The 104,117-nt window shown below is 40.5% G+C and overlaps 11 protein-coding genes across 18 annotated transcripts in view; 3 read left to right on the top strand and 8 right to left on the bottom strand.

The window, feature by feature from the left end:
- The window catches only part of RB195_002763 (uncharacterized protein), a gene marked incomplete at both ends in the record, with an annotated part of 32,260 nt that extends 7,409 nt beyond the window's left edge, over positions 1 to 24,851 (top strand). The window contains 21 exons of one of the 2 annotated variants that reach the window (XM_064200158.1): positions 3,020 to 3,102; positions 6,892 to 7,044; positions 7,983 to 8,106; positions 8,159 to 8,282; positions 8,609 to 8,672; positions 8,880 to 8,949; positions 9,603 to 9,722; positions 9,777 to 9,977; positions 11,676 to 11,816; positions 11,874 to 11,995; positions 12,049 to 12,119; positions 14,367 to 14,503; positions 14,752 to 14,868; positions 16,904 to 16,990; positions 17,054 to 17,220; positions 18,843 to 18,977; positions 19,030 to 19,102; positions 19,419 to 19,519; positions 20,425 to 20,577; positions 20,630 to 20,711; positions 24,618 to 24,851. In XM_064200158.1, coding sequence (XP_064056039.1) covers positions 3,020 to 3,102; positions 6,892 to 7,044; positions 7,983 to 8,106; positions 8,159 to 8,282; positions 8,609 to 8,672; positions 8,880 to 8,949; positions 9,603 to 9,722; positions 9,777 to 9,977; positions 11,676 to 11,816; positions 11,874 to 11,995; positions 12,049 to 12,119; positions 14,367 to 14,503; positions 14,752 to 14,868; positions 16,904 to 16,990; positions 17,054 to 17,220; positions 18,843 to 18,977; positions 19,030 to 19,102; positions 19,419 to 19,519; positions 20,425 to 20,577; positions 20,630 to 20,711; positions 24,618 to 24,851 — 2,559 coding nt within the window. Of the gene's footprint in view, positions 1 to 3,019; positions 3,103 to 6,891; positions 7,045 to 7,982; positions 8,107 to 8,158; positions 8,283 to 8,608; positions 8,673 to 8,879; positions 8,950 to 9,602; positions 9,723 to 9,776; positions 9,978 to 11,675; positions 11,817 to 11,873; positions 11,996 to 12,048; positions 12,120 to 14,366; positions 14,504 to 14,751; positions 14,869 to 16,903; positions 16,991 to 17,053; positions 17,221 to 18,842; positions 18,978 to 19,029; positions 19,103 to 19,418; positions 19,520 to 20,424; positions 20,578 to 20,629; positions 20,712 to 24,617 lie in introns of those variants that run through there. The other variant, XM_064200159.1, reaches the window with a different exon arrangement.
- Positions 24,852 to 26,452: 1,601 nt separating this feature from the next.
- On the bottom strand, positions 26,453 to 27,295 carry RB195_002762 (uncharacterized protein; the record flags this gene model as incomplete). The annotated part of the gene is made up of 1 exon (XM_064200157.1): positions 26,453 to 27,295. One exon carries the CDS (start codon positions 27,293 to 27,295, stop codon positions 26,453 to 26,455), a length of 843 nt encoding a protein of 280 aa, XP_064056038.1.
- Positions 27,296 to 30,476: 3,181 nt separating this feature from the next.
- Positions 30,477 to 47,665, bottom strand: RB195_002761 (uncharacterized protein; the record flags this gene model as incomplete). 3 transcript variants are annotated; one of them, XM_064200156.1, is made up of 24 exons in its annotated part: positions 30,477 to 30,707; positions 31,350 to 31,430; positions 31,485 to 31,606; positions 31,681 to 31,787; positions 31,850 to 31,944; positions 34,103 to 34,199; positions 34,271 to 34,355; positions 34,512 to 34,617; positions 35,770 to 35,853; positions 35,916 to 35,996; positions 36,071 to 36,174; positions 36,276 to 36,396; positions 36,453 to 36,596; positions 36,713 to 36,792; positions 36,872 to 37,005; positions 37,853 to 37,928; positions 37,988 to 38,109; positions 38,167 to 38,273; positions 38,342 to 38,434; positions 39,274 to 39,381; positions 39,594 to 39,695; positions 40,688 to 40,784; positions 40,860 to 40,980; positions 43,924 to 43,930. In XM_064200156.1, the coding sequence occupies 24 exons, from the start codon at positions 43,928 to 43,930 to the stop codon at positions 30,477 to 30,479; spliced, it is 2,505 nt and encodes an 834-aa protein (XP_064056036.1). The 3 variants fall into 3 exon arrangements, with proteins under 3 accessions (XP_064056036.1, XP_064056037.1, XP_064056035.1); XM_064200155.1 differs by lacking the exon at positions 43,924 to 43,930 and having other exon boundaries at positions 40,860 to 40,978; XM_064200154.1 differs by lacking the exons at positions 30,477 to 30,707; positions 31,350 to 31,430; positions 31,485 to 31,606; ... (18 more) ...; positions 40,688 to 40,784; positions 40,860 to 40,980 and adding exons at positions 42,214 to 42,357; positions 47,599 to 47,665 and having other exon boundaries at positions 43,875 to 43,999.
- A 1,681-nt stretch (positions 47,666 to 49,346) lies between these two features.
- Positions 49,347 to 55,948, top strand: RB195_002760 (uncharacterized protein; the record flags this gene model as incomplete). Its single annotated transcript, XM_064200153.1, has 5 exons — positions 49,347 to 49,450; positions 51,139 to 51,245; positions 55,545 to 55,601; positions 55,651 to 55,739; positions 55,919 to 55,948. The coding sequence occupies 5 exons, from the start codon at positions 49,347 to 49,349 to the stop codon at positions 55,946 to 55,948; spliced, it is 387 nt and encodes a 128-aa protein (XP_064056034.1).
- An 800-nt stretch (positions 55,949 to 56,748) lies between these two features.
- On the bottom strand, positions 56,749 to 57,737 carry RB195_002758 (uncharacterized protein; the record flags this gene model as incomplete). Its single annotated transcript, XM_013442066.2, has 4 exons — positions 56,749 to 56,852; positions 56,905 to 57,130; positions 57,196 to 57,540; positions 57,609 to 57,737. 4 exons carry the CDS (start codon positions 57,735 to 57,737, stop codon positions 56,749 to 56,751), a joined length of 804 nt encoding a protein of 267 aa, XP_013297520.2.
- RB195_002759 (uncharacterized protein) lies at positions 56,910 to 57,134 on the top strand (the record flags this gene model as incomplete). The annotated part of the gene is made up of 1 exon (XM_064200152.1): positions 56,910 to 57,134. The coding sequence occupies one exon, from the start codon at positions 56,910 to 56,912 to the stop codon at positions 57,132 to 57,134; it is 225 nt and encodes a 74-aa protein (XP_064056033.1).
- An 8,047-nt stretch (positions 57,738 to 65,784) lies between the features above and the next one.
- On the bottom strand, positions 65,785 to 77,457 carry RB195_002757 (uncharacterized protein; the record flags this gene model as incomplete). Of its 3 annotated transcripts, XM_064200149.1 has the most annotated exons (8): positions 65,785 to 65,903; positions 65,963 to 66,094; positions 70,178 to 70,348; positions 70,418 to 70,622; positions 70,720 to 70,841; positions 76,477 to 76,824; positions 77,174 to 77,297; positions 77,368 to 77,457. In XM_064200149.1, the coding sequence occupies 8 exons, from the start codon at positions 77,455 to 77,457 to the stop codon at positions 65,785 to 65,787; spliced, it is 1,311 nt and encodes a 436-aa protein (XP_064056030.1). The 3 variants fall into 3 exon arrangements, with proteins under 3 accessions (XP_064056030.1, XP_064056031.1, XP_064056032.1); XM_064200151.1 differs by lacking the exons at positions 70,720 to 70,841; positions 77,174 to 77,297; positions 77,368 to 77,457 and adding an exon at positions 76,969 to 77,017 and having other exon boundaries at positions 70,418 to 70,564; XM_064200150.1 differs by lacking the exons at positions 65,785 to 65,903; positions 65,963 to 66,094; positions 70,178 to 70,348; ... (2 more) ...; positions 77,174 to 77,297; positions 77,368 to 77,457 and adding exons at positions 75,152 to 75,216; positions 76,969 to 77,017.
- Positions 77,458 to 83,220: 5,763 nt separating this feature from the next.
- Positions 83,221 to 83,711, bottom strand: RB195_002756 (uncharacterized protein; the record flags this gene model as incomplete). The annotated part of the gene is made up of 3 exons (XM_013442063.1): positions 83,221 to 83,318; positions 83,399 to 83,498; positions 83,619 to 83,711. The coding sequence occupies 3 exons, from the start codon at positions 83,709 to 83,711 to the stop codon at positions 83,221 to 83,223; spliced, it is 291 nt and encodes a 96-aa protein (XP_013297517.1).
- Positions 83,712 to 88,209: 4,498 nt separating this feature from the next.
- RB195_002754 (uncharacterized protein) lies at positions 88,210 to 97,008 on the bottom strand (the record flags this gene model as incomplete). 3 transcript variants are annotated; one of them, XM_064200147.1, is made up of 6 exons in its annotated part: positions 88,210 to 88,424; positions 88,485 to 88,539; positions 88,596 to 88,724; positions 92,687 to 92,717; positions 93,075 to 93,086; positions 95,814 to 96,403. In XM_064200147.1, the coding sequence occupies 6 exons, from the start codon at positions 96,401 to 96,403 to the stop codon at positions 88,210 to 88,212; spliced, it is 1,032 nt and encodes a 343-aa protein (XP_064056028.1). The 3 variants fall into 3 exon arrangements, with proteins under 3 accessions (XP_064056028.1, XP_064056029.1, XP_064056026.1); XM_064200146.1 differs by lacking the exons at positions 92,687 to 92,717; positions 93,075 to 93,086; positions 95,814 to 96,403 and having other exon boundaries at positions 88,596 to 88,709; XM_064200145.1 differs by lacking the exons at positions 88,210 to 88,424; positions 88,485 to 88,539; positions 88,596 to 88,724; positions 92,687 to 92,717; positions 93,075 to 93,086 and adding exons at positions 95,617 to 95,813; positions 96,958 to 97,008 and having other exon boundaries at positions 95,923 to 96,046.
- Positions 96,522 to 96,857, bottom strand: RB195_002755 (uncharacterized protein; the record flags this gene model as incomplete). The annotated part of the gene is made up of 1 exon (XM_064200148.1): positions 96,522 to 96,857. The coding sequence occupies one exon, from the start codon at positions 96,855 to 96,857 to the stop codon at positions 96,522 to 96,524; it is 336 nt and encodes a 111-aa protein (XP_064056027.1).
- A 1,204-nt stretch (positions 97,009 to 98,212) lies between the features above and the next one.
- RB195_002753 (uncharacterized protein) lies at positions 98,213 to 101,553 on the bottom strand (the record flags this gene model as incomplete). The annotated part of the gene is made up of 4 exons (XM_064200144.1): positions 98,213 to 98,669; positions 98,739 to 98,924; positions 98,988 to 99,102; positions 101,481 to 101,553. The coding sequence occupies 4 exons, from the start codon at positions 101,551 to 101,553 to the stop codon at positions 98,213 to 98,215; spliced, it is 831 nt and encodes a 276-aa protein (XP_064056025.1).
- Positions 101,554 to 104,117: the final 2,564 nt, after the last annotated feature.

Here is a 104,117-nt window from a genome sequence, read left to right as displayed (position 1 = left end):
TTTTTGAATTTGAATGAGAAAAATAGAAAATAATACTTTTTCTGATTTTTCCACTCAGAATTTAAAAGAACATCCCGAAGTGGAGTAGAAAAATTCTTCATAATGGGTTTTCGTCAGACACTTTATCGGACTAGTGAAATGACTTTTAAAAACGTCATGCATGTTTCCTAGAATGGGGTACCTTCAAAGTTTCCGATTTTCGCTCAAGCGCGGAGAGGTGTGTGGTCTTGAATCAATTCTTTCAACTCGGAAGGAGCTCGATCTTGAGTGGTTCTCCTTTCAGTATGTAGTAGCTAGGACTTTCGCTCTCAGATCCTACGTCTAGTTGTTTCCTGGGAATCCACCATTTTTCCAAATTTTAAAGGCATTTTAAAGGAGATGGAAAAAATCCCACATCTCCTTTTCGTGCAAGTCCCAGTAACATTAAAAGATTACAAGAAATAGCAACATAACCGTATCGTGAAGCAAACCTTTCCCTATGAAATGCTACTGAAAGTGCTTTTCAAGGCGTCCATCTCCTGAAATTATTTGTGATTTTCCAGCATCGGAGCTTCTTAGCCCATTACACTTCATTAAATTCACCTTTAGACTGATAAAAAAAATGAAAACGATTGTCGCGTCCGAGTACGGACCAAGGAGTATCAGGCATCGGCATCGATGGGCAGGACCCACAAACAAGGAAGTGTACGGGGCTGCCTCCATGATCTCACGGCCCAATCCTGTTGGTCTGCGGTATTAAGTGACACTAGGTGGCATGTATATGTATGTGGTATATGCGGATTACAACCCGGTTTATCATTATGACACCAATATGCGGCAAAAACAATACATACACGACATAACAGATGGATGATAGAGGCCTGTCAGATGGCTATGGGGCAAGTGGTTCTCGGCTTCAATATAGATGGTGGTATTCGGCTCGGACCCCGTGGCACCCAGCTGTGGAACTGTGGTTGTAGACGGTAAGTGGTGGACGATCGAATACGAAGATATGAGAGAAATGAGGAAGCGAGAGAGTGGTGCCCACTGACTGGGAATGTTATTCCAGGGACGACAAATAGTTATCAGAAACTTTATCTTTCAAGTATACTTTCAAGTATCCACCTCTTTTGCAAAAATTTGACTCAGTGGGGTGCCGTACCCGCACGATCCTATTATCACATGGTCGAAACAAAATGTTACTATTTTTGTTTGGAAGGAGGGAATATTTCAAAATCAACATTTCAACAAATTCTCTAAAATTTCACGAAAACATTGAATAAAATGGTCTGCTAATGTTTAATACCAACTCTCTGAAATTTGCCATTTTATTTCACTAGCTTTACATGATGTGTACATATAGGTTGTAAAATAGAACTATTTTTAAAACATTCTTCATGGCAGTGAGTGTGCACTTGATTATATTGCTCCCTAATACTTGATACATTGGAAGCACAAAATGAAAAGTTTTTACCTCCACCTCTGTGCGCTTCAATAATCGAAGATGGCTAGAAAAACGATCGATTTCAAACATTTTAGGTGAGCAGAGTTCTGGAAAGCTAGGCATTAGTGCCACACCTCTATCTTCAGTGTCCAATGCTATAGCCGAAGCGTATTGGCTATGAGACCAGAACAGCTACGTAAAGAATTGACTCACCCTCTGCCACGGATTAATCTTAACTTTCGACAAAGCTGAAGAACTGACAGAAATCGAGGGTAGTTAAATGAAGGTGAACAAGAATGGTCAGGCTACTAGTGCACTTCGTTCAAGACTAAATACTCTCCTCTTCAAGAATGTTTTTTGTCCGTGCGATATGGACTGTTTGACTCCTTCACAGGACAACATATGGTTATGTATAGGGTGAGCCATCGACAGAACACGGACCACATCAAACACCGCCTAGAGTAGTAATTAATTACTAAAATGCCAATTTTGGGAACAACAAATCGTTTCTAACGCATTATCTTGCCGTTGTTTCCTCATCGTCTCCGACTATTACCACACAAAATTTCTCTACAATGTTTTATGGAAAGAACATATGAGTTTACCTCAAAGAAATGCGATTAATATAAATTCACATGTTCCATCCATGTTCCAATCCGTCATTTCTTCAACTACTTGGGAAGGAAACAGAAATATAGAAGTTAATACTCCAGAAAGGTTCATTCTGATTTTCCTCCACTTCTGAATTAATCTATGTGTATTGGACCTTTAGTCTTTAAACAGCAGCGCCACGTGCAAATACTCAAAATCTGAGCTGAAATGTAATTACTACCAATGGAATTAATCCATTTTGTTTCTACCCATTAACTCACCTGTTGTTTCTACCCACACAACCTGCCTACAGTTCCATTCTCCATTTCTCGCACTCTTAAGAACCCCTGTACCATTACAACTATCCCTTAAGACTCTTATGAGAAAATCCCATCACACGCACGACCACGCATGCTCATAAGTTTAGAAGGTTTTCCTTCCAATTTTGAAAGTGAACATTTCGAGATTGCTTCAAATCTTGCTAAACTTTAAAAGAAATCAGACTGGCATGCGAGCAGTAGTTGTTTATCTAATCAGTCAAGTCCTTCTGAGCGAACAAGCTTTTTTCTGGAGTGAGTATTCTTTATTCACCTAGATCTCTAGTATGAAAACCTTTGGACCTTGATGCTTAGTAACTCCGTTAGTTGATTTTGTGCTAACTACTCTCATAGTATGCTTGCCGATCATTCATCATAATCCCCTTAGATTCACATATTCAAAGATTCAAAAGGAATACAGGCAAAGTGGCACGAGTATAAAAAAGTCAAATTATATGTAATAACCAGTTTCTAATGTTCGGTAGCGTTCAGAAATTGTCATGCCGTTCCTAATATCAAACATTGCAACAGATTTATTATGTCATAGTTGGGTGCACATAAGATGCAGTTGCAGAGTGCTTAACACAATGCACGTGAATTTGTACGCATACACTTCTTAACATCGTTTCTTCACACCTTAACTTCATATCTTCTTAAAATATTCAGAGCTAAAACATTCTGTATTTAGGTATTTTACACAGGAGTTGTGGGTGACACATTGGATGGACTCTATCAGAATATGTATTCCTTCGATTTTGATGGCGATTACAAGTAGGTATATAATAGTGCCTTATGAATGTTACCGATGTGAGCGCCCGACTAAAGCCGAACTTCAGACTTCTCCTGCTGCTCGTCTCGCTTTGCCTCCTTTCAATTATAAGTATAAACTTAAAGCGCGAGGAATTTTTGTCGGAGAATTAGAAATGCTTTTCTTTTTCAAACAACTCTAATTTCGCTCTTTTCGCTCTTTTTTCAAGGAAACGTTAACACTGACAGATGGTTTTCTTGCGAACATTTCGGCATAAGTGCATCCCTATTCTACATTTGGATCTAGAGGATATTCAAGCTTGATTTTACATCTATATTCCTTTTTGAGAGCATATTTCAAAGTACTAGACAGAATTTTCCTCCCTGTTCAAATAACATACAGTGCAAACGTGAGCTAACATGAACACCATCATGATTCTCGTAATGATCAGAGGGTTGCGTCAAACCAGATAAACAGCTAACTGCTATTTAAGTAGCTGTCTGTATCCATGTATCCAGTCTCTGAATGAGGGTTTCTCCAAACATGGTAGGGGTAACTACAGGAGAGAAGGCATACGGATACGTAAATTTGAGTGCATACAAGGTTACGGCTATGAAGTGATTCACATTGTCTTATTTACTTCAAAACCCGACGCCGTGGGATACTTCCCTGTTTGTTGATTTCTGGCGCCGACGCACTAATCCGAACACGTGCGACCCGTTCCAGCACATTCTACATCTTCCTATGCCTGGCAAAGCTACTGACGCCGTTGAACCCGTCTTACTGCTTTCTGGAAATTCGCTAAACACACACACACACAAATACGTGGCAGAATAAACCCGTTATTATATACCGTGATTTCGTGCTGTGAAATTTACTTTACTGTCCTTTTTCCAACAGAATCGTAATGTTTAAAAAAGCCTTAAACCCCTGATTGTTTTTTCTGTTTCACTATGGTACACCGCCCAATGGTATTTGCAGCTTCGCCGATGTGTCATCCTTGAGCGCATCCGAGCTTATCCTGATCGATCTTCATTCAAACTCGTACAGACTCTATATATCTGTACTTGTCCCTCAATCTTGGGAACGTTACATCTTGATAGAAGACGGATTCAACGCCAAGTATTCTCAAATCTTCTTTCACCAGCTCTGTCTAAGACTTTTTTTTTGCGATCTTGTCGCTTTTTTTGGTTTCATTCTCAATGTGATCATGCTGTCGTTTCATCCCAAAGAGGCGTAGACGGTTTTCTGTGACTACTTCAGAAGGCAAAATGCTGATTTTTTTTTGCGTATTTTCCACTGCTACACCGTATCCATTTTTGCATTAATTTCATAGTTGTGGGTTACCACTGTCCCAAAGTGGTTTCAAAGTCGTTTGAGCAGCTTTCTCTCCACGCAGCAAAGCGCATCCATAATCAGGGTAATGTTACCGAGGTGTTTTTGGTCCGCATTCCATTGGTAATCTGCGCTAGTTGGCAAATTCTTTCTGCATTTCGCGTTTCTCAGGTCTACCAAGACGAGTTACTGTTGATTTGGAGCTCTTTGACTTAGACTGTCCGCTAAAAAGAACTGCTTGGTGGTTGGAATCAAACGTTCAAGACAGCTCTTGGTTTTAAATGTCCAACAAAGGGAGAATGCCCCTGTCAAAATGTTATCAAGTTTTAGTTTATAGGCCAAGGTTATGACGTCGCTGATTCTTCTTGAACGTCTTCTTAGCAGAAGCAATGGTGACTCATGTGTGCTCACCAAAGTCTACCAGACGACGAAGGTACCTGGTTTCTTGGACACCAACGCAATGAGTTCATTATGAACAGCGTATTGTTATAGCTTTTAGCGGTTTCTGTAGCGGGTTGTCCCATTACGACCCAAAGTTTTAATCTTCTCCAATCCCGCAATCGTGCACTGGTCCAAACACCGCTAGCAACTTCTAGTAGTGCCATTTCTCGCAGCTGCTTCTAGGCGTTCCACTTTTTTTTCATCAGCACAGCCACAGAAAATGGCACGGTTTTTTGATTATGACAAATGGGGTATCTCTGATGCTTGTTGGATTTCACTCGGCGTCGACCTTAAGTGTTACCAGACTGATGTTTATTGCTGATGAATCCAAGCAACTGTATCGTCCTCCTCGAGCAACTGTACTTTGAGGTCAGAAGCTTTTGCAGTGTGCTGGGTGATAGAGCATTAATGGAATATTTGGTCATCGATTCTCTCAATGTTTGAAAGAATAATAAACTCATTCTCATAGAAAGTGGCGCGAGATCAGATGTAGGATAGGTGACTGCTAAGTTTCGCTAGTTTTTAACAAATTTTATTTTTTTAACACGATCTGTGGAACAGTTCTGCTGCCAGTTAGAAAAAAGCGCATCTCTTTTAAAGGAACACTTCCAGGAACTCATGAGAAGTGCTCCTTATCAAGACTTGGATCTTTCACACCAAAGCAGTAGAACCAATTGTTAACTACGCATCGGGAAGCAAAAGTTTGCTTGGAAAGCATTACTCATATTGATGGATGCTCCGCCCGCAGTACTCCTCGTGGCTATTCGCAGAATATGTAATATCGTAGCTGCCATTTGTCAATCAAATTAATACGATTGTCAAACGTTGGGCGTGCGTCCTCATACATCTTAGGACATAGGACAGACAATGTCGAGGGGATCTGAAGATGTTTCATGTTCGTTCACAGTTCTCCTCGGACGACTTTGATCGAGCTAACGTGATGCGTGTGCTGTTACGCGCACTCTCTTTTCAGAGACTTGCTTCAACAGCAAATGGATAATCCAGCTAGGTAGGAGCAGCTGCCATTACATTCGTTTCGATGTAAGTGTCAGATGTTTATCTGACTATCCTTTTCACAATAATTAGCGCGCGGACGAAGAGAAGTGGGAGCGCAAAGGCTTAGTCGGGTTGCGCTGCCGGTAGATAACTGACTTCTTTCAGAGCAAGACCTTTTCTTCGTCCGCTTTTCATTTTTTCAGTAATAGAGTTGGAAAATAAAAATACGGCACCCATTTTGAGCTTCCCTTAACTTAAGATAACGTAAGAACTTAAGATGCATTTTATTGAATGGGCTGCTGATGAGGTACGTACACAGAATGGTCACCTTCCACAGAATTCTTTGTTTTGCTGAACCATGTCACTAACGAGACGGACCCTCCAATCCTTTTGCCCGCACTGATGGTCAAGTTATATGAAGCTTACCTATCACTGGGCTAATCTCTTTCGAAATATAGGAGAATTGACCGCTATATTTTCGTGCGCCTTGTTCATTAAGAGTAAGAATGAAATTGTCATCCCCAGTGTTACCCCATAATCACCGACGGAGTAATATAGCTGTAGCCTTAATCAAAGCAGTCCAGCGACCTACGAGCGTTTAAATGCATGACCCCACAAATCTGAGGTGGAACGGATTTCAGGTGGAGTATTCGTATACGGGATAGTAGATTATGGAGATGGGTGATTCCGTCTATTTCTTGCTAATTGGCCAGGAAAATGCGGTGTGGGCACGGTGGCGCGCTCCAATCGAACTTTCTGTAGAAAATAGCACGCCGGAACGCTCGAAGCCGTATCTCCCAGGCCGTTTTTTACGGCGTTTAAATGGACGGCATTACCCTTCTCTCTATAATCTACGATCCTGTACACGAATACTTCACCTGAAACCCGTACCACCTCAGATTCGTGGGGTGATGCCTTCAGGCCACATCAAAGTCGGTATAATCAGCGTGCGCTGACCGCTTAACAATGCTGTAATGGCTTCTCCACACCGCAATGCTCTGCAGCTCTTTCTTCAATCATTACATTTCGAAATAACTTAGGATAGCAGCTGTTACACAATTTGAGCCGGCACATGCTCGGAAAATGGTCCCTTGTTTTGATGAACCAGAATACAAGGCGGTATGGAATGTTACGGTCATCCATCCAAATGGAACTGCAGCTATTTCAAATGGACTCGAAATGAGTGAAACGATGTAAGTTTTAAGAACAAAAAAGAATTTAAGATGTGAAATGAGGGATGTCTTGTTTTTAACTACTTGATTTTGAAATTTCACAACGTATCATATATCATATATCATATTATCAAGTAAGTTTTCAAAAAAAAATCTTATTTTCTACATAGAATGTTCGTTTATTATTACTAGCTCGACGTGCCGACATTTTTTTGATGATCATTCCAAAAGCTTCTAATCTTTTATTGCACAGGTGGGAATTTAGATCGCTTTCTACAGAGCCAACCAAAACAAATATCCCTTTTACTTAAGCCTTTCGCAAGCAGGAACAAAATCAGGTGTCTTATGCTGTCAGTCGACTTCGGATACAAGGGGGTCAGCCCCTTTCCAGTGTCTCATGTTATTATAAACCTCTGTCGTTGAATTTTTGAGCTTGAGCAACGAAATGTGGCGCCGCGCTACTAACATTTCTCAAAAAAGCTTCAAAAAAGTCAAAGAGGAAATCCAATCAAATTGGAATCCATCCGTGATGTATGACAAACGAGCATCATTTCAAAGAGCAGTGCTAGATATGAAACCCGTGGATTGGGCTTATTGGTGCATTCGCGTTTTTTGAAATAAAGATGGGTTGCTCTTGTTTTTGTTTTGGTATTTTTGGTGATTAAGCAAGTTTAAGCAGAGTACAACCTCATATAACTCATGTTGTTGTTATTCTCCACAACTGCATTTCATCATTATCATCCTATCCTCCGGCGGCTAAACGGTTGTGCAACTTTTCCCATATGTAATCCATCTTCTCTATGAATGCATTGACTTTTCAGAAATCCAGAAATTATGTAGAGGAAAGTAAGATATCCTAGGCTTGAGAATTTCAGATATTTGTTTTTGATAGATGTTACACAAGCAGTTAAAAATGTACCTCTGCTCCGTTGTCATTTGCTCCACTCTTAATTGAACAGGGAACCAAATGGACGATGGAAAGTGACAAAATTTCATTCCACACCTATGATGTCCTCATATCTCCTTGCTATATTTGTTTCTGAGTTCCATTTTAGTGAAACGTACACAAAAAGGGGAACGAGGGTATGTCTATTCCCATAAAAGATCATTATAACCGACAAAACTCTCTGTTAAGATCCGAGTATGGGCAAATCCGGATGTTAAGAAAGAGCCGATGGGAAACGCGTTAAAAGCAGCAGTAGCTTGCTACAATTTGTTTGAAGAGTATTTTGGTATAAATGATGTTGTTGTGAAACAAGGTTGGTTACATAGCTTCAGGAACACTTCAAAATATATTCAAATGAAAACTACTAAATGGTGTACTTATATTTGTTTTGATATTTGTTTGCAATTATTGTTTGTTATTTCTTCATTTATTTATCTAATAATATTATTTTCCTTAACATATGCCAGTGAATATTTGAAGGAAATACTAACTAATTCTCTGTTTTTGGTCCAGTGAAAACGCGAAATATGCTCTTCACATTAAACATTTTTCTCAGTCGCAGTGTGTAAAATAGCATCTGAAGTTTGATGCTGATACTAGATTCACATTGAGTCAGGTTGTAGGAATTGAGGATTTCAGATCTAGTTGCCGTTCAGGATTTCTATGCTGGAGCAATGGAAAACTGGGGTTTGATGACATTCAGGTACACTTCCTAGAAGTTTGATGGCCATCTGATTGTTGCATGAAAAAAAGTGAAAATTGGCTGCCCTATTCCATTCCCGTTCCTCATCCATATGCTTATTGATTGTTGTTGCAGCACCTCTTGTGACACTCAAAAAGATTCTTTGATAACTGTTTCACTAAATGTGTATTTATTTTTGAATAGTGAATAAAACTAAATGTTGTTTAGGGATGAGTACCTACTGCATTGGCGTCTTGAAGAAGTTATGATATTCGTAGCCCATGAGTTAGCTCATCAGGTACTTTTCTTATGAAAGTGTGATTAATTAGAAACAGAATTAACGAAAATAAATCACGGGCCACTGCTGTCATCTGGCTATCCACATTCATAATTTCTCAGCCGTCAGCAGCAACATATCCTTGAGTTAACGGTGAAGGCTAAATCTGTTACTGAAAAAAATTGGTTGTTACCAAAAGAAGAGAAGATTGTCTGTGGAACAGTAGGAATATTTGTCGGCCCATTTCAAGGAGTAAATAACTTTTAATCTGTACCTTGGTCTAAATTTGCTCTAATCGGGACACACCTTATAATGTTAGTTCCTGAACTTGCCCTCTACACCTATACAAAATTACGCAACGTTTTTCATCAGATATAGGAAGAAATTTTTTGCAGAAATGGTGTTCTTACCAAATTAATCATGATTCTAACTACTAAGTAGGTGGCTTTCGCGATGTTTGTTGCGAGTATTGCAGTGTTCTCATTAGTGTCCAGTGATTACTTTGATCTGTAAAACCTGTTTTTCCTTTGAAAAGAAAGCACACAATCGTAATTCGAATTGAATAGACTGGTCGTAGAAACAGGGAAAAATCGCAATGGAAAAATTGCTTACAAAAACTTACTAAGTAAGCACTACAGCAAACATACTACATGACTACATCTGACATATTTCAGTGGTTTGGGAATTTGGTTACAATGAAATATTGGGATGACCTATGGCTTAAGGAAGGCTTTGCTAGCTTTTTTGAGAAAACCTTGTATCAAGAAAAATTGCACGAAGAAGGCCTGAGAATGGTATCCTTATGCGTTTTCTTTTATTGTGCCCTCATATATACACAGTGTTTTTAGAGCACTATAGAGCTTGTGTCGGATCTTTACAAAGGACTAACAGAAGATTCTCTAGCCACAAGCCGTCCGCTCTCGTCTATTATTCATACGCCTATGGAAGTTCGAGAAAGTTTTGATACAATAACGTACAAAAAAGGAGCCGCAGTCATAGCTATGATAAGATCTGTCGTCGGAGGGAAAATTTTCAGGAAAGCAATTAATGTAGGTCCATAAGAAAACATTCGCAATCAAAGTAGTCAAAAATGATCTTGGAGGTTGCGGTTTAGTATGAGGAAGGATGCATTGGAATTGGCATGTGTGTTCACAAAGAAATAATCGTTAAGATGGAGATAAGATATGGCCGGAAAAGAAAAATTTCATAGATACTGATGTTTTCTTCCTCACATTCAAAATTTGTAACAGAATAGGAATATTTTAAATTAACGTAGTTGCTTTCGAGCTATAAACGCACAAACGCTCTGCGTCCCTTAAGACAAAACTAACAACAGACGCATTTGTTTGCATGTGTACATTTTCATGTTGAGCACCTGAATAGTTGTTGGGTGCTATGCTGGAAAGTGTGGGGTGGTGTATATAAGAAATAAAAAAACATAAGTAAATCATTCCCTTACGGGACCGCTGACGTGCACTTCGTCCACTGCACGCAGAAATGGGTCTTTTCTTGTTCTTATATTTAGGAGGAGCTGACTTAGATCTGCTCGTTTTTACTGCAGAACACCAGCCAAGTGTTTGCTGCTAATGTAGAGACTGTTCCTAATGTTCATTCCCCTATAAAACAACTCCATAAAAATGCAGAGATTGAGGTGGATTCAGGGTGCAATGTTCTTGATGAGCCAGGATTGACTTATAATTGCTCTAGTACGGTGAAAGACGTTGCCGGAAACGTCCAGGCTGAAGAAACGGAAAAGACCAAGATGTCGATCTACACATGCAATGCAAGTACTATTGCATCAGAATTGGACACTGAAGGCTTGATGATGCAAGTCAGGATGGCATATTACGACTTGGTTAAACTTAGCGACACGAGGTGATGTCACTCACGGGAACATGCGACAATAAAGGACATAGTGGAGCGGGTGTCCTCGCCAACGCAAATATGGCAATGACCACGGACTATGCGAATAGGGTATTTACGAATGAGAAGGTGCGAATCAAAATCATTTCGACTATATTTGTCAGTTACCCTCCAACATCAAGTTACGATAAAGTCGAGGTCCAAGCCTTCTACATCGATATGGATAACTCTTACTGAGGGTATCTTACTTTCCAAAAAGTTTTGAGAAAAAGCAACAGTGCAGTGGAAGCAGCAGAGTTATCCAAACAAAGTCCCAGAACCATTATCGATTCGGAAATACTTTTCAGTCGGCTTTTGGAGCAATGGACACCATGACGATGAATGTGATGCAAAGGAAAGAAAAATAGAAGTGTGCGGGGCACGTGATGGTTCCAACGGCAAGTGCTGGACCAGATGTGTGAACTGCTGGTCACCACGCGATATGAAAAGCACTGCAAGAGGAGCGCCGTCTTGATAGTCAGACTTTTTACAAAGTTCTCTAAATAAAAATACGATGCTTTCCGAGTCCATCCCAAGAAGAAAAGTCGGTGGACAATCCTTGAGTGCTATCGGAATGAATATATTACTAGCGCCCACGTTTAAACAAATCGACGACGTGAGCAAAGATAATATAGGTAATCGTCCACACTTCCGTTTCTTTGTAATGTAACTCTGGGCCTGCTCCGATATGAACGCAGTGATTGGATGGACAAATTCGAGACCTCAGTTTTTGTTTCCAGATCTATGACTACTCACTACTTGCAAAGTGAATCATTTTAATGAGATATAAATATTTTTTGCTTCTGAGCAACGTGTGTCTATATAATATTAGCTGGTTGTTGCAGCATTTTCTTAAAAAGTTTTCGTTCAAAAATGTTCGCCGAGACGATCTTTGGCAAGCTTTCGACGAAGTTATCGAGACGGTTCCGGGCCCCAATAATAAACGTTTGGACATGCTGGATTTTGGCAATCAATGGACAACGCAGGTGTTTTTCTTTTATTTCCCTAGTTGAAACACTCTTTATTTTACCGTCTTCTTCTAGATGGGATTTCCTCTTGTAACCGTAAGGACTTTCAATTCCACTGCAGTGATAATAACACAGGAGAAGTACATGCTGAATACTTCAAACCTAGGATTGGCCAAATATCGTTCACCACACTACGGGTAATGGCTATTAGTAGCGATCACGTTCACGGATCTAAAATTCGATCCTCCAGGTACAAATGGGATGTGCCAATTTGGTATAGGAAATTAAAAGGAGAACCACAATTTGCATGGCTGAAAAGAAGTATGCCCTGCTTTTAGATTCTCAAATCAATTTTTTTTCGATTTTTGATATTCCTGATCTGTTGAAACATTTCACGTTTATCAAAAGCTCTCTAAAATTCACAGTTCACATCTACCATTGCGAGCGAGCGTACTTCTAAGTTGTTTTCCATTTATTTCACATCTACTTACGTCGAAGGTGTCAATGACAAGATATAAACAAACGTACATGATTAGTTTGTTCATAGCTAGCCAGTTAAGTTGTGATTCCCAGTAACGTCAATGATATTAGAAACGGCGCTGAGAGTTAGAGAACTGCAACTTTCTTCTTAAAACAACTCGCACGCAATGAGTGCCCACCAATTAATTTTGACAGGGAGTCGTTAGGAAAGTGTTTAGAAGGAAGACACTCTTAATTCTTGCTTAGCTCCTCATTCTCTTCATTTTCTCTGCCTACCTCGTTCCTTTCATTTTTTTCGTTATTTCACTTCCTTAATATATTCCTCTCTCTTCTTTTTCTTCTAAGAGGTTTTCCCATTTGTTCTATGCTGATGTTTTCCGTGGTTTTAATGTGGAGAGAAGAAAATCTCATGTAGCAGCGCTGAGAAGCATTACAGGCAACGTGTCACGAAACCGACGTTACTTGGTCTTTGTCGGTTTTGGAGTACAAGTGGTAGCGGTGTTTGTCCATGCAAGCTGGATCTATATGTACGTCCCAGCTTCCTCAGTAGTCTATTCATTAATTTTACGTAAATAAGCTGGTGAGAGAACCTCGCTGATTTTCGATCGCTTGCTCGCGGATACAAGTGCTGCGCGTTTTCACGTACCTCCTTGGAACAAATGCCGCTCCCGAACAGATTTCAAGACGATAAGCAGAATTGAGGGTGGCTGCGCTCACTCTTGTAATCTACATACATGTACCTATTTTATATTGGCCCATAACGACTACAACACTGACAATTCCGTGATATTCCGTCTTTGACATTGTCCACAATCGTTTCTAAACGATAGCATTAAAACAATCCTACTAGATCTACGCTCATATTCGTGATCTCTAAGCCCTACATTTGCTAACAAAGACCTATCATCATCAGTTGGGAATACGCTCCCTTCAGCGCTTCTTAGCGCAGCAATCCATGAATTGAAGAAAGGAAGAGTGGAGTAAGGCGTTGTTCAAGTTGAGGACAAGCAATACGTGTAAACAACTTGGCTTTTACTATTCTCCACATCAAAATTTGAATTGATCATCAAAAATTAGCCGGCGCAAGGTCACCAGAAATGAATCCAGCATAGCGAGACCTGCATCGATGATATTCCTACCGTAAAGAAAGTACTAAACACAGAGGACCCTTTGTCGATCCTCGATCACTCCATCGTCGACCCTCTCAATCCAGTAGCGCTGTCTGTTTGTCGTCCGAGTAACGAGTCGTTTGGTTTCTTCTATTTTCTGCTCACTCTAGCCATCTTCGCAAAAAGCAGATACGTTCATCTACCTGCATGTGGTGTACTCTATTCCGTCGTAGGCTTGGGCCTTTGTTCAGCTGATGCGTTCTATCCTTCCTGGTCTTGTCACCCAAAATTTGTGCAGTGTATGAACAGTGTTATTTTGTTTGTGCATCAGGTTCCTCCATCAGAATGCAGGAATTGAAAATAGTTCGCAAGTAAATCTTAGCCGTCAGTGAAAACACTCAACTACACAAACCTCGAAATCTAGGACACCAATAGCACTTAGAACCACCTGGAAAAATGACTATTATTATGCCAAATGAGGGAAATTGTCATGCTGGAACATTTCCTCATTGCAGCATAGGGCCGCTGTTATATTTCAGCTGCATTATGGTGAAAGATAGGAAAGAAGCATTACGGAGCACTCTATGGCGAATTTGACGAGAGAAACTTCTTTGGCTTGATTGCAGCGTCTCCTTTTCTGTGATCGCACGTATCGCGTTGCGTTTTCACTTAATTATCTTTTATTATAAAACGCAATGCGATAATCGTACAAGAACAACTTAAGTCATTTTGTTACTAATCTGGTTCGGACTTGGAAGCTGCGAACCTCGTAACGTTTGAAGTCCCAGATCTTGGTTCTGAACCGATCTGAGCTTTTCCTTTTTCCCAGATGCCGGGCTATGCCACAAGGATAAGACGCCCCTGCTTCTTTCGTTTTCGTGTCATTGTCTCATAAATTGCTGACTACTTCGTAATATCACCGCAGCTTTACCTCATTCTAATTCTTTCTTATAACATGTCTCTTACCTGACTTTTGCAGATGAACCGCTTTATATAAAAGTGGATCCTACGGAGAAACCTGTTGTATTGAACGTTTTCGCGAACGGCTACTATAGACAGAATTACGAAACTGATGGTTGGCTGAAAATTAAGCAACATTTCACAGAAAATCCGAAGGTTGGCTGCTGAGTTGATTTCGGTAAAACATGTCACTCTAACTTAATACTGACATAATGTTATAGCGTCCCAGTTCTGTGAAGGCAATAAGAGTGTCTCAATCAATTCTCTATTTCCTCTATTAAAATTAAGACTGTTGCTTAGTAACAGACATGCTGAAAAATATGAATAAAAATACCGTGATCTCATCGGAAAAAATCTAGAAAAGGTTGAAAGTGTATGTGCGTTTGAAAATTGGATCATTTTAGGAGTTTTCCGAGCTGGAGAGAGTTGCTCTCATCAATGATGCATTCGCTGCGGCTCTCATCGATCGTTTAGATTACGAGATCCTTTTAGATCTGGTTTATTTCAGGAAGGAAGAGAAGGTATGTTCAGTAACTATAAGCAGATATGTTCCTAGGAGAGCAGGTATTAGTTTCTGAGAAAAATTTCTGAGAAGTCGAGAGAATTGCTCTAATCTACTTTGTTCTATGTTGCCAGTTACCATATGTGTGGGCTCAGGAAGAAAAGGCGATGAAAAGGAAATATTAGCACCTTCTCGACTATGATTTTTCATATAACTGATCTGTTACGAATTAGCATTTCTACATTTCTTTCATTATTATAGATTCGAAGTCGTTCTCGACTGTACACGCTGGCTCGACCTCAATTATATTGATTTATTCTGTTGGGTTTGATCGTCACAACGGTGGCGAGCACTGGTGGTATCTGCCAGCTTCCAGAGCGATGGTTGATAGAACAGTCTTTTCTCGCATTTAAAGGCAAAATACCACGAATCTGGGGTGATACGGATTTCAGGTGGAGTATCCGTAGTCCTAAATTATGGAGACCGGGGTGGTTCCGCTCATCTCTCCCTGAATCACTGCAAACAGTCGTCCCTGAATGTTGTTTTGTACGGTACCTTCTGTGGCAGCTCGCCTACCTTGCACGCGTAGCGTCCCTTACTGCCTATCGGGGCACTCCGAATTGATTTTCGACGAATCACAGGGCGGAGGCGGCGCACGGGGTGGAGCGTTGTAATAGATGGCGTCGTACAAAACATCATTCTGGAGGCGGTTGTTTGCAGTGATACAGGGAGAGATGAGCGGAACTACCCCCGTCTTCATAATCTACGTCCCCGTATACGGATACCCCACTTGAAATCCGCACCACCTCAGATTCGTGATATGCTGCCTTTAATGTGCAAGAAGAGGAAGGAAAAAGCTTATTTAAAAGATTATACGATTGTATACAATCATGTATAAATATAATCAATCTCTTATGAAGTAGAATGTTAGAGAGGCTTTTCTTTTGTAAGAAAGGTTCCGACGCCTGCAACACGTTATGATTTCTTATTGGCTTGCATTTCACTGGCCGCACTCTTCTCAGACAGTAAACGCATGTTTTTATATGCACTGCGCTTAAATCTAAACCTATTTTGTATTGCTAGTGTTTGTGGAATCGCATGGAATTCTTCAATTTTTGATTAACATCAAGCAAACAGATAGCAGAAGGATCCTCCTTCAATGCTGTATAAGTTGATCCTTCTTTCCTTAAGATTGTTGACTGGTATATAATACTCTTTAGGAGTGCTTGAACTGCTTAGAGTTGATCATTCTACAAATGTAAAGTAAGTTGTTGACAACCGATGGAGCACATCAGTGTTTTTCTACTCGCGGACATATCTTTGTAACTAGCAATCATACCTGAAGAGGCTTGCGAAGTGAGGTTTGGAAGGGGAAAAAGGAACTAGCAGTGAGCCTGACCGCATGGTATATTTAATGTACTACTTGGGCTAGAACTGTTCTGTTGCGCTGGTAGTCTTCTTAATAGTATACTGGACCTAGTTCCAGATGTTGTGTAGTTCAGTTGTTCCGTGATGTCGTTCTTTTGGACATCTGCTTCCTTCATGTTTTTGTGTGTTGCCTCCAGACATCGAGACGAGGACTACATTCAAGTCCTCGGCAGGTATAGCTACAGCTAGGCATAGGTACAGGTTGCTGGAGGCGTTGTTCAACTAACAGTGTACATGCTAACATGTTCTGTTACGTGATTGTCTCCACGTGCCTTGGATCTGGAACATTTGATATAAAGGAAGAAAACGGCAGTCATCATCGCACGTACACTGCTAGGAGACCAAAAACGAGGACTGAAATGGACCTGATGATTTAGATCTAATGAATGATCCGTCTGTATCTGATGCATCCGACATGTTTCGTTTCCGGATCCGAGTCCCTTCTTACAGGTTTCTCTTCTTGTTTCTACTTGAGGATGTGATCATGGACCGCACAAGCGAATTGAAATCCTTCACCATCACGCTTCACCCACATCGGCTACTTTTTTTTTATTAAAATGCGCAAATTTTCTCCTCTCCGGAGCGATTATTCCACAAATGAACGAGAAATTCATCTCCCACTTCAGAGTGGAATGGTACTTCAAGCAGTCTCCAACGGATTGCATAGCATAAAGATGTTATTCTACGGTAGACCAGAGCAAGAACTAATTTATGTAAGTTTTTTGCCTTCTAACTTCTTCCGGAGGCCAGAAGAAAATAATTTGTTTTGATTTCAGTCTTATATGAGAAACGTCTTAAGAAATCGTGGTTATAAGAGGCTTATACATTTTGTTGTGGAACCCACAGAACACAGAAATGAGGAAAATCTATCTGATAAAAGAAAATCTCGATATAAAATTGAACAACGAAGGATAAACATGGAGGCGAAATTATCTTTTAGTCTGTAAGCTTTTTCGAGTCGTGAGTATTGTTTCTGGATACTCTGCGTTCGGTTCTTTCGAAAAGAAGATTGTTTTTGGGATTAAAGGCATCACCCCACGAATATGGGCTGGTACGGATTTCAGGTGGAGTATACGTATACGGGATCGTAGATCATGGAGAGAAGGGTGATGCCGTCCATTAATTCCTAATTGCCGTAAAAAACGGTCCGAATGATACGGCTTCGAGCGTTCTGGACGGCGCTATTTTCTACAAGGGGTTCGACTGGAGCGCGCCAGCCTTGTTCATGCGCCGCATCTTCCGGGCCGTTTTTTTACGACAATCAGGAAGAAATGGACGGAATTATCCCCCTCTCCATAATCTATTATGCCGTATACGAATACTCCACCTGAAATCCGTACTACCTCAGATTCGTGGGGTGATGTCTTTAAGTTTGCACGTGTCAGTGCGAAAAGGAGGAACACTCCGAAAGAAATTAATAAATCATTTGAAGAACTTTATAGACCTCTGTTTAGTCAACGAGGCAAGAAAATCTACCAGTGAATTATTGTTAAAATCAAAAATTAAAACAACTCTTAACATCCGCGGCAATAATGAAAACCACGCCATGCGGTTTTAAACCTATGAGTGCAAACTGCTGCATTTTCGAACAGCATTTAGATTTGGACTCATCTGATTCATATATTTGAGAGGGACGTCTTATGCTTTAGCCTCAATTCTGATAACTTAAAAAATCCTAACCTTCTTATCTCGCAGTGGAGAGAACATAACATCGAAAACATTAGCGTTGTCTTTGGTTATTAATCGTAGAGAATATCCAAGAAATCAACGTTCTCAAGAAAGGTCGATTAAACAAGTAATGGGGATCCTTTTGAAAGGCGGCAAACGTCCATATCAAAAGCTGCACGATATTTGATCTAGTCTAGATCCACTTGAACTGGGCATGTCAATGCAACAATTGTTATTTCGTTAAAATAATGGATGCCTGCCTGATTATCAACGAAACATGGGTAATTGTTGACTCTGGAGTTTAACTGGTGAAAAGAATGAAAAGACTGACTTTGATCCTGGTGGCGAGTGGCGAACCTGGTTTGGGTTTGTGCCTTCTTGTAAATAATAAACTAGTTTTCTTAACAGGTTTGATAGAAAGTTTTTCTGGAAGGTTTGGTGTTTTCCCATCATACTCCTTTAGCCAGCAAGTCATCTCCAGATCTACACAGGTCAGAAACAAAAGACAGTCTAAATATCAAAACGAGTGATTTGTTTATTTGTTGTGAAATGGCTCAGAATTCCATCTCGGATCAGTTGGAGCACCAACCTCTGGAGAGCCTAATTTTTCCGGGCTGAACACACACTTTCCATAGAAACAACTTTTATGACTATAGATATCTCGCTAACTAAATCTCCTTTGGATTTTTTAAAACAGAATTTGAAGACGAAGGAGCGTCGACAAATGGGTGAAATTGAAACATTTCAGCAAAGCTGCTTCCTCCAATATAAATCTCTACAATCTATAAATCTTCCATTCACTAAATCTCTCTCAGATTTGTTTTAAAAAAATTATTTATTTAAATGTGGCCTAAAAATGTGCGAGCGACAAAAAATAGGGAGATTGAAACATTTCAGCAAGGTTGCGTCCGCCATAGTCGAAACAATGTGTGATGTTGGCGAAAAAAATTGCATCAAAACGTTCCGATCACTTTTTGAAAAAGAGGTACTCAATAAATGTCGAAAAGGGGAAAAAGCAAGTAAATGTGTCAGGTAATGAGTTACAAAACAAAGTAGCCATGCTCCCAAAATTACTAAACTTCAGGATCAAAAGCCATCTTCGACGCCACGCTTACTGTACTGGAGTGAAGGCCTTGGGCACGGTAGCACTCCGAAAGGTGAGCATATATGATAGGAAGTTAATATATAGTTCGGTAGCCGAGAAATTCCGCAGTCTTTCTTGCTGTTATTACATCTTCTTACCCATATATGACATGTACTACACGTAAGATTTGGTTTTGCTGTAACTGTAAGAGGGCTACTGCTTATCTACAAACAATTATAATTTAATCTGTGGTTAGAGTCTCAATGACTACTTTACTTTTCAACCCTAGTCGGAAGATATAGGTTAAACAAGATATTTGCCAGGTTGTTACTTTTTATGCACTGCTTAGATTTCTAACGGGCCACGGAATCGTTGGAAATTTGTTATAGGTCGAAGATCTGCTTAAAGTTGAGGACAACCCCGAGGAAAGGAGAGCTCTTCGAAGTGGAGCTGCTTGCAATGTGGACAGTGATGTGAACCGTATCAAACGGTAACTGTTTTCTTATCGTCAGTTTTCCTAGATTGTTTCGTGGACAGTCGATGTTAGACGTATTCGTGACGTGAAACGTTAGCGGGCGCAACACGTCTACTGCAATGCGCCACCTTCCGCTTCAACTCCCCTAATAGAATCCGCGCTGCCCTCGCGTATGATACTTTCGGAGTCTATTATGAGATTTCTCATCCACTACTAGCCCTATTCTACTTTCTTACACACTGTTATTGCTCGCGTCTTCGACGACCTTGGGCACATGAAATGACAATGCGATGTAAAGAAAAATGCCTTTGAACGAGGTGTGGCGAGGCCCAGTGCAGAAAATGCAGCATTTTGTAAGATGGCGCTGATGTATTTTAAATCTTAGTGTAAAAATCACGAGACTGAGTATTTCTCCACTTCCGCTTCCATTTAGTTTAAGATTTTTTTTCAAAATAGCTTTTCTTCACCGGTGCTGCTGCATTCGTCTTTTCTGGATGGAAAAAGGGTAAATGGGTAAAGTGCGTAGTGTAAAATCCCTAAGGGGGCGCCTCTGCGTTCGACTTCATCTCAGATTTCGCTTAAGGTTTATGAACGCGAATGCAACATTAGGATCACTTGCGAGTGCTACCGGATGTACTACTCAGTGTTTTTATCCTCCCAAACAAGTCCAGTAACAATTTATCGATCCCGGACGCATGAAAAGATGGCTTTGCACTAGGAGGGCTTCGAACCTCTGATTGTAGCCAGGGCGGAACCTCTTACCGCCTGCGCAAAACCGCCACCTCTGGATTGATATTCTTCTCCATGAAGGTCACATTTATTATCATTATTTCTTCTTCTTCGGACTGACCCTCCTATCGAAGATTTTCCACGTTTTTCTTCTTAATTTCTTCAACAACGTGGAGTTTCTCCAATTACAGGAACCTATTAGATATATTGGAGACAAATGAAGAATTAGACAGTGTTCGCAGTCAAAACATTCTTCATTATTTTCATGCCGTATTCAAAACGGCGGTAGCACATGAATTCCTGTTTGATTTTTGCACAGAACACTGGGATTTGATCTACAGAAGGCACGTGTATTTCTTTTGTCACCATTCGGTAAGAGAAAAAATTCCTTTCTAGACTGAAATCGTACCTAATATTCCTTGAGAGAGTGATTTCCTTCTGCTTCGGAACAATACATACCCACAAGCAAATAAATCAGGTGAGTCTTCACACGCTTGTTTCTTCGAATCCAGTTAATTCTATGTGTTTTATTATCATGGTCGTTTCGGCGGATCTTTTGCATTTATTATATATCATGATCATGATTATGATCATGATATATAATAACGTATATATTCTGTCACGTGTGTGTGTGTGTGTGTCTGTCTGTCTGTCTGTCTGTCTGTCTCTCTGTCTGTCTGTCTGTCTCTCTGTCTGTCTGTCTGTCTGTCTGTCTGTCTGTCTGTCTGTCTGTCTGTCACGAAATTCAAAAAGGGGGGTGCGACGGGTGCACCGGCGTCGAGTTGGTGCCTCGACGCTAGAAAGCGATAAAATAGGGTGCGACAGGTCACACAGTGTCGGATTGGCGTACCGGTAGCAGGTAGATATAATATGGGGTGCGACGGCGCCAGATACATTTTGAAGGTGGTGCGACGGCGTCGTAGTGGTGCGCAATAACTTCGTGTGCATGTCGCAAAAGGTAAATGAGATGTTTCATAACTGTGGCCACTGGGCGCTTTACATTTCACCTTTATGACTCCTACACGCGTCTATTTCATTTTTCGTTCGCCTCAAGTTGGTAGCATGCCTTCCTCAGAAAGTGGAAGCATCCATGCATACGGCTGCTTAAATAGTAGCGAACAGTTTACATGATCTGACGTGGAACGTTATCTTTATCAGTAGGATAAAGTCTTTCACGTCATTTTCTGCTAAAGCATCATTCATTGGAGGGAAACAGGAGGATAACCCAAATTTCGAGTAATGCTTTCAAATTGTGTCTACATTGTATTGGTATCGACGGAGTGTTTCAAGCTGAAGTTCAAATGTTCTCCAAATGTAGAATTGACGCGGTTAGAAAGAAAACTACATCTTTTGCTTTTATTTATAATAAAAAAAAAGAAAAATCTAATTTCACAGGCAATTTCACAGGCAGAGGGCACTAATATTGATTTTCGTTGATCAGTGAAGGGGAGCGAAGCGAACACCACCCGGCTTTAGCCGGACGTTCAGACTGGTATATATATATATATATATATAATGCTAAATAATCGTTGATAAAGGCTAAAAACATAACATATGGAGAGAGGGTCTTTTTGAGTCGAGACCGGACGGGAGGACATGTGTGGACGTGAGGACATTAGCCATGTGCTGCGATTGATGCACCACTAGGATACAGCTTTTCCTCTGCCCATTCTCCACATCCATTGGAAAGGGGATACGATAAGGAGATACTAAATCGTCGAAACTGTTCACGGTTGCATTGCAGTGGATAACGTGATCACTATCGCGGGAAGAAAGGGCCATACGTGTTGATGGAAGGGTCTTCTCCAACCTTCGTTTTGCTGAAGAACTGAACAGAAGAATGAGAGCACCATGGGCAGGATGTGCACCCGTCAAGGAAGCTACGGACCAACAGGACGGACCAAGATCTCCGTGCTCATCTGTTTGACTCACTAGTTCTTCCAGCGCTCTTTTACGCAACGGAAACGTGGGTAAACACCGCTGCCACGTCTAGGAAACTACTCAGTACCCACACAGCTCCTGAGATAAGTCTTCTGAAGTTTATCCGGTGCACACAACATCTAGCCGGGCTTCGCAGCTTCGACTTAAGGGCAATGTCCCGTCTCTGCGACCCAGCGGAATATATACGGAAAGCAAGCATAGATGGGCCGGTCACATTATGAGATGTTTCGACGATAGATGGACTAAAGGAATGCTAGAGTGGATTCCAAAAGATGCTAAACGCTATTAAGGGAGATCAGGTGATGTGTTCGCTACACGAATGAACCAGTTGAAGCTCCGTACATCATGATAGGGCAAGCTGCGGATAGGTATACTTCCAGCTTGACTTTATTGGCCACGGTGGTCGACCAAAGGAACTTGGTCAACGAGTTGAATCCCGAATTAGCTTAAGCGCATCTTCGCTGGATTGCTATCTTGTAGCTGCAATTATTTTTCAGGATACACCCCAAATAACAGTACTTATCAACTAGTTTAATAGGTTTTTCTTGATTCTCGCTGAGGGTCTTGAGGAGATCCACAACGTTTTGCATTTATCATGGCGGAGTCGCAGTCCGTAGTCGTAGGATGTAGCTAATTTCGATACAAGGTCAACAACATGTTGTAATTTCGCGCTGCTAGGGCGAATATTACTACATAGTCGACGTACTCGACCACCAAGGGACGTGCAGACGGTGCTATAATGAAATTAGCGGGACACTGCTCAACTGTTCTTCCCATTATGTCATCGATGGCAAAGTTGAACAGAAAGGATCCTACCGCGGTCGCTTGTCTCTCTCATTTCCACTTCAGTTTCCACCTTGAACGGTGTACTACACGCAGCTGGTGTTCGAACCGAAGCAGTTGTTCTTTTTTTCATGTCGCTTATTAGGCTTGCGAATTTTCCTAAAATTTCATGGGCGCGAAGCAGAGAAAACGACCTTGGTAAGAAAAGTCAAAAGCGGATTCGAAGCCTAAAAAAGCTAACTGTAGAGGCTTCAAACACCGCAGCCACACTTCAATCACTCTGCTCACTATAAACACCTGATCAATCGTTGATCGACCAGGGCGAAAGACGGCTTGCTCGTCACGAGTGGTTTCTTAGCAATGTCGGATTAGTCGATTCAGGGTGATCCGCTGCAAAACCTTATAATTACACGCAGCAATGATATTCCTCGGTAATTCCTGGTTTCCGTGACAGATAGCTTCTTGTTGAGAGGAGGCGTGCCTCCACGAGTCTGATATCCTTCCGTCAATCCATAATAAACGGAAGATCTTCGTCATCTCACAAATCGTAAAAAAACAAGAGATTTCAGCGTTTCTGGGTTAATCCCATTGTTTTCTTCAGATTCTCAATTTTTCATTCTTTTGAGTATGTCATAAGATCAAAATATATCACCATTTGCTGTTTCCGTTTATCCGTAGTAATATCCCTTTTCTTTGTTGAATTCATTTAGCACAATTTCTGCTTCCAAACCCTGGACACTTTGGAAAGAACGGTGTAGTCCATGAAACCGAAGTTCCAGAGAAATGTGCGGCCCAAAGAAGTACTCTTTCATCCTATGCAAATCAAAACGCTAGTCTTGTCTGCAACAGTGCATCATCCGTTTAAAAATCGGAGACGGAACTCGACCAAAAAGACCCTCTCTTTATATATTACTTACTAACTTAGATAGTTAGATGGTCCGTCTTCACTGGACTTGCGGGCTCAAGCATCCCTTCTGCTGGTTTCGTTCCCTCGCCATTGTCATCCAAGATGTTCTTAAAACAGTCACGGAAAACCGCCTTCGCTTCTTTGGTCACGTTATAGGGAGGCCGTCTGTTCATCTTGTTCATGTTGTCCTAAGAATGCTTCCAGAACCTGTTCTGTCGATAGGCAGTCAGGCAAGACGTAAAGTTCCATCGCTTATGGAATAGCGACGGATGGGTAGATTCTATGAGATTTCTAGTTGAGGATCGAATGGGGTCGGATATGTTTAATGACGACACATACCAACGAAGATGCGGATAGCTGCGTGATGGGGTAACATCCGCTCGCTTAGACAACTTTTTCTTTCGGCGATTAGGGGAAACTAAGCGAAGTCACACTCGTTTCCTTCAACCTAAACCCTTCGTTTTACCTTGGTATTTCGTACCACGTCAATATTGGGATATGCCGCCTTCAAGACTTTATGTTCCTGAATGACGTGGTGTAATTCGAATAATTAGGGTCTTCACAAGAAAGACAAGTAGTCATTTCCAAATAGAAATTACAGGTAACTATTAACATAGAAAAGAAATCGTAGGAAAGACCTATGGCTTACAAGAAACTCTTATGCCGTAAACTCGAATCCTTGATACGATGAGAGGACTCTAGAAATTACCAGAATCCAACTTCTACGAACATAATTGAAGTGACACATTACAGGCAAAGGCTTTCCAAAAATCTATTGAAAACGTTAACAACGCCCATGTCATCAGCAAAGAGTTAGAGAGAGCAGAACACAGAATATTGTGGCTAGAAAAACATTCAAAGAATCTCGTCCAGTATTTCAAATCCAAGACAAATCAGAAGGAAAAACGTGAATATGACGATGATGTTGGTTATGGAAATGACGTTTCTGAAAGTGATAGTGAAAGTGACAAGGTGATGACTTTCTAGGGTCATTGTAATGATAAGAGTGATAGTTTAAGGCTATAACTATTGAAGCAATGATCAAACTTTGCGTCAATAAATTGTTTTATTGAAACAAGTTTGGCAGTTTAGTCGTATAACAATATTCGTTTAATCCGGAGCACAATTGAATTTTCAAACGTTTGCAGTGTTCACAGTCTAAGAAAATAATTTACTCAGGAAGTATAAGAGTTTTCTGTCACGTTCATTGTCTACACTATTTTCTCTTGTTTTCATAGCGTATGAGCAAGAGCTAGATCTGAATAGCCTCGTGAACCGAATATGTAACACGACAATCTTACTATTTTGGTGATTTTATTTACGAATAGTAGCACGAAAGTAAGAACCGCATGCAGAGTAACAGACCCAGCTAAACACTTGTGAATTACTCTAGACGCCTTGGATACCTCTCCTTCGTGTATCTGTGCAGAGTTTCAATTCGGAGCAAGCGCGTAGTTGGGAAAAAAACCCTCCTGAAATTGGCCTTCTCCCCATGGAAGACACTTGAGAAAACGACTTCTTCATCTCGTTTTCTGCTCATAGCAGTGAAAAAATAGTTAAAATAAACAGAATTAAAGAAACAGATTGGACGTTTAATAATAAATCAAAAATAGTATAGTAAATATTATTAAATACTACTATAATGGATATTAATATAACTAAAGTACTGCGAGTGAGAACCACAGATAAAACATTGTAAAACAATTTTCACACCATTTCCTACTATTTCCTCACAACTTTACTGACCGACAATGAGAAAGAACAGGTGAGAGTTCGATCCGCCAAGATTTTTTCATTTTTTCAAATGAAAAACAGCTAATACCGAGGCAACATTCTAGAAGCATTTTTCGCTATTTTCTACTTCCTACACTTTACTCATTAACAGTGATTACAGACAATGAATAATTGTTTTCTTTTGTGAAGCCGTACACGAGGTTGTTATAATCCTTTATTCGTGGCTAACGTTTCGGCAAAATCGCCTTCTTCAGAGCCTGAAAGGAGTGAAATCGAACGTGACTAATCCGATCAAACGCCTTATTCGCCCAACAAAGAAAGTCCTACGTTAACCGTTAGGCCTCATAGCTACCAGTGGAAGAAAACATCGTACCTTAGGATCAGCTGACTATCCTGCCACTGCTAGATACCTGATGTGAGGTGACTAGCGCAATCAAATATCACCCTTAAATAAGGCGCGAGTTCCCGCGTAATGGAGAGGCATTCCTCTTTGCGATTGGATTTGGACTCTTGGAGTGGATCCAAAAAGCCTCCAGAGCCTTGCGCGCCGCAATGCTAGGTTCGCGCGCCAAAATCGTGATCTTAACTTCAAAATCTTCTCCGTTATGACGCCGCACCCTGTGACCACCCAATGCAGTGGAGTCACATGATTTCCTTTTGCCGTCCAGGTGTTCTTTGATTCGAATACATAGTGGTCTAGCTGTTTTTCCTATGTATTCGTCACCACACTGCACACAGGAAATCATATAGACAATACATGAACTCATGCAATCACCCTCGTTGTTATCCGGGCATATTTTACACTCCGGTGTCGTGCAAATACGATCATATAGGCGATTGCGAATGAGTATTTGCTAAAGATTACTAGGGGGGAGCTCCACGGTGGCGACAGATTCTTCAAGTTTAGCTTTCCTCAGACACCGCCGAATAGCAGTGCTAGCCTCATCGGAAATAAACGGTACGCAAAAGGGTACTTTCTCCATACCAGATTTATTTCGGGTTTCAGCTCTTTTTGTGATAGACCGCATAGGTGTGTAGCCGTTACTGACCGCAATTTTCCTAGCAAGCTCGATAGATTCTCGTCTTTCTTCTCTTCCAGTGCAAACGGAGGTGGCCGTGCGAAATATGTTTCGTACTACCGACCTTTTAACTTGTGTGGGGTGGGCAGAAAGAAAGTGAACTAGGATATTTTTACTACTGGGTTTGCGGTACCACTTTGTCCTGTGCGTTCTGTTTGAAATATGCACTTGGACGTTGAGGAAGGGTAACCATTCTCCTTTGGGCTTATCCCGAGTGAACTTTATATACTCCGACTGCTCATTTAAAATCTTGAAACAGTTGTCCATCTCTGCTTGAGACGAACAGACAAGGAAACAGTCGTCGATATATCGGCAATATAGCAAAGGTCGTGTTTCCCAAATCGGTGCCTCAATCTTAGCCATGAAAGCAATGGCGAGCGTTGGCGCCAACCGTTGTCCCATGGCAAGACCCCTGATTTGCGCAAAATAGTTGCCCGACCATCTAAAGACAGTGCATTTGAGACATTCCCTGAGAACAACCATCAACTGCTCCACGGAAAAGCCATACATGTTTATAGAGCTCTGGTGTTCAGTTAAAAGCTCAAAAACTGCCTGCATAGCCGAGTCGTTGGAGACGTCGTTTACAATGCAGTAACATCGAAAGACTCCATTACGCATGAGTTATCAAAATGCGTGTTCTTTAGGTGGTCCAAAAACATATGGGTGTTCGTAAGGTGGGTTGGTACGAATTTTAACAGCTGCACCAACACTACGTTTAAGAACCAAGCGATCCTGTCTGTGGGACCTCCTACGCAGCTTATGATAGGTCTTACCTTGAACGTTGAAGGATCTTCAGAGGCAAGCTCGCTATCAGAGTTCAGCTTATGAGTTTTTCTTAGGAGACGAGAATCTATCGAGCTTGCTAGGAAAATTGCGGTCAGTAACGACTACACACCTATGCGGTCTATCACAAAAAGAGCTGAAACCCGAAATAAATCTGGTATGGAGAAAGTACCCTTTTGCGTACCGTTTATTTCCGATGAGGCTAGCACTGCTATTCGGCGGTGTCTGAGGAAAGCTAAACTTGAAGAATCTGTCGCCACCGTGGAGCTCCCCCCTAGTAATCTTTAGCAAATACTCATTCGCAATCGCCTATATGATCGTATTTGCACGACACCGGAGTGTAAAATATGCCCGGATAACAACGAGGGTGATTGCATGAGTTCATGTATTGTCTATATGATTTCCTGTGTGCAGTGTGGTGACGAATACATAGGAAAAACAGCTAGACCACTATGTATTCGAATCAAAGAACACCTGGACGGCAAAAGGAAATCATGTGACTCCACTGCATTGGGTGGTCACAGGGTGCGGCGTCATAACGGAGAAGATTTTGAAGTTAAGATCACGATTTTGGCGCGCGAACCTAGCATTGCGGCGCGCAAGGCTCTGGAGGCTTTTTGGATCCACTCCAAGAGTCCAAATCCAATCGCAAAGAGGAATGCCTCTCCATTACGCGGGAACTCGCGCCTTATTTAAGGGTGATATTTGATTGCGCTAGTCACCTCACATCAGGTATCTAGCAGTGGCAGGATAGTCAGCTGATCCTAAGGTACGATGTTTTCTTCCACTGGTAGCTATGAGGCCTAACGGTTAACGTAGGACTTTCTTTGTTGGGCGAATAAGGCGTTTGATCGGATTAGTCACGTTCGATTTCACTCCTTTCAGGCTCTGAAGAAGGCGATTTTGCCGAAACGTTAGCCACGAATAAAGGATTATAACAACCTCGTGTACGGCTCTACTAAAGAAAACAATTATTGAAGCACTAACATGCCGAGGTTTATCGAAAGTCGCACATGAAGACAATGAATAGTTCGATTACCCGCAGGAATCTTGATTTTTGCAAAACCGAAAAAAATTACTGAGAAGAGTACTTCAGCAGCAATTTTCTTGAATTTAAGTTGAAAACATTGCTCGCCGCATATAGGTGTTATTTAGAGGTCATCTTAGTGATTAGAACTGGGCCCTGATTTGAAACTACTGTTGGACTGTTCGGATTTTAGCAGCTTGAAATAAATATGAATAACGGACCACAGAAGAGGCGGAGGAAGATAGAGGTGGCTGCTTTCTGTAAAGGAAGATTTGCACTATAAAATGGTTAAAACATCTCTTTCAGAGACCCTCTGTTCTTTTTTTTGAAAGCTAGTTGAGAAAAAGTTGAGAAATTTAGCATTTTTCTCAACTTTTTCTCAACTAGCATTTAAGAGAATGGAAGGTAGCTGAAAGAAAGTAAAAAAGAATCATGACAACAAAAATCCTCATCTGCAACATTCTTCAAGCAGTATTCGTCTTAACAAACTACGAGCTGAGTTATAGGACTTTGTTTGAAGTCATACAGATTTTGACGCGTTGCCGAAAATCTGAGATTTCGCACTTTTCCTGTTGCGAGATAACGATAGCGCCGTTAAAAAATTTGATGGCGTTTGTGTATAGAGCAGCAGGGAAAACCCTTCACTGCAAATTTTGGTTTTTGTGGGTGTTCTTGTTCTCTCAAAAGCTAGTTGAGAAAACTCAACAATTTGTGGCAAAATTTACGATTTTTCTCATTTTTCTCAACAACGTTTAAAAAAGACTAGGAAAGCTAGAGGCAGAAGATTTGTAGAAATATAGAAGAAATCTCTCTCTACAAACTACAACTTTGAGCGTTGATATTTAGAAACTAGTGGAGCCCATTTGTACTAATTTTATCCCTAATTGCGCCTTTAGATGTCTTTTTTTCGCTCAGTAAATACATCAAAACTGCCTTTTCGACTGAAAGTAAGAAAGTCGTCACTGTCGGGTGAGAAATGTGCTCTTTTACTTCTCGTACGCTAAATGCAAAATTCCCACTTCTGTCGGGAATAATACCTGACTGATGCAGTAAAAATACCGACACATCACATTGTGCCTTCAAATGCTGGGGTGGCAAAGTGTTTTTCCGTAGAGTACGTGGTACATTTTATTTGTTGTAATGAAAGAGTTCCGAAGCAATAATCGAGCAATAAAAGAAATGAAGGTTTTTTCCTACGACCTCTAACTACTCAATGCAAAGTTACCTCTGGTTAGTTCTATTTCCTGAAAATAAAATAATAACACAGAAATTTGTAACGCTTAGATTTGATGGTTATGACAGCATGTTAAATCTTTGAGAGGATCAAAATTTTTATTCAACCATTTTTATTTTTTATTTTTACGACCCCTTGTTGAGAAATTCTCAACGAACGCTCAACCCTGATTTGGAGTCTTTCTCTTGGCGCTGTTGCAGTAGACCTCTACTCAGTAGACTGCTGCAATAGACTTATGTTTGTGCGAGATAACCTGGTTCGAATATCAGCCAATAGTCGATCCATTTGAACTGCAGTCCCGTAGATCTGCACTGAAGGACATAAGTGGTCTTACGTCGCCATCCGATGCCTCCAGTCCATCAGGACTACTACTGCAACTAAATGAATTTTAAAAAAATCAAATACACCTACGTCCAACCCCGCCTTGCTAAATTCCAATGAAGCTGATGAAAGAGAAAATACATGTCTCCGCAATATACCATCATAGTAAAAATCCTTTTTTAAGCGTCAAAACCCTTTCTTAGTTCAATTTTCTCCTGGAATAATAACTCAGTAGTAGTCATTTGCAGCTCTCTCAACTGAGCATTTCCACCTTTAGATCTACGTGCACTAAATTTATGAAAAAATTGATCAATAACCAAACTAATAACACACAATGAAACTCGATTTTCTAGAAGATACCATCAAAACAGCAGTGGGCAAAAAAAATCCAACGTAAAGTATGACCCTGATTCTAAGGAGTGAGGAGCAGCACTTTAAGTGCTTAGTGATTTCATTGCCACATGGTCGTTTTTTTGGTTCTGAGTACAGAAAAACGATGTTCCTGCGAGCTTCGAGGGCAACGATATGAGAATCAACGGAGTGACGAGAACGGTGTGGGTCACACCAGCTACTAGGATGAACAAGTTGATCACGGCCAACCATCGAAAGATGACCACGTTGGTGAGAATCATTGGAAAAAACACCATTGAGCCTGCGATAGCGCTCTGAAAAAGGTCAGGAGATCAAACGATTAGGAGTAAGCTGGGTAATGGTTAAAAAGGCACAAAAAAGAAAGTTTTGAGTTGTTATGAAGTTGATGCACGAGTCCCTTTTTTATATTTTATATTATATTTTATATTTACACAGAAAAAATACCCTAGCTTATGTAACACGTTCTTTGAGAGACGATTTCTTCTTCTTCGATTAGATAGTGTTTTTTTGCGCGAGTTTGGACTTTAAAAAAAGTCATTACTCATGTATCAACCTAATGTAGCTTTAAAAGAGAATAATTCATGGGAAGCGAGACGATCAAAGAGTGAACTACTGTTCAAAGCCATTTTAAAGGCGGTAAAAGTGTCTATTATTGCGAAAGTATTAAAAAACAACTTCCTGCATCTCGTTTGTACTAAAATGAAGTGATTTGCTAATTCCTGGAGTTGAATAATAATAAGAAGAAAAGAAACCATACCCGGAATGTTTGGGCTTAAAAAGACATATAAGAGCGAATTTGCAATCAAGATTAACTGAATTATTAGACACATTGATCCTTCACTTTGCAAAGAAATGTAAGAAAGAGAAAAAAAAAATAAAAAAATAAATTTCGTAATCCAAGGCAGACACTCTTTCCAATCTTCAAACAAACCTACCATAGCGACTGGGTATAGCATTCGTCGAAAAGTCAACGTTAACCTTTGCACATCGTCATTGATTTGGTCATGTTCCAAAGTCTTAAAATGAAGCCTCCCATGTGTAGTATAATAGTTTTCAAATCGAATACCCACCTGGTGGTAGTGATAACACAAATGAGTAGTGTATTTTACGGAGGCACCTGCCACAAATATCAAGAAAGCCGCCGAAAACGGATTCAATGTCATTCCTATCAAAGCAGAAATAAAGAATGTTTCTGAAAAAGAAGGCAGTCAGAATTTATTAGAAAGAAAGAAACCAAAATAGTGAAGAGTAACGCTAGCTTCGCACCTAGAAAAATCAGTATTGAAGAGATCACTACTATGGACGAAAGAGTCAGATTACCAACAAACACCATAGCAACAACACTGATTCCGATTAAAATCGAAAGGGGGATACTGTAAAGAAGAAGTGTGTTATCAAATGATAAAATGTGGACAATATTCGTAGTATGAATTACAGGTAGGCAACATAGGATATCTGTAAGATCACATCCACCATTCCAACATCAGTATCGAAGGGGACCACATCAAATTCTGGATAATTGGCTACTACCTGGAAGAAAAGAGAGTTAACGCAAGTAGCATAGTTGATGTGATTCCTCAGCTTTCCGAATAACTGCTATTTCTAGTGATCGCATTTTGACTATATCTCCTTCGCTGCAGCACTTGTGTATGAAACTCACCTCATCCGTCTTCTCAACCCACTTCGCGCCAACGGAGTGCAAGGAAAGTTCGTTCGCCTACTCGATGAAATGAACCAACTAACAGCTGCTGCATTTCAAACACCAGGCGGGTGTAAAGCATTATTTGAAGTAGTAAGAGTTAGACAGTTAGACAGGTTCCAGTGGGAAGACACCAATTGATTGCTCTTCGCCATTCATGACATCGAGCGTAGAACAGTCTATCAGTGTCCTCCTGACACCGTCATCCGACCATCAGTATGCCTTTGGGCGATCTCGAGTACTTCGACGCAGGAAGAAGTGCAGACCTTCAACATGTTGTCAACCTTGTAGGAATGCTGAATGCGGGCTATCGACTACGTCTCACCAAATAAGTGCAAACGGAGAACCGATCGAACTCCTCGACGAGTTCTGGTATCTTGGTTGCACATGCTAAAGGAAAATGGTAGCTGCCAGAACGTTAGCCACGAAGAATGCGCCGAGACAACTTCTGACAAATTCCTCAACGAGGTGCCCATGGTCGACCCCCATCGCCAACGAAGTCAAGCTGCGAGTCTACCTATGCGCAATTCACTCCATAATCATGTGCGTATCGGAAACCGGTGATGCAGAGGCTTGATTGCACGAAAAGAAAGCTGTTTAGACGGCTATTTGACCACTTTTAGAAATAGTATGCCACAATGAAGGTCTTTATGCAGAAATCGATGTGGTGTACCGGTCGATGACACCTGGAAGGTACCAACATCTTGCACAGCATCGAAAATGGCTACAGAAAGTCGTCTTCGTTTTCTTGGTATTACACTGAGGAAAGCAACAGGCTGTTTTGTCGTGGTCTGAGCTGTTGGGTTCAAACTGGAATAGGCCACTGGGCCAAATACGGAAGTTCTAAACTGATGTGGTAGAAGAGGATCTGAAAACACTTGGCGTGGATAGGCGAGAAAAGTTTCGCAGTATATGGGATAGCGACGAATGAAAAGATTCTGAGCAAGCTCTTGCTAAAGATCCAGGTTGGGCAGAGCCATGCTAAAGGATGACGCACCTCCTCATAGCTGCGAACAGCCGCGTCTCTTGATAATATCAGGTCGCCGATGAAGTCAAAGTAAGTCGAATTACGTATTTGATGCACCTGATACCTTGAACCAACCTAAGCGCAAAAATGATTTTCCATATTCATTTACAAACGTTTATAGAAAAGTATATTAGTGCTGAAGCAGGGTAGAATGCATGGAGCTCAATTTCTTCCACCTGAGCTTAACGCATCCGCCTAAATGTTCGCGTCTGACGGGTTCTGAGTGATGTTGTTGGTTAGGTTTTCTTCAAAACTATGAGCTGTAATTTTTATACATATACGGGCTATGAACTGGGTACATCTACTGTCATATTTGTGTGCTCATATTAAGAGGAATAAGTAACTTGTAACAGGTTGATCGAAAAGTTCAGTTACACAAAATGATGTGTATGTTTCTCAGAATCTTCGCGCCTCATCCTACACTGTAAAAGGAGTGCCGCTCCAAGGGACCTCTGCTGTGTTCAGAAATGAGCGACTGCTATTATTCCAAGAGTGGAAGTTTAGTTCAGTCAAGAGCACTGACCAGCACTAATCAGACGTTAAATTCTCCAGTTTTGATCAAACAAAAAGGACAGCCCCTCTCGCAGCTCCACAGAAACAGGCAATAATCCGAGGCTACGCTGCTGTTTCCGATACTTGGCCCGGATTCTGCGGCCTACAATGCTCATGGTAGCACTGTCACCGCCGCTTTTAACGTCTACACACCTAATCCGCACGATATGGACTCTACAATAGGCGAGAGCTACGATGACGGCTCGCAGTGTACTTGCTGTAAGATTTCATGTTCCCTCACACCGCTTCTTCTACTCATCGTGAACTGCAATACAAATCAAAAGTGATTCCAACCAATTATTAGAAGGTACAGTGTAGATATGTACTTAATGAAATTATTCGGAGAATAAAACTTGGGGAAAAGAAAATCAGTATTCCTAGGATTTAAATTGTAATCGTTAGCCACTTACTCGTCGACACTGTGACAATAAATTAGCTTTGTCCCTCATAGTCTTAACACCTTCGTAGGCCCCAATATACAACATTTGAGTGATAATTGGAACATCTCTAGAAACAGCCAACAAATCGATCAAGTGATGAACACCAATGGAACCCTAGAGAGGACCGGTATTACTTACCCTTCGTAGCGATATCTAACACCGGAATTCCATGCTTTGTATATTTCATGTGTAATAAACTCCTTGAATAGTTCCATGTTAAGTGCTGGAAAATTTTCATACAGAAAATACCGTCATAAACAACAAAAAATAAGAGGAGCGAATCAGTCATCATCAGTATACGAGTGGTACTGGCTTGCTAAATATTTAGCTTCTTCTTCAGAGCCACTTCAAGAAAAGAAATTTAAAATCAATAAGTCACCGCTCTCATTTCCAGTCATTCCAGTGTGTCGCTCAAAGTCGTTAATCCACATCATAGCTGACTTGTTGATGTTCCCCGGCAGTGACTCGATTTCTGAGATCATATTCTGAAAATGCATTTTATCCGTCTGATCCTACCACACATTGAATAATTATCTAGTTGAAATCTTGGTTTTTTTTTCGAAGGCGGATCCGAAAATGAGAATCAAGAGTGGAAGGAAGGGACGTGAACACCGAAAACAAAGGAAGTAAACAAATCCAAATAATTGAAAATAAATAGTCGACAAATAAGAAAGGGAAATTACAGGGTATATCCCAAAAATAACGAAGCTGATTTTCTGCAGTCCCAAAGCGCGCCCTAACTAAATGAGAGTAGGATGAGGAGTGTTATGAATAAAATGAGGCGTAGCCCAGTCGTCGCCGAGCTCCGAGAGGGTGAAACTGGAACGAGGGCGGAAGTTTAATTTTTTATCTTGTTGCTTTAGAATTCGAAATGCAGAGATATTTGGAGCAGCTAATTAGTTACACCGTCTAATTTTGCGTTCACCTCCATGAACCCGCTACGAAAACATTCAAATGTTGAATGACGCTTAGGGAGATAAAACTCTGCCTTCCCCCACCTCTCCTCTCTTCTCTTCTTCGTGTTTTTAGATGGCATAAGTCAAAAATCAAAACCACGCTCAATGTCTTTTTTCATCGAAAGGATTTGTTCACAAGTTTGCATCGGCCAGGGCGATCGTCGTTTTCTACAAAGCGGTGTTCGAGCGGTTAGTGAAAAGAGTAGTCCGAGTCCACTTGCTCGGAGCTTCACTATGATAATGCTCGCGTTTACATGAAGCAGTAGGCGACGAAATCAGCGTCAACGTTGCCGCAGCGCTGAAGTGTTACCGCAAAATTTCTTCCTGTTTCCTAGATAAAGAGGTTCTGAAAGGTTAACGTTTTGATTTCGTCCAGAAAGTCTGGCGGAGGCAAGAGTCTTAAAGGAGATTTCAGAGGAGAACTTTAAAAAGCACTTCAAATAGTGGCAGAACCACTGGAAGCGGTGTTTTGATGCTCAAGGGACCTACGAAAACGAAGCCTGCTAGGTGCAAGAATGCTTCATAAGTCGATTTTTAACCACCCAGTCCCATTGCTTTTGAGACATGTACTGTAAATAGAAGTTGGGGACAAATTTCTAATCAACATTCTCTTAAATTTCAGTTTTTCAACTAATTTAAAAAAACTACTGTAGAAACTTTACTGGATTACAGTCGACGTACTTTAAATCTTCGATATGAAGAAGGATCATCGAAACGTGGCGGCTTTTTAATGAAATACAGCACGTTGAAAAACTCGAACCAAACCTGAATTCCGACAAATCCCAATGAATCTGTGATAAATCCAAGAAAAACACTAATGAACTCACCACATCGCTCATAAAATGTACTCCCTTATTGCTAGGTGAGTCGGGTGGAAGAAGATGTCGATAATCGACATTTGCTTGGACCTATGAACGCGGCTCTCTCTTGTAATTAGTAGCAGAGGTGTTGCTGAAATGTTAGCATGCATGTGTTCGCCTACCTTTGATGACCCAAGGTATGTAGGAAGGACTAGGCCCAGACAGAACAACGACACAATGAAAATTTTGAGCCAGGGTGAATTCGAAAGGCATCTGGCGTACTGACCTATAAAAAAATTCTTTTTTGAAAGTTCTATTTCAAAGGTATCATAACATAAAATACTCAAATTATCAGAGAAACGTTATCGAACATCCACATCTACTCACCTAAAAACGCCTCATACCAAGGTCTTTTGGCAAGTTTGGTTGGTTTAGATTGTTCTTGCGTTAGCGGAGAATGAGTGTCAACGCTCGAACACCATAACATTAATGCCGGGAAGAAACACATCTGCACGATCACATTTAGGTCCTACTTTCAGGAGTTCCTTTTTGAACAACATTCACCTGATAAGCGTAAACAAAAACTATGGTGATCCCCATATAGAAGGACAGTATTGCATATTCCTCGATGGGGAACAAACCACCGACGACAAGACCTATTGCGGCTGATGAAACGATTGTTATCGATGGAAAGCAAGAGGCGAAAACCTATAAGAAGAAAAAAAGAACTCAAAACGTTCCTAAAGGAGTTTCACTATGGTCGAAGAAATAGAAGTATAAACACTTTGTCCACATTTTTACAAACAGCTTGAACGAGAAATTACCTCTGACATGCGATCCTTGACATTGATCGTCTTATGACTTGAAATCCAAGAATTATAAAGAATTAACATACCATCAATTCCTGAAAGGAAGGAAATAGTTAAATCTGAATACTCAAAATTCTTCAGACCACGGTATCAGAGAACAATAGTGCTTCTCACCCAAAGCGAATGTTAACGCAGGAGCAACAACAGAGATCGTGTTCGTATGGATACCAATGAATGAGCAGAAAGCAGCTGCTGATATAAGCGACATTAGTGGTAAAAACATAGCACCAAATGACAACAAAAGGACCCTGAAATTTTTGGAAGAATTGAGGACAAATCGAGAGTGATAGAAGGATAACGAAGTAGCATATGACGGCAAAAAATATGGGTAATAGTAACAACTTTCATACACTTTCCTTATTGGCCCAAGAATTTGTGGCTACGGTACTAACATACTAACAACTAACGCAACTACGTGTAGCCTCAGCATTGACTTCAGGTTGAAGTGTTTTCAGAGTTTCATGAGGGTCTACGCGGAATGTCTGTCATGGAGATCCTTAGTGAGGGATGTTATGAAACTACTTATTCATACTATTATGGTAATATTAGAGTCAAATTTGAAACTAATGAGACCAAAATTCCCATGCAAATTCAGTGCAACATAATACAGATGTGTGCCATAAATACTTTGTCAAAAAGTGGGTATGAGAAACCTGAACTATCCTAGAATTAAGAAACAGAATTGCTGTAGAATAAAAAACTGCTCGAAAGTTGAGAATAGGTGAGGATTCAGAAGTCCAAGGATCCGAAAAGGAAAGAACTGTCAAAGTTTAAGTCACCGGAAACGTCAAAAGATGGTTTTGAACGTAAAACTCGTGGGCTATGTATTATAGCTAGGACGAAAGCGTAGCGCAACGCGCTTTGCCTATCAGTTTTTAGGCTGACAATCATACTTGATAAATGAGCTTTTGGACTGCCTGCAGAGTGAAGAGCCGCATGGGCGCGCGGTTTCGTAGCTCTGCGGTTTTAGTGATTATTTACTCTTCACAACAGTGCGCTCAATAACCACCAAAACCGCAGAGCAGCTAAAGCCCGTGCGACTCTTAACTCTGCGAGCAGCCCTAGCCATTAAAAGCGTGTTCTGTTAGGCGTTACCTGCCATTGCTTCGTCCATGAATTCTATTCAGTATTACGAAACAAATCAAGGTGACAATACCGGCGAGAAACACCCCTACAAATAATTTCGACGATCATTATGTTCACACAGCAGCTAATCAATACTCCACTAACCGCCAATTAATTTCCCCAGGACGAATTTCATTCCTCTCGCAATTTCCATTTGCATCCCACGTGCGCCATGCTGTGTGATTGTAGTCACCTTGGTCATGTCAGCGTTATGTCTAGTCACCTGGCTAAATCGATCAATATATTGATTCCCACGTAACGAAGGAAGACGTAGAAAACCTTACTCGGAAACTATAGCTTCGAAATGTCGTAGATCGTCGCTAGCTTGCGTATTATTTGGGAAAGCCATAAAATACAGCGCTGTTAGTCTTGATTTAACGATATCCTTACCCTGTAAAGGATATGGGTTCAATTAGGAAAAGCACGATACTAACGTGATGTTTGAATTCTTAAACTTGCTTTCATTTCTCTAAGGAAGAAGTATTTTCCAACGTTAGATTTGTACATAAAAATCGATGTTTCTGGCCATTGGAATCCGAACCACGCTAAAGCCTAAATATTCAAAGATAGAAGATTCACTTCCAATTGCGGACCTAATGTCTCATAGCTACGAAAATTATGTCCATCAAATTTTCAAAAATAAACGGTAAGAATATGACGAGCCACTCCCTCTTCACAGTCAGTATTCAGGGACAACTTTCAACCAGTATGATTTGAGTATAAGCAGAGTTTACGTTGCAATAATGTCCAAATAAACACGTGATTCGCACGTGAAAACAACACAAGTGTTGCTCGGTGTGCGCGAATATGTCTCGTAAAATCAGGACAAGATAACGAAAAGATGTGGAAGGGTCAGAGCCACCGGAACAGTCGTTCAAAGCAGTGGTAAGAATTTAAGCAAGGAAGTAATTTTTAGTAATAATTTTTAAGCTGGTTATGTCCGTCATTTCTGGAATTGAAACATATCACTTTAGCCAAATTTACAAACTCTTCAGAGTCATGTAGTTACAGCTGTGGGAGATATCAAATTGTTCGCAATAGTATGTAGATTACGGATATGTAACTAACGTTTCACTTTTCGAAAAAAAAATATTCACGTTTAAAATCATACGTCCTTGGGGCTCAATTACCTCGGACTCAACCTTGTTAATGTGTATCCGCAGGTGATTTTTTCAAAAAGTGTTTCCTTGATAGGTCTTGAAAGTTCTAATTACGTTCAATCGATGGAGCTCGCGCTCATGAATCTACTGATGTATAGATCTTATAACAGAGATCAATTTGAAGCGAGTTATGAAAAAAGATTCTTCTCTCGAAGAACTAGCGATTCTATTGATATTCATTCATAGTATTCATAGTAGTGACTAGCACTGTTATCCTATAAAAAAACTCACGTGAGTTTTGAAGATTTGATCGTTAACGTCACATGTCGATCCACAGTAATCCATATAGGTGATACTGCGATTTCCATCTTGACGGATGACGATGTTAGTTTTGATTCTCTGGAAAAGTGATCATGCTTAATAAGTCGAATTCTGACTACCTTATACCTCAGTGTTTTCTGTTAGAGAATGACAATGCAAAAAAATTGATTTTATGCTCAATATTAAGGATCTACTTCAGTTTGCCATGTACGCACTGTTACTTCGCGATTTTTCAATCAAAAGATCAACTAATAGCAACAATGCTATAAATATAAAGCTGTCTTAACAACCTTGTAGAATGACTTGAACTCATCGTACTCTTTCGATTCAGTCATCGATCCGTTTTCTTGATCACGAGGTTCCGCAAATAATGCCATATACCATGGTTTCCCCTGAAACGTGTGGAATCTGTATTACCGAATGAGCGGGACTAAATTTAGCGGGGTCTGGTGGCCATGGTCATTGATATAGATGAGGAAAAACGTCGAGTCATTTTACAAAAAACGAAATATTTTCTAGTCCCTCTAAATATTAAAACGAAATATTGTGCCGCCGGAAAAATGTTTTGCAACAATACTTTATGTGCACTTTAGGGAAAGAATTACATTTCGCACCGCAAACTTCTCAAAAACAAAGAGACGGTCACATTATTGTCAGCGAATGTGAAAAGCAAATTGCATGCAATACGCATTTGGTGCATGCTGTGAAAACGTTGAAAATTTTCCCTGTTTCTTGCTATGGAGTGTGCTTAAAGGAAATCCGACGAATCTGGTGTGGTGCGGGTTTCAGGTGGGTTATACCTAATGGGGTCGTAGATTATGGGGAGGAGGGTGATTCCGTCCATTTCTTCCTAATTGCCGTAAAAACGGCTAGGATGATGCGGCTTCGAGCGTTCCGGAGCGCCATTTTCTACGATTTTCTTCGATTGGAGCGCGTGTTTTTTACGGCAACTAGGAAGAAGTGGACACAATCACCCCCTCTCCATAATCCACAACCCCGTATAGGCATAACTCACCTAAAACCCGTACCACCCCAGATTCGTGAAGAAAATAATTCAGAAAAGAAAATAGTTTGAACAAAATGATTCTAAATGCAAAAAAAAACAACAATTCGTAAACAATTTGTAAGCATTCTAGGCTCCAAACTTTGGCAGAGGGTATTTTTTCTTAATCTCAACAAAACCATTTAAATTAATCATTAGTCATGTGGGGTGATGTCTTTAAAAGTGAACGTGAAAGCATTTGACCAACGATATAATACACGACGTAATAAAACAATAATTCCACCGCATCAAGTCGCTGCCCGAGCTCACCTTCCATAAATACTACAGCATAAAAAGATAGTACGTTCACAGTATGTAGAATATCTCACTACAGCGACATACCTTGGCACCAAAATACTCCATTTGAGTTTGAAGCTCTCTTTTCGATGGTGCACCAGATGTTGTGTACCCGTCGTCGAAACTAAGCCGAATCTCTGGCCTAGACTTTGCGAACAAGGATTTGTGAACTTCAAAAGTAGATCAAAAACTAGTCAGTCCCATGACTGGAACTTACGGGATCGCACCAAGCAGAAGAACAGAGATAAAGAACAGCGCAATACTGGCTAGAAAAAACATGAGCGGACGAGTTCCAACCACCGTTCCAAGCCGACCGCATGTCTTTGAGAGACTCATCGCTGAAACTCCTTGTTTAAAATGTTAACAACTTTTCGTCTAGTACGAAAGACTGGATATTCATTCTAAAAATGATTAGACTCGAGAAACACCTGAGGAAAAATTATACTGTTTCTCCCCAAATGTTAAGTGAATCACATTTCGTGCGACGGATTCTCACCAGGAAACAATGAATCAACTCGATCTGAACGGGGGAATTCGAATCAAAATAAACCGCTAAAGCATATGACGTTGGCATAACGTTTCGTTATTTTAAGATTCCAGATTCTCGAGTAATCAGTGTTCATCAAACGCCCACTTTATCTAGAAACATTTTATCAGTGGGATATGAGTGATATGAAAGGGATAATCTACCATTTCGAAATGTTTTGAAAGAATAAGCGATTTTCAGCCGCGAGTTGGAAATGTGAAGGCAGTGTTAGAAAAGAAAATAATTTGAGCACAATTCTTCCTAATGCAAAAAAAAAACAGTTCGTAAATTCGTAAGCTTTCTAAGCTGCAAACTTCGGGAGAGGATATTTTTCCTTAATCTCAACAAAACCATTTGAATTAATCATTAGTCATGTGACAGCTGAGTTGATTACCCGTTCTGATAACAGCTTTTTAGCACTCGACCCCTTATGGATCACAGTTTCAAAAAGTGTGTGATTGCCACTATATACTGTCTGTTAATCGCTTCAAATATGATTTATTGGAGACACAAGAAAGTGAAAATAATTCCGAAACTCGGATGTCGAGAGAAAAAATGCAGAAAAATTACAAATTAGATTTATTAACAAACTTACTAACAAATTAGATTTCGAAAAATGTGAGCAAACTGGTTCTAACTGGTAGAGCTGGAATTTTTGTAGGTTCTAAAGTATTGGTTCCGGTGAAATAATTAAAGTATGAAGGATCAAGAATGCAACAAGCACATCCGTTATCAAAATTAAAGCTGAGTTCTGGCTCTTTGCATCTTTGGTTGATTTTTTTTTTCCTAGCGTAATTGATCCATGCTGATCTTTGTCGTTACCGGGCACACCAGAACCATAAAAATTAACTGCAACTAGTTGGAGCACTCCTAAGAGACCTTAGATGAGACGAAGAGAAAACTGTAAATCACGGGGTAATCTATGTGGGCTGCCTGTACCATTTTAAAGCATATAGGGCGAAAAAAAAATGTTGATTGCCTGACCCTTTTTTTGTCAAAGCGGCAAAAAAAGGGTCAGGCAATCAACATTTTAAGTGAAATAAGTTCAAAACGACACCATTCGCACGATGCGGTGCTGAACGTTCGAAACGATTCGTCCGCGATAACACTGTTTATCAGTACCTCCCCGGCTCGGCTGGCCCAACACCTCCGTTGTCGGTGGCGTTGTAGCGTTGGGACAGTGGCTGTTCTGAGAAATTCTGAGAAATGATTGTGAGTGTGATTCTGAGAAATCCGAGAAAAAAACTGAAGGATTGGATGTTAATGAAAGCTTGAGCTATGCTCAAGAGTACAGTTATACTTGGTTAATTCTTTGAGAATTTAATTGCTAAAGAAAATTGACTGCACTGAAAGAAGCACTCATTTTACTTTGAATTACTATTTGTCGCATGTCACTTTTGTCATTTTTTATTATAGGAAAATAAATGTTAGATATTAATTTAATAAAAAGCTTGGAGTATATTCCTAGCTTTTTCTAAACCATTTCTCTTTCTAAATCTATTTTTCGAACCCACCTTTATTCGTATTCTAGCTATTATACATTTTGATTTATATATGTAAATATTTTCAGATGAGATGGTCATGTGTTCAAGAGTTGTTCAACAGTTCAAGCTTAGTAAAGACCCAGTAAACGAGCGAAGTGACTAGTGATTTTAGGGCGGGTAAAAAAGTTGTCCTCCCTGTGCTCAGTAAGTCAGCTGATTAATGAATAGTCGATTCAACAACTGAGATCGTGCAGAAAAATAAAATGAAAATTTCGACAAAACGAGCTGTATTCATTGTTCAAGACATTTAATTACGTATACAGCGACGTCGCTCTAAAGATTTGAACAGCCACAGAAAAGCAAAGTCGAATGAAAAAGTGATTTTTCGTTTCGAACTCCGAAATGCCTACCATTATTTTGGTCTAGAGTCTTCCTAACTATGAAAAAAGAGCATCTCCGAACCTTTCATCTTCTTTCTCGAGATTTGTTAAATTAGGAAGAATTCGAAAAGTTCTTAAAAAGTATCTTTCAAGTTTTTATTTAGGTACCCGTTATATTCCGCAGTCGCCATCGTTACCGAAGGCGACTCACAGTAAAGATTCCACTAGACCATAGTCAGAGCAATGACGGTGATCGATACATTGGCGATCAATATCTAACAGAAATGAATTTTTCTTTCATAACGGCGGATAAGCATAGTATAAGCTTTATTTCTAATTCAAGTTATCTATCAAATCCTACTAAGTTAAGATTAAGAAAAAAAGTCCTGTCTTTCGAAGGAGACTCAAATTTCTTAACTAATGCCTTTCGAAAAAAAAATAACAGAGAAAAAAGTAAAAGAGTCCTTCCTGCAGTGAAGACAAATCGGAATCCGCCCACAGAGAGGGTTTGTAAGCGCAATTTTCGCTACTTTTTACTATATATTTGCTTTGATTTGAGAAATGCACATTTGAAAGGTTGCGATGAGACATTCTAAGCGATGATTTTTAAAAGTGGCGAATTGATTACTTGAAAAATCTGCTAGAGGTAGGCTAGAATAATAGCAACTAAGAAGTTCCCCCTTCCACATCTCCGATCACAGTTATCCAAGAACTCTAGGAAATACAAACATCATGCGTAAGAACTTTTTCCACAAGGTAAAAAAATTAGAAAAGATTATAGATTAGATTAGATTAGATTATGAAAGTGGGAAATAATCAATAACTATTCCTGATCTGTTTACGCTAATAAAAAATGCAGCAGCAGCAGCAACGTTGTCAAGAAATTCCCACTGGTCATGTACGACTATCGTATCCTTTTCTTTTCGGGACCTCGCACGCACTCGCACCTCAAAGAGTCTGTGATGCTCTACAAAAATAGTAGCGAGAATCACGAAAAATCAACAAAATTCTTTGAAAAAGCTACAGGATGAGAGGGATCGTTATCGCCAGTCGGTGACAGACGGCTGGTACTACCGTATGGTTAGCGACCGCTCTGTGGCAGCAACGGCATATCTTATCATCGGTGAATCCAAGGAGGACCAGCAGTCGTACTTTGACCTTTATGACTTCACTACAGCTTCATCGGATTCCAAACAAACAAAAAATGTCGCAATCGAACGTAAACTGCTGACTCAACAACGTGGCAATCTTCTAATGCATAGCGATGTTAACATTTACATGCTTTGAATTGTTATTTTTCTTTATTATCTTATCGTTTCTTTATTGTTTTTTTCCAAACATATATTTTATACACGAGAATGTTAATGGAAAGAACTCTCCATTTATCCCTTTTTGTTCATTATTTATTTTTATTTGCCATTTGATTTTAATTAGTTTTTCTCATTTGGTGCGTTCTATTTTGTATTCTAACATTTCCTAACTGCTATTACTAATTACAACTCCTAGTTATTTTTACATCGCATTCCAAGCGGATTGATTAACGCCCAAGACTTTACCCTTTACTTTACTTTTACTTTAGTTATTTTTACACTCTAGCATTTTATTTTCTGCCTTCATTTCTAGACCTCCGCATTTTGCGTGCTTGTGATACCACCTACGCTCGCATGGCTATGCATGCGAGGATTCAATCGAGTAGAGCTTTCTCTTTTTTTTTTTTTTTTTGAAAATCAGCATCGGGTCCTTTCGGAGGTGACCTGTCTCCGAAAGGACCCGATGCTGCTGTGTCCAAGACTTTCGAGGCTACTTTGTCAAGTCGTTAAATAAAGATCTGGACGGCAGTAATGAGATTGCACATAAATTATAACTCTAACAAAGAATTATACTTACAATTTGTCGATATTTTATAATGTATAACGCGACGTATTGTTCGAGTATGAAGTTTTGCAGCGATGACTCGACGACGAAATATGAATCACTATAGTCTAAGATGAGAAATTAGAGAAGGATCACTAAAGAGCAGCATTCTACGTTTCTTGCGAATTCATCCTATTCATCTATTTTATTTCTTCACATTTTTATATTTTCTATTAGATTCATAGATATCGGATGAATTTCTACGAAAACACTGCTGGTCGCTTGGATAAGCATAAACACAGGTCCCTTTCTAATCAGTTGTTATTCGTTACCGTACTCTCAACCTCCTGATCCTTTTAAAATTTTACCATGCCAGTTGTGCCCAGAAATTTCACATTGATAATAGCAGCTAATCACTAAGTTATGTTTTTGTCTGTCATATTTCCTTAGACCTTTTTCTGTGGCGTATTTTTTGCGATGGAATTTTGGGTAGTGTTCCTAATTAGGTTTTTTTTATTACTCATTATAGAATCTGTGTTAATATTGCGACAAAGGAAAAAAAAAACTGTGGAGAAATGGCTTGCAAAGGCGTACATTCAACATACAATGGGATGTGATAAATTTGCAAATTTTGCGAATTTCCTTTTTTTCCGCCGTTTTCTGATAACTTTCTCCAAAGCGTCCATTTTTTGACAAAAGCAGATATTCGGATTCATCACCTTGTGATTTTATCATATTCCGAATATTTATGCATCACATTGCAGCGTTGCGATCATAGGTCAAATGGAGGAGCGCCGTGATCTACCACCTCTTCCGTAGGAACACTGTCCATTCCCGTAGGATCACTGCTCATTATTCTATCGCTAACTTTCGCTCGATACTCCAATTTTCCCTTTAGGATCCTTTAGTTTTGCACTGTTTTTCATTAGCTTAATCTCAGTTAATGCTAATTACTCAACTAACACTCATTTATTTGTTCACTGCCTCACTTGTCCATCCATTAAATCACTTGCTCCGTCGTTTATTCATAGAATCAGTCATTTGTCTATCAGATTATCAGTTCATTCAACCGGATATTCATTTATTCATCCGTTCATTCACCCACACATCCATTCAGGTCCCCGTTATTTTGCTCGTTCATTCATCTCTTTGTTTATTCCATCATTCGCTCATCCACTCATCCATTCATTCATTGCTCACCCATTCATTTCTTAGTCTACATAGGTTGTCTTGGCTAGCTAGACAAGCCAACTGTTCGTCCATGTGACAGTTCATCATACATTGTTACTGTTTGAGGAACGTTTGATTCACAAAAAATCCTACTTTCGGTTTGCTCGGTATCTGGGCGAACGTCTGAAAATGAGCGATAGAATAAATAAATAAGTAAACAAATAAATAAATGACTGAGTAAATGAATTGTTACCTCCAACCACGTTCTACTATATCTAATTGCTCTTCGTGATAAAGCATCATCTTCATTCAATGTGCATTTTTTTCGCACGAGATTTTTTTTTTATCAAGTTTTTAATTATCGTGGGTCCAATTTGTCATTTCGTGCATGGGCCGCAATTAAGGCTTCTTTTTTTTCTCATCTGTGCATTCATTTATTTGTGTTTAAACTAACCAGTACATTTATTTGACTTTCTTTCCCGTGGATTTGAATGCTGCCTTTTAATCGATTTTCTTATCAATAATTGGTGTATGTACAAGGTTATCATTTTAAATGTACATACTTTGCACTTCTCAATTCTTCGCTTCAGTGGTTGGTGGAGAATTAATTTCTTTATCAGTGAAAAATTTCCGAATACATCGAGAATTAAAATTTTCTGGTAATGACTTCTTAGTGTTGTTAAGTACTGTCTGCTGTCTAACAACGAGGCCGAAAATTTATGTAGACCTGTTTGATATATATATATATATATATATATATATATATATATATATATATATTGGTTAGTTTCCACTTCAACTTAGTTTTTTTTTGTCGGAGACGCAGTCCTAACGATTAATAAGATTGCTTTGAAGAACTTTCGAAGTGAGTAGTTCAATGTTTCATTTTGTTAAGATCCCGAAAACATAATCTGACGGCTCCTTCCTTCCTGCGGCTGTCTGTTCCAGTTTAAGAGAAAGCCCGTATGGTACGGCGCCAGTACTTGCATCTATCAGAAATCATATCTGAAGTAGAGAATGGGCGATAAAAATTACTGAGCGAATGATTTCGAGCTACAGTCGAGTCTTTAATGAATTAGAGTATCTTACACATAAGACATTAAGACTAAGCTAAGCAACTAATCCAGGAATGCACTTTATGATTTTTCCTGTGGTTTCTGCTCTCGAAGAACAAAAACTTCGTCGAAACAACTATAGCGAAAAGAGAAGAAAGGACATTCAATTCAACAGAACGAAAAAAAAGGTTAACACACTTTGAGAAGGATTTCTGGAATGGTATGAATCTTATCAACGGAGCCGTAATACTTGTGAAAAATCCATAGATGAGAATCGAGAGTAGCGTTTCTGTTATTGTGCAAATCGATTATTCACACCGATAAATTTGTGGAATTGTATTTGTTTAGTATTCAATGCGATAGAAATCGATACTTTCTGCGAGGTCTCGCTGGAAGCTGGAAGTAGCTGGAAATTCTGACCATACATCGAAACTGAGTGAATAGATGTATTTCCATGTTCTTCGCATGTCTTTTTAAAGCTACTTACTTGCGCTTGACGCCATCGACATCCACGTAATACCAATGATTTTCTCGGCCCTAAATTGGACCCACATTGTTGAGTTCTTCGGCCTTGACGCAGTATTTACAATAGCTCTCTCCTTTTAATAAATACACTTTTCTTAATAGCAAAACCACTTATTTTTTTAGAGCTTTTCAAATCCTCTTCGCCCTGCAGAAATGTTAGTTCCCGAAGTTTCCACTTGGAATTTTCTGAGAATTTACGGTTTCGATAACCTTACTTAAATATTCCGAAGAGGAACTGATGGTCTTTGTTTCGTTGTCAGGCATGCGGGAGATGTTGTGCGTTCCGTAGTAAAGGCTGGTGATTGGTTTCTGCACCATTCTACATGATGGAAATAAATTTATCTAAATAAAAGTATGGATGAGGCTTGATTTAAGAATGTTCTAGTGTAACGACACACGAGAACTGGTCTCTACTTCATCCCAAGACAGAATAATAGTCGTTCAGTTTTCAAAATTATTCTCTTTTTTCCTGACCTTCATACTTCGTACTTCGTCTTCGCTCAGAGTCCCTGAAAAGCCAATAAGAGGGGGAACGTGGATCAGTTTTCGTTCTAAAATTGAATGACATTTTCGCTTTAGGGTGACTCTACATATCGCAGAAAATTGTGTAGTTATTATTAACAACGTTTTTTGCCAATTAAATGCTACTTATCTGCTGCAGGCACCTTTCTATTCTCCTACCTTAATTTCATGAATTTTTAACTTTTGTTAATTGTCATGAACAACCATTCAAATGGACGATAAGGTTGTGGTTTGAAGAAAATAAAAGGACTAGTTTTCCGCTTGTGTCCCATACAACGTTCAAAATTTTAAAACCTTCTTTTCCCCCAGTTCTGTTGACAACTTTCTGAAAGCTTCACCACTGTTTGCCATTTTGTGCTGCGTATCAATCGATCAGCGTTTTCAACGTATAAACATATTGTATTCAATCATTGTCTGCAAAGAGGGTGAAAGTATAAGAAGGTTGTGGGGAAGGAGCTTAAAAGATTGCTGTAACATATCGTATTTTAGAGACGTTCAGTTTCCACAACATCACAAACTCTGCCGCAAATTCCAGTCGTGAATCGTCCGTAATCACAATGTTTACGTGGGGTAGAAAATTGTTATTAAACTGGACGTAGGCTTATCTGATAAAGTACGGGGGCCGCTTATCGCACAGTCGAACATACATAATTCCACCATCAATCAATTTATTATCAGCACCAATGCAAAATGCAGAACAGCGCTCTTAGATCAGTACCCTCGTTGTGTGGACATCGAATTTCGGAAGCAGACGATTCTTACATCGTCTGACAGATCGAAAACACAGCAGAAATATTTCTTAGAAAATGAAGAAAGTCCAAAGATACCCACCGAATGCGGAAATTTCTATCCAAAAGCAGAACTGACAAATAATAGTGATAATAGTGTCTCTACCAGATAACAAAACTTGGGTAGAAAGAAAGAAGAGGATGGGGAAGGAGAAAGATGAAAATTTTTGCCAAAGACAATTCTACGCCGATACATCTTATTGCGGTAAAATTTAGAGTTTCTTGGAAAATCTGACTAGTGCGTTAATTTATTTTTTTCGGTACCAATAAAAAATTAATACTTACGTTCCGAATGTTGTAACCACGACTATTTTATCATTAACTTTGAGGGCGCATTGAGGTGTCTTGAGCCACCCGAAAAAAACATCATCTGACACAAAATCGAAATTCCCAGATTGCGATGCGCGAAAGCGTATGTTTTGTTCCTGTTGTTATGCGCGTCGGGACCACCATTCCAGTTCCACTAAGGATTCCACTAAGGATCAAAGCAATGGATGCAGATAAGTGTGTTACAGCCACGATACGTTGATATACCACTGTAAGTCTATAATGGAATAGGAACCTTGTTAGCGACCGTATGTTTTATCACGAGAAGAAGATGACTTTACTACATCTGAAAATTCTAGGAAATTTCTAACATATAAGCGGTTTGTTAGCTTAGAGTCATTCGCTGTTTGTGTTTCTTGAAACCACTCATAACTTCTTTTGGAATGCATTTCGGGAAAATTCACAGAATCTGTCCATATGTTAGCAAAAAGGAGAAGCTACTAACATCATTTTGACGCAGAAGCGCTGATGACTCAACGTCATTTGTTTGTAGTTGTCGATGATAACCGGTGAATAATACAATGATGCTCTAGTAGAAGAATTTACTCGGAGTGGATGAGTCAGAAATTACATCTGTGATGCAGACCACATTGATTTATTTACGAATCCTCGGTTATTATCACAAATATAAAGGGAGCTAGATTTTTCTTAGAGAGTACGGGTGGTCCACATGAAGTGTGACGTAAAAAGCTACCCACAACGTTTCGTTAATGAATCCAACTAAGAAATTTTTTCAAAATTCAATTGTCAGCAAATTCCACATAAATTCTCACATATCACTGACAGAATGACCGCATTTAGCTTAAATACAAGCATCCAGTCTCTTCCGGAAATTTTTGAGGATACGCGCGATCAGTTCCATGCCCCTTGCCTCATCCAGGGCTCTTTTCAGCAAATCCACTTGTGCTTAGAGGCATCACCCCACGAATCTGAGGTGGTACGGATTTCAGGTGCAGTATTCGTATACGGGATCGTAGATTAAGGAGAGGGGGTGATTCCGTCCATTTATTCCTAATTGCTGTAAAAAACAGGCCGGAAGATACGGCTTCGAGCGTTCCGGCGCGCCATTTCCCACAACGAGTTCGATTGGAGCGCGCCAGCCGTGTGCACTTCTTCTGCATCTTCCGGGCCGTTTTTTTACGACAATTAGCAAGAAATGGACGGAATCACCCACCTCTCCATAATCTACGATCCCGTATGCGAATACTCCACCTGAAATCCGTAGCACCTCAGATTCGTGGGATGATACCTTTAAAAGAGCAGGCTTTCCGCTCTGCGATCGACCAGGTAGCGAAATCCGAAGATAGAGATCGGGCGAGTTTGACGGCCAAACACTTTCGCCCAGAAGTCGAGAAGGTTGGTCTCCCACCACTCAGTGTCTTCTTTGCGCCGTGGGGTGGGGCCCAATTTTGCAGTGAGGTTCTGTTACTGTCCTTACCGGTTTCTTTGGCTCAAGAAGTCACTGCCCCTTGATTTCCACAGCCCGTCACACTTCATGTGGACCACCCTATATTGCAGTGCTCACTTGATACATGGTTTGTTGAAAGTTTCAGAAAAGTCCAGAAAGGAAACGTAAAGACATTTCCACAGGAGACAAGCAGTTGGAAAATTTTTGAATTTTATTCTGCGACCAAAAACCAGAATTAAATTAATTTAGAACGAAAAAAGGTACATATGCAATGATTTCATCACAGGTGAGAATTTTCACCAGCAACATCCTCAAGAGTCCTCTTTTGTCTTCGAGAAGTAGATCACAGTACCGGAATCGGAGCGCAAAATACTGAAATCGTATCTGTTATGTCTCTGGAACGGAAAGAAGCACCGAGAATCCAAATGAAATCTGCTTCACTTTCATATTTTTCCAGGATGCATTTGCTAGAAGAGCTGGAAAATTCAGTGGAGTCAAAACGACATGAAGCACGGTGCAGTTGCATAAGCGGTTGCGCTCGAAGAGGTGCGGTAGGGCACAGCGGTAAGGATCGACTGAGGACCCGTGCTACCACCGTACATTGCTGCAGTTCGCGATGGTCCCACCTCGATTCCAACCGCTATCTGTCACAGTTGCAATGTTGCACAGCTGAGTTTCAGTAGCTAACTTTTGGAAGCTTAGTAGCGTCTTTTGTAATGATTTTCGGAATCGGGATTCCCCAACAAGGTGGATCGCGTCGTAGCTCACGACAAGAACTCGCTACATATTTCCCCACAAATCTAGGAATTTGAGTAATCAAAATTACTTGGAATCATTTTTATGACACCGAAAAAACAGAAAAAAGAACTTGCTCGAAGACAGTATTTGTGGAAAATTTCTCCAATTTGTGCGCATGCGTCTAAGCTCTTGTATTTTTGAACGTACTTTCTGACTGGACTTCCTGCGTGTTGATGGGGTTGAGTGCTTCTTTCTCAACCTCGAAAATTTCCCTGAAGCTTGGAGTGGCAACAGCTGATGAGGATCAAAGTGACTAATTTGTTATTAGTATCAGAATATTGTTCTTGAACTACTTATTGGATTACTCGAAAATGCAGAACACTTTAATGAAATTCCCATATCTGTGTGCGCTATGAAACACCTTACCCAGCCATTCTGAAATTTTCCTATTTCCAGAGAACTCTGCTTAAAATGCGCTGAATTCTCTTTAAAGGCATCACCCCACGAATCTGAGGTGGTGCAGATTTCGGGTGGAGTATTCGTATACGGGATGGGAGACTATGGAGAGGGGGGTGATTCCGTCCATTTCTTCCTAATTGCCGTAAAAACAAAAAGGGCCCCCCACAAACCCCCCCCCCCCCATTTTTTTTCTTTTTAAAAAAAAGGCCAAAAAAAAAAAAAAAAAATTTTTGGAGTGATGCCTTTAAACGTTGTCTACGAGACCCGGACGAGCACACGACATCTACAGTACAATTCTCCTATGGTGGATTTTTCTGGAAATTTTCGTAACTTCCATCACCTATCTAGAAAGTCTCCGTAATTTACAGTTGATTAGGGCGGGACCAGTTGATTAGGGTAACAGACTCCTGCGCGTTCCCACGTAAATTTTATTTATACTTGTGGCAGCGCTCATCTTTGAGGGAAATCTCCATTGTTCTTACTTTTCGATGCTGAACAGCAGCCGCTTCGTTCGTATATGTCGACATAGCTTGGCGTCATGGTTCGGTACATAACCTGGGCACGAGCAGGACGCGGTCCTACAGGCCCGCGCTTCGACCATGCCGGTATCTTGGTACCTGAATGATTGAAGGAGATCACCGATACGTATAAATCTCCACTTCAAAACTATCTATCAACTAAATCTCTTTCAGGAAACCCGTCAGTGAATCAATAAATAATTATCCGCTAACAAAATCAGGAGGATGGCTCCTACGAACCCCATTTTCAACGATCAAAACATCAGTGACTCGAGCGTTATGGCTTTTAGAAAAAGAGTTCCGAGAAAGATGGGTATCTGACATGAGATCGCACTATAACATAACATTACTTTTTCTGTGAAGGATCCTCTACGGTGCGTCTTAACGTTGTGTTCGTGAAGTTCCGTAACATGTAGCAAAAACCATTATGGAAGGGGTGGAAAAAAGATCAATGCTGATTTCACGAGAAAAACTGTTGGTGAACGTTTGAAAATTTCCTGGTCGAGATATTGCTGTTAGAAAAAAAAACTTTAAAATAATCTGTTTAAACTCACTTTCGCAGTACTTTACTCACACAACTGTGTGTGATCCCCAGTTGCTTAGCGATATGAATTTTTTTCATACCGTTCTCGAATAATTGCACAATCTTCTGTCGATCACATGTGAGTAGTGGACGCCCGGAAATATAAGGACGGCCATAGCGATTACGTGATGGGTACGGAACTGCAATAACAATTTCTTCTAGGATCTTATTCTTTTTTTTTTCTTCACTATTAAGTGAAGCATACCCCGGTTTTTCTGACTTTACTAAATTACAAGAAGATTTAGAACCTAACGACGTAAATGACACCTTTTATATCTTCTTCATTGAATCTCGTAAGTAAAATTAAAGTCATATTAAGACCAGCAACTACAGTATACACCCAATAGTGATCTCTGATTCGGAAGACCAGGGGGTCACTTTCGAACTGCATGGAAGAGGTTGTTACAGCACCTCTTATTATGTACATGCGCACGATCATGCACGTGAACATTCTACGAAGCACCATTATCGTATTTTGGTGGAATTTTCGAAATTTCGAAATATCGAAAAGAAAGAAGTCTACTATATGCACATCATTTTGTGTTAACGTATAGCTCATAACTCGCCAAAATTTCTGGTAAGGCACCTGAGTGACCATAATGTGGGTGCCACCTTATTATTTAAATTTTTACAGCATAGTTCTTGGAATCGAAGTGATGCCGAGAGTTTTTCTTATAAGAAATACCGAATATGGCGTAAAGGTTTTAGTGTTATAATCACACTCGGAATCGTTTATAGTCAAAATTTTTAAGGATGCGTTAGTTCTAAAACCGAATGCCTTCCAAAAGACCTGAGACACAATCTACTACTCTTTTTATTATTTTAAGTATTCACTTCTAATGAAAATTATGTAAAGTAAAGTGACATGCGTTGAAAAGTTCAAGATTGTGCAGCATTTTTATCATCTTTTTTATCATCGTTCCTTTTGGTTTCCCGAATTTGATTTATTTATTTTTGGCTACGGTTAAGAAACATTCGAGAACAATATTATCTATGTCGTTTTGAATTTACCCCCTCACATTTTTGATACAGCTGAAATAATTTTATACTAGTGTTTTTTTTCAAGTTTAGATCTGACGATATGTGAAATGGCTATGAAAATTCGAAAAAAAGCTCTAAAATATAAAGTTATGGCGAAATACAAATTTATTAATGAATAAGCTTACCATTCATCATTGGCTGAGACTGCACCGCTGCTTCCATGATGGGATTTCTTGGGCTAAGTGTTTGCGCGAATGATTCGAGCATTAATAAATTGTTGAATGAGTTGCTCTACGAAAAAATAGAGAAATTCGAGAAAACGTCTTTTTCTCGAACTATATAATCCAGAATCCTGAAGAGATAATTATTGTGCGTAGATCAATTTCTGAAGAATAACCTCCAAATGTGAAGCGGTCGGGTCTCCTTGTAGTCGCATGGTGAAATCGTTCTCGTAGGTGGACCCTATTCGCGGAAGAAAAAACTGAAAATGATGTCATGAGACTGTATACAGAAGAACGGTGCTCTAACTCTTTTTACTATGCTATTCCACTATTTTTCATGCATAAAACTCGTGAGACCTCTTTTTTTCTGCGATTTTTTTCTAGATCCTAGTTTTTTAAAACTTTTTTTAAATGAAATTTTTCTGATTTTCCCTTCACTACTTCTGACTCTCCGTTTTTTAATCCTCTTAAAAAACGTTAAGACAATCCACAATCAATTATCCCTACTCTTCCCGAAATCGGTAGATTCATTCAAACCTACATGTTTAAAGGTGGCAAGTTGGATTCCAGTTCCCATGGTCTTAGTTTACATTTACTCAGCAGCTCACCATCTAGTAAACCTGGGTAATTTTGGCCTTTTGAACAGGACACTATATTTAATTGAAGATTTTGTTCTCAGTTAGAAAGTCCTTCGAAAAATTTCTCTTTCAAAAAAATCTAATCGTTGCATTCTGAAGTTAGTGAAGTTTTTGTATGTGGATGATGCGATTTCGTTTTTTTTTTTCAAAAAAAAAACATTTTGAAAACAAATGTAGCAACAGCACAAATGCAGCCGCAAAGTACGGAAATATGCTGTACTGGCTAAAAGCAGCAATCCTGGCAATTATTAGAATCCGGAAATAAATCATAGTATGCCTAACGAAAAGCTGTAAAATAAATGAAGGAATCTTTTCCACCTTTTTTTAAAGACGAAAATTCGGATGATTCGATTCGATAAATTAAATAGTTTGAAATATTAGAAGAAAAGATACACCGCTCAAGGGGAAAATTAGTGAAATAAAAAAAGACATCCTTTCTGTGATCAATAATTTAATTTCAATAATTTCAATTTAGAAGGTAAGAGAAATAAAACTCAAAATCAAGAGGTATAAAAGAGTACATGGGTCTTTCAACGCATAACACCATTGAGCACAAATTCGAAAGGATAGTGATTAATGAGCAGGATATAAAAAAAATCAGCCAAGTGTACAGTATTTCTACTTGCACTGCTTGCAAGTACTAAGTAATGTCAGGTCATTTTTACGTTTCTAGAAATTTCTAGAAGTAACGATGACGGCTGAACAAACTTGTTGAATCTGTGCAGTTGCGGGATGCATCTCGCCTACGCCACGGTCCTCCTGCAAGTGGCCATCGAACCGAAGTTTGGCTAATTCGTTTTCAAATACGGTATGTTATCGTAGAACATCCAGTGACGCCGCCGCCACCGCCGTCGGGACATCTTTCAACAACGCCGACGTCGCCACTTCATCATCAATATCGTGGTCGTAAAAACAGTCGCGTGCGTATGTTTTTCTTATCCCAATTCGCGTTAGATCCTATCCATGGTAGTGTATCGTTGAAACTAAAAGGAACTCACGATAATGCGAGATTTGCCAACCGTTGCTGCAAAAAACGCCGCACCAATTCATCGTCGTCACTCGATGAAAAAGATGTCTATCGAACTGATGTTTGTTTTAGGACTCATCTACGGGGATTAGAAGAGACTGAAGATGATTTGATCATGATGTTGATAGACGGGAATTTATGGGAAGAATTCGATGTCCGATTTCGTTCCTGAGCGCACGACGGAGTGGATTTATGCACATGTATTGCATTTGCATTTTAGCTGCATTGCCCCTTTTGGCTTCTTAACAACGGGAGTTTTTATTTGTTTTCCTTTAGACCAGCTTTAGTTGGTTTCATTTAGTCGTTTTCTTAAAAAATTAAGGGTTGGTTGATGCTTTTTTATGACTTAACCTCAACTCAGAGGTTAAACCGTATAAAATCATCAAACAACAAATTATAATTGGTTATTTGTTTGGAGCTCAGTCGTTTAACTTAAGCCTGGTATTGATTCCAACTGACATCGTTCTCAAATACACTTTTACTGTTTTGAATGCTCTCCAATTTTTTTTTGTGTTATTCGCCGAATTGGTTCTATCATATGAGCATTTTTTCTGACTTATACGGGTATTCCTTATTTCCCAGAAACAAGTGATAATTTCTCGTTCAATATAAAGTAGTTCGTCCTCAGTTTTGTGCTTATGAAATTTTCTGATCTACTATCGCGGATTTTCCTCTGTAACGGCGTTGTTGGTCGATTATTCGGAAATGTCGCCACGGCTGACGTTCCATGGTCTTTTTATACTTCTAGACTTTTCTAGGATACCAGTGAACCAATCCGCTTACGTCTTGGAGAGGTTCTAAGGATCTTTGTCAAACAATGAAACTTTCAATTCTACTTTCAGGCAGAATAATTTATTGATATTTCCCTCAAAATATACAGAAATAATTAGCGAGTTTAGATGCTAATTCTTTTTCTTCTCCTCGGTATCCACTGAACTCTGTTCGGCCGCCTTCTTGGACTGCTCAATGTGCCGTTTGCGGAAGAGGCGGCCACAGCATGAGAAATCTGTCAGAAGAATCAGTTGTTATTTTTTTGCTATTTCGAAACAGTGGCATACCGGTAATGGAACAGCATGGCACTGATCCAAAGAACATTGTTGGTGGCGGAAGAGGTGGCGCCAGACCACAGCCAATGCAAGGAGGAGGAGGCATAGCACAAGGTGGAGCTGCACAGGGAGCTGGAGCAACCGGAGCGAATATCATTTGTGGCGGTGGTGGAGGTGGTGGCGCAGCCATGCAAGGTGGAACGAAACAAGGAGGAGCAGGTGCTGGTGCAAAGATCACCTGAAAGCAATTAATCCCAGAGCTTTTCTGTTATCAGTAGCTGCCTGTTTTCTGCTGAACCTTACCTGTGGTGGAGGAGGTGGAGGTTGCGCGAATACGACCTGAGGTGGTGGCGGAGGTGGAGCGAAACATGGTGGAGCTAAACAAGGTGCTGGAGGTGGCGCGAACACGTACTGAGGTGGTGGCGGGGGTGGAGCGAAACATGGAGGAGCCAAACAAGGTGCTGGTGGTGGCGCGAACACCACTTGAGGTGGTAGTGGAGGAGGAGCAAAACATGGTGGAGCCAAACAAGGCTCTGGAAGAGGCGAAGCAAAGCATGGCGGGGTCAGGCATGGTGGAGGAGGTGGTGGCGGAAAGGCGCAGCCAATTCCTTGACATGGTGGAGGAGCGGGTGGTGGGACGAAAAGAATCTGAAATAGGAAGCGTACGCAAGATCAAAGATCGATTTATACTTGAATTTAGAAGCACTTAAACGAACCTGGGGAGGAGGTGGAGCCGAGCCACAGAATGGTCCTAGGCAAGGAGGTGGAAAAAGGGCAGGACCACATCCAGGGCAAATTTGTGCGGTGGTAACAACCAACAGGGCTGTGATCACGACAAGGAGCATCCTACAATTGTGTACATTATATTAAAGATTTTCTAGGAAGATTTTATGACATTTATGATTTATTACACTTATTCAGATGAGCGGTAAAATTTTTAGCAACTCTTTGGGTCCAGTTTGGATGTAGAACCTTTTGTATTGTAATATTATACGAGTGTAAAAACAACCCGATGTCTATGTCTCACATGTATGTCTCACATCACATCAAAGGTCCACTAATACCGATATCAAGTGAATAAAAAGTTATTCAGCAATTTTTGAGAAGTCGACGTAATAAAATTAACAGAAGTCTTCTGGAACTTGACTGATTAAATGGAAGTGCAAGTGAATGCAAAGAAAACTTCTGTCTTACGAAAAAAAAAGGAATGTGGAACTTTTGTTTATATGGAAACAATACAAGCAGGAAACCGACAGAGATCCGGGATTCAGAAAACAACAAACTTTCAATCTTGAGATTTTAATTTTTTTCCAGGTACGTTAGAAATAAGTCAGTTGAAAATAATAAAAAAATTAAGGAAGATGAACAGAATCAAGTATCAATTCGGTTTTAGAAACATTGAATGAGCTGGTCTATCCCGTCTTTGTGTCTTGAAGGGTACTAAGAGTAAATGTGCAAACTAAGAGGCAACCACGGAAAGGTTCAGGAACCCTGAATGAGCTCATCGTTCACAGACAAATGCTTCTGAGAGCAATATCCTGAACAAGCTTTATATAGTTATCACCGTGAAGTGTGTTCGCAAACATCCTGCACCTGTCGCGACAGCATTGTTAACGACGAGAAACGAACTAGAAATCAGTTTGCGCCCAGGCATGAAGTGACCCGCACTTGAACACGAAGATCAACTGAAAATCACGTATAGCTGCTGAACGCTTGCAAATTGATGGAAATATCACAACACCTTCCAGTTTTTAATTTGCCTAGCGGAAATTTTCATGCGTATTCCTCAGTATGCTGGGTAAATTTACGAGTAATCAAGTAGATAAAGTGGAGACAATGAAAGAGACCTTCTCCCAAAAGTAAACTACCATTTAAACTTATTATTCATGTACATGCATAAAAACCACGCATGGATTAACTTTAAGTAATGATTGGAAAAAAAAGCTACTAAACCCGTCAAACTTTTGCTTGAAAACTTTTATTTGCAACGAAATGGCAAACTACTCACAAACTATCAGCAGAAAATCCTAATATTCTCTTTTCTAGCATTTATTGTGCGTTTTTGAATGATAAACTAGTCCATAACGATTAGTGGATCTGGGATCACCACCCATGAGCGCGGTAACGCCTTGCTCTCCCTTATGTTCTGAAAGCGACGTGGGAAACGGCCTCGCCATCGACTTATGTACCTATGAGGCACCTATTAACGCGTCGCATATACGAGGGATAGGACAATCAAAGAGCTGCTAACTCTTTCGCTTGCTAGCAGATGCGGAAAGTGTGCTTGTGCTCGCATGCGTACAACACGCTGTTAGGTGCCTCGTGGGAAAATTCGTTCTAAATGGGTGTTTCTCATGCCGCTTTTCAAGATTATTAGGAGAAATTGAGGGCTCATATTCGTGGTCTACACCATTAACGTTACTCCTTTTGTAGAGAAATTCTAACATCATCGATTTCCAGGTATCCTGCATTCAAACATTTCGTTTACAAAGGTTTCTCCAGTTTGTTTCAGCACGAGTTGATCAGAAATGATTTTTTGCTGTATCAGGTGCAGCAGACAGTTTACGGACCTGTTTAGCTGAACATAAAACTAAAATACTGTTCCGCTATTAGAAGACAACTAATCAATATAGTAACTGGGATTATATTGGGATCTCAATCGAACATAGATCTTGACAAATTTTGACTCATGAATCAGTCATACGGTAGCGGCGACTTGATGCGATTACCGATGCTGGGAATTTTCGAGTTTAAAAATTAGCCGATTTATCTGCCATACGTTCATACGAACCAATACAAAGTTCGTAAGAAATCATTAACCTTTGATTGTTAATTTTGCACCTGTCATTAATTTGATTGCTGCACTCAGTTAGAGAGCTCATGTCAATGCGATTTTTCATTGCATTCGTTCGATTGATCGATCGTCTTCGGGGAATTAGAAGTTTGGAATCAGTCAGTTTCTCGCTGTTGCATATTATTAGCTTAAAACTATCATTTCCGGTCATACACCCTTTTCCAGCGTGAACCCAGGAGTATATGATGGAGTTAGGCGGATGAAATCCTTGTTTGTCGCGAATGCCGTGTACGGCTTGAAGATAATATCTTTTTTGCAACTTCCACAGTGTATTTTACGTGAAAAATTGCAGTTACTCGGCTGGGTTGCTGCTTCCCAGTCGTATACCCTTATGTTTGAATGTGTTTAAAGGCAGCATGACACAAAATTCACTAAGCTGAGATTACACCAGAGAAAACGTCGAGTTAGAGGCGTAGATCGGGAGTACAACGTCTTATCGCTCAATTCCCTTTAGGGGTAAAAACCTTGTCTTCCTGCTATCATATTCCTCGGAAGGACCTTACAACACGTTATTTCTGTACAAGCGCCGCAGCGCCAAGCGAGCAGACCATAATCAATGAGTGGCCTATTTAAAGGCAGCCTACCACGAATCTGAGGTGGTGCGGATTTCAGGTGGAGTAGCTGTATACGAGGTCGTAGATTATGGAGACGGGGTGGTTCTGCTCGTCTCTCCCTGTATCACTGCAAACAGCCTCCTCCAGAATGCTGTTTTGTACGACGTTAACTATTGCAACGCTCCACCCCTTGCGCCGCCTCGGCCCTGCTATTCGTCGAAAACCAATTCGGACTGCCCCGATAGGCAGTACGGGAGCTACGCGTGTAAGAGCTACGCCTTCAAAAATGTTCTCTTTTTGTGGAAAACCCGACATCGTTTCGTGGTGTGTTGCCTTTCAATTAAAACTGGTCGACAACAGTATTAATCACACTTGTAGTACGAACAGTCCACTGTTGTCAGAATACTACAGGCATCAAAATTAAGAATCAAACTAAGGGTGGCACTGACTTGACTAGAGCACATTCAATAAACTTTCTTCTTCTTCTTTAAGGTATCAGCTCATTTTCACACAAACGTAGCGTTTACATTATGAACTCACTTCATCCACTTTGTTTTGTTGCTGGGATCCCCCTCGACCCTCCTATTTTCTAAGATTCTGAGTGATGACACCTCTCCAACGCATTTGAGGTCTCGCTCTTTGCCGTCTAACTTTGGCAAATTAATAGATTTGTTTTTTTTGCACTGTCTCTCCTTACAATTTCATAGTTTCTTAATCATACATTTGTTCACCGTGAGTGTCTATCACAGTGCTCCATCATTCTGGGATTGTTCTCTGGGAACAAAAGCTGGGGTTGGAACTCACTGAGCAACTGATCGACGGATTTGAGATAAGTGAAAGAATCCAACATTTCTGGCGTCAGGAAATGCTTCACAACCCTGAACAGCCGGTAGTTTGATGCCGCGAGGTTTGAGAATGGGATGGATGGAGGGTCGTTCCCGAGCCTGGATTTCCGGCTACAGTGCTCGCACTGTCTCACCGTACATAACTCGAACCATCGTAATTTTTCAGTTACTCTATGATCGTGACTGGTTTTTTTGTTAGGAACTGATTAGAGAAGACCGTGCTGAGACTGCTCTTACCGTCTGCTTTTGTTCTCCGCTTTTATCGTCCTCGTGGTAGAAACTTCTTACGCATTATGCTGCGTAGAGATCTGACGACTCTACGATAGACCTTATTTTTTTATGAGTGCTGGCCTGGCATTTTTTTTTGAAAGCTAAAACTTGAAAGCATCTTTACAGTAATTCCATGTTGGTACAGTAGACACAGGAATTAATTTTTTCACTTTTCGACCGAGTTTTTTCGTACCTGCAATTGTAAACTGTGTTCTTTACGCCCAAACTCTTAAATATATCTGATATTTCTCACTTTATTTGAGCCTTGCTTGGAAAAAATTGATCTTTCTGACTTATGTTGTCTTGACAGGAAAACCAGTAGGTATAGTTAAGAGAATAATGCCAGAGAACTACGGAAATGCTTCAAAACTCAAAGGCAAATGAATGACCATACTTTTCCAAAAATTTCCGAAACTTATAAAGAAAATTTCGCGTTCCTAGTCGTCTGGAACTAACTTCTGACAGTATTGATTAATAATGAAATGGATACAATAGCTGGATTCAGTACTGTTTTCTCTGTTCTCCGCTATCCACTTCTCTCAATTTCCTCACTGCCACACGTTCCCTTCTTTTCACCCTGTATGTTACTCAGGTTGGCCATTAATAGAGTTTCAACGTTATATAGACCAGAGAAGGGCGGATGTAGAGCACTCGGTAAGAGGTTCAGCTGTCTAAACGATCGATCGAAGGTTCGAATTCGCTCCTGTGCTCACCAAGCCTTTCGTCGTTAATAAATTGGTAAGAGACTTGTCTGGGAGGATAAAAACACTGATTGTACTTATCGGTTAGCCCCCGCAAGTCATTGTATGGGCCGGTTACACGTTCATGAACCTCAAACGATTCTGAATTGAAGTGAACGTGGTGGCGCATCCCAAACGGATTGATTAAAGCCAGCAACTTCATCCTTTATTCTTTATAGACCACAAAAATCATCGCGAACGATAAGGCGGCTTTTCTCTTTTTTTCTCTACTAAAAACTATAATTTGAGTGAGTGCTCGTAAAATAACGGAGAAGCTGAACTGATCTACGATGAGTGCGAGTGGACCCCGGAGTGGACCGAGATTGTTGCGGATAAAATCAAATATTTTTTTCTTGCACAGTAGCTGTTTCATCATTGCAAACGACTTCACAGCCTCGATAGCCGAACAAACAACGGATTTTATTCTTATATTAGTTCAATCCTTATTCCTAAATTTATTCTTATCTTTTAACATCTACGTCGCTCGTTAAAAAAAAAAACTTCCTCCTTACGAAGAAAAATGCCCAGTTGTGGCTATTGTTTGTTAGAGAAGGACGAGAACAAGCTGAGTAAATAACGCGCACATCTTGAGTGCCATCGTACGGCATCTAATGAGGATGCGAACTGGAACGCGGTCTAGAACAAGGAGCACGTTTGTCGTTGCAAAATATTTTGCTGTAATTTTTCTTCAGCACAACAGTTTGCATATTTCGACAAAAGGGATTTTTACCTGAATATTTCTATGAAGAATAAAATAAACGTTTGAGACACATGTTGTTTGTGATGATGTTCGACTTCAATTCAGGATCGTTTGAATTCAGTGAGCGTATATGCACTCCATACAATTAATTGCAGGACCCAACAGACGTTCCTAAGCCGATGTCGTGATTTAAAAAGTTTTCATTAAAGCAAAAATAGTCACTTGAATACTACCTGAGTTTCCCGAACTAACCCGAATCATTGTTAGAGTTCTGGGATCGAGATGTAGCCTCGTCTGAGGCAAATCTTGAGAATGCAATGCGAATCATCTTGACGACGCTACGAACAGTTCTTTGGATTCTATTTCACGAGCAGTTACTTGAGAAACCGCGTGTATTTAATCAGAATTCAAGATATGCTAATTCGGGTTATTTTGTTTCGGACTCTTGTATTATAGGTCTGGATTTCGCAATGTATAGCAACTAAAACGAAAGCGCTGTCTTACAACTTTTTCTTTATTCTTCCTAAGTATTTTCAAGCCCCAGATTAGCCAGGTGAAAGAGTATTTCTGGATATCTGGTGAATGTTAGGTAGGAATCAAAATGGTTGCGAAATTCATTAGAACAAAGTTCCGGGTTAGCACGCTTCGGTAGAGCCTACAAAGTGAGTGAGTAACAGACATAACCTCACAGAAATTCAGTAATGTGTGGAAAAATCTCGGAACCGGTAGAAACAACTTCTGTCCCTTAAGGACAGCTCACCATGAACCTGACGTTGTGAGGGAATCCTTCGGTAAAGTTAGAGATAGGATTGCAGATTACGGGATTCGAGGTGATTGCTCGTCGAAGGCGCTGGGTCTACGACGGTTTCAGCTGCAACGCATTACCGTAGTGCACTCTCTGAATGAAGTCTTCACATCAGTCTATTCAAGCAAAACCAATGGAGAGGCTGCGGAGTGGACCGGAACGTTTACAGAGAGGAACATTATAACGTACCTCCTAGGAGCTAAAGAGATTCTAACACCGTTTTTACGACACAACACGACTAGGGAGACCACCCCAGATCTCGCGATACAACCCCATTTCTAGCTTTCCTGGCGTTTTCACTCCCACTACGAAAACTCGTGGTATGCTGTCTTCAGCGTGTATCCTTTACCTTCATATCTAAGCAGAGTCATCGCCTTCGTCATCTATAATACATATTTTATGGGACTGCCCCTGACCCTCCCAACCCTCATGCAGGCAGGCTTAAAGACAGCATATCACGAATCGGGGGTGGTACGGATTTCAGGTGGAGTATCCGTATACGGTTTCGTAGATTATGGAGACCGGGGTGGTTCCGCTCATCTCTCCCTGAATCACTGCAAGCAGCCGGCCCCCTGAATGCTGTTGTGTACGATGCCTTCTTTTGCAGCGCGCCACCCTGAACGCGCGGCTCCCTCACCGCCTATTACGGGAAGTCCGAAATGGTTTTTCGCAGGGCGGAGGCGGCGCAAGGGGTGGAGCGTTGCAATAGATGGCAGGGAGAGATGGGCGGAACTACCCCGTCTCCATGATCTACGACCCCGTATACGGCTACTCCAAATGAAATCCGCACCACTTCATATTCGTGGTATGCTGTCTTTAAGCCTGCCTGCATGGGGGTTGGGAGGGTCAGGGGCAGTCCCATAACTATGTATTATAGATGACGAAGGCGATGACTCTGCTTAGATATAATTAAAGGATGCATGCTGAAGACAGCATACCACGAGTTTTCGTAGTGAGAGAGAAAACGCCAGGAAAGCAGAAATGGGGTTGTATCACGAGATCTGGGGTGGTCTCCCTAGTCGTCGTTAAAAATGGTGTTAGAATCTCTTTTGTTCCTAGGAGGTACGTTATAATGTTCCTCTCTGTAAACGTTCCGGTCCACTCCGCAGAGATCAAGGTTTCAGAATTTCATAAGTCATTAAAGGCATTTTTTTTGCCCGAAGCAATTCCATCCATGTAGCTTGTATAGTATAAAGTATATGTATGTGTATAAACTGGATATAGTTTACGATGTTGACCATTCTGCTTTAGATGTGCCAACGCGTTCACTTTAATTCTGAATCGTTTGAGATTTACGAATGCGTTTATTGCTCCCGCACATGTAAAGGCCCCGCAAGTCACTGTAACGCTGTACAGTGGTTTGCGGATGCTAGCCGATGTATCAAGTCGATGTTTTATTCCCCCAAACAATATGGTACCTACGAGTCGACCTCATATGGATAAAAGGCTTGGTTGGCTCTGGAGCGGTTTCGCACTGTCAACGTGTGCAGTCACAGAAGAACCTTTTACCAACTGCTCCACACCCGCAACTACTCTCTGTATGCATTAATTAAATGATCCTACAGACCCTCTGACGCCTGAGAAGAAGGCTAATCACAGTATTCGTCGTTCACCTCAGATTCCGAGCACAGATTTTAATAGCTTCGTCTGACTGACTTTTGCCGGGTTTTCAGTTTGATTTCTTTTAGAATGGGCCAATAAAAATAAAGAATAAATAAATAATGAAAGAATAAATTGATAACACTACATATGAATAAACGAATAAGAGAATGAAACTATCTATGATAGAATCAGCAATATTTATAGGGACGAACTTTCGACATAGAGCTGTAATTTCATCGTTTACCCATCCAGCTACTGCTATTGAATAAATTCTGTTTTTTTTTCTCAAAAAAGTATTTATTTTTTGTTCATGTTTACTGAAGTACACATTTATGTTTGCTCCTGTTTCCTGTATTCTCGAGCCTTCGAAATTCTTTATTTTTTCGTACCCATGGATTAGCAATTAAAATAATGTGATGGAAATCTTTATTAATTTAAGAAACTCAGAAACTTTCTTTGAATACCCACAATATTCAAAAATTATTCGGTTATGTACAGACATATTTGGTGTTCTGTTCTCTCCTATTTCCCTTGGTTTACATTCAGGCTCTGTCCAGTGAGTTGGTTCACCATCGGATTTTGCCCGACGGGCTGAGGCGGTAGAGCCGGTGGAGGAAGGAATGGAGCTCGAATAATGCGGCCTAAGGGCACACTAATTTTGTGCAGTCACGTAATTTTCGTATTTTTTTGATTTACGTACCTGATTCAGTAATTATAGGATCGGGAATACCGTAGGCGACTTGTTGCCCAGTTCCACCACAGCCACCACCGTTGCAACCATTCTGAAGCATGGGCATCATAATCTGACCACAACCAGAACCTCCGCATGGGCCTAAATATATCAGGAATTAGGGGAAGCTGTCCCGATTTTCAATTATAGAAATCCTCGGAATGACTTGGTTTTTTTAGCCTTCCCTAATTTTGTAGCAATTTAAAAAAAATGTCCTTACTATAAGATTGTCTCATAATTGGAATGCGATAAGCACGAATTCCACCACAACCGCCGCATCCACCACCGTAACTCTAAATTTCATATGTTGAATTAGAAAGTCGGGATTATGGTTTTCCGTACCGTCCTGCATAAAAGGATGACTAAACACGAATCAGAGGTCCTCTGTGGTTGTAAAACTTATTACAGTACTAGCCGAACCCCCAATACAATAAGCACCATGAGTTGTGATGGGTTGAAAAGTATATACGCCAAATTTATAGAGTCAACTAACAGCAAGAAGTCAAGGCCATTCGGGAAAACCCTATTCTCTGTAGCAGGGAATGAAAACTGAAAGCTGACTGAAGATTCAAAGCAGAAAAGAAGTTTTGTGATAGTTTTTAGTTTTCTCTTGAGCTATCGTCTTTGGAACTCCAGACGTGAAAATTGGAATGCACATTATCATTTTACTCATAACAACAAAGCCACACCACATGACGACAACTGACACTCAGACGAGTTGTCCGCCTTCTGTTTCGCAACACCATATGGAACTGAGATTTTTGAATGTCGGAGAACTAGTGGAAATAAGGAAAGGTCTAGAACTTGGACCTCGATGCATTACCGTGCGTCCAAGGCATATGTAGCTTACATGACAATTTCTTGGCGTGAAATTGCAAGTGCATGTCTCAAACGTATATATTATTTGGGTCCTATTCACCCCAATGCACTGAATTTATTTTTCTAATCATTTAATTTATACGCTTTTATCAAAACGTAATCTCCATGTAGGCGGACAGAGATTCTACTTTTTTCACCTACCTGCATACATCCAGGAGGACATAGCTGACCCATACCAACAGCGAAAACTGTGACGAAAATAACGAGTCGAGAAGTCATCGCAATTGACTGTGAGAAAACAAGTTTAATTTTCAACTTCCTGCATTAGCAAAAGAGATCTGGGTCTATTAGGATCGAGAAAATGTTCAGGATGCCTCTCCAACAGAAAACTATTGAACATGCGGGAAAATTGCCTAAATGTCCAAGTCAAAGCGGGGGCCGCCTGAAAAAGAGAACCTGAGAGCCAGCCTAGGGCTTTTAAATGCTATGCTCATGGAGGAGGGTCAGTTCCGTGTGTGTTTGCACAAAAACCCAACGCCGTGTTTCAGTGCGCCTCGAAGACTGGGCAGATGACAAGAAATCACAACGTAAACGTTGTTTGCGTTGGCGATTCCGGCAGATCAAACAGAACAGCGAAATCGACGTCCACTCTCATGCGTAGCATTAGCAAGCTGATTAACCCGTGTTAATCATAACATAAACACTGCTGTGTAGATGAATGCGATATTCGATACGTTGGAATGAAGCGAATCCGTAATAATTGGGATTCTCTCCTCTGGAAGTTATGGGTACTCAGAAAAGTGGAGAAATATTCCCATGGATATTTTCTATAATTTGGTTGATGCACATAATTCGGAAGATTTTCAAAGCCTTTTCTGTTCTACTACCTGAATGCTTATCTTACCCTCACCTTCCTCAATCTCTCCTAGGTTGTTCCCTTATAAAATATCCCTTGTAAACTCTCCTATTTATTTCACAATGAGATTATGATATAGGGTAGTTCACAAAAGTTCTTAAAAAAAACTTCGTAAGTTTCTCAAGAACTGGAAAAAGTTCAAGAGCGTGAATTCCTTGCGGGAGTGTCCTATAAGCGAATCGTTCCTTGAACAGCTACCTTCCTTGTTCTACATTTGAGGTTCGATTTCACTCTGCTCACCTTAAAACCTGTAGAGATGGTGTTATTTAAAAATACGTCTCATCCCTGCCGTTATACGTTATGTACACCTACCTTTCTACAGTAATTACATCAGCTAGGGACATATGTAGTCACGGAAATTTTCAATGCTGTGCTCTTCTAACAATCAGGCTAGAAGCTAAAGGAAAGTTTCTGGGAGTTACAGTAACAACACAAAACACTCCCTATTGATTTAGGGGTAGGAGAACTCAAAATTTCCAGAGGCTCAGCGTACCCAGCAAAGCAACTTTTTACACCCATGTGATTGATGAAATCCACTTCAACTGCCTTCATTTCTTCATACTATGTTGAAAATTGCTAAGTTTGATCCCGGTTGGGACTTCCTTGGCGTGTTATTAGTGGGATTTATGGACGATACCCTTTTGAAGTCGTCAAAATTTCTGAGAACATATGTTATTCTTATCAGCGTAGGTGTTGTCTTTAATCGCGTTTTCCGCGCTGAGAGAATGTTTATAGAGGGCCGTTTTTCCGGTGTCCATAGGTGCAGCGAAAAACAATCACACGAAAATCCGGTTGGAACTACAATCGAAATGTGACACATCCACGAATTCACTTGGTTTCACTTCATCGCCTGTACATATCCCATCCCTTGCTTTAATTTACCTTGTGCTACTTAATTGCGAACTTTAACGAAGTTTAGTATAGCTTCGTTTTTTCTTCACGGTTATTTAATTAGTTAGAAATCCTTCATGTAATTCAATAATAAAATTAATATTTATTCGAAGATAATCACAATGCACATGTGAGAATTTATAGCGGAATATATGAGGTTCTCAAGTGCGGTTTAGAAAAGCTTCGTCGCTCTTTCTTGCAGATTGATAAATAAATAGTTGGGACGTTTGAAACCCAGTCTCCTCATCTGAGACTGCAGCAAAAGAAATGACAATAAAACTCGTCCCCTCCACACGGACGAGTTTTCCTTGTCACATTTTTTATTGCTTTTTTGGGAAGTGTTTCTGTCAGATTTGACACATTAGCAGGGAAATAGGACTAAAAAACTAAATATACAGAAGAAAAGCACTAAATCCGTACTGTACTATGAGCAATGAATCAATCGATAATTATTAGGAATCCTGCCGAATCACTTCGTATCGTGAGAATTGTCGTGAGAAGAGCATATGACTTCATCTATTTTCCAATGATTTGTGTACCAGCGGTGGCCACTGGAGGATTGAACAGTGGTACGACAATTTCTCCTGGAATGTAAATTCGTCTCCTTGCTGTAAGGGTGCGAAACAAACTAGTAAAGAAATGGGGCGTGTCCTCTTTGTTCATTGCAGGTTCGCTGCTCTTTATGGTACGGATAGAGGAAACTTGGATTTTTGATAGGAAATAGAAATGAAACTGTTGAATTTTCCAAAGCCACCTGACCATGTTTTAGAGGATCAGAGAACGTTTGACTGAATTTGTCAACTGAGTTCTTCCTCTTGATCCCAAAGTTCATCCTTTTTTGATCTGTTCTCTCTCTGTACAGCACCGAAACTTCTGCGAAACTTCTTTGTAAAGCTGTTTTTTTTTTGCCAATGTCCATCTTTTTTCCTTTATCGGACAATTTCCCAATCGCCACAATTGCAACTAAACAGAATAACGGTTATATTCTAGATGTTAAATGATGACTTTTCTTTGAAAAATCTTCTGCGAAAAAACTCCGGAGAAATATAGAAATTCTACTCGGATTATGGTCTAAAAACTTGTGAACTTATTATTCCCTCAATTTCACTGATCGCTAGTGTTGGATTCTTTGTCATCTGCTCTTTTTCTGTAGTTCTCATATCTTTTTGTTCTTTAAAATAATCATTGGTAAAGGAAGGAAATCCGCTAGAAACGTTTCAGAGACTTCAGTAGTCAGTTAGGTCCGATTTCTTTCTTGTGGCTACAGCATGCCGACAAAGTCTCATGGCAGTGATAGTTGTCTTAGCGTGATTACATAATTCAAGGTTATATGTATGAGTTTTGTGTAGAATGACCGCCTTTCCTATGGCACACTATTTCCCCATCATTTAAAACTGCTGGGCCTACTGCTGAATGATCCGTCAAGCGGTAACTTCACGTAATCTTAAAAACCTTGAAAGTGGGTGAGGATTGCTACGGGCCCAACTTTGCGCACACCTGGTCAGTGAGGAAGCGCTCGGCCATGCCCCCCACCCCCCATAAAACTCTGTAGAACTTACCACATGGTCCTGTTACTATGTCTGGAACACCAACGGGAGGAAGTGTAACGAGGGCACCGAGACCTACTTGCACCGGGCTAGCAATAGGGAATGGTAGCGCTGGTAGCGCTGGTAGCGCTGGTAGCGCTGGTAGCGCTGGCAGCGCCGGTAGCGCTGGTGCTGGACATGGACCTAAAAATTCCCGATTTTTTATTCAAATTCCCGTACAAGTGGAACTGTTTATAGGCATCATTAACTTACAACAAGGCAACCCTGCAGGAGCAGGAGCAGGGATTGGAAAAGGTGCAGGGGCGGCGGGAGCAGGAGGAGGAAGGGCAATGATTATCGTTGGTTTTTGAGTTGTAGCTTGCACGAACACTGGCGCTGGTGTCACCGGAGCCTGCTGGCCTGGCAGGCAGCAACAACAACAACATGTTGCGCTGGGGTTCGGGACGGCGCCGGTACCCTTTAAAATTTCTTCTTTTCAAGTAGCACTAGCATGAATGCTGCATCAATTACTTGTTTATTTATATGATTAAGGTTGATAAAGGATAACCACTCACAATGACGTTGTTGGTGATCCCTGATGCTATAAAGGAATGTCCCATTTGAGCCAAAACACAAATTGCGACCATGCAAAGTATAGACTTCATGTTCTTATGAAAAATCAATAGGTATTTTTTGCCTGTAATTTGAAAAAAATAGCCTTTTCTTTAGTAGTGCATTGATTTTTGATGAGAAAGAATAATAGAGCAGATTTCTCACAAATGAATTACGTTAGCAAATTTATTTGGTTGACCAAATAATAGAAAGTGAATCTGATTATGTCCGCAATTACACAACAATATCCTTGTGACAAAAATTTTGAGCTAGCTTTGAAAACCGCCGGAGCGGTTGCTAAAACTCAAAGGCACTGTATCCATATCAGCTCAATTAACTCTAAGCTCCTCCCACTTCACATAAATATGTGACCCAAAAGACTACTTTGCTCCACTATTTGTTCTTACTTATCAAAAAAGTTTCTGAATGGAAAGTATAATGATATTATTATGATTAGAATAAAAATTAAATTTAAACATGTTTTTCGAGAGAATATTAGTGGGATTCCAACAGTTTTCCAGCAAACAGGTAGTTAAAGGCGAAAAAAAAATTCTCTATTTTTATTTAACCTAGTAAAGATTACTCTTCCATATGCTAATCACAAAAAAAACGGAGAAAAGCCGGACTCCTCCCAAATATTTTTTTTCTGTTTTGGAGAAATGAGACTAAGGAAAAAAGTTCAAGGAAACACAAAAAAGGAAAAAACGAAAAAGAAAGAAATTAACATTAGTGTAGGCTTAGAGGAAAGCACGCTATGAGTTCTTTAACTATGCATCATTAAAAATATGTAAAGTGAAAAAAGGAGGAAAAGTCCCGATTGTGAAGGTTGAAGAAGATTGATTTCTGGATGCCCAAAAGGTTTCGAAGAACCTATGTACATTCATGGCATTCAATTAGGAATCATCAATCAGTTGCGGAAAAGGGTAGAGGAAGGTCGCAGTATGAGAGCACGTGATAGTAAAAACCATGGATGAGAATCCGAAGGATTTGCTCCATAATTGAGAAAAGCAACGATTAAAGAATTTCTGAAAAGGGAACGGATGGAAAAGGCAGTTCGCGATTTACGGATGGTATAGAATCTCCTACACCAAACTGGAGTGATTCTTGGCATCTTTCTGCGCTTTTCTGAGGATGCAAGGGGAAAGCAACTGAATTTAGTAATCTTTAAGAATCCAACATTCACACCAAGAGGAAGAATCTCTTGGGAATCGACAAACAATTCGATGTGCTATGATTGAATGTGTGTGCTTAAATAGTGAGTAGCAGGCATTTCGTCAACGAGTATTGTCAGTTTTTCTAATGATCACCGGCAAACAGCTGGTCCAGCAAATTGTGGACACAAGGAATGGTTGTGCCAACGAATCCTCTCGAGTTCTTGCTTATCATCGCACATCTGCACTGAAAAAAAACGTAAGCAGGACTGGTACGTCAACCGGACACGGCGTCCACCACCACACATAAAATCTTTGCCTGAGAAAATTTTAAATCATGTATGTGGATGACATTAAGAGCTGAACAGGAATCTTCCTCACTTTCTCTGTTGATCCCACATTGTCGGACAATTTAATTTGGTTGAACAAACATGAAAATACGCTCAAATATTTAAGGAATCAGTGGTTTGAGATATTTGGGCGGACAGTAGCTTTTTCACTAAACATGAACCAAATATCTTCTACCTTACAATTGCGGTGAAGATTTTGGAATATTCTTAGCTTCTGCGACATGCTAGTCTTAGGAATAAAAGTAAAATGTTGATGAGGAAGTAATTTTATGCAAGGTTTTCTGCGAAAATTTCTTCCACAACACACCTACTCCGTAGATTTTGAAAATAACAGTTCTGGCTAAGGAAAATCCAGAAACATTGCGATTTCTGTGCTAAGCTAACGTCATGTAATTCTTCACACAATTCTGCTAAACGCAGACGAAAGGATGACCGTAACTCAGTTGATAAGAGGTTTGGGATCGACTGTATGGTGCCATAGCACCCTTGGCCAGCAAAGCTTCTCGACACTCCAGTGCTGACAAATTTCTGCCGTACTTTTCATTGGAGGATAAAAACATTGACTTGGTGCATTGGCTGCACCTGCACCAAGTTATTGTATATGCCAGACACACGTCAATAAACCTCAAACGATTTTTAGTTGAAGTCGAATTCGTTGGCGCAGATTGATTGACGTCAGGCATTCTGCTCTGTTCTTTTATTACCTTTCCTACTATTATCCACTTTTTTCGCACTGGCGGCGGAATTTTGGATTTCAGTTTAAGTTAGTTTGAGTCTGCTAAATCATTAATTTATCGTGTGTGCATAAATAAGTGTGATAATATTTGAATCTCTTAGTGTTGTTTGAAAAATTTTGGGAGATATGATGCAGCAAGGAACGGTCTAGGTACGGCTGCAACTTTTTGAAATTTCTTTATCGCTTTTGTAAACTTCAATGTTTTTTTCTGATGAGATGAAGCTGTATGAGAATTTTGAGTACATCCGCTCTTCCATTTTGTTTGCGACCCGACCCTATGCAACTTTTGTGGAATCAATTTCCTTGATGCGATTGGAATGAGTTCTCATTCATAAATATTAGTAAATAGCAATGGTTCGTAGCGATTTTTATAAGTGTAATCTATTTGAGAATACACGTCACCATCATTCTTGGATTGAGTGGTTATGAAACAAAAGATAAAGACAAAGAATAAAGTGTACGGTTTTGACCAATTCCTATGGAGATGCGCCTACTTCTTGGACTCAGAGCGTTTGAGGTTTTAGACACAGCGGAACCTATAACCGACTGCGCTACATTCACCCATCAAATGACGAAAATAAAAATTTATTTTACGCTATGTAAACATGTAACATGCTTATATCTATGTAAACACAAACATATTTGCAAGGAGTGACTGAGTAATAAGTGTTTTCTTTAATAGAGCCGGATACGAGGTTGTTATAATCCTTTATTCGTGGCTAACGTTTCGGCAACATCGCCTCTTCAGAGCCTGAAAGGCTGAAATCGAACGTGATTAGTCCGATCAAACGCCTTATCCGCCCAACAAAGAAAGTCCTCCTGAGAAAGTTAACCATTGGGCCTCACAGCTACCAGTAGAAGATAACATCATGCCTTAGGATCAACTGACTATTCTGCAACTGCTAGATACCTGTTGTGAGGTGACTAGCGCAATCAAGTATCAGCCTTAAATAGGGCGCGAGTTCCCGCGTAATGCAGAGGCATTCCTCCTTGCGATTCATCTTTGGGCTCTTGGAGTGGATCCAAAAAGCCTCCAGAGCCTTGCGCGCCGCAATGCTAGGTTCGCGCGCCAAAATCGTGATCTTAACCTCAAAATCTTCTCCGTTGTGACGCCGCACCCTGTGACCACCCAATGCAGTGGAGTCACATGATTTCCTTTTGCCGTCCATGTGTTCTTTGATTCGAATACATAGTGGTTTAGCTATTTCTCCTATGTATTCGTCACCACACTGCACACAGGAAATCATATAAACAATACATGAACTCATGCAATCACCTTTATTGTTATCCGGGCATATTTTGCACTCCGATGTCGTGCAGATACGATCATATGGGCGATTCCGAATGAGTATTTGCTTAAGGTTACTAGCTCCACGATGGCAACAGATTCTTCGTTAGGTCTCCTTTTCCTATACTTCCGTGATACTCACGCCACTCAATTCTCACTCAATGTATGTCTAGCTCAGCAGGAAGAGATCTCACGTTGTATGCATAGTCAACGGTTCGAAACCGCTTGAAGCCAACCAAAGTTTTCATCCTTGGGAGGTCGATAAACTACACACAATTCACGCACTAATTAGTTATGAAGGCTTTAGCTGCAAGTTTTTTTTTTGCAAAGGGAAGAAGTGGTAATCGCTTACCCTCAAATACGCAGATTTTAGCGGCATTTATGCAGCAATACATTCCACCGAGTCATTACAGTTATGGGTTGAAGGGTTTTTCGAGAAGGTGAGGCTTTGGTTTTTGAAGTTTTTAGTTACTCAGTTTTTTCATTTGCGGACAGTGTTGTTGTGAGGCTCGAAAAAAACTAGTGCCACCAGTCCTAGTCTGACGTCACAGTGGTCACGAGCAAGTTTTTGGAAAACTCGTCCACGATAGCTCCAAAGTCTCTTTGAACACATTACAAATAGAGCTGTTTTTTTCTGTACATCTGTTTTTCTGTGAAATAAAAACTAAAGAAAAAACTAATAATTTGAAATTATTGTAGATTATTGTAGAAAATATTGTAAATTTAAACTGCGAATAAAGCAATTGACTCAATGATTTATTAACATAAATATATTTGCATAATGTACAGACAAATAATCGATCGATCAATACTGAGAACTTTGTCGGATCAAATACACGGTTCAGTGCCGCGTTCGAACCTATGCTCCGCCTATTTGCCAAACACTTGAGGAGCACCAGCTGCTTGATTATTGGAAAAAGACAGAACGATATTGGCTGAAATAGTAAAATTTACTAGGCCGAGGTAGCACGAACGGAGGAAACAGAACAATTTTAGGATAGGCGTGGCTTATACTACTTTAGATGAATATTTCCGAAAAGCACAAGTTCACTAGATGAAGAAAAAAAATGAAAAAAATCATTGATAAAAATTAAACTACTCGAAAACACAGTGGCTAAAGAAAATCCCTCTATTTTAAGTGACTGCAGTATTTTCCTACCAGAGGGAGCGAGAGGACTTCAAGAATTAGTGAGACGATGAGAAACCAGAACAGCAGGACCTTGACTTTCTCCTGGATCTGGATTTCACATGTTTTTATGCAGCATTCTAAGTCATATCAGTTCCCTAATACTTCTGCAATGTCGAGCGCAGCGCAAAACTCATGGATCCTTCGCTGATTTCTCAACATTTACCATTTTAACTTCAAATCTTTCCCTGTTCTGCGTTAGCACCTTCTCGGAAACATTCTTCTGACATGATTGCCTTTTAGAAATGAAGCCCACGATTTGAATGCAGCAAAAGAATTCGAACACGAGCCTCTTGGAGAAACGATGAAACCAAAAGTTTTCTTGAAAGCAAACTCAAATTCTAAATGTTGCGCTGCATAAAACCATTAATATTGCAAACTTTTTGACCTCAGAACAAGACAACTTTTTCCAAAATTGGGGAATAAATTGGTATTGATTTTTGTGCTTACATATAGCTGAATTTTTCGCTCAAAAAATGCTCAATACTTCGAAAAAAGGATCAATTTCTGGAAATTACTAAAAGGCAAGTGAATTTAGAATGCTGAGAAATCAAATGAATAGAATGCTTCATTTTACTATGGGTCAATTTTTCCGACATTCATGCTTCTAACGCTATTGGTGCTGCAAGTTTCGATTCAAAAGAATTCTTATTCTACAAAAGTATTTGCAAAGGTTTAATTTCACTTATTCCTCTATTGACCATTTAATCAATACGAGCTCCGCTCATTGTTTGAATACTTGTAGTTCAAAATCTTCATCTTTTTTAGCATTACTACCCCGCTTAAGAACAGTTCTCCCGCTAGGCGCTAGGAAGGCGCTAGGAAGTCCGAAGAGGACAACCGTCACAAACTCCCAGCTTGTAAACAATAGAGACCTGCTGTTAATTTTCGTCACTTCTACAAGGATTTGTTGATTACTCAGTGAGCGAAAAACGGTGTAAAGGATCTGCTTCGTGCTGGATGAATAATTTGTAAGAGACTCCGAGAGTTTTTTTTTTCAGGAACTTACGACATTGTGCGCCGGCCATGATGCTTGGTGCAGCAATCGGAGCACCCGCCACAGAAGCATCTGGAATCTGGATGGTCCCGATCAGATTGCAGTTACATTGCTGTTGTTGAAACGGTAGCTGTGGTAGTATTTGCGGTTGTACAATTTGTGGAAGCATGATTTGTGGTGCTACTTGCTGCGGTGCTGCTACCATAATTTGTGGTTGTTGTACAAGTGGTGGTGCTGGTAACATCACTTGTGGCTGTTGTGCTGTAGGTTGTTGAACTTGTATCACCACTTGTGGTTGCTGCGTTGCTTGCGGTTGTTGTACAACTTGTGGTTGTTGTTGTTGTGGTGCTGGGCAAGGACCTGAATATAACGCGAATGTAGTGGGGTCAAAACCTTCTGAAGCCTAGTGCAGATTCGCAAGTGGCTGCGTTCACAGCAACGTGGAGAGATCATCGCACGCCCAACTTGAAGTGTAGAGAGACACGGGGCTAGCGATGGTCCCACCTTGATCGGAGCCACTGGCCTCAGCGCGCAGCAGCTTACGGGACCACATCAGGTCCTTCTGACCCTATAATAAAATTACAATGTATAATATATGGTAGTATTTATAATAGTTGTTATGGGAATACAGTAGTATTTTAAGCAGTACTACTTTGCAGTTGCAAATAGTTACTGTAACAGCAATTTAACGACAACGTTGGGAACTTACAACAAGGAACCGGAACAGGAATCGGCATAAACACCGGCTGTGGTGTTGTAGTTGGTACCGGTGCCGGTGCGGCTTGAACGCTAGGCAAACAACAGCAACAACAACAGCTTGAACTAGGAGTTCCCTGGAAATTCTCTGTTGAGTTAGGGATAAAAATGATTGTTTAGGAAATAGGATTAAGTTGTTGTGCTCACAACAAGGCCACCGCCTAATCCTGATGTTAGGAAAGAATCGCCAAGTTGACCTATAACGCAGAGAACGACCACGGAAAGAATAACTTTCATTTGTGTTCTGAAAAGTGCAATGTGAACGAAGTTTAGATGGAGAGCATGAAAAAAAACGATTAAAGGGATGTTGTTAACAATAGAACGATCGCTGATGAGATTTAGAAGATTTTTCTTGAGCACAAATGGTATAAGTAGGTCGAGAACGGAAGAAAACGCCAACAACATCGAAACGAGCAATTCTCTTACTTCAGATGTATTTACATAGCTCAACTTCAACTGTACGGCTCTTTGCGCAAATCACTGGGCTTACTCATTACTCGATTTAAGTGCCTTGCAGAAGAAAAATTTTTTATGAACTCCTTCTAAAGATATAAACGGCGATGCGTAGAAATTTAACTTACAATTGAACAATTTTCCTCGTTTTCTTCGTGATTATTGTTTCCTTTGGTATCAATTTACAGTTTACCTCCCGTTTCGCACCTACTTTTGTAGGCCGGAAAAATTTACAATTTGAATGATTTGAGTTCCAAGGGCTAGCATGAGGTAGCTGAAATTGCATTGAGTTTCTCTTAATTTGCAATTTTCCTCAAAAAAGAGGAAAAGATATTATTTTCATGGTTTTATTACAAAAATTCATTTTTCCTTCACTTGATCCAAGCAGAGGGTCGGCTGTGGCGCAATCGGTTAAAGGTCCATTGTAGCCACACGGTCAATGGTTCGAAACTGACCTAGTGGAAACCAAACCTTTCATTCCTCTTGGGTCGATAAATTGGTGCCAAAACTCTATGCCCATCACTGCTTCCATTTGCGGGGAGGGGGGGAAATTGAAGGAACAAAAATAATAGGAGAAATAACATATTGAAACAATCACTGCGACTAAACGTGTATATATTTTAGAAACTCTTCACATAAGATTTCCACAAATCCTGCTCAAGTTTACTCACACACCAAGTGTTTATTGTGATTGACCATTCAGTGGCCGTCGTCTAGAAATTCGTTTCACGCTTGAAGGAAACAAATATTTTTCTTTGATGTTGACGCGTATCCTGAAGAACGTTCGAGTGTTGGGACTAAAAGCTACAGGATTATTGGATCTAGTTTAGAGTGAGCTCATTGCTAACGTCATGCAATTACTGTGAAAGCAACCGCAGCCGGGAGAAAGATATAAGTCCTTTAAAATGCCGAATATTGAATGACGATTTTTTCACATTTAGCATTTTGTTTCTCTTCTAAACTATTAGTACTGTTATTTTTGTAAGCAGAAGTTTCTTAGTATTGACCCTCGTAACTTTGACCAAGTTTATGACTTTGTAATGCCTAAAAAGTTTGGTGAAAAACTCCATTGAAATCAATAAATAAATAAACATCCAATTTATTGCAGCGTTTAAAGTCTCGAGGGTAGTTTTAACTGACTGAAAACCAGTATCCGCAATTTTTAAATGCTTTACGCGATCTGCTTCAAATTTTTCGATTTTTTTTCAATTTCAACTTTTGCAAGGTTACCCGCCGTTGTTGTTTTTGTTGTTATTAAGAATAACATGTAGTACTGTAATATTTCTGTCACAACAACTTCTGTTTACTCTGAGTCCACTGTTTCGGGAGAATGGAGGGTATGAGGGACGACAAGAGGTCAATGCATGTACTTATCTGTCAGTTACCATTAGTTTAAAACTTAACACTTCACCGTTGGACAGTATTCAATACATTTCATACATGCGCAAAAGCAAAATAAAGAAAAAGGGGAAAATTCCAGAAGTCGCCTCTGCCAAACAGTCAGAGTTCAGAATCAAATTGTGCCAAGATGAATTCAATAGATGATTGCAATGAAATGGATGAAATGGAATACGTTCTCCATTTGCTTCTTCCTGAAGCTTAAATACCCAGTGAAGAGCATCAGCTACGGAATGGTCACTTTTTCCTTCTAAGCAACACAAACAGGACGTTTTGCAAGAAGTCGTTCAGCAAATAAAACTTTTTCATTTTTCGCTCATCGCCTTCATCCAGTAAAAACACAATATGAGATATTACGTTGAGTTAAAGACCTGTGGGGAAAAATTTTGATTCTGGATTGTTTATGATTTCCACCTGGGCGCAGAAAACGCCTTTACCATTAATGTAAAATTTCAATAAAATTGTCCAGCCTTTCTCCTTCCAGTAAATCGGTAAAATGAACCACTTACACCATTTCCGCAGTGAAAACCACTTTTGAAAATCGAAAGAAAAAGGATTCTGAGGAAAAGAAGCATGTTTGCCGTGGTACTCTGCCAGTTTCTAGCGCAGACAAGCACGTCGCGTTTTTTTCCCCCAAAATCTTGCTCGTTGCACTTCGATGTCGTATGATGATTCACTCTCAAGTCCTGTAATATCATATCGACCAGAAACACATGTAGGTTACCGCAATTTACTAATTAAATTTACTTAACGTAATTCACTTTACAGTTAGTACTCGACTTGATTAAGTGGAGTGTTGAAGTGATTTATGTACAGACACAAGAGTCAGTCGCGTAGGAAGCGCGCAAGTTGCTGCGAGCGCGTAGCGGTTGTTAACATAAGCGCTACGGTTCAGACTATCTTTCTATCTATCTATCTGTACACCATCTTCATACTGTATAAAACAGATAAAGAGTAATTTTAGTGGGGAAAAAGTGATCAGCACACTGAGATGACACTTTTTGTAGTGCTTTAAGCGCAGCACTTAGTTGCGGAGCTCAAAGGTCGTCAAAACATTGCTACTGTCACAATTTGACTTGATCTGATTTTCCTTTGAACTTAAGAAAAGCATATGCTTACATTTTAATGCAGTTTTTCAAAGAATATTTGAATTTTCATAGTTCCACCGAGATAATGGCGTTTCCAGGAGATTATGGAGTTTAGGTTATCCCAATCCTGAATTTCTCCCTTTATCTTTCTACATTTTTTCCGTATAAATTGAGCAATAAATGTGTTTTATCAACATTTCAATCATCAAAGCAGTCTGTGACTTTCAAATATCAAGCAAATAAACAATAATAGCGAACAAACAATTGTGGTCAAGTCCATTCGAGTCGAGACCTCAAACAACTGTGGATTGGAATAGTTGACAGCGTGTAAAAAATTCATGAAACAACTCTAAATTTAGCAAGTCCACACAATAGAGGTTAGAATGAATCCAGTAATTTCCATCTTTCTACCCAAAAGAAACTGAGCACCAAGCAATAGAAGGTCCCGAGGCACTCGCTGGTCGAACAGATAAGGAATAAGTATTAAAAAAAACTTTTCCTGAACTTAGATGGTTGGTTTGAAGAAAGAGACGTATTTTCTCTACTTTTACCTCAAATGCTGATGCTACCCCAGTAAATACTAATACAGCAGAACAATGGATGAAACAACGAATGCGGGGAAATGTGAAATGATTCATCATTGAAGCGTTTGTAGATCTTTTTCACCTGGAACTAAGCAATTTTTTCTCAGTTGTAGCTAGTGCCTTTAGTAGTGCTCGTCTTACACGATTTACCTGTACTGATTTATTTTCCATTCTGCCTTGTCGTCGTCGTCGACGACGAGGGCGTAGTAGACATTGGATGAGTGAAGACAGGTGTCATACAAAGTGGTGGATTGAACAATGGTACGACTATTTCACCTTCAAAATTTCTCCTCAAATTCTGTCTTTTTCCGGAACTTTTTGAGTTCTAGACTCAAACTTTGAGGTTTTTTTTTTGAAAAATTAAGTTAGAATGAACTAATCAAACAGGTGCGAGCACGTGTGGGAACTGGTCCCACACATCTTTTTCTCAGGGCACCTCTACATAGTTCCCAGTGGATATACCAAATTTGTTCGATATTCGAGTCTCTATTGTGTTGTAAAGTGAAAATAGTAAAATAAAAAATAGATTTCACCCTTGCTCTGAAGAAAAGGAAGTTGAACTTTCTTCGAACATCTTCAAAGAGATTTCTCAAAGAAAATCAAGTATAGCATAAATTCAACATCAGTCATTCCTTTTCTTCCTTTTGTTTATCTCCAATCTTTTGATTGTGTTGATGTCTTCTTTTTTAAAAGAAAGGTCAACTCGTATCTGCCTCTCTGACTTGCAAAACTTCACTTCCAGGCCAACAGAACACAATTTGAAGTTCTGAACGGTTAGATTGTAAGTTTTGAACGTTCTTGAACGTTTGAACGAAAGTTTCTAACGTTCCAATTTTCCTAAGACAACCTTCAGTGTGTGTTAGCTCTTAAATTCTTTCCTTTTTCTTTTCTGACTCTTCCGAGGTTTGTTGTCAATTTGAGGATTTCGCGAAAAAAAGGAGATGTATAGACATTGAAACCATATGCAATCTTGAACCCCAATGTCAACATCTAAAGCGCTACCTGTAAAGCTACCGTACACTCAGATACCGTTTCGTTAGAGGCAGCATACCACGAATCTAATGTGGTGAGGAAATCCGTGGGAAAAGCTAGAGATGAGGTTGTAGATTGCGGGAGTGGTCCCGCTTATCGCTCCATAATCACGGTAAAAAACGGCGCGGGAATCGCCTTAGTTCCTGCAAGATATGTTAGAAAGCTTCTCTATGCACATGTTTCGGTCCTCTGGCTCCCTATTCATTGGTTTCACTTAAACAGACTGGTGAGAAGACATCACTGGTCTTCGATCGCTCGCACGTGGATGCGGCGCGTGTACAGGGAAGGCGCGTTGCATCTGGAATCGTCGTAAAACAAAACTGCGTTTTTCACACCTCTTTTACGATAATTAGGGAGGGATGAGCGGAGCAACATCCGCAATCCACTACCGGAAATCTTTGGCAGTAGGTTCCAGACGGCGTCGAAATCGAGATACGCTCCCTTTATTTATAGTTATACTTACATATGTTAACATGTAACACTATTCTTGAGGTAGAAGTATTAATTTTAGGAAGCAGCGCACGTTTAAAGGCATCACCTCACGAATCTGAGGTGGTGCAGATTTCACGTGGAGTATTCGTATACGGGATGGGAGACTATGGAGAGAAGGGTGATTCCGTCCATTTCTTCCTAATTGCCGTAAAGAACGGCACGTTCGTGCACAAGGCTGGCGCGCTCCAATCGAACTCCCTGTAGAAAATAGTGCGCCAGTACGCCTGAAGCCGTATCTTCCGGGCCGTTTTTTACGGCAATTGGGAAGAAATGGACGGAATCACCCCCTTCTCCATAGTCTCCCATCCCGTATACGAATACTAGACCTCAGATTACTAGGAAATCCGTACCACCTCAGATTCGTGGAGTGACGCCTTTAAAGCACGCATAGATAGCAAATCATCACAAAAACTCTTTAGATTATTCTGAAAAATTGAGAGTGAACGGCATCGTCGGTCTACTCCTAAAGGTTAAGCTCCCTACAGTTCTACACGATGCAAAATGAGAGACACGATCATCGGTAAATGCAAAATTCTACGTCTATCTCGCTCGGCGTCGCCTCTCATCACCGGTGTTGCTCAGTGTTGTTTCTCATGTTGCACCTTACCCTAGTTCGAATATTGTCTCGCAGATTTAATCGCACAATCTGGCTCGAAATTATCTACTATATATAATTTCTGATTATTTTGTTTTAATTCATCCATATTATAATTATTACAGGTCTAATTATCTACTACCCCAAAATTATACACTGAATTATCTACCTGTGCAATGAACGACGCAATACTACATCTACTGGCGGAACGCGCTGGAGCAGTTCACTTTGAGTCGGTTAGGGAAAGAACGAGGTGCTCTCGATTGAGTAACCTTAGGGATTCTCCACGGAACACGCACAGACAAATGGACGGGAATTTTTGCGGTTTATATAATGGTAGATTTTATAGATGTGTCACCTAACCGCATGGTCCACATATGACATCCGGAACACCTACAGGAGGTGGTGTTGGACATGCTACTGGACAACGGATACAACAAGGATTCCGTGGAGGTTCTGAAATTATCGGTGAAATTATCGTATAAAATTACAGGTGGGATTACCTTATGCAACACGACTCTCTACGAATAACTCACCACATGGAACAGCGACGGGATATGGTACTGGAACTGGACACGGAACGGGACATGGTACTGGACAACAGCGGCAAGGACATTGGCAACATTGGCCTCCACCCTAAAAATCATGGCAGTAAGAAATATTTAAAAATGTGTACAAAGAGCATAATCTGCTTTTGTTCCTATTCCTAATTTAAATCCTTTAAAAGAAATTTTAAGAGACAATCGAGCGACGCACCATTGAACCATGACCCATCCTTGATCCGCCACAACATCCTAGCGAGCCACCACCCCTAAAGCCACCAAAGCCTCCTCCACCTCCAAGCATCATAGTCGCGGAGGCCCTTACCAGAACTACTAGTGCTACGAAAGAGATCGAATTCATTCTTCTCAGCGACTTTCGATTTTGACTGAAATAAGGAATCCTTGTACAGTAACGAACACATACTGTCATAATATGCTGCACGGTGATAATATGTAGCGCAACAGAAAGCTCCGGAGGAAATGAATGTATGAAGAACCAGGATTTGGTTCAAAAGTCGGTAAGTTTTGTATATCGCACTGAAAGCATAGAAGAAGGATAAATTCACTGGAGTATTAATCAACCTGGGATGCGCTGAAGCGTTTCACTGCAATTCGCGATCGTTAAGGTTTTGGATCGCGTCTTAGCCTATACAACAATTTGCTTGGGCTAGTCGATGATCAAGTCAGTGTTTTTATCCTCCCAGACAAGTCTGGTACCAATTTACCGACCAAAGCAATGAAAGGCTTGGTTTCCACTAGGGCGGTTTCGAACCATCGACCGTGTTGCTACAGCGAACCTCTGGTTGGCTGCGCCACAACCGCCCTTCTACTCAGATCAAGTAAAAGAAAAATGGACCTTTGTTTTAAAAAAATGCAACTTATATCTTCTTCATCTTTTTTGAGAAAAAGTGGGAATTGAGAGGAAGTGAATAATCCATAATTTACCTCATGCTTGCCCGCCAGTCGCCCCGTATGCAATATTGCTGGTTCAAAACAAGAAATCGGGGTATCTGAAAGTCCACTCGAAACATAAATGAATTTTTTGAAAAAAACCACAGACACGTCAAATTTATGTATATTTGTTGATGTTTTGGATATTCACTGACAAAAAGCATTGATTTAGCAATTAAAATTAGAGTTTAATAGCTAAACAGTGCGATATTCCTAATGAATCCACTTTTCCAGGAATTACTTGATCCCATGCCATTTCTTGCTATACTCAGTTAAAAACCGCTCCTTATTGTCAATCAACATCCGTTTAGACGTTATGGAATCTCATTAATCAAACATATATATTCATATTTATTTATTTATTATATATTGGACGATAAGTACGTTTTTTTAGGGTAACCTACAGCGGATGATGTGTTTCGATAGAATGACGTAATTTTCACAAAAAGATATGTTTATAAAAAGTATCCTAGCGTTCCATCGTTCAGTTTAAGGAAGCTGATGCTCGCCTTACTCCATCAAGACGTGACTCCAAAAATCATATTAGATAGCACTAAGAAAATTCAACGCGATTTTGTGGGTTCACAGAAGTTCCAGGCTTCTTACGCTTATTCATCGTCCATTTGGTATCAATCCATACAACGACCTCTAACAGATGCAGTGTTGGTTGCTTTCAACAAATTGAGATCAGAAATGACTGGAATGGAATTTTTAAAGATTTTTTGGACTAATACAACCTAGAAGTGCAATTATCGTCTGTCATGAGTCTTCCGTTAATCTACTAGTAATTCTGACGTAAACAAAAATATTAGAATAAAATTACTGGAATATAAGAAAAATAAATTGGTAACGTAATAAAACCAGGGAAGAATATCACCACATATGCTAAAAAAATTTTTGTATTTGTTTCTTTTCTTCTTTGCAACATTCAATCTGGAGCTTCGATCGGTTGAAAAAAGGAAAGTGAAATTCAAGGTTGCCTTTTAAAAAAACAGTCAGAGCTGAGGATCACTGAGAATCCCCCGCCAAAGACATTGCTGAAAAATGACTGGGTACACACACTTCAAAACACTCGCTAGAGCAGTGTCACTACTGAAATTGACCTACTGACTACAGATCGCTTTTCGTATTTGCTGGGATCATGACATGTTTGTCCAGATGATGATCAAGCGAGTGTGAAGAACGAAATTGTCGGAACGAGTAGGTACAGAAGCATGAAAAAAGTAAGGATATGACCGAATTTTGGCAACCTGCTAACTCTAATTATCATCATTAAGCAGACGCATTAAAAACATTTGTCCTTATTAAAAATGCTCAAAATAATGCTGGAAAACTGCGAGCACCTAGTGATTTTCTAGGAAATTTCTGCAGATCACTAAGCATTGCCACTTCGGCTGTCTTATCAGACCACATTCAAAGTAAAAATAGTGACTACTGATGATTTTTTGAGATCAGAGCTGACGGAACAAAATTTTAGCCGCAGTAAGCCGCGAATGAGCTGTCTCAGTGATGGAAAAAAAGGTTGCTACACTCAACTTATATACTAGCCATAAAATCGGAAAGATCCGTGTGTAGCATGGATAACACCAGAACGGTCAGTACTCTACAAAGCAACGTGTAAACAGCATATCCAGTGCATCGGAGGTTTGAAGAGCCGCAGAGTAAATATATCACGTCAATTTTTGCCACGTGATTCGGCAAACATCCTGTGTGGAACTTCTTAATGGTAATCATAAGCAGACTTGTTGAGAAATCGTTGTCAAACAGAAAAGTTGGAAGAGAAAGTGAAGCGACGTCAACGAAAAAAAGACAATGGTAATAGGGTAGGGAAAAATAAAGTGCTTTTTGTTGATACATAATCCATAATCCATATGGAATATGCCGATGCGATTTTTTAATTTCATATTCATTGTTCGAATTCTTCATTTTTGAAAAATGTTTGAATATTCTACAAGATGAGTGGAAAAAAGGAAAAAAAAGTAACGAAGTAAAAAGAAAACCAAGATGTTTCATTGACGCCGGCTATTTTTGAACAATTAACCGTGCAATCGCAGCAAATCTCCCTGTCACTGCCCTGCGCCTAATCCCCTATGTATGTCCCATTAAACGCTGAGTTCTTGCGTTAACCAATTCCTTTATGATTATCTAGCGTGCTTCAATTCAGAAATGTTCAGGTCTATGAACACGTACAACGGACTATAAAAAGGAATTTTGGGTCCATCCCATATACTAGGTCCGTGTTTCCATCCTCAAGGACAAGTCTGGCACGACTTCATCACTTACCACTGCTCTACAACCTAGCAACCTATGCGCCGGGGGCAGTGCCAGGTTTCATGCACAAGATTGCATACACAAGATTTGCACTTTAAAGCTAAAAATCCATTACAGAGCTTCACCAGCGGAAGTGATCGGGTTTCACACAGGAGATGAAAAACAGAAAACGTTTGAGGAGAACCTCTTCCTGATAATTTTCATCTTACGATAAGAATTGGATTACCTCAAACCACAGCGTGAAATAGTCATACACACAAATTCTGAGAGAGCTCCTAAGTCTAAATTCAGTGCTCAAGAAATTTTTGAGTAGCACTCAAATCAGAGGATGCCAGAGAAATCCTTTAAAGGCATCACTCCACGAATCTAAGGTGGTACGGATTTCAGGTGGAGTATTCCTTACTATGTAGGGAGGGATTGCTTAATTTTCCACGCATTGGTGAATTCGAAAAGCAAACAGTTACGGAATATTTGTTTCTCGTATACGGGATGGGAAACTATGGAGAGGGGGTTGATTCCGTCCATTTCTTCCTAATTGCCGTAAAAAACGGCCCGGAAGATACGCCTTCAGGCGTACTGGTGCACAATTTTCTACGGGGAGTTCGACTGGAGCGCGCCAGCCTTGTGCGGCGCCGCATCTTCCGGGCCATTTTTTACCGCAATTAGGAAGAAATTCCCCCTCTCCATAGTTTCCCATCCCAGATACGAATACTCCACCTGAAATCTGCACCACCTCAGATTCGTGGGGTGATGCCTTTAATCATTCTTCTACTTTTAGTTTTTTTGCAATTTGAGCATCACCAAGAAACAGTGGTTTTCCTAATCAGGAACGCGTAGAAAAAAAAAAAAACAAAGCTAACCCCTCAGATTGGACCAAAATCTTTGGCAGCATCATTCTTTACTATATAGGAAGGGATTGCTTAATTTTCCACGCATTGGTGAATCCGAAAAGCAAACAGTTACGGAATACTTGTTTTATTTACAAATCCTTGAGTTTTTTTTGCTAGAAAAACAAGTTTTCACTTTCGCGTTACTTTTCTCCAAACAATGTCACCATGAGCACTTCTTCCCTTGGCTCTTCTCAACTCTTTTGATCTGTGTTTTACCCTTCCTTCAGAGTTTCTGAACTTTTCCGAGACAACCAAGTAGTAATGAACATGCTCTGCAATAAAGTAAGTGTTTGCTACTAGTAGGTAGCATATACTGTATGTATATACTACCTACTAAAACTAAACAATGTAAGAATCAGCTAATTAGAGGTGTGGCCAGTTATTTCTCCTCACTCCTATTCACTCAAACTTTGCATAGGCATCTAGTTTATTTTCTTTTACAATTCTTTTTGTTCTCTCTCTTTCTTTACGCTTGTATTTTCTAGTCATGCACTTCTTGTTACTTGCTGTAAGAAAGTAAATGAAGTTTATTTTTGAATACTTGCAAATTTTTATTTTATAAAATTTATTTAACAGATTTACACATATTTACAACAAGGAGGATCGATCTCATCTGAGAAATACATCATATTATTACAAATATCCTCAACCCACTTCGTTGAGGTCCACAAAGATCCTGATATTATTAACGAATCATTTCTTGCCCAAAATACCAGTGCCAATTGTTGGAACAACTCCAGCACCGCTTGGTACAACCACACTACCAATTCCAGGTATAGCTCCTGTACCAACCGTGCCAGTAGTTGGACCAACGATACCAGTAGGACAGCAGGCAGGAACGCAAGCGTTCAGAATAAACGTGGGTGCGGCGGCTCCAATGAGTGGTAAACCAGTTCCAGGACACGGACCTTCAAGTAATGTCCACTAAATAGTAGATGCGAGAGAAATCAACGACTCAGAAGACTTACAACATGCAGCACCTCCACATGCTGCGGAGCCAATAGCAGCTCGTCCTGCGAATCGCTGAAAGGGCAGCATAAAGAGTGATCAGCTAGAAGTCGAGGTGTTCGCACACTTACTAGATATCCGGGGCATCCAACCGTGCTTCTCGAAGTTTGGCCAGGATTCGCAATTGCGAAGAGTTGAGCTGAAATGGCTGGGACGAGTGCAAGAACGATTAGTAGAGAATTCATTTCCTGCTGTCGGTCCTGAAACGATTCACTTGGAAGAGATGGCACTTCCGATTTTCGATGCTCTGGACGCTATTAGTGAATGAATACTTTGGAAAACTAAAGTTAAAGTTAAACGAAGTAAAAAAAAACTACAAAAACAGTATGCCGTCATTAGAAAATTAGCTGAAAAAAAGTTTAAAAAACAAGGAATTATGGAATAATTCCGCTTGGTTGATTTGCCTAGGATTTTTTTTTGTAAGATGAACTCTGAATTTCCAGGAAACAAAGATGCTTCTAGTTTGTAAATTGCTGTGAAATGCATGCGGATCTATAGTCGAGTAAGAGCGTCAAGAAGTTTGGATCAGATCCTTTCCTATCCTAAAGGGTACGTTATAGCGTACCGCTTCGATTGCACTACCTTACGGATCTATCCAAACTTCTTGACGTTTTGATCTGACTATAGATCCGCATGCATTTCACAGCAGTTTCCAAACTACCGCACAGTATTCCCGAACAATCGACTATTCACTCTGCTCACTATTTTGCAAAGATGCTTTTAAAGTTTCAGGTACTATAGTCATATTGCCATTGGCAGATCAATACACTCTGAATTACATAGGCCGATACATAATTACAAAGTGGTAAATTTAAAAAATCAGTAAGTCAACAATCCTACAGAAGAATTCATTTCACAACTGCTACACAATGACAATTTTTCTCAAATTAACGAGATTTCTGAAATGATTCATACAATTGAAAAGAAAGTATTTTTGAAATGAATCATAAATGTAACGGCTAGATAGCCGTGGTAAACCAGCCGCTGCCGCTGTTTAAATACTGGCATATGATTTGGACACGAGCCATCTCTCACCGGAGCGGTCAGTTTTTTTTTCGCTTTGAGCAACACAAACATCCGTCTGGTGTAAGTAAACAGTTGCGCACAAATTCCAGTTATCATCGCTGAAGAATAAACAATCAGTTTAACTTTGAAAAAAAAGATTTATAGCAGGAACTAGCGTAGATGTTGTATTGCGAATCGAATTCGAACAGATTTTTTTTTGTTTGGATTCCGTTAGGATTTGAAACGAAAGTAGCCTCTGCTAACAGTTTAAAATTATTCACCTTCAAAATGGCAACCACACTTCGCATTAAATTTTGGACATAATTCATCCTTATTCCTGCATTTTTCGCTCATTTCTCGGCAACTGCTCATCTCAAAATCCGCTTATTTCTAATAGCAAGGGTATCCCGCTCATTTCTACTGAAATTTCTTCTCGGATAAATCGTCGATGTTGCAATCTTTAAGGGAGCAGTTAGAGGGAAAAGGTATTAGAATAAAAACGCGCAACTCCACGCATAAATTCAGGTGTTTTACAAATCAAGAGGCCTCGGAGTCATTAATCAAAATTCACGAAATCTGCGGAATCACGTCTGACAAAATGAAAAGGGCGACTGCAAAAAGTAAGGACGCGTTCAGTTGTTTTGAGAGAACAATAAAATCTGATGTTGCTTGGTTTGCATTGGGTTCGTGGACAGATATCCGCGGTTTTTTACCAAGCAATTTTCACCATGGCAGATTGTATATTGTTTCTTTCATAACAGCACTATTCATTGTCTTGTGCGTAAAAATGCAAAACGAAAAACATATTCACATTAGTCATATTATGTTCTACCGATTCGAAAAAAGCGTGAGAGGAGTCACACACATTTCGCGATCTAAACCATCTCAAGGAGGCAAAGAAACAATTAGTGAAAACAATTCCAGGAATGTTTTTCCTCTTCAATCGACATTAGATTGGAGGATAAGCCAAAAAGAGGACGACCATCGGATTTTGACTTCTCCCAAGCGCGGATGAAGATAAAAGCATAACAACCCCAATGTTGGCCGAAACCAATGTCAACCATTGCACGATTTTCTTTTGTCTCAGAGACCCTGGAAAGATGTGAAAATTTGGCTTGATAGGTTCCTCACGAACTCTCTGATAACAACAAACCATATTACCTTCCGTAAGGATAATGCGCGCCCACATATTGAACGGCGACTCATCGAATCAATCGGCAGTAAAGGCGAGCAACTGCTTTCTCATTCGCCATATTCTCGTACAGAGGTGGCAACAGATGACAACTTCAATGGTTCGTTAGAAAACCGACTGGCAAATAAAGTCAATGAAGATTTCGAAGAATTTGTGGTCGATGTTAGAGCGAGGATTCCCCCCAAGAGACGACCATCTGCCAAGCCAAATGGAGTGCAGTAATCAAAGTTGATGATGATCTTGACTTACTTGACTTAAACGAAGGGCGAGTGTCACGGCCTAACGCGGGTATCCGCAGCTCCGCTGGACTATATCGCTTTGAACAGCCCATATTGTTCGATATTCAACTAGAGCTCGCAAACAATCTATCCAACCGTAGCTATGTCAAAAGCGGTGAAATTTTGCATCTTGACTAAACTAAACTGCCTGTCAATGCCAAAAGTCCTCAGATCTTCTTTTACCAACTCCGTCCAGAACCTTCTTTTACGATCAGGGAGCTTTTTCCCGTTTGGATGCGGAGTTCTCAAGAAAACTTGGACAAGACGACCGGACGATCTCCTCATAGCGTGACCAAAGAAGCGAAGACGATTTTCTGTGAATACTTCAGAAGGCCAGGCAAGATGTTGATGTTTTTCACGTGTTATCCACTTCCGAGTAAAGTTCCCCGTTATTGCACACCATCAACCAAAAGTAGCCTGACAGTTTTCTATGCATGCAGTCAAGCTTTTCCATCACCATCGACGGCATCGCGCAAGTCTCTGAAGTACGTTATGATAGGGCGAATTGCAAATATCTACACTCGCCGCTTGACTTGGTTGACGACTGGGGTCGACTACAGGCACTTGGGAATTGAGTTGAATGTCGAATTTGCTTTAGGGAATCTTTGCTGAATATCTCTCTCGTAGCTGTCATCGTTTTTCAGGATACAGCTCAAATAACAGAACTCATCGACGAGTTCAACAGATTGTCCGTCTACTCTGATTCCTGTTGAGGGTCCCACAACCCACATCCGCTTGCATTTATCAGACCGCAGTCACAGTCCATAGGCTGCAGGTAATTTCAAAAGTCGACGACATCTTGTAACTTCGCGCTGGTAGAAGTGAATACCACTACATCTTCGGCTTACCCAAGCTCGACCAAGGAACGTGCATATGTTGTTTTAAACGACATCGCTGCTTAACTGTTCTTTGAATGATGTAGTAAAGTAACAGTAAAGCTAAACAGAAAGGGTCTCGTCCCTCTTCTCTGTCCGGCATCCACTTTGATGGGTGTAGTACATCCAGCTAGTGTTAGCATTAGGTTATAGTGTTAGGTTTCCATTGAAGGTCCAGTCAAAATTATGAATTCGACTATTACTGGAAGACATCTTCTACAGAAAACACAAATTCGCGATCAGCACAGACGATTACCCCCGATGGTCAACATCTGTCTAATTTTATAGGACACAAAGGAGAAACCCCACCATTGCCTAAGACAATGTTCTATATTTTCCTCTCATTTTCTTGCTCCTCATCTCCGTTGACGACAGCCCTATAGATTGCTCCATCTTCGGTGAAGTTTTGGTACACACTCTTAGTCAAAGTTCCGTCACATGGACGAATTTACTTTTCATATAATAGTAAGTTCAACTTTGTTTCCATAGAAAAAGTATTTTTAGGCTTCTTCTTGCTGTTGTTGAACGGAAGTTCCTTAATTATGTGCGCACAGTCCGATGCTCCAAGCAGGTTTTTTGATAATCTGGCGGGATACGTCAAATGATCAAAATTGGTCTGGTTTTCATCGTTATGAAATGGAATCAATCATTATTCAGCAATGTCCACAGTACGTGCCACAGTACTGTCTCTTCTGCTCCTGGGTGTAGATGCTGTTGCAGAATCTGTTTCTCACCCAGTTCACACAACTAAATTTTAGTTGTATTACTATTTTTTTGCTCTGCATGTTTTGAAGGATTTGAAATGCTCGTACAAACACTCCGGATTCGATCCTCCAGGCGCAGCTGAAAAACATTCGTTTTATTGAAGTGGAAACAGAAATAAAACGTAAATCTACACAGAAAAACACCTGAGAAGAGATGCAGAAACGTGAACTGTACTACATTTGTACCATCTCTGACTGAGTCGACGATACAAAAATCATTCTAGTTTGTCTTTTTCTTTATCTTTCGGTTTTGTTTCTCTCGTCTTTTGTCTTTAATAACATGAGTGCTCAGAAATTCCCAACAGATATTCTTTATTTTTGAGCTCTGTGCAGAAAACGAAAGATTATCCGTTGGTTTGAGAGTTTAAACAATTCAGTAGTATTTGAATTTTTCGCTAACAACATTTTCGCCAACAAACATTAAAATAATACTAACCAGTTGTCGCACCTGTTAGAGTGCAGTGACCGCACGTCCTCTTACAATTTTCCTGTAAATAAGTAATAATGGGAACTAGTCTCTATAAGAGGGTAACTCACATAAGATATTTTACAAGGACAATATTAAGTTATCATTTAAATAAGAGCAAAATATCACCTTCTCGAAGTCCTGCATGAATATACTTCTACAGATTGATATGTCCTTAGCGCAATTGGGAGCTGCATCAAAGCAATTTCCTGAAAGTTATCCTAAGGCGTACTCATATTGCTTTGCTCAGAACAGTTCACAACTATACAACAAAAACAACGATACAACTACAAGATGAAATGCACAGAACGATTTATCCCGTAAAAGTGCTTGAACATTAGGCGTTCAAAAATATAAATATCGGTCTATACACGCCGCGTCCGAATACACAATTCAATCATTGTATTTGGAAAATCACAAAATTTCTGTCTCCCTGAAAAACAAAACCAATGCACATTGGGGCAGTCCTCCTCTATTATGTTCTTCCAAGGGAAGCTATGGCACATGTTCGGAGTGATGACTGAACAGCTAATACGAGGAACTGAAAGACGAGAAAAGTGATGTGTGAATTCCGCAGGTACTAGTGGAGTTGAGGTGCTATTGTAAATGATCCACTGTAGTAAGCAGAAATGATATTTTTGTAGAAACAAGAGTGGAACAATAAAGCAAAAATTTGTTTAATCAACCTGCAAGCAACAACTATCAAAGATATTACTTTTTCATCTTCTTGACTTAATACTCCGCTCATTCTTGTTCGCCTTAAGATTATCTGCAGCTCAAAATCTTGACCACGAAGGCAGTGCAGATTCAAAAGCAAAGACTCGAATGCTGTCCGAGATTCCATATACGTGAGCATCCACTCCGCTACAAATCCTTGCTCATACGCTGCACTTGGGGAAAAAGATAGTGTATGAACAAGACCGTGAAGCGAGATCGTCTGCACTAAGGGAGGAGTTTGAACAATGGAATCGTCGTTTGTAATTGTCATCAAATCAGTTTTTACAATAGTCACACGACTTCTCAATTGAAGCTATTATGAAACCTAAGAACAAACAATATTTTGATCTTGATTCATAATTCATTTTAATTCTAGCCCTACGGCGCCTTGAGAGGAACTTGAGAGCAACTCCACTTTGAAAGGAGTTGCTTCGCGCTTCAGGTAACTTACTAACTACTAACTAACTAACTCAACAATATACAAGTGAGTTTCTGTAGCAACTACGATCTCTCTGTTTAGAACGGTTTGCTCAAAAATTCTTCATACAACAAAAACAATGTACTGCAACTTATTTACGTAATTGCAATGTCTGTTACCTTCTTCGTTTCGGACCTATTTTTATTCAACAGATAAAGAAACCGGAGTCGAAAATTCTAGAAGTGCGCATGATGCGCTCGCATAAGCTGCTAACAGTAAGAGCGAAAGAAACTTGTCGTGCCTCGGGTCCCCTCCGAGTAGGAGAGGCGAGCATTGGTGGTAGGACCCGGGGCCGACTGCACGGATCTGGATTGGCCTGCGCTGGGCTAGCCACCTGTTGGCAACCTAGTCCATCCGAACCCTGCGGGCTCGTGCCCACGAAGAGCACAATCCCTCTGCCCCGATTCCCCTTTCGGGGCCTCGGGGCTGCCCCCTGAACCCCCCTATTCCCCTGTGGTTATATTGCGGTAGATGTGGTTTATATATGTGGTTTATCCTTATAACGACACTACATGTCAATGCACAAAAACATGAGCATAAAACACGACACCATAAAGACGGCGAAAAGGAAAGAACTGGAACTCCGAGTACTCGGAGCCAGCCCTTATGCGGCGGCGTGGGAGCGTTACCGCAATGCATTGCAAATGGCAATGTTCCCCGCGCGGCGCGTGAGAAAGGGTGTCGGCTGGCTGAGAAAGTCGTGGCGGGCACGACACTGGGGGCAGCCGAAAAGGACCGCTAAGGGGAAGATGGAGGTATTGGTCACAAGTGGAACCCCAAAGGGCCAAGTAATAGCCGGGAACCGTACAACTGTGGTAGTGGTAGTTGTGGTGGCAAGGATGGTTAAGCAATGTCGTGATAAGATGGTAAAGTGAACGTTGCCATGTAGTGGTCGACTACAGATGGTAAAGTGGTACATGTGGTTTGTGGTGCAATGATGTAGCGTGATAGAGTATGTGCTGGTAAGATAGTATGTAATTGTGGTACGGTAAGATGGTGTAGTATGTGGTAAAGCGGTTAATAGTTGGATGATGTGGAGTGTCCGCGGCGTCTGGAGTACCTGGTGTCATAGTTCCTCTGGGATAAGGTGACCATCTGGTTGAAGAATAGTCGAAGATCTCCCGTGACATCGTCGACTACAATGACGTTTTCAGGACAGACGGCCGGGTGGTGCCAATTAGAGGAACAGATTCCGCATGGTCTCTCTCTGCGACATTCGCCTGGTGTGTAGAGATATAGTCATCTGAGGCAGCTGCCTTGTCCAGCTATGCGCATGCAGCGTTCGCAGAGACTAGTGTAACGCTGACAGCCAGATGTTTAGTGTTCATCGTTGCAAAGGAAACAGTTGGACTGCTCTCGTGGTGGTCGTCTGCGTGAGCGTGAAGTGCTGGCAGACGATATGGAGTGGTGATGATCGGCGGCGGACATGTCTGGTCGAGTGGTGGCTTCTGACTTGGTGGCCGGTGGTGGCATAGATGGTTTGTCGTGGGCCTTGTGGCGTTTGAGCGATGGACCTGATGACGTGGATGAAATATGGATGGTGTCTATCGTGGATGAAGATGGTGATTTCCTTGAAGTGGTTAAGGTGGAGTGAGTGGTAGTCGGAGCGGATGCTGTGGATACGCTTGTGCTTGAAGTGGTCGGTGCGGTGGGCGGAGCTACGAGAAGAGGAGGCACGATTACGACGCAGGCGGGTGAAAAGATGGTGTAAGATGGTACATGCTTCTACGCATGCTGCAGTGGCTGCCTGAAAAAGATGTTCTATTCGTGAAAGAGATATGTAGAATTGGTGGAGATGGTCTACGAAGGATGCAATTCTATCTGGAGTGGTGTTGATGGCTGTGGTGATGTTCTGGTCGATGACGTAGCGGTGAGCATGGACGTTGGCATGCGCCGTGGTTATTTGCTCCATCGCGTCGATAATCTGCGTAATGGATTGCCATGTCTCTGGTTTATCCGCGATGTCTGACGTGAGTTTTGCTAGTCTGGTAGTGGCTTCGTGGATTCTTCGGTAGCTCTGGGCTATGGTGACAATAGGGAGACCTTGTAGAGATGGATAAAGGAGCTGAGGTGGTGTGGGAATGGTGGCTTCCTCGACGATCATCAACGCGTATTTTGATGCAGTAGTCGTTGCGAATGAAGGCTTCTACCATACAGATGTCACATGCGGCCAATTGGGAGAGGCTAAAGGTGTGATTAAGATGGATGGCGAAGGATAGAGTCTACGCGAGGTGTAAGGCACAACGTTGCTCCACGGCAAGACTATTGTGCTGCGCCTCCTGGTCCATGGCGAGCGTATCCAAGGGTTCGAAGTTGCATGTCGCATATGCGTGGCAAGCTTCGATAGATTGTAGTAGGCGGTGGACTGTGGTTGGTGGAGGGATTTCCTCAGATAGTGGTTCTTCGGATGGTAAGTGGTGCGCTTGAGATCTGTGCGTGGGTGGTTCTTCACGAAGGGATGGATATGGATCTGCAGCGGCGGCTGATTCGATGCACGACAAGAGGAGGCGTGCGTCCATGTTGGCAAACGTGGGCTGCAGCTGCAGATCTACGTCCATGGGCGCGGAAGACGTATCGTGTGCTTCCTGACGTGGTTTAGAGGGTATTCGAGACTGCACAGAAGAAGAAGAAAAATTTAGAACCAGAAAAGGAACTTACGTGTCCTCGTGCTTGCGCGGATGTGCCCGTAGTTAGCTGACGTTTGTCCATAAATAGTTAGTAAATTAGCAGGAATGATGAATAGGATGGATAAGTGTAAAGGGATAAACGGTAGCACCTAAGCGTGAAGATGGCTAAGTACCACGTAGCTAACCTGAGTTCATCCGTCTGAGTGACAGGTCACGACTCAAGAACTGCGTGGCACTCTATAAAACTAACAAACAAACAAATGGCGATTAGAAAGGAGAATAAAGGTAAGATTAAAACAATAACTTCTAAGTAAGGGAGCAAAGGGATAAGCAAGAAGGCTAGATCTTCAAAGAATCAATGTTAAAACTACAAAAAGGCAGTAATAGGTATTCTACTAAAGAAAACAAAGATAAACTCACACTATTATGTGGAAAAGAAATAAGTAAAAACCATTAAAGACTATAATAAGAGGTAAAAACGTAACGTGCAAAAGGCGCAACAAAAAGAAGAAAAGGGTGAAACCTAAGAGATTAAACGAAATATCTGCAAAGGGGGAGTGGTGAAGGTGCTAGGATAAGTGGTTATGAGGCAGAGAAGATGGCGAACACAAGCACGACAAGAAAGGATAGAAAAAGGGCAAAAGAAAAGGCAAAAAGGGACATACGTGCGGCTGCAGAGACGACGCGAAAAAAGTGAGATGGATTTCGTAACCTATGTGGACATGGGTACGCTAACTACAGTAATACTGGTCCTAGATGGAGAAGGTGGATTGGATAGCAGAAACTCAAGGGCAAGTAAGAATTGGCTGTACACTCAACGAAAGGGTATGAGTGTGCAAAATACGATGTGGATCGATGCGGTAAGGTGCGGAAGGATGCGGTAAGGTGCGGATAAGGTGGGAAATGGTAAAGTAAAGTTGAAATCGAGTGGTTAACGTGGAAATAAATGCTAAATGTGGAAGTGAGTGGTAAACCGTGGAAATAAGTGGTAAACAGAATAAATAACCAGAAATAATAAAAGTGGTGTGCAAGGTGGAGCCAAGTGGGATGTAAATGGACAGGGCACCGAAAGCAAAAAAGACATCAAACTAAAGAGGTAAAAAGCATCAAACGAGAACGCAAAAAACACAAAATACTGAAAACAAGTAAGTACTCACGCTCTCTTCGTATCAAGTGCAAATCGTACCCGTTCGGCTGCTCGTGGAGGTTGGACCCGAGAAGGTTGCAGTTGTTGGCTCCTTTTTCGGTCGTGGGTCTTTCTTTACAGAAATCTCCAATGGATGTAGTTAATTGATCGATCTCTGCAACGCATGACCATTTGCAATGGGGACAGTGGCTGATCTGGATATATTGGTTTTACTGCGGTGGATAGTGGTTATGATGGCTAAAAGCCATTGTCCACGTGGAATATTGGCAATGAGAACAACGTATCCTACTGAAGGAATGAGTGGACTTGACCTTCCTTGGTGGATGCGTTGTAGGTGGCGTGAGGATATTGCGGATAAGTAGTCCTTGTACCACATGTCCCAAAAGTTGTTCAATACAACGAGTGTCTTCTTGTACCATTCCGAAAGGCGATTTGGAGGGATATAGAGAGAATTGCGGTTTGGAGATGGTAACTGGAGTTCCACTTGCGCTGAGACAAAATCTATCGCTCGACGTGTGGTGAAGATGATGTATCGCTGATGGATAAAAAAAAAGTGATCTGGAATTGAGTACTGTTTCAATTTCTGCAACCAACGTCTGAAATTGTGAAAGTGGTAATGGGGTATGTTTGATGACATTCATGAATGCGGACTTGAAGAGACCGACTTAACGTTCATAAAATCCTCCTTTTCATGGAAAAGAGGAGTAATGAACCTCCGTTCAATCTTGCGATTGGCGAGTTGAGCGGATATCTTCTCTGCGGCTTTGCGGTTATAGATGGTGCTTTGTAGGGAGTCGTTGGCTGAACAGAAAGTGGTTGCATTGTCGCTGATGATGAGGTCCGGAGTACCTCTGTGAGCAATGAAGCGAAGAAAGGCGAGTAAAAACTCGAGTGGAGTATTATTGTGGACTTACCCGAGATGTACAGCGCGGGTTGTCATGCAGGTGAAGAAACAGATCCAAATCTTGGCCTGAGAGTGGAGCTGATCTCTGTAGTAGAGTGGTCCTAAGTAGTCTAGTCCAAGTAGTTCTGGAACGGTCTAGAGTGGTTGACTCGTTCCGGAGGGAGACTAGGCATCTCAGGATAGCGGTAAGCGTGTCTTTGGGCCCTTCTACATACTATACAGAGCGAAGGATTCTGCTGATGGTGGTTTTGATAGATGGAATGAAATATGAAGTGCGGAGAGCATGAACAGCTGAACTACCAGGCTAGCAAAACTCACGTCGGACATCGCGGAAAAGCAGAGACATGGCAATCCATTACGGAGATTATCGACGCGATGGAGCAAATAACCGGCCGCGTATCATCCGTTTGGTCAGAACTTCTCATTAATTCATGCTGCCTCACTTGTGGAGATGGAACTTCTAGAGAGACTGTAATAATCCACTTTTCCTTCTTGGGGATATTTCTCGTTCGTTTTTTTCTCCCTGTGAGAGTCAGGCGTTTCTGAGTGGAATCAAATCCGTTCCTTTTTCATTGAAACGCACGCTATATACTTCTCTCCAGTTAGTGTACCGCGCACTTTAAGAATGAAAATAGATATGATGTTTGTGACCTACAACTTTTGCAAAATGAAAAATTCTTACGATTTTCTTGGATTCTTGGATAGGAGTTCTCACTAGAACGTTTTTACAGATTACACCACTTAAGATTTTATTTTGAATTTGTCTTTGATTTGTTCCCGTCGACACTCAGACTACTACACCAAGAGCCATTCGTTGCCTTCCACACGCTTTTTGTTTGAACCATTTCTCTAAAAACAAAAACAAGCTGTGAAACGTGGATGGTAGGAATTGGGAAAATTTCAACATCTTAATAAAGAAAATTTTGTTTGGTGTTTCTCTCAACTTATTCACTAGCATGTTTTAATCAATGGAAGTAAAACGAATTTCAATTTAAATTCAACTTCTTTATCCTTCTATTAGGAGTAAAGAACTACGTTTGTGCAGCCCTATTATCCCTTCTTAGTTTTTAGTATTTTCACGAATTTCATAAGAAGTTGGGAGGCGTATGCAATGAAGTGCAACTTCAGCAATTAGTGCGACGGTTAGAGCTTCTTGAGAACGGAATTGTTTTAACAAAATCTGACCTTTCAATTTTTATTTTCATATGTTTTAACTTCGGCCATTGGGCTCTACATTGCAGTAAGTCACGTTTCATGTATCACAATGCTTATCCTTTTTATTGAAATTTAGCAAATAAATAACCAACCTCAGGGGGCTTTGTGAGCGAAAGTTTGAGCAAAATGTGAAACTTAGTGGTAGAAAGAAAATTTCTTTCAATAAAATACCTTACAACATTTCTCGTTCATCGGTTGGTCATCATCTACTACAACAGGATTGGTATTGTATAGTGCCCTACACATGGAATCTGGAAGCACATTCGACCAATTCACTGCTTTTTCAGAGAACTAATAATCATTCTTCAAAAAACCGTTGTTCTTTATTCTCAAGCCTGATACAGTCGTGAAACTACTTTGTTTGCATACTTGTACTATACTGTCTACGCTGTCTATGCTTTCTATAAATGTGCCTGCGATTTTTTCAGATAAAACCTTCATAAGCTTGATCTTTCTGCTTTTCTGCCGGCCTCGGAGCCCTAAATAGGGGTTGTTTGGAAAACTTTTACGTTTAGACCTTTAAGACTCACACTACCTCTGTCAGTGTTTCGGTAATCGTTCAAGAGAGAAAACTGAAAGGAATCCAAAAAATATGCATTCAAATCACTTATACGTTGTGTGACACTGAATGTGCTTTATCGATTTATTGCAATGTTATATAAGTAGTTCGTATAACTACCAACACAGCCACAAACTTTGCCTTTCGCGCTGATAACACGGTTTTTCCAACATATGTAGGTCCTAGTAAGTGAAAGCAAGCTTGAAAAATACTCAATGATCAAATTTAGAAAGATTCCCCCTTAAGAGTTTTTCAAAACTCTATTGATTACTTTAAAAAGTATAAAAGTTCTTGGCAAATGCAAAGAGTGTGATCAGTGCATGCAAGGAGGAAGTTTTGCTCACACGATTTTACCGTCCATATTGCAAGAAGGAGCCAATAACCATAATGAAGATAATTCATCTGAAGACACTATATATGATATACCGACATCCGCGATTAAATATCACCCCATTTTTCTGCGCAGCTGTTCTTCTATTCATGTGGTTAATTCCGCGTACGAATTTTCCTGAGAGTTGATTGGGGCAAAGCACTTGGGTAAGACGAAACCCAGCTTGCTCGTTTCGCGTTATTTATTTGGAATGTTTAATAAGTGGGTCTACGAAAATTACTTCAAAACCTTGATCATAACACGCAGCGAAGGAATTCCTCGATAGTTACAACTATTCGTGACGATTAGCGTCTTGTGGAGAGAAATTGTAATAGCGTCTCTCCGTCCTCTCCACCTACCTAGATCCATATTGAACGGATGATATCCATCTGTCATCTCACGGATCTCAGAAGGGGGAACAGATTTCAGCATTTCTGCCCCAATTTCATCATTTCTGCCTCATTTTCCATTATTCATTTTTCTGGATACAGAAAAGAAAGTCCGGCTCAGTCTTGGCTCTTTGGAGACCGCTGTCTATATCGGTCGTAACACGTGCACGACTTCAGGGGCTCATGGTGGTTGCTAGTTAGGCAAGGTGTTAAAATGTATCCTCCGAATGGACAGAGTTACCCCTCCCCTTGGCAGGATTGGTGTTCTCTGTTTTTTCCCCTGTGCTCACCTTTTGAGACTCCCTCGCCTTTACGTCAATTCGTTCTCACAATCACATTTTAGCTAACGACGCAATCTCCTTCTTAGGTGTTCCTATTGGCTGTACCCACCAGTACTAGAAGGTATTCACAACCGACATGTACGTGGATCTTGTCTCAGCGGATGCGAGGGCTGCTCTGAAACCCGTAGCGTTTTCTTTGCAGCATCCTGAATGCATTAAGTGAAAAGCCAGCGTCAACCACTCTATCCTCGGTTCGTACTCCAATACTGATTGACAAACGTTGGCGGAACTTTTTTCCGCATTCATCGTTTTTCAGACTTGCCAAGTAGAGCTTTGGTTGATGTTGAGCTCCACGGCTTCTCTTCTGGAGCCGCACCATCAGGCTGACAACGCGGTGCTCGGAATCTATTTTAGCGTCCCACAGAGTTTCATTTTCTGAACTTCTCGCAAAGTATGTTCTTTGTTCTTAAAGGCATCACCCCACGAATTTGAGGTGGTGCACATTTCAGGTGGAGTATTCGTATACGGGATGGGAGACTATGGAGAGGGAGGTGATTCCGTCCATTTCTTCCTAATTGCCGTAAAAAACAGCCCGAAAGATGCGGCTCCGCGCAAGGCTGGGGCGCTCCAATCGAACTCCCTGTAGAAAATAGTGCGCCAGTACGCCTGAAGAGGTATCTTCCGGGCCGTTTTTTAAGGCAATTAGCAAGAAATGGACGAAATTACCCCCCTCTCCATAGTCTCCCATCCCGTATACGAATACTCCACCTGAAATCCGTACCACCTCAGATTCCTGGAGTGATGCCTTTAACGTGATCGAGCTGAGCCTTGAGAGTCGGCATCTTCCGCTTTCGCTGCTTTTCTGGCGTTAACAGGGTTGTCTCTTGCCGCGTAAGCTGATGCCGTCGGTGATTCCTTTTGAACGTGGATGTAATGATGAGTTACGTCTGCTTCCAAAGATCTACCACACGACTTCCGATGTTATCCGATGTTCGCTTCGTGGGATAGTGTCATTTGTGCTATTTTCCAAGCACATCGGATTGTTGTTTAAGACCAATCTTTGCCTTCGCATCAATTCCGACAGTTACCGCCTGGCTGCTAGCTGCTGCTGGCTGGTATCTTGGATATCAACGTGTTGAGTTCATCATAAAACGCGTCCTTCTTGTAGTCCTCAGTGGTTTTTGTAGGATCATGAGCGCTTAAGATCCAGAGATTGTGTTCTCTGCGATTCTGCAATCGTACAAAGGCGTTTCTAGACGACGTTAATCCAAACTCCTTCCTCAAATTGTTGTATTGTTCCTCACAACTGTTGCGCAGCCTCCTACTTTTCTTTTATCAGCATCGCAGCAGTAGATGCTGCAGTTGTTGATATTGATGATGGCGCGATCCCTTTTCGTTCGTTTCCAGCAATGCAGCAAACGGTGTATACAGATGCGGTCTGGACAGAGCGGTTTGTTGAAGTTCACTTGACAGCAACCTATGTACCAGTTCAACGTTGTGAGATGGATGTGTGTTGTCGAAGATTCCATTTTTACCTCATGCATTCGACCCATCAGGGAATGAGTTTTGGTATGGTACTGGACGATCGCACCTTTTGCAATATCTGGAAACCTTTTGCTATAGCAGCACACGAGTTATATGGCCCGTAATCTCCTAAGACATATGCTCAAATGCCTGATTGTGTTCATTGAAAGCAGGACCACCACGAACCTTGTATATACAACTCGGCTGGTGACTACGCTCCAGCATAATCATATAAGCATGTTCTTTTTGGTTTTGCATGTTTTTCGCATTAAATAATGCTAATAATGCGTAATGATGCTTAAAAACTACGGGTAGTTATACAATAGCCCAATAATTTCGGTAGGTTTAGCGTTCGCGGTAATTTTTCTCATTTTGTAAAGGAGCGTAGTTTACCTTGTCGGATGGGTTTTTATGGAGGTTGTACTCAAAATGATGACTCTGGGTACTCCTTCAAAAGTACAGACTTTTAAGGAGGTCTGGCGACAGCTACATACTACATTTCTTCCCATTCCTACCATCACGTTTGAGAATCTCCCTGGATCTTCCTTTAGAAAGAAAACATATGAACAAACAAACAACTGAAACGCTAAAAAAAACTATTGTATATCACGGACAACACACACGTCCGTCACAAATTGTAGGGGAAAAAAAAACAAGAAAAACATTTATCATCTAGCTTCTCAAAGTTGTTTCTTGTTTTTCTTGTCTGGGTGCGAACTTGGAGTTTCCCTCCAGGATAGTTTAACATAGTTAATCAATACCAAGACAAAGCAAATAATTTGCTGTTCTGATTCGATTGCGA

This window comes from Necator americanus, chromosome IV (assembly GCF_031761385.1).
Source record: "Necator americanus strain Aroian chromosome IV, whole genome shotgun sequence".
NCBI classification, from domain to species: domain Eukaryota; kingdom Metazoa; phylum Nematoda; class Chromadorea; order Rhabditida; family Ancylostomatidae; genus Necator; species Necator americanus.
The sequence above is the reverse complement of the archived record's forward strand: the minus strand, read 5'-3'. Positions and strand labels throughout refer to the sequence as shown.